The 139,668-nt window shown below is 46.6% G+C and overlaps 11 protein-coding genes across 25 annotated transcripts; 6 read left to right on the forward strand and 5 right to left on the reverse strand.

The window, feature by feature from the left end:
• Nucleotides 1–28,533: 28,533 nt before the first annotated feature.
• Nucleotides 28,534–30,073, reverse strand: LOC100280519 (uncharacterized). Its single transcript, NM_001397555.1, has 3 exons — nucleotides 29,865–30,073; nucleotides 29,533–29,771; nucleotides 28,534–29,447 (listed from the first exon to the last, which is right to left on the reverse strand). Exons 1-3 carry the CDS (start codon nucleotides 30,036–30,038, stop codon nucleotides 28,877–28,879), a joined length of 984 nt encoding a protein of 327 aa, NP_001384484.1. The 5' UTR covers nucleotides 30,039–30,073; the 3' UTR covers nucleotides 28,534–28,876.
• A 5,055-nt stretch (nucleotides 30,074–35,128) lies between these two features.
• Nucleotides 35,129–46,355, forward strand: LOC103645796 (kinesin-like protein KIN-14I). Its single transcript, XM_020548072.2, has 23 exons — nucleotides 35,129–35,915; nucleotides 36,373–36,445; nucleotides 37,437–37,568; nucleotides 37,870–38,099; nucleotides 38,174–38,501; nucleotides 39,451–39,550; nucleotides 39,701–39,882; nucleotides 39,998–40,113; nucleotides 40,219–40,321; nucleotides 40,442–40,594; nucleotides 40,675–40,821; nucleotides 40,909–41,109; nucleotides 41,728–41,892; nucleotides 41,955–42,059; nucleotides 42,154–42,294; nucleotides 42,401–42,595; nucleotides 42,674–42,800; nucleotides 42,887–43,089; nucleotides 43,230–43,412; nucleotides 43,642–43,737; nucleotides 44,360–44,557; nucleotides 45,203–45,474; nucleotides 45,897–46,355. The coding sequence occupies exons 1-23, from the start codon at nucleotides 35,740–35,742 to the stop codon at nucleotides 46,087–46,089; spliced, it is 3,819 nt and encodes a 1,272-aa protein (XP_020403661.1). The 5' UTR covers nucleotides 35,129–35,739; the 3' UTR covers nucleotides 46,090–46,355.
• A 633-nt stretch (nucleotides 46,356–46,988) lies between these two features.
• LOC103648339 (pterocarpan synthase 1) lies at nucleotides 46,989–48,631 on the forward strand. Of its 4 annotated transcripts, none has more exons than NM_001401284.1 (3): nucleotides 46,989–47,239; nucleotides 47,319–47,648; nucleotides 48,281–48,631. In NM_001401284.1, exons 1-3 carry the CDS (start codon nucleotides 47,058–47,060, stop codon nucleotides 48,381–48,383), a joined length of 615 nt encoding a protein of 204 aa, NP_001388213.1. In that variant the 5' UTR covers nucleotides 46,989–47,057; the 3' UTR covers nucleotides 48,384–48,631. The 4 variants fall into 4 exon arrangements, 3 of the variants coding, with proteins under 3 accessions (NP_001388213.1, NP_001388215.1, NP_001388212.1); NM_001401286.1 differs by having other exon boundaries at nucleotides 48,284–48,631; NR_174678.1 differs by lacking the exon at nucleotides 48,281–48,631 and having other exon boundaries at nucleotides 46,989–47,243; nucleotides 47,319–47,821.
• Nucleotides 48,414–56,458, forward strand: LOC100193521 (uncharacterized). 5 transcript variants are annotated; one of them, XM_035964520.1, is made up of 11 exons: nucleotides 48,414–49,699; nucleotides 50,191–50,438; nucleotides 50,739–50,875; nucleotides 50,990–51,082; nucleotides 51,461–51,641; nucleotides 51,775–51,874; nucleotides 53,524–53,856; nucleotides 53,959–54,056; nucleotides 55,019–55,118; nucleotides 55,574–55,756; nucleotides 56,106–56,458. In XM_035964520.1, exons 7-11 carry the CDS (start codon nucleotides 53,803–53,805, stop codon nucleotides 56,226–56,228), a joined length of 558 nt encoding a protein of 185 aa, XP_035820413.1. In that variant the 5' UTR covers nucleotides 48,414–49,699; nucleotides 50,191–50,438; nucleotides 50,739–50,875; nucleotides 50,990–51,082; nucleotides 51,461–51,641; nucleotides 51,775–51,874; nucleotides 53,524–53,802; the 3' UTR covers nucleotides 56,229–56,458. The 5 variants fall into 5 exon arrangements, with proteins under 5 accessions (XP_035820413.1, XP_035820414.1, XP_035820411.1 ...); XM_035964521.1 differs by lacking the exon at nucleotides 51,461–51,641 and adding an exon at nucleotides 50,572–50,620 and having other exon boundaries at nucleotides 49,462–49,699; XM_035964518.1 differs by having other exon boundaries at nucleotides 49,549–49,699; nucleotides 50,990–51,874.
• Nucleotides 56,459–59,621: 3,163 nt separating this feature from the next.
• Nucleotides 59,622–60,246, forward strand: LOC100284510 (VQ motif family protein). Its single transcript, NM_001157405.2, has one exon. It carries the CDS (start codon nucleotides 59,643–59,645, stop codon nucleotides 60,060–60,062), a length of 420 nt encoding a protein of 139 aa, NP_001150877.1. The 5' UTR covers nucleotides 59,622–59,642; the 3' UTR covers nucleotides 60,063–60,246.
• Nucleotides 60,247–60,416: 170 nt separating this feature from the next.
• On the reverse strand, nucleotides 60,417–63,975 carry LOC100276026 (putative plastid-lipid-associated protein 13 chloroplastic). The gene is made up of 7 exons (NM_001149916.2): nucleotides 63,679–63,975; nucleotides 63,230–63,351; nucleotides 62,700–62,783; nucleotides 62,516–62,612; nucleotides 61,917–62,133; nucleotides 61,350–61,402; nucleotides 60,417–60,758 (listed from the first exon to the last, which is right to left on the reverse strand). Exons 1-7 carry the CDS (start codon nucleotides 63,892–63,894, stop codon nucleotides 60,648–60,650), a joined length of 900 nt encoding a protein of 299 aa, NP_001143388.1. The 5' UTR covers nucleotides 63,895–63,975; the 3' UTR covers nucleotides 60,417–60,647.
• Nucleotides 63,976–64,590: 615 nt separating this feature from the next.
• LOC100192020 (uncharacterized) lies at nucleotides 64,591–68,949 on the reverse strand. Its single transcript, NM_001137444.2, has 3 exons — nucleotides 68,771–68,949; nucleotides 66,160–66,220; nucleotides 64,591–65,617 (listed from the first exon to the last, which is right to left on the reverse strand). The coding sequence occupies exons 1-3, from the start codon at nucleotides 68,850–68,852 to the stop codon at nucleotides 64,837–64,839; spliced, it is 924 nt and encodes a 307-aa protein (NP_001130916.1). The 5' UTR covers nucleotides 68,853–68,949; the 3' UTR covers nucleotides 64,591–64,836.
• Nucleotides 68,950–69,667: 718 nt separating this feature from the next.
• LOC118476271 (uncharacterized) lies at nucleotides 69,668–70,642 on the reverse strand. Its single transcript, XM_035965143.1, has one exon. The coding sequence runs from the start codon at nucleotides 70,525–70,527 to the stop codon at nucleotides 69,910–69,912; it is 618 nt and encodes a 205-aa protein (XP_035821036.1). The 5' UTR covers nucleotides 70,528–70,642; the 3' UTR covers nucleotides 69,668–69,909.
• Nucleotides 70,643–72,930: 2,288 nt separating this feature from the next.
• LOC103645798 (leucine--tRNA ligase, cytoplasmic) lies at nucleotides 72,931–79,568 on the forward strand. Of its 2 annotated transcripts, XM_020548073.3 has the most exons (3): nucleotides 72,931–73,465; nucleotides 73,577–73,646; nucleotides 76,049–79,568. In XM_020548073.3, exon 3 carries the CDS (start codon nucleotides 76,053–76,055, stop codon nucleotides 79,323–79,325), a length of 3,273 nt encoding a protein of 1,090 aa, XP_020403662.1. In that variant the 5' UTR covers nucleotides 72,931–73,465; nucleotides 73,577–73,646; nucleotides 76,049–76,052; the 3' UTR covers nucleotides 79,326–79,568. The 2 variants fall into 2 exon arrangements, with proteins under 2 accessions (XP_020403662.1, XP_020403663.1); XM_020548074.2 differs by lacking the exons at nucleotides 72,931–73,465; nucleotides 73,577–73,646 and adding an exon at nucleotides 74,012–74,131.
• Nucleotides 79,569–81,110: 1,542 nt separating this feature from the next.
• On the forward strand, nucleotides 81,111–84,519 carry LOC103645799 (Myb family transcription factor PHL5). Of its 7 annotated transcripts, none has more exons than XM_008670514.4 (8): nucleotides 81,111–81,302; nucleotides 82,090–82,693; nucleotides 82,777–83,029; nucleotides 83,186–83,262; nucleotides 83,396–83,441; nucleotides 83,634–83,688; nucleotides 83,810–83,879; nucleotides 84,031–84,519. In XM_008670514.4, the coding sequence occupies exons 1-8, from the start codon at nucleotides 81,271–81,273 to the stop codon at nucleotides 84,235–84,237; spliced, it is 1,344 nt and encodes a 447-aa protein (XP_008668736.1). In that variant the 5' UTR covers nucleotides 81,111–81,270; the 3' UTR covers nucleotides 84,238–84,519. The 7 variants fall into 7 exon arrangements, with proteins under 7 accessions (XP_008668736.1, XP_008668738.1, XP_008668740.1 ...); XM_008670516.4 differs by having other exon boundaries at nucleotides 81,113–81,529; XM_008670518.4 differs by having other exon boundaries at nucleotides 81,113–81,529; nucleotides 82,786–83,029.
• A 2,660-nt stretch (nucleotides 84,520–87,179) lies between these two features.
• Nucleotides 87,180–91,242, reverse strand: LOC103645800 (SWIB complex BAF60b domain-containing protein). The gene is made up of 6 exons (XM_008670519.3): nucleotides 90,477–91,242; nucleotides 89,089–89,194; nucleotides 88,819–88,987; nucleotides 88,531–88,715; nucleotides 87,756–87,892; nucleotides 87,180–87,549 (listed from the first exon to the last, which is right to left on the reverse strand). The coding sequence occupies exons 1-5, from the start codon at nucleotides 91,058–91,060 to the stop codon at nucleotides 87,773–87,775; spliced, it is 1,164 nt and encodes a 387-aa protein (XP_008668741.1). The 5' UTR covers nucleotides 91,061–91,242; the 3' UTR covers nucleotides 87,180–87,549; nucleotides 87,756–87,772.
• Between the last annotated feature and the right edge of the window lie 48,426 nt (nucleotides 91,243–139,668).

The following is a 139,668-nucleotide window of genomic DNA, read 5'->3' on the forward strand; positions in this document are numbered from 1 at the left end:
TGCTAATGCTTTCAAGGTTGGGAAGGCCGATCCAACTCTTTTTACAAAGACATGTGATGGTGATTTGTTTGTGTGCCAAATTTATGTCGATGACATAATATTTGGTTCTACTAACCAAAAGTCTTGTGAAGAGTTTAGCAGGGTGATGACGCAGAAATTCGAGATGTCGATGATGGGCGAGTTGAACTACTTCCTTGGGTTCCAAGTGAAGCAACTCAAGGACGGCACCTTCATCTCCCAAACGAAGTACACGCAAGATCTGCTAAAGCGGTTTGGGATGAAGGACGCCAAGCCCGCAAAGACTCCGATGGGGACCGACGGACACACAGACCTCAACAAAGGAGGTAAGTCCGTTGATCAAAAAGCATACCGGTCAATGATAGGTTCTTTGCTTTACTTATGTGCTAGTAGACCGGATATTATGCTTAGCGTATGCATGTGTGCTAGATTTCAATCCGATCCTAAGGAATGTCACTTAGTGGCGGTGAAGCGAATTCTTAGATATTTGGTTGCTACGCCTTGCTTCGGGCTCTGGTATCCAAAGGGGTCTACCTTTGACTTAGTTGGATACTCAGACTCCGACTATGCTGGATGTAAGGTCGATAGGAAGAGTACATCGGGGACGTGCCAATTCTTAGGAAGGTCCCTGGTGTCATGGAACTCTAAGAAACAAACCTCCGTTGCCCTATCCACCGCTGAGGCCGAGTATGTTGCCGCAGGACAGTGTTGCGCGCAACTACTTTGGATGAGGCAAACCCTCAGGGACTTTGGCTACAATCTGAGCAAAGTCCCACTCCTATGTGACAATGAGAGTGCTATCCGCATGGCGGAGAATCCTGTTGAGCACAGCCGCACAAAGCACATAGACATCCGGCATCACTTTTTGAGAGACCACCAGCAAAAGGGAGATATCGAAGTGTTTCATGTTAGCACCGAGAACCAGCTAGCCGATATCTTCACTAAGCCTCTAGATGAGAAGACCTTTTGCAGGCTGCGTAGTGAGCTAAATGTCTTAGATTCGCGGAACTTGGATTGAATTGTAGCATACATGTGTTTATGCCTTTGATCATGTTCCTTTTTGCATTTTGTTGCTTATTGTGGTGCTCAAGTTGTACCAACACTCCCTGGACCTCACAAGTCCGTTGCAAAGTGATGCACATGTTTAGGGGGAGATGTGTCACAACTTGGCCCTTTGAGACTAACCATTTGCTTGAGTTTGCGTGATTGAGTCTCGAAGGAGGATTGAAAGGGAAAAGGTGGACTTGGACCATGAAAGACTTCCACTGCACTCCGATGAGAGGGTAACTAATTCCAAGTTCATCTCATGAAATCTTATTGCCATTTGCTCTTAATTGAAGACTTTGGTGAGGCAATGGGGTTAAAAGGCCAAGATTGATCCCGTTTTGGTGCTTGATGCCAAAGGGGGAGAAAATAAAGGCCAAAGCAATAAATGGATCAGCTACCACTTGAGAGATGATTTTGAAAATAGTAGAATAGAGTTTTTGTTTTGTCAAAAGCTTTTATTGTCTCTTATTGTCTCTATTGTCAAAAGATGGCTTCTTGTGGGGAGAAGTGTTGATTATGGGAAATAGGGGGAGTTTTTGAAATCTTTGATCAATCTTTTTTGGAATGACTCTCTTTATGCTTCAACATGTGTGTTTGACTTAGAGATAGAGGTTTGAGTTTGATTTGCAAAAACAAACCAAGTGGTGGCAAAGGATGATCCATATATGCCAAAATTGAATCAAAACCAATTTGAGTTTTATTTGAAGTGATTTTGCACTTGTTCTAGTTGCTTTATGTTGTGTTGGCATAAATCACCAAAAAGGGGGAGATTGAAAGGGAAATGTGCCCTTGGGCCATTTCTAAGTATTTTGGTGATTGAGTGTCAACACAAGTGTTTAAATGTGAATCAACGCCCCTGGATGAACAAAGTGCAAATCTAGAGAAAAGGTATGTTTCTAAGTCTTAGTACATTGGTTTTGTGTACTAATATATTTGTCTAAGTGTTAGAAACAGATAGAAGAAGAGAAGAGAAGACTTGGCTGTGTACAGCCAAGGGGCTGCTTCGGTCTGGGGCACCGGACTGTCCGGTGGTGCACCGGACAGTGTCCGGTGGTGCACCGGACAGTGTCTGGTGCGCCAGGCTGCCTCGGCCGAAGAGGCCGCTCTCGGGTTTTTCTCCGGCGACTTCGGCTAAAATTCACCGGACTGTCCGGTGTGCACCGGACTGTCCGGTGAGCCAACGGTCGGCCGGGCCAACGGTCGGCCGCGCGATCGGCGCGCGACACGTGGCCGAGCCAACGGTCGGAAGGAAGCACCGGACTGTCCGGTGTGCACCGGACTGTCCGGTGCGCCAGATCTGCAACGGTCGGCAACGGTCGGCTTCGCCATTTAAGGAAACAAATCGGGCACCGGACAGTGTCCGGTGTGCACCGGACTGTCCGTTGCGCCACGAGACAGAAGGCAAAGATGGCCTTCCAGATTTGTTCCCAACGGCTCCTAGCTTCCTTGGGGCTATAAAAGGGACCCCTAGGCGCATGGAGGAGCATACCAAGCATTCCTACAACTCTTCTAAGCACCAAGACATCAATCTCACGCATTCGTTTCATTGTGATAGCATATAGAGCTCTTGTGGAGTTGTGAACTCTTTGTGTTGCGTTGCGAGCTCCTGTTGCGACTTGTGTGCGTGTTGTTGCTCTGATTTTCGAGTCTCGTGTGCGTTGCTCATTCCCACCTTACTCCGCATTTCTTTGTGAACTCAATTGTAAGGGCGAGAGACTCCAAGTTGTGGAGATTCCTCGCAAACGGGAAAAGATCAAAGGAAAGAAAAACACCGTGGTATTCAAGTTGATCATTGGATCACTTGAGAGGAGTTGAGTGCAACTCTCGTCCGTTGGGACGCCACAACGTGGAGTAGGCAAGTTTTGTACTTGGCCGAACCACGGGATAACCACCGTGTCAACTCTGTGATTGCTTTCTTGTGGTTATCGTGTTTTGAGTCCTCTCTAGCCACTTGGCCATACTTGTGCTAACCCTTAACAAGTTTTTGTGGCTTAAGTTTTGAACTTTTACAGGATCACCTATTCACCCCCCCTCTAGGTGCTCTCATATATCCATAACAATATGGATCAAGAGAACATGAAACATATAAATCATATAAATATAATAAGCAAATAAGCATGGAACATGTATTATTATGGAACAACTGAAAATAGACAGATAGCAACATAAACAGCATGACTGTAAAATTAAGACAAACAGATTTATCATATTACTAGTATGATCAGGCATCAGACACGTCATGATATAATACGACAAAACAGATTGGATAAATTTATGGCTATAAATAAAACAGCAGGTATGGACATATATAATTTGCAGAATGAAAAACAGTAAGGAGATGAATTGATCATACCCTGCCATGCGCTCCGAGGATCTAGATCCTTGTCCGACTTCACTTGTCATGTCAGCAGGAAGAAGACTTTGGGCAGTCGCGTAGACGCTCCCCAAAAACCTAATTGCTGATCCCTCGTGCAAGGTCTCGAACGGCAAGGGCTCCGGAGGCACCTGCCCTCTCGCTTCTCTGTGCGCGCAGAGTCACGAGATGGAAATACCCTCACTCGGCTGCTGGACTGTGTTCTGAAAGTGTTTTCTTTCGTGTACCGAGTGACAGGGGTGCTCCTCTATTTAACCTCTCGCAGAGAGAAGCTGAAGGAGAAAGGTCGCCGAGTCACGCCAAGAGTCGGCCAGCTCTAGCCGAGTTATGCCATGAGTCGGCCAGCTCTCGCCGAGTCACGCCATAAGTCGGCAGCTGAAGGAGAAGGGTCACTCGGCTGGCTGACGAAGAGACAGGGTCACTCGGCAGACGAAGAGACAGGGTCACTCGGCTGACGTACGCGGTTAGTGAGTGCTAAAAATTAACACAACCACACCACGCCCGCTCGCCTGCCTGCCTGCCTGCCTCGCCACGCCACGCCACGCCACGCCCGGCCGGCGGTGGCGGCGGCGGCCCGCGCGCGCGCGTGTGGCACGCCCTTGTCCATTTCTTGACTTCTCAAGTTAAGTGGAATAAATCCCACCATATAAGTCAAGGCAAAGGACCCTTGGACTTCCAATGTGGTACTATTGGTATTCTCCACCATTACACACCATAGAGTTTATTCAATAAATGGGCCAAGCCCATAAAAGATCCAACAATCCCCACCAAACTCTAGGGTTTGTAATAATGAAGTATCAGAATCACAATCCTTTGATATACCAGTGTTTCGATGGAGACTGTTAAGTTGAACATCCGTCTAGAATAAGAGTTTCACTCATTCACAACTGAACAATGGACTATGCCTTGAATTGACAGTTTTGTGCGAAATAAGATTCACTCAAATCCTTTGCTGATACTAGGCTGCAGAAGGGTATTCCCGCTGTTAGAAGCATATAAGTCACACTTCAGTGCCTTTCATGAGTATTTAGGGATTACCCAAATCCCATAGACTGTGACTAGCAGTCTGACTCATATAGGTGTATTCCTCAGAAGATGTTCTGTAGGACAACATCTCACCTTTATAAGACTCTTGGAATACATTAAGGTAAAAACCATCCTGCCTTACAGATAGGAAAGATGTGCATCAGAAATGAGTTAAAGAAGGGATCTTTCCTCACAATCTACTCCTAGCTTGTTTCTCCACTCTACTTCACGGGATCTCCGATCACATAGAGCAGGTTACCACTAGAGTAGATCTCGCATGGGTCTCATACCCATTTCCCTCGATGCACTTTCTATCACATTGCGTGATAGACCCTTAGTGAATTGATCTGCCAGATTATTTGATGTGTGGACATAATCCACAGTTATAACTCCGGAGTTTTTCAACTTTCTGACAGATTTCAATCTCCTCTTAACATGACTTGTAGACTTCATGTTATTCCTAGAACTGTTAACCTTTGTAATCACTGTTTGGTTGTCACAGTTCATGGAAATAGCCGGTATCGGTTTTTCAACTACCGGTAAATCCAATAGGAAATCACGAAGCCACTCGGCCTCAGCCCCAGCAGTGTCTAATGCTGCGAGTTCTGCTTCCATTGTAGACTTCGTTAAGATAGTCTGCTTGCAAGACTTCCAGGAAACAGCGCCACCTCCAAACAGAAACACATATCCGCTTGTGGCATAAAGCTCATCAGCATCAGAAATCCAGTTGGCATCACAATAGCCTTCCAGCACTTTTGGATTTCCGGTATAATGAATACCGTATGTCATAGTACCTTTCAAATACTGCAACACTCTCTCAAGAGCACGCCAGTGATCATCTCCTGGTTTCGACACAAACCGACTTAGCTTACTCACAACATAAGAGATGTCTGGCCTTGTTGCACTTGCAAGGTACATGAGCGAGCCAATGATCTGGGAGTATGTCAATTGATCCCTTGCTATTCTCCGATTCTTTCTTAATAGCACACTGGGGTCATAAGGTGTTGGAGCAGGATCACAGTCACTAAAACCAAAGCGACTCAATACCTTTTCCACATAATGGGATTGTAACAAAGTTACCCCACCATCAGCTTCTCTAACAAGCTTGATGTTTAGAATGACATCAGCCTCTCCCAAATCTTTCATCTCGAAATTGCTCGATAGAAGATTTTTAACTTCCTCAATCACATTGAGATTTGATCCAAAGATCAAAATGTCATCAACATAAAGGCACAACATAACAGACTCACCCCCACCATACCGATAGTATACACACGTGTCAGATTCATTTACAACAAAGCCAGCTGTTGTAAGAGTATTATCAAACTTTTCATGCCATTGCTTAGGTGCTTGTTTTAGGCCATACAATGATTTTATCAACCTGCACACCTTGTTCTCTTGACCATCCGCAATAAACCCTTCTGGCTGATCCATATAGATCTCCTCATCCAACTCTCCATTTAAGAAAGCTGTCTTAACATCCATCTGATGAATGATAAGACCATAAGAGGCTGCCACGGCTATTAATGTGCGAATTGTAGTCAATCGAGCCACTGGTGAGTAGGTATCAAAGAAATCTTCACCCTCCTTTTGGGTATATCCTTTGGCCACAAGCCTTGCCTTGTACCTCTCGATTGTACCATCAGGCCTAAGCTTTTTCTTGAAGATCCATTTGCAACCTATAGGTTGACAACCATAAGGACGGTCAACGACCTCCCAAGTTCCATTAGACATAATAGATTCCATCTCACTCCTTACTGCTTCCTTCCATAAGTCAGCATCAGGAGAGGAATATGCCTCACTAATGGTAGATGGTGTGTCTTCCACAAGGTACACTATAAAGTCATTACCAAAGGATTTTGCAACCCTCTGTCTCTTGCTCTTTCGAGTGACTATAGTGTCATCCTCCTCAGGGATGTGCACGTGAGAATCCTCAGCATGATCTATAGGAATCGACAGTTCGTGCTCATGGGGAATTATAGTCTCATGACTTATATCACTAGGTGTATTCTTCATGGGAAACTCATTCTCAAAAAATGTTGCGTCTCTTGATTCCATGATAGTATCAACATACATATCAGGCACATCAGATTTTATAATTAAGAACCTATACCCAGTGCTGTGAAAAGAGTACCCAAGGAATACACAGTCAACAGTTTTAGGCCCAAGTTTACGCTTTTTGTTGATTGGCACATTCACTTTAGCCAAGCAACCCCAAGTGCGCAAATATGAGAGATTTAATCTTCTCTTTTCCCATTCCTCAAATGGAGTGATCTCTTTGTTCTTTGTTGGAACTCTATTCAGGACATGACATGCTATCAAAATCGCCTCACCCCACCATGCCTTGGATAATCCCGCTGTACTCAACATGGCATTCACCAAATCTGTTAGAGTGCGGTTTTTCCTTTCAGCAATCCCATTGGATTGTGGTGAGAATGGCGGTGTCCTCTCATGAATAATACCATGTTCCACGCAGAACTCATCGAACACATTAGAGAAATATTCTCCACCTCGGTCGGACCTTAAACGTTTTATTTTCCTCTCAAGTTGGTTCTCAACTTCAGCTTTATAGGCCTTAAAATAATTGAACGCTTCATCTTTTGTTTTTAAGAGATACACATAACAAAATCTAGTGGAGTCATCTATAAAAGTGAGAAAGTATCTTTTACCACCTTTGGTCAAAATTCCATTCATCTCGCACAGATCAGAATGAATAAGTTCTAGAGGTGCCAAACTCCTCGCCTCAGCAGCCTTATGAGGCCTGCGGGGTTGTTTTGATTCAACACACACATGGCACTTAGACTTTTTGACCAAGTTAAATTTAGGAATTAAATTTATATTTGCTAACCGCATAAGACAGCCAAAGCTTGCATGACAAAAATGTGAATGCCATAAATCTGACTCATCAGAAAAATGAACAGAATTCACCAGTTTATTACACACATCATGCATTGATAAGCGGAACAAGCCTCCGCAGTCATATCCTTTACCAACAAAAGTACCATGGTTCGACACAACACATTTATTAGACTCAAGAACAACTTTGTATCCATCTCGACATAGCATAGAAGCGCTAACGAGATTCTTCTTGATAGAGGGCACATGCTGCACGCTCTTCAATGGCACCGTCTTTCCCGAAGTAAACTTCAGAATGAACGTACCAACACCAAGAACATGAGCACGCGACCCATTACCCATCAACAAGGCGCCAGACCTCCCGACCTGGTAGGAAGTGAACATAGAGGCATCAGCACACACATGAATGTTTGCACCACTATCCATCCACCACTCAGGTGAATTACAGACTGAAAGAACAAATGGTAAAGAATTACCATACCCAGATGTTCCTCCTTCACTTTCAGTGGTTACAACATGAGCTGATTTCTTGTCTTGAGTGAACTTGCGATCAGGGCACTCTCTTGCCCAATGTTGATCACTGCCACAGACAAAGCATCCTCCCTTTCCCTTGTTATTGTTGTTCTTCTTTTTAAACTGTGCTGTTTGAACAGGTTTATTCACGTTCTCTGGTTTGTTCTGGTTTTTCTTCTTGTTAAATTTGCGGAAGTTTCTCTTCTGCACCACTTTAGCAGTAGAGGTCTCCACACTTTTTCCATTGTCCTTAGTTCTAGCCCTTTCCTCAACATCAAGAGTACCAATGAGCTCTTCCACATTGAACTCTTGTCTCTTATGTTTGAGAGAGGTAGCAAAGTCCTTCCAAGAAGGTGGCAACTTGGCGATTATACCGCCAGTCACAAACTTGTCAGGCAAAGGACAAGGAAAAAGTTCGAGTTCCTTAGCTAGTGCATGAAACTCATGAGCCTGTTCCACTACAGATCGGTTCTCAACCATTTTGTAGTCATACAGCTGCTCCATGAGATACAGCTCGCTACCGGCGTCAGTTACTCCAAACTTTCCGACAAGTGCATCCCACAGCTCTTTCCCTGTGGGAAGGATGATATAGCTTTTCTGAAATTTAGTATCCAGTGCGCTAATTACTGCTTCTCGAAAGAGGTTGTCTTCAGCCTTAAACTTAGCCTCATCCTCAGGAGGTAAGTTTGCAGGCTTGCCCTCAGCGGCATGAAAACAAGACATTGCAGTTAGCCACAATTCCATTTTAGCTTTCCATATCAAGAAGTTTTTACCATCAAAAGGATCAGGCTTTAGCACAGCAGCAAAACCTCTGACAGAAAAATGCCTAACATTAGGTTTTTGGATTGTTAGAAATATAGGCATTTTCCGTATTATTTTAATTCCATAAATTAATATTATGATGATGACATATAAAATATGTTTAATCATAGAAATCATTATCTCAAATATATTCATAACAATATGGATCAAGAGAACATGAAACATATGAATCATATAAATATAATAAGCAAATAAGCATGGAACATGTATTATTATGGAACAACTGAAAATAGACAGATAGCAACATAAACAGCATGACTGTAAAATTAAGACAAACAGATTTATCATATTACTAGTATGATCAGGCATCAGACACGTCATGATATAATACGACAAAACAGATTGGATAAATTTATGGCTATAAATAAAACAGCAGGTATGGATATATATAATTTGCAGAATGAAAAACAGTAAGGAGATGAATTGATCATACCCTGTCATGCGCTCCGAGGATCTAGATCCTTGTCCGACTTCACTTGTCATGTCAGCAGGAAGAAGACTTTGGGCAGTCGCGTAGACGCTCCCCAAAAACCTAATTGTCGATCCCTCGTGCAAGGTCTCGAACGGCAAGGGCTCCGGAGGCACATGCCCTCTTGCTTCTCTGTGCGCGCAGAGTCACGAGATGGAAATACCCTCACTCGGCTGCTGGACTGTGTTCTGCTCGCAGAGGGAAGCTGAAGGAGAAAGGTCGCCGAGTCACGCCAAGAGTCGGCCAGCTCTAGCCGAGTCACGCCATAAGTCGGCAGCTGAAGGACGCGGTTAGTGAGTGCTAAAAACCACGCCCGCCCGCTCGCCTGCCACGCCACGCCCGACCCAGCCGGCGGCGGCGCGCGCGCGTGTGGCACGCCCTTGTCCATTTCTTGACTTCTCAAGTTAAGTGGAATAAATCCCACCATATAAGTCAAGGCAAAGGACCCTTGGACTTCCAATGTGGTACTATTTGTATTCTCTACCATTACATACCATAGAGTTTATTCAATAAATGTACCAAGCCCATAAAAGATCCAACACTGATAGCATGCCGTCCCGTATGGCCGTATCTTACCGCGACGGCCAACGGTTGGGCGATACCACGCCTGAGCAGGAGGAGGACGGGCCGGCAGAGGCAGGGCGCTGGAATCTGGGAGGAAGCGTGGAGCAGATGCATGCGCGCGGCCGCGGGTACTGCCCAAAACGCTCGGAGCATCAACGCGGACGTGTCGAGGAGCCGCGGACACGCGGGGCACGGGTGTCGTCGGGTGCTACGCGCCGCCGCGACGACGACGGGATCACACCACGGGTCTAGTCTCGCGTATGTTTTTTTTTTCTCGTCTCGACTGTTGCTCCCTCCTCTATCCTATCCACACTCCACACAGCAGGGACTAGGGACTAGGGAGGGACGGTGCATCTCGTCTCGCCTGCCGACCGTTCCAGATCAGCAAAGAAGCCATACCATACCCATCGGCAGAGCAGGTTCTGCTCCTCCAGCTTTTCTGCAGTTGGGTTGGGGCCTTGGAGGAAAGGGTTTTGGGTAGGATAAATTACGCACTTTTGTCGCTACTTACACATCCTTACCGTTACCCTCACCATATAACACCTGACTAAAATTAATAATCAAAATTCCAAAATACTCCCTCCGTTTCTTTTTATTAGTCGCTGGATAGTACAAGGAGTACTAGGTTGCTAAACAATTACACCTAAATTATTTATTTTAGATTATATAATTTAGATTACTTGACCTCATATATATTATTTAGATTATATAATCTGTAAGCTAAAACCAACAGATTTAGTATATCTTAGAAAAAAGTTCAAATAATTGGCAATTTGGAGAAGAAAGAGTGAATCACCATATATTTGTAATAGGTGAGAATGACCAGACATATTGGTTTGACTATTAATAGTTTGATGTTTGCACATCTTCAATCTATTCTTTAGCCTAAACAAAACCCTAAACCCTCTAGACACAGCCGAAAACACAGCTTAGGACACACATCGTATGTGTTCTAAGACTAGACTAACACCTGAGATAGATACATGATAAAAACTTCTTACTATTCCTGCTGCTCGAAAATAAATGCATATTACGCACATCAAGTAGTCACTCTTTTAAATCTAACAAACTATATATATAATAAATAATACAAATGTTTGTATCTTCAAATAAATTTATTAAAATATATAGTTTACAACTATCTAATGATAATTTATTACACATCTTAAATATTGTAATTTCTTTAGTAGAATTTTGATTCCTTGATGGCTTGATACGTGGGAGGTATAATTATTTTAGAAGCAAAGATGTAGGAGACATGAAACCTGCATTTGAATTCTATTTATGCTGGAAAAAGCTATTATAGGTTGTAAGCCGTAAAAAAGATTAAAAGCTATCATCATACACACCATCCATCCGTCGAGATGGGAAGACCATATGACCCGCTCATGTTGCTCCACAATCGTCTCACACTCCTCGCCACCATTGACCAGTAACTTCGTGGCCCTCGTTGTCGCCTACTTCGAGCTCGCCTGGCGCGCTAGGACGTGAAGCCCTCGTTGTGAGACGCTGCCCTACCGTGTGGCCCTGGTGGCTGGCGCTCACCTTCAACTCCAGCATCATGATGGTCCTTCACCACCTCTTCGTGCTCCACAACACGTCGTCGTTGTTTGACTACGACGATCACCAGAGCCATCACTGTCTTCAAGATACTCCTGCTACGCTGCAACGGTGGTGCACAACGGGAGCTACAGTCATTTTCGACGGCAAAAAATCGCCGAAAATATGCTATTTTCAGCGGTTCCTGGCCGCCAGAAAAAATCAGCCAAAAATAAACCTTTATTTTCGGCGGCCGCCAGAACACCCGCCGAAAATAAGAGTTAACTTTCGGCGGCTGCCACGTGGTCGCCAAAAACAACTTATTTTCGGTGGCCAGGTCTTTGGCCGCCGAAAATAAAGGTCTACCGAAAATAGTAGAGGGAAAGCCCAGTGGTTGTGGAAGGCGGCAGCAGGTGGGGATGGTGGTGCATTGGAAGGGACGATAAGGATAACGAGGATTTCAAAAGTGGGATGGTTCTTGGTGTATTTTTTTTTGTTATAAAGGTTAAAATGGTGCTTTATATTGTTTTACGTATAGGGGTATATATCGACTAGATTGAAATATTGGATTTATAATTTGAATCTGAGTGGTTATTGGTTAATCAAATTAAAACCAGACTAGATTGAAATATTGAATTTATAATTTCAATCTGAGGGATTATTATCTCTACAACTATTAAGAGCGAACTGTAGACTGCCCCCGCCCCCCACCTTCGCCCGCCCGGAATCCACGCCGCCAACAACCGCCCGCCAACCCCGCCGCCAACAACCGCCCGCCAACCCCGCCGCCGGCTCCGTCCGCCAACCCCGCCCGTCCGTAAAACGAACCACGCTCGCCCCCCTCCAAATCGTCCATCGCCAGCCCATCCCACTATCGCCTCTCCTCTCATTGCTCTCATGCTCTCCACCCGTTTCCCGCAAAACCCTAGCTCTGCGACATGCACCACGGCGGAGATCGCGGCGGCGGCCACTCGAGCGGCGGAGACCGCTCTGGAGCCCAGTTCCAGCGGGGTCATCGCTGGTCTGGCAGCAGCAGCGGCGGATTAGGGGGTAGCCCGCCCAATCGCTACTCCTCCCGCGGCGCGGCAGATGGAGGTGGTGGAGGGGGCGGTGGCAGTGGCGGTGGCGGGAGGTTCCACCCTTACCGTGGTTCTTCCGACTATTCTAGCGGCGGTGGAGGGTACGTACAGAGGCGGTAGTGGCGTTGGTAACGACTTCAGCGACCAGAGGCAACATTACGGCGGCGGCAACAGAGGCGGAGGCCGTGGGGATTTCCAAGGTTCGTTCCAAAAGCCGCGGGCGCGGACTTCGTGTGGGAGGCCAAGCTGCCTCTCCAAGGATCCGGACAACGTCCGGGGATACGCTATACGTGGCCAACCTCGGGGACTCCTGCGCCGTGCTCGGCCGTCGAGTGGGCGGCGGCGGGGGGGAGGGGCGGCCATCGCCGAGCGTCTGTCCGCCGAGCACAACGCGGCATCCGAGGAGGTGCGGCGGAGCTCGCGGCGCTCAACCCGGACGATGCGCGGATCGTGGTGCACGTCAGGTGAGCGTGGAGGGTGAAGGTGCCCCGCAACCTCCCGTCGACCTACCGCAACCGCATCCCTGCCTTCCTCGGGAAGATCATCTCTCTCCTCCCAAGTGCGGATGCCTAGGACCTCCTTGCCCTCAGCTCCTCCTGTTCATGTCCAAGCCGCTCTACCTGGGCATCATCCTCACGGGTCTCTTGCTCTTCTTTGGTGGTTGCCGCGACGGCAAGTCGAGAGCACCACGCAGATGAACGTCTCGTTCGCGGTCAAGCAGGACCCCACGCTGGTGCCGAGGTTCAATGAGGGTGTCGTGAGCCTGCTCTGGGATGCGGTCGTGGTGTCCCGCTAGGATCACCGAATGTCAAGGTGATGGATTGCTCATTACTCTACCTATTGTAATTACTCGTGTTTGCTTTAGAAATTTGTTCTGATCAGATGGAAGATGTCTCTCAGGCGGGCAAATGGTTGTCGGATTGTATGCAAGAGGAATATGCACAGACCACTCATTGTGTCGAGAAGGGATTTATAAAATCTGAGGGAATCATATTTCATACTACCTGCCAAGTCTATTGTAAACTGATCATAAAGGCTGCTTAGATTCATAGTTCTTTTGGGGTGTATATGGCTTCTTATATCAGGTTGACGAGAGCATTGTTGGGAGGCAGCATGTTATTGTGAGGGGGTTGAAAGGCGATGGCGGCCGAGGGTGAGACGGTGGCACTGGAGTTCATACCCATCGCTGAGCGATGCCTCCAGTACCTCGGCAAGGTGTGTATGCGTGCGATGGCTACTCTACTTTCCTGGATTCACTCAGCCATTCTATCTCCTGATATCGTCCATGTCACTGATCTAGGTGTCGTGTGCTACTGAAGCTCAAGAAAAAGGCGGTCAAAGAAGGTGCCCCATTTCTTCTTATTTTTGCTTTGACACTTATCACAGGAGGTCAGGAGGATTGCATGCCGCTTGGCATTATGGTTTATGGTTATGAGAAGCACCTCAATAACTAATTCATGTGTAGAGTAGTTCATATAGGATTTACCTAGCTGGGAGTTACATTTGAATATGCCATTGATTAGGCTATATTTCCCATTTGTACACACGCATGTACACACGCATGCGTCAACATCAATTTGGTTGTGCTGGTTCAGTTTTGTCAGAGCTTTATTTCATTCTTGCAAGCAAATTTCCGCTGGTACTGTTCAATGGTTGCTAGCTTGTATTTTTCGTTTCCTATATATTTTACCTCTGCCCTATAAGTTTTGATTCCTTGATCTCAATGTGAGAAATACCTTCGATCCAACCACATGCAACTTCCGTTTTCAACAAATATAGCATTCCATCTGTCATATAAACTCTATCTCATCTGTCATTTTCTTGCTTTATGTCGAGATTTAAGGTCACGATCACCATTGCAATTAACAAAATCAGATTTGGCATGCTCATCCTGACTTTTGGTGGCTTCAAAGAAGTCCTTGAAATCTGAATGTCTATTGGATCTCTTAAGATAGATATTTTCTTTTGATTGTCTAGAAAACACATCAGATAAATCAGGACTAGGAGATTAGGAAACCCGCATGTAACCACCCTAAAAAGTGGCCCCAATATGTAGCTTCAACATTGCATACCTTTTATTGCCCACACGCTTGTGGTTTAACTTTGAGCCGTCGTCCGAAGTGTACTACTTTCATCGTGCCACTGCTTCGACGCCACCCGCCCACCAACAACAACACCCGCCCCGTCCCACGTTCCTTCAAAAATGTTGCTGGAGTAGATGCTATTGAAGCTAATTTCCTAATGGGTAGATGCAACATGTTTGGCAATGGACAGTTGCCATTTGATAAAAAGACATGGATTATGCCTTACTTTGCTCTTCTGTCATGATGACGATATTGCTAGAGATGTGATTTACTTGTGCTGATAGGTAGTATTGTTCATTCCGAATGTTATGAAAGCTTTGGATCATCCAACTGTTTAGTTTTTGTGACCCTATTTTCTTATTTGTCATTGTTCTCTATGACTGGTAGCTTTGTCATATGTACTTTAACAAAATATACTTAGTAAGCCATCAGTAATCAGTGCTAGGACCTACTGACTATTGCTTCAGGTTGTTAAAGACCATATCACAGGAAAAGTGTTGTTGACCGTGTCTATTTTAGTCATCATCCAAATTCGATCTTATGCTCCTCACGACCTAGAGTCTACAGAGTCACTTCATTATCTGTTATTGTATAACAACTGTTGCTTAAGATCATTCAAAGAGCACAAAGGCATGTTTGTTTTATTTATTCTGATGCTGCTGCATTTCTTGTTTATGACAAGGGCAGATGCTGAGAGATGTTCCCTTTCATCCCAGGGTCGTTTCATTATGTATGTCACCTGTCAATAATAGCTAGCTTTATGTCAGGATCACTTGGTCACAAGCTGACGGTGCGAGCGATTTGTTAGGGAGGAGCCGTCCGACCGATTGGTTGTTGCGGCTGTGCTAGAGCAGCGAGAGGAGAGTACATAACGTACTGGGTGTAGTATCAGTTTGTCCAGGTTAGATGAGGAATTGAGGAGTGCCGACTGCGGGTGCACCCTCAGATTTCTCTTGGATTTGGCCTTTTTTATGCGAGAAAAGATTTTATTTTGAGGAGTGCCGACTGGGGGTGCCGACTACTACCTTTGCAACAATGCTTAATACGAGTGATCTGCGACAATTGATGCAACCGGTTCACCAACAATTTTTTTAGGAACACAATAACTTCTCAATGTTCATTGCCACCAAAGTTTGGAACCTGCTGTTATAAATATTTTATACTTTGTATGAATATTTTGTACAGGAATAAAGGTGGAAGGAATTTTGCGTCAAGCACAGGAGATTGCATGGATATGAGCAAGATTTTTGTCGTTACTTAGTTTGTATTTGTTTTTTAGCTTCAATTTTGTTGCATGTATAATTCAATACTCACTTTATTCTAAAATATAATTCGTTTTAGACATACATTTAGACAAAAAAGGATATATTTTGGAACAGATGAGTATGTGATTATGGGGGTGTTTGTTTTATAGAGACTAATTTTTAATCCCTCCATTTATTCTATTTTAGTCCATAAATCGCCAAATATGAAAACTAAATTCTATTTTAGTTTCTATATTTAGTAATTTAGGGACTAAAATGGATGGACTAAAATTAGTCCCTAGAAACCAAACACATTTTATTTGTTTTGATTACAGGAAGAACAGAATTTACACTAGAAGAGAATACTCATGTTGTTGGTCACATAAGTGTTTTATTCATGTTAATCTGAATATGCTTCCTTTTATGGATGGTGCTGTGTCAATTGCGATCAGTTCTATGTTGCTCACAAGCCTTGCTTGACATTAGTCCTTACTCTTTAGACTTTGTTTTCGTGACATTCGTATTCTAATATAATTTGATTTGTACCGGTGTATTGACGGTTGACAAAAAAATTGTGAGATATTAAGGTTGATAATATTATGTGTTGTTTATTTTTATATCGTTAAGCTATAACATTTTATCAAATAAATTATGTGTCGTCTTTCTCCTCGGTTCCGTATCTATATTTTATACTAATTTTTTACACTCGTCGCAACGCACGGACATATACCTTTGCCGCCCATGCGCACACGTGGACCGTCCGACCTATAGGCGCGGACCGTCCGACCTATAGACGCGGACCGTCCGACAGTCAAGCAGGAGACCCTAAGCCCTGCGCCAGGTCGCGGACTGTCCGGCCCCTGGCCGTGGACCGTCCGCGCTAAGCACCGCTGTCGGTTCTCACGCAGTGATTAGCGCTCAGAAAAGACACCAACAGAAGTATTATTCTTGGTCCTCTTATGTTGCAATTTTTTTTTATCTTACTCGGCTACTCAATATCTAGACGCATCTAATGCAATTCTCGCGGTGGCTCCACCAGGGTCTCTCAAAATGGAGCGGACGCCTAAAGGCTCATGCAAGGAGCTCTTCTAGCCCACTCGAGCGAGAGACATATACTTTCTTTCACGTGCTCCATTCTATGATATTCGTGATGATTAAAATTTATTAGGTTTGACGATATTGTATAAAATAATAGAAATATTTATATCTTCAAATAAATTTATTTGAAAAATTTCTACTACTTATTAAGACAGTAAGGGGTAGGTTGTCATTCCATATTCTATCTTTCTCATTTCCCCTCTCCGCACTGTCTTTCTCATTCCCCCCTCCCCGCAAAGTCCATTCCCATTCCCGGCTGTCATTCTGTGTTCTGTCATTCCCATTCCGACTCTCGGGTTCTTCTGGGCACCGCATCCGACGACGGCGCCATCACGTCGTCCAACTCATCATCCACCTGAAGCTCAACCTGCTACGTAAGTCGCTACTGACCGGCCATAAATTGATGTGCGCTGGGACGAAGTCTACATGATACTGATGGTTGCAATGTAGTAGTGAAACAGCTAAATTAAAATAACAAAATTTATGTATGGTCAGGATTACAAATAGATTATGAAACATTTTCTAAAAACAATATAAAACACATTTTGTATATAAGTTATCATGTTATTATACGTTCCCGTTGCAACGCACGGGCACACACCTAGTTAATTATTAAAATAAAACCCGCTCCTATAGCGGCGCAGTTGAAAGGGAATTAGGCTTACACCTAGTTCCTATATAATTTTGGTGGTTGAATTGCCCAACACAAATCTTTGGACTAACTTGTTTGCCCAAGTGTATAGTATATACAGGTGTAAAAGGTTCACACTTAGCCAATAAAAAGACCAAGTTTTGGATTCAACAAAGGAGCAAAGGGGCAACCGAAGGCACCCCTGGTCTGGCGCACCGGACTGTCCGGTGTGCCACCGGACAGTGAACAGTACCTGTCCGGTGCACCAGGGGACTCAGACTCCAACTCGCCACCTTCGGGAAATTCCAAGGCGACTCGGCTATAATTCACCGGACTGTCCGGTGTACACCGGACAGTGTCCGGTGCGCCAAGGGAAGTCGGCCTCCTGAACTCGCCAGCCTCGGGTTCGCGCGGCAGCCGCTCCGCTATAATTCACCGGACTGTCCGGTGTGCACCGGACTGTCCGGTGTGCCATCGGAGCAACGTCTCTCTGCGGCGCCAACGGCTCCCTGCGGTGCATTTATTGCGCACGCAGCGCGCGCAGACGTCAGGCACGCCCATGCCGGTGCACCGGACATCAAACAGTACATGTCCGGTGTGCACCGGACACTCAGGAGGGCCCACAAGTCAGAAGCTCCAACGGCTAGAATCCAACGGCAGTGATGACGTGGCAGGGGCACCGGACTGTCCGGTGTGCACCGGACTGTCCGGTGCGCCATCGAGCAGACGCCTCCAGCCAACGGTCAAGTTTGGTGGTTGGGGCTATAAATACCCCAACCACCCCACCATTCATTGCATCCAAGTTTTCCACTTCTCAACTACTACAAGAGCTAGGCATTCAATTCTAGACACATTCAAAGAGATCAAATCCTCTCCAATTCCACACAAAACCCTAGTGACTAGTGAGAGTGATTTGCCGTGTTCATTTGAGCTCTTGCGCTTGGATTGCTTCTTTTCTTTCTCACTTGTTCTTGAGATCACAACTCCATTGTAATCAAGGCAAGAGGCACCAATTGTGTGGTGGCCCTTGCGGGGAAGTTTTGTTCCCGGCTTTGATTTGAGAAGAGAAGCTCACTCGGTCCGAGGGACCGTTTGAGAGAGGGAAGGGTTGAAAGAGACCCGGCCTTTGTGGCCTCCTCAACGGGGAGTAGGTTTGCAAGAACCGAACCTCGGTAAAACAAATCTCCGTGTCTCACTTGCTTATTCGCTTGGGATTTGTTTTGCGCCCTCTCTCTCGGACTCATTTATATTTCTAACACTAACCCGGCTTGTAGTTGTGTTCATATTTGTAAATTTCAGTTTCGCCCTATTCACCCCCCCCCCCTCTAGGCGACTATCAATTGGTATCAGAGCCCGGTGCTTCATTAGAGCCTAACCGCTCGAAGTGATGTCGGGAGATCACGCCAAGAAGGAGATGGAGACCGGCGAAAAGCCCACTACAAGCCACGGGAGCACTTCATCGGAAGAGTCCCGCACCAAAAGGAGGGAGAAGAAGAAGAGCTCCTCCAACAAAGGGAAGGAGAAGAAATCTTCTTCTCATCACAAAGAGAAGAAGGAAAAATCTTCTTCCCACAAACCGCATCGGAAAGGCGACAAGCACAAGAGGATGAGGAAGGTGGTCTACTACGAGACCGACACTTCATCAACATCAACCTCCGACTCCGATGCGCCCTCCGTCACTTCTAAGCGCCAAGAGCGCAAGAAGTATAGTAAGATCCCCCTACGCTACCCTCGCATTTCCAAACATACACCTTTACTTTCCGTCCCACTAGGCAAACCACCAACTTTTGATGGTGAAGATTACGCTAGGTGGAGCGATTTAATGCGATTTCATCTAATCTCGCTCCACAAAAGCATATGGGATGTTGTTGAGTTTGGTGCGCAGGTACCATCCGTAGGGGATGAAAACTATGATGAGGATGAGGTGGCCCAAATCGAGCACTTCAACTCTCAAGCCACAACCATACTCCTTGCCTCTCTAAGCAAGGAAGAATACAACAAAGTGCAAGGGTTGAAAAATGCAAAGGAGATTTGGGATGTGCTCAAAACTGCGCACGAGGGAGATGAGCTCACCAAGATCACCAAGCGGGAAACAATCGAGGGGGAGCTCGGTCGGTTCCGGCTTCACAAAGGGGAGGAGCCACAACACATGTACAACCGGCTCAAGACTTTGGTGAACCAAGTGCGCAACCTCGGGAGCAAGAAGTGGGACGACCACGAAGTGGTAAATGTTATTTTAAGATCTCTCATTTTTCTAAATCCCACTCAAGTTCAATTGATTCGTGGTAATCCTAGATACACTAAAATGACCCCCGAGGAAGTTATCGGGCATTTTGTAAGTTTTGAGTGCATGATAGAAGGCTCGAGGAAAATCAACGAGCTTGGCGACACATCCGAAGCTCAACCCGTTGCATTCAAGGCGACGGAAGAAAAGAAGGAGGAGTCTACACCAAGTCGACAACCAATAGACGCCTCCAAGCTTGACAATGAGGAGATGGCGCTCGTCATCAAGAGCTTCCGCCAAATCCTAAAGCAAAGGAGGGGGAAGGACTACAAGTCCCGCTCCAAGAAGGTTTGCTACAAGTGTGGTAAGCCCGGTCATTTTATTGCTAAATGTCCTATATCTAGTGACAGTGACCGAGGCGACGACAAGAAGGGGAGAAGAAAAGGAGAAGAAAAGGTACTACAAGAAGAAGGGCGGCGATGCCCATGTTTGTCGGGAATGGGATTCCGACGAAAGCTCAAGCGACTCCTCCGACGACGAGGACGCCGCCAACATCGCCGTCACCAAGGGACTCCTCTTCCCCAACGTCGGCCACAAGTGCCTCATGGCAAAGGATGGCAAAAAGAAGAAGGTTAAATCCAACTCCTCCACTAAATATGAATCTTCTAGTGATGATAATGCTAGTGATGAGGAGGATAATTTGCGTTCCCTTTTTGCCAACCTCAACATAGCTCAAAAAGAAAAATTAAATGAATTAGTTAGTGCTATTCATGAAAAGGATGACCTTTTGGACTCCCAAGAGGATTGTCTAATTAAAGAAAACAAGAAACATGTTAAGGTTAAAAAGGCTTATGCTCTAGAGGTAGAAAAATGTGAAAAATTATCTAGTGAGCTAAGCACTTGCCGTGAGATGATTGACAACCTTAGAAATGAAAATGCTAGTTTAAATGCTAAGGTTGATTCTCATGTTTGTAATGTTTCAATTCCCAATCCTAGAGATAATAATGATGATTTGCTTGCTAGGATTGAAGAATTAAACATTTCCCTTGCTAGCCTTAGATTAGAGAATGAAAGTTTGATTGCTAAGGCTAAAGATTTTGATGTTTGCAAAGTTACCATTGCCAATCTTAGAGATAAAAATGATATTCTTCATGCTAAGATTGTTGAACTTAATTCTTGCAAACCATCTACATCTATTGTTGAGCATGTATCTATTTGTACTAGATGTAGAAATGTTGATATTGATGCTATTCATGATCATATGGCTTTAATTAAACAACAAAATGATCATATAGCAAAACTAGATGCTAAAATTGCCGAGCATAACTTAGAAAATGAAAAATTTAAATTTGCTAGAAGTATGCTCTATAATGGGAGACGCCCTGGCATCAAGGATGGCATTGGCTTCCAAAGGGGAGACAATGTCAAACTTAATGCCCCTCCTAAAAATTTGTCTAACTTTGTTAAGGGCAAGGCTCCCATGCCTCAGAATAACGAGGGTTACATTTTGTACCCTGCCGGTTATCCCGAGAGCAAAATTAGGAGAATTCACTCTAGGAAGTCTCACTCTGGCCCTAACCATGCTTTTATGTATAAGGGTGAGACATCTAGCTCTAGGCAACCAACCCGTGCCAAGTTGCCTAGAAAGAAAACTCCTAATGCATCAAATGATCATGCCATTTCATTTAAAACTTTTGATGCATCTTATGTGCTTACTAGCGAATCCGGCAAGGTAGTTGCCAAATTTGTTGGGGGCAAACACAAGGGTTCCAAGACTTGTGTTTGGGTACCCAAAGTTCTTGTTTCTAATGCCAAAGGACCCAAAACAGTTTGGGTACCTAAAGTCAAGAACTAAATTTGTTTTGTAGGTTTATGCATCCGGGGGCTCAAGTTGGATACTCGACAGCGGGTGCACAAACCACATGACCGGGGAGAAAAGAATGTTCTCCTCATATGAGAAAAACCAAGATCCCCAACGAGCTATCACATTCGGGGATGGAAATCAAGGTTTGGTCAAAGGACTTGGTAAAATTGCTATATCTCCTGACCATTCTATTTCCAATGTTTTTCTTGTTGATTCCTTAGACTACAACTTGCTCTCAGTTTCCCAATTATGTCAAATGGGCTACAACTGTCTTTTTACTGATATAGGTGTCACTGTCTTTAGAAGAAGTGATGATTCAATAGCATTTAAGGGTGTGTTAGAGGGTCAGCTATACTTAGTGGATTTTGATAGAGCTGAACTCGACACATGCTTAATTGCTAAGACTAACATGGGTTGGCTCTGGCACCGCCGACTAGCCCATGTTGGAATGAAGAATCTTCACAAGCTTCTAAAGGGAGAGCACATTTTAGGATTAACAAATGTTCATTTTGAGAAAGACAGGATTTGTAGCGCATGCCAGGCGGGGAAGCAAGTTGGAGTCCATCATCCACACAAGAACATCATGACGACCAACAGGCCGCTTGAGCTACTCCACATGGATCTATTCGGCCCGATTGCTTACATAAGCATCGGCGGGAGTAAGTATTGTCTTGTAATAGTGGATGATTATTCTCGCTTCACTTGGGTATTCTTTTTACAGGAAAAATCTCAAACCCAAGAGACCTTAAAAGGATTCTTGAGACGGGCTCAAAATGAGTTCGCCTTAAGGATCAAGAAAATAAGAAGCGACAACGGGACGGAGTTCAAGAACTCTCAAATTGAAAGCTTCCTTGAGGAGGAGGGCATCAAGCATGAGTTCTCTTCTCCCTACACGCCACAACAAAATGGTGTAGTGGAGAGGAAGAATCGAACTCTTTTGGACATGGCAAGAACCATGCTTAATGAGTACAAGACACCGGACCGGTTTTGGGCCGAAGCGGTCAACACCGCCTGCTACGCCATCAACCGGTTATATCTTCACCGAATCCTCAAGAAGACATCATATGAACTCCTAACCGGTAAAAAGCCCAACATTTCATACTTTAGAGTTTTTGGTAGCAAATGCTTTATTCTTGTTAAAAGAGGTAGAAAATCTAAATTTGCTCCTAAAACTGTAGAAGGCTTTTTACTTGGTTATGACTCAAACACAAGGGCATATAGGGTCTTTAACAAGTCCACTGGACTAGTTGAAGTCTCATGTGACATTGTGTTTGATGAAACTAACGGCTCTCAAGTAGAGCAAGTTGATCTTGATGAGATAGGAGAAGAACAGGCTCCATGCATCGCGCTAAGGAACATGTCCATCGGGGATGTGTGTCCTAAGGAATCCGAAGAGCCTCCAAATGCACAAGATCAACCGTCCTCCTCCATGCAAGCATCTCCACCAACTCAAAATGAGGATGAGGCTCAAGTTGATGAAGGGCAAAATCAAGAAGATGAGCCACCTCAAGATAATGGCAATGATCAAGGGGGAGATGCAAATGATCAAGAAAAGGAGGATGAGGAAGAACCAAGACCGCCACACCCAAGAGTCCACCAAGCAATACAACGAGATCACCCCGTCGACACCATCCTTGGCGATATTCATAAGGGGGTAACCACTAGATCTCGTGTTGCTCATTTCTGTGAACATTACTCTTTTGTTTCCTCTATTGAGCCACACAGGGTAGAGGAAGCACTTCAAGATTCGGATTGGGTAGTGGCGATGCAAGAGGAGCTCAACAATTTCACAAGGAATGAGGTATGGCATTTAGTTCCACGTCCTAACCAAAATGTTGTAGGAACCAAATGGGTCTTCCGCAACAAGCAAGATGAGCATGGTGTGGTGACAAGGAACAAAGCTCGACTCGTAGCCAAAGGGTATTCACAAGTCGAAGGTTTGGATTTCGGTGAAACCTATGCACCCGTAGCTAGGCTTGAGTCAATTCGCATATTATTGGCCTATGCTACTTACCATGGCTTTAAGCTCTATCAAATGGACGTGAAAAGTGCCTTCCTCAATGGACCGATCAAGGAAGAGGTCTATGTTGAGCAACCTCCCGGCTTTGAAGACAGTGAGTATCCTAATCATGTCTATAGGCTCTCTAAGGCGCTTTATGGGCTCAAGCAAGCCCCAAGAGCATGGTATGAATGCCTTAGAGATTTCCTTATTGCTAATGGCTTCAAAGTCGGCAAGGCCGATCCTACACTCTTTACTAAAACTCTTGAAAATGACTTGTTTGTATGCCAAATTTATGTTGATGATATTATATTTGGGTCTACTAACGAGTCTACATGTGAAGAGTTTAGTAGGATCATGACACAGAAATTCGAGATGTCGATGATGGGGGAGTTGAAGTATTTTCTAGGATTCCAAGTCAAGCAACTCCAAGAGGGCACCTTCATTAGCCAAACGAAGTACACTCAAGACATTCTTGCTAAGTTTGGGATGAAGGATGCCAAACCCATCAAGACACCCATGGGAACTAATGGGCATCTCGACCTCGACACAGGAGGTAAGTCCGTGGATCAAAAGGTATACCGGTCGATGATTGGTTCATTGCTTTATTTATGTGCATCTCGACCGGACATTATGCTTTCCGTTTGCATGTGTGCAAGATTCCAATCCGACCCTAAGGAATCCCACCTTACGGCCGTAAAACGAATCTTGAGATATTTGGCTTATACCCCTAAGTTTGGGCTTTGGTACCCTCGGGGATCCACATTTGATTTACTTGGTTATTCGGATGCCGATTGGGCGGGGTGCAAAATCAATAGGAAGAGCACATCGGGGACTTGCCAGTTCTTGGGAAGATCCTTGGTGTCTTGGGCTTCAAAGAAGCAAAATTCGGTCGCTCTTTCCACCGCCGAAGCCGAGTACATTGCCGCAGGACATTGTTGCGCGCAATTGCTTTGGATGAGGCAAACCCTGCGGGATTACGGTTACAAATTAACCAAAGTCCCTTTGCTATGTGATAATGAGAGTGCAATCAAAATGGCCGACAATCCCGTCGAGCATAGCCGCACTAAGCACATAGCCATTCGGTATCATTTTCTTAGGGATCACCAACAAAAGGGGGATATCGAGATTTCTTACATTAATACTAAAGATCAATTAGCCGATATCTTTACCAAGCCACTTGATGAACAATCTTTTACCAGACTTAGGCATGAGCTCAATATTCTTGATTCTAGAAATTTCTTTTGCTAACTTGCACACATAGCTCACTTGAATACCTTTGATCATATCTCCTTTATATGCTATGACTAATGTGTTTTCAAGTCTATTTCAAACCAAGTCATAGGTATATTGAAAGGGAATTGGAGTCTTCGGCGAAGACAAAGGCTTCCACTCCGTAACTCATGCTTCGCCATCACTCCGAGCAACTCTCTATTCCTTGGGGAGAAATGAGCATCAAAGAAAAGGACTTCATCCTTGGAGGAGAGAGTAAAAGCTCAAAAGCAAAAGGACCGGATTTCGTCTTTGGTATAATCTTAACTCATTTACTTATGACCAAAGGGGAAGAAATTACTTCAAGGGCTCTAATGATTCCGTTTTTGGCGATTCATGCCAAAAAGGGGGAGAAATGAGCCCAAAGCAAAAGGACCGCACCACCACCAATTTCAAAAACTTAGTGCTTTCCAAAAGTATTTATCAATGGGTATCCTATTGTGTTCAAAAGGGGGAGAAAGTAGTATTTCAAAAATGGTATATCAAAACCCTCTTGAACACTAAGAGGTGGATCTCTTTTAGGGGAGTTTTGTTTAGTCAAAGGAAAAGCATTTGAAACAGGGGGAGGAAATTTCAAATCTTGAAAATGCTTTTGCAAACTCTTATTTATTTACCTTTGACTATTTGCAAAAGATCTTTGAAATGGATTTACAAAAGGTTTTGCAAAAACAAAACAAGTGGTGCAAACGTGGTCCAAAATGTTAAATAAGAAAGAAACATTCCATGCATATCTTGTAAGTAGTTCTATTGGCTCAATTCCAAGCAACCTTTACACTTACATTATGCAAACTAGTTCAATTATGCACTTCTATATTTGCTTTGGTTTGTGTTGGCATCAATCACCAAAAAGGGGGAGATTGAAAGGGAATTAGGCTTACACCTAGTTCCTATATAATTTTGGTGGTTGAATTGCCCAACACAAATCTTTGGACTAACTTGTTTGCCCAAGTGTATAGTATATACAGGTGTAAAAGGTTCACACTTAGCCAATAAAAAGACCAAGTTTTGGATTCAACAAAGGAGCAAAGGGGCAACCGAAGGCACCCCTGGTCTGGCGCACCGGACTGTCCGGTGTGCCACCGGACAGTGAACAGTACCTGTCCGGTGCACCAGGGGACTCAGACTCCAACTCGCCACCTTCGGGAAATTCCAAGGCGACTCGGCTATAATTCACCGGACTGTCCGGTGTACACCGGACAGTGTCCGGTGCGCCAAGGGAAGTCGGCCTCCTGAACTCGCCAGCCTCGGGTTCGCGCGGCAGCCGCTCCGCTATAATTCACCGGACTGTCCGGTGTGCACCGGACTGTCCGGTGTGCCATCGGAGCAACGTCTCTCTGCGGCGCCAACGGCTCCCTGCGGTGCATTTATTGCGCACGCAGCGCGCGCAGACGTCAGGCACGCCCATGCCGGTGCACCGGACATCAAACAGTACATGTCCGGTGTGCACCGGACACTCAGGAGGGCCCACAAGTCAGAAGCTCCAACGGCTAGAATCCAACGGCAGTGATGACGTGGCAGGGGCACCGGACTGTCCGGTGTGCACCGGACTGTCCGGTGCGCCATCGAGCAGACGCCTCCAGCCAACGGTCAAGTTTGGTGGTTGGGGCTATAAATACCCCAACCACCCCACCATTCATTGCATCCAAGTTTTCCACTTCTCAACTACTACAAGAGCTAGGCATTCAATTCTAGACACATTCAAAGAGATCAAATCCTCTCCAATTCCACACAAAACCCTAGTGACTAGTGAGAGTGATTTGCCGTGTTCATTTGAGCTCTTGCGCTTGGATTGCTTCTTTTCTTTCTCACTTGTTCTTGAGATCACAACTCCATTGTAATCAAGGCAAGAGGCACCAATTGTGTGGTGGCCCTTGCGGGGAAGTTTTGTTCCCGGCTTTGATTTGAGAAGAGAAGCTCACTCGGTCCGAGGGACCGTTTGAGAGAGGGAAGGGTTGAAAGAGACCCGGCCTTTGTGGCCTCCTCAACGGGGAGTAGGTTTGCAAGAACCGAACCTCGGTAAAACAAATCTCCGTGTCTCACTTGCTTATTCGCTTGGGATTTGTTTTGCGCCCTCTCTCTCGGACTCATTTATATTTCTAACACTAACCCGGCTTGTAGTTGTGTTCATATTTGTAAATTTCAGTTTCGCCCTATTCACCCCCCCCCTCTAGGCGACTATCAGCAGTGCACACTCGCGTGCCTCCTCCTCTACTCGCCGCGCAGGCGACGGGCGCGGGATTTCGGAAGCCAACCTACGCCGGCGACTGAAACCGGCACACGAGTCATCTCTCCACGGCTCCACGCCCATGGGCTATGGTGGACGCCAGACATGGCCAAATGGGCGGCCCGGCACGGCCAAACACGGCACGGTTAGAGCACGGCCCGTTTGGCCCGTTTAATAGTCGTGTCGTGCCGGCACGGTACTAGTGCCTAAGACCAGGCCCAAGCACGGCACTAAGCCTGCTTAGTCGTGTCATACCGATCCGTTTAGCACTACACCATAGAATTTTAGTCAGACATTCACAAACACAGTTAAAACATACTAAAATAGCTAATATTGAGCTGTTTAGTGCAATGACTGACTCATTAAAAACCTATCTAGGTAAAAACTCACCCTTGTGAGAAAACCCTAGATAGGAAAAAAAAGAGTACATCATAAACCTAACTAGTCGTGTTTTGGATCTAATCATGCATAATCGTGCCTAACAGTGCCTAGGGGCTAATCGGGTCGTGCCCGTGCCGGCCAAGCGTGCCCGGTGCTCGGCCCAGGCATGGCACTACCCATCGGGCCGTGCCGTGCCCAGGCACTACGGGCCGTGTCGTGCTCCGGGCCGGCCCGATTAGCCCGGCACTATTGGCCATCTATAGCCACTGGCACTGCCTCGTCGTACTCCGGTACGTCCCATGTTTGGTTGCTTGCTTCTCGCCCTCTGCCTATTTTGATTTCGCTTCACTGTCGTGCGAGTGCGAGAATTACCAAGTTACTTAAATAGCAATCGCGAGTAAAAAATAACTTAGTCTCTAATGATTGCTCATATTTAGAAAGTAGTTCGATTTTAAATCTAGCTTTGGTAGCCCTGTCCCTATCAGATTTGGCTGATAGCAGGGTTGATAAAAGAATATGTCGAGTACGAAAGAGAAATGACCGGTCGGCATGACATATGAAGGAGCGGTGGTCCGGTGGCACAACCTATGGGGCAGTACGGTGAAGGAGAAACTTGTGTCACACGCGTTCGATCTAGCTATCTCATTGTGCTAGAAAGTAGAAAAAAAGAGTGTCGTACTTGGCTACTTCACTATTTGGGAAAGAGAAAAAAATAATCACGCGAGTGTGAAGAAATTGACCTCAACTGCATTTAGGGAGTTTATATCGAGTTGCTAAATATGAAGAGTAATGGAGTTGGATAGCAACTAATTAAATTTTGCGAGTCTATTTAGAGAAGCATTGGAGAAACATTTTTCTGTTTACTTCTTAAATTTAAAATTTAGAGAGTTGTTTAGAGAATTATTAGAGTCAATCATCTGCACATATGCATGAAGGTATGAATGACATTACCGTGGAATGACAAGGGCTTCAACTTTAGTGATGTCGACCACTTTATGCAGGCTTATGATCCGTGACCTCACATTGGGAACCTCAGTCTTGTCCTTCAATTAACATGCTCAATTTATAAAATATTTTAAGACATTTTCACATCCACACCACGTTACAAAGGCATTTTTTGAGCCTATAGATTGTGGTCTTGAAAATAATGGCCAAAGATGATTACACATGCGAGTTTTCTATGCTTCATGTAAAACTGGAATGGACACCAGCAGCCACATACAGGGCTTTATTGAATATTACATGGACACTTCATTTCGTTAAAAAAAATACATGGACACTTCAGTTCAACATGTGACAGTAAACCTTAGCTCGATCTGCTTTCTCAGATATCAACGCACCAGTTAACCTGCATGATTGGATGGTTTAAAATTTTATACCAGAACTACATACATATCCCCAATATGACGAAGTTAGCACCTCTTTATCAAAGCAACAAGGACATAGAAGTTTAGAGCATTAGTCTGAACTCTAAAGTAGACATAGGATGTTGTCTTACCACCTTTTGGACTTGTAGTTAAGGTTGTACCAAATTAGGGCTTCTAGTCCTTACATTCTGAGGCTTTCAAGAAAATTCCTGTTCTTGTTGTCCATATTAGCTGTGAGATGGTCGAGGAAGTCAGTAAAGCTGCTCTCTTTGTATTTTGGGGGATTTTGTTCATCCACAAGCTCCTTGGCACAGGCGACCTTCTCGTGTAGCTCAAAACCATGAATGCTTGCTATAGAAATCCTTGCTTCTTCGGGATTCAAAACAGCACGGTGCACAACTGTTTTGATTTGACCATTGCTCAGGACTTCCATGTGGTCTCCTACATGGACATGCAACGCATGCGGAAGTTGCTGGACTGTTTTCCAGTTGTTGCTGCTGCGGTCAACAACTTCAAGGCCCTGGCAACTTGTGAGCAAGATGGTAAGAAATCCATAATCAGAGTGTGGAGCCAGCCCTATAGTCATGGCGTCTTGTGATGCTTTAGGATAGCAGTTCACTGACAGTAGTTGTGAGCCTTGCTGAAATTTCTCGTTCATGTATTCCTTGCCCAATCCTAGGCCTTCTAGTATTGCCTGCATCAGATGCAAAGCCACCCTCCTTACTTCAACAGCATACTTTCCCATGTATTCCCTGATTTCAGTAAACAAAAGGAGGGCACGTCAGTTCTTAATTACAAGCATGTATTGGAAAAAAAGAAAGAAAAAAAAGGTTTTACCTGTAGATTGGTGGTTTGTCTGGCCAATACTGAATCCAGTCTCTGGGCGGATGGGCATAATGCTTTAGGAATGCCCGTGACATGCTAATGCTATCTTTAGAGCTGGTGTCATATCTAACAGGTTTGCGGAGGTCCTGTGATGCGAACTGTTCCTTTGCCTCACTTGGTAGTTGGAAGAAATCTGAAGCTGCTTCAACAGCACAATCCATGACGGATTGACTGATCCCATGGTTTGTAACCTGCAAGAATGGAGCAGTGAGCCGGAGGTTTGGAAAGCGAAATAAAGAAGTGTAGCACAGTGTTCGTTCGTCTTGATTAAGCGAAGTACGTACCTGGAAGTACCCTAGATCATGGCATGCTCTGGCGATTTGGTTGATCACGCCAGATCGCGTCACGGAATCATCAAGGCTGAGGTGGCCAAGGTTGATCACGGGCGTTGGCGAGAGGTGCAGCAGGTCCTGGGACACGAGCTGCTCCTGAGGAACAGTCCTTGACAGGTCGGACATGCTGGAGGCAGGAGTCAGGCAGGGCAGCTACTGTTTCAGAACCAGAATACGGAAGGGACTTACTTATAGGGTCCTGAGATCCGTTGGCCACTAAGGAATGAGGAGGAGAGTACAGAAGTGTACAAACACCTGATGGTCTTCACCTGGACCTGCGCTTTGCTCCACCAAATTAAAGGCGGTCGACGGGCATCCGTCCATGCACGCATTTGTCAGTATGCCTGTCCAGAAGATGACCCTGGTGATGTGCAAGTAACTGTATCATATTCATTCTGTGGCTCAGCCGCTTTTCTTCAGTTCTCCATATCCCCCATCCCAGGCAGGGTCGAATAACGCTGAAAGACTGGTCAGTTGTAGATGGTGATCCCGAAAAGGCTGCTTTTGGTGGGGTTTCATTCTGCGTGCGTGTTCACTGCGACGGAAGCCCACAGGGGGTCTCATATGGGCATAACGTAGAAAGATTGGTCCAGCCCACAGGGGGGGATGTCGGACGACGATGGCAGCATGGTGGATGCCGACCGGTTTTTTTTTTTTTTTTTTGTGCTGGCCCCAGTCTAGATTCAGGGAGTTTTGTGTGCGGACACTCGACGACAGATCAATAAATTTTTACAGCGGAAACTGTTACAGATATTTAAATTGCTTGGGGGTAATATCTCGTTATTCAATTATCCCGTACAAATAACTATGACAATAATCAGGGGTGCTTTCTCATTACAGATAACAACGGATATGATAGAGACACTTATAAAAGCTCTTATTCCCGTCTTGTGCTATACATATATTAGACATATACAATATGTTGGGCTCAATGTAATTATCTAGGGTGTTAATGCATTCCAAACTACATGTAACACCTCCAAAATCTTGTTTTAGGAATTCGGTAAAAAATTTCAAAAGATGTTGAATTTAGAATATCTTTTAATAAGAATTTTCTTACCTTTGAAGTTACATCTCCTTGGTTTGGGATTAATGGTACATATGATTGTGCCCTATTAAGCTTGTTGGTTTTATATTTATGCATGAAAAAAAAATATTTTGTTTAATTGGAACATGGAAAACCACATGGGAAAATAATGCTACTACAAGACTATATGACTCTGGTCTTGGCTAATTAATTAGAAAAGCTAGTGTCTGGGAACCTTACCTGAAATTGGCAAGCAGGTAAGTGTCGAGCAAGTATAGTGCTTGCTGGAAATTTGCTGCGATGAAGTTTTAGGCCATGGAAAGGCATGTACCCCTTCATCTTGAATTTGTAGCGAGTTTTCTTATGCTAGTATAACTTTGTAAAGGCCTTGTGATAGGACCTTGCCATCTCCTTGGTAGAGATGAATGGGAAGTCGTAAACTCCTGACAAATGGGTAACACGATTTGTGGGTAAAGATGTGCAACCTCTGAAGAGTGTAAAACTATTATATCAGTTGTGCTCATGGTTAAAAGCGGCTTAGACTCTCGCATGACTGATTTATGAAAGTAAACTTAACTTGACATATGCATGTGGTTGTCTTATGAGCAACAATTTGGTTACGATTATTAATTGGGTTGGTATTAGTAATTGCTAATAAAACTTTGACCAACAAATTAAAAGCAATGTTCAGCCTCAACCATATTCCTTGGCAAGCCTTACACTACACATTTTACTCATACTTGTTGAGCGATGATCATATGAGAGCTCACCCTTACTATAATCACACCATGTCAAAAATAGGTACCGGAGGAAAAGGACTACTACGAAGAGTTCAGAGAGGTATATATTGTTGTGGAGGATCGTTGTCGTCATATAGTTTATTTTATCTAGTTATTCTGCAAAGAAACTCCATTAGGTAATAAATATTGCGGGGTGGGCTCCGTTCCGGGCCCACTTTAAGCTCGAGTAGTAGGCATCGTTGGTTGTCGGCATTGTCGTGGCGCTGTGGTCAGCTCCTGGCTCCCAATGTCGTATTGCGAGACGGAGCAGGCTTCGGGTTTTTAGGTGGGTCCCTCATTCGTTCGGGATTTTCGTCCTAGGAAACTCGCTTAAGAGTACTGTAGCGGGCGCGGCGTTCTGGTGTGTCCGTGGACAACGTGGTGGTCCGACCGTGCCGTAGGTCGGACGGTGCGGGGCGCGCGTTGCTTCGATGCGCATTTGCCAAACGCCAAATCGCAGCTTCCCTGTTCTCCATTGAGACAACACTTGTTTACCGATGGGGGAACCTCGGCTCTATTAGGGACCCGATAAGAAACCGCAATGTGTATCTGAGTAGTCTAGAACTATTACTAAGCTAAAATAATTGTGACTTGTGAGTTATGATTTGTATTACAAGGTTGGTAACTGTTTTAGATTTGGTTTTTGTCTTATTGTCTTTTGATAATTGATATATTTGTATTTGTTATCACGAGACGAATGGCCAAAGTATAATTTTCTCTTGTGTTTGTAACATAAATGTTGTTCGTGCCGTAATTGACTCGATTACGCCTTGTCGTCTGCCCACCGCATGTGCACATAGCCATAGGATCGTGCACGTTTTTTTAAATAAAAATACTGTATGAAAATAATCGCCGCACACGATACCGACGCGACCCGCACACGATACCGACGCGGCGGCGAGCGAGCGAGCGATTTGGGCTGTGCGACCTGCGGTGGACGGGAGTCCAAGCACGGGGTGGCGGGCGGGCCGACCTCGACCGAATGGTGGATCAGCGTTCAGCGGCAGACCGGCGCCCAACCCACTGTATTCTATGTTTCAGAAGAAGAAAAAATGCAGAGCCAGGTGAGTAGGTGACTGACTAGGTGAGGTCAGCGTCGGTCCGGCTGAGCCCCGGTAGTAGTACGCAAGCCTGGCTATCGATGGTATCGCCTCGCACTGCCCTTTTGCACGTATACGTAGCACGTGTGGTGACCGCAGGCAAAAAAAATCCAAAACGGATGGAATCTGCGTGACGACGCACAGCAGGGCAAGCAAGCTGTGTGCGCTGCGGCCCCTGTTCTTTTTTTTTTACCCGTGGTCGTTCCGTGCGACAGACCGCGTGTGGCCCGTCTCTATTAACAATCGAACAGTGTGCCATGAAATCATACGCGTTTCGTCGTGGCGACATGAAAGGGTCCGGTCCAGATGTATATGAGGGGCCCATCGTCTAGGTACAGTAGGACTAGGATAGCGCGAACAAATCCAACCTGACACGCCCTGTTCCGTTGGAATCTGGAATAATGCCGACCGGGACCGTGGACGCCGGCGGTTGGTGCCACCGTACGTACGTACCCCCTCTCTCTATCGTCCTGTCGTGCATGCCATGCCTCATGCGGCCAGCCGGCCATGGCTAATCATGGCAATGGGTACGAGTATAAATAAATAACCGTGAATAATTATCTACTGGTTATAAGCATGATAGAATTTGGTATCCGGAACCATGTGTACGATTATTATTATAATAAAGTATGTTCTGTGGATAGTTTTTTCGTAGGTATATCCATACTAGTTATTTAATAGATATATGACATATGAGCCATCCGGATTTAATATATTATCATAAATTCTTATTTTTCAATTTTTATCTATGATATGTTGTTTGGTGCTAAAATTATCATTTGATGCTGGTATAATGATAATTATTTTGAAATGTGATAAAATTGTTGTTTGGTGTTGAATGCTAAAATTGTAGTATAGGGTACGGGTACAGATTCATACCCACGAACGTTTATGCATACAGGTATAGGTTAAGTTTTGTCTCGCGTATATAGATTTACGAACTATATATCCGTATACTACCCGCCCAATTGCCATCCCTAGCCATGTCTAATGGACGACTATGGATTAGTGGGTAAGGTACCCAGTAAATATGGCAATGAGGACCCATTACGCGGTACACGGTGGATAATTACTCCATTAGAGGACTTATACTCACGGGTCTGTTAATAGGAGAAAAAGAGAAACTAACAGGTACGAGTACGTACTTATTAAACCCTACCCGTGTACAATTAGTATAAAGTACCCGGAATATAGCCAACAATTCTCTAAAAATTTATCTTAGTTCAATGAATTGTCTTGGGCTCCTAACCCCCGAGCGCAACTACATTCTACATAGGCCTTGGGTCAAGGCGGACCTAGAACAAATTGTAAAACGCTTCAAGCAATACTAAAACAATACTATAATCAACACTACACTGTACTATGGCTCTAGCATGAATCAGTATAACCCCGTATCAGATCCACCTTCGAGCCCTCGTGGCTCACCATTTAGAGCGAGTCCACGCTAGCACCCCTGCCGACCTGCCGAACACAAATGTTATTGTCCGCCGGTTTCCGAAACCACGACAGAAGGACATCCACATTTTCTATAATGTTTGAATGATAGTCACGCGCGAATAAGATAAACACCAAAGTAATTTTTAGTGATGGTATGGTCAAAAAAATCGAATGACCCCACTTCATCCTAGTTTATCCTCTAACCAAACACGTGACCCATCCAATCCCATACCATCCTGTGCCTGCCTACCCGCCGGACGGGTCCCCGCCCTCCGCTCGTGGCCCCGTTCTGCCTCATTAGTCATTCCAGTTCTAATCCCCAAAGTTATTTTTTTAACAGCAAAGGATACCCCCTATTTCATTAAGAAATAGGACCACAGTTTAACAGACTCCAACAGAACATACTACTTATTACAATACTTAGCTCATCAAGCTAACAGTCATACTCTAACTATCCATAACAGTTTTGGATCATAGTAGAGATCAGAAACCAAACAGACCTTCTAACCAGAATGTAAACACTCCCAATCACCCAAACAAGAAATTGGTAAGGGCCCACAGCTACCAGACCAATACAATCCTGAGAGAAACCAGACAAGCTAAAGAACAGAAATTGAACACCGGCAAGCATCCTTTCAGCATCCAGATCACATAACCAAAAAAACAACGCGCTCGGCATTAGAAACATAAGCGATTATTCATCAGCGTCCAGCCAAAATTTCTGTTGAAGATCTCTTTAACCGTTCGCTGAAAAATTCTACTAATCCGTTCCTTCCCAGACCCAGCAGCCCACGCCGGCGGCCGGCCTCCCAAAAATCATGAGCGCTTGCGCGGCAAGGAGGACACGGGGAGGGGGCAAAACAACAGCGGAACGGAAGGGGGGCCCACGGCGCCTGTTTTTGTTTAATCCGCTGGTACGGCAGCCTTCCGCCTCCGCCTCCGCCTCGCCATAGCAGTACCGCCCCCTCGTGAGCCCGCCTGCCCTCTCTCCTCCCTCCCTCTCCACACCTCGTCCCGTCGTCCCCCTCCTCGGCTCCGGATCTCGTCCTGCCGGCCGCGGCCGGACGAGGCGCCCGCGACCTGGTCCGAGCCTCCCTCTCCTCGCCGACCGTGCGCCTGTCGGGACTCACAGCCGACTTACTTATACCGCTCGCATTGCCGGGGGCTTGCTCCGTTTGTCCACCCGCTCGCCGCGCCGACTCGAGGGCGGTCCCGGTATCCGGAGCTCAGAGCTCGGACCTTCCAGGCGCCGCCTCCCCGTGGCGTTTTCGATCTGAGGCCGTGTCGCGGGATTGGCTTCGACGCTTGCGGCGGTGATGGCGATTGCGGACCTGCTGCTCGGCGGTGACCTGCTGCCGCTGGACGCGAGGACTCGATGGCCCTGAGGTTGATTGTGGCTTCGGGGAGGCTTTACTACTACTAGCTCGGTAGCTCGCTCCTGAGGAGGAGGAGGCGGAGGCGGAGGAGAAGTACAGCGCGTGAAGATGGCGGCCGGCGGGGCGGGGCCCGCGCAGCACCAGGCGCCGAACGGCGCCTCCGTCAGCATCAGCAACGGCGGCGGTGCCGCCGCCGCCACGCCGCCGCAAGGCTCGGCGGCCTCCACCGCCAACGGCGCCGCCGCCGACGGGTACGACAGCGACGGCTACAGCTTCGCGCCCCCGTGAGTCCCCACCTCCCTCCATTTCCTTCGCCGTCTCCTGCCGCTGCTTCGGGAACTTCCGAGTTGATTTCATGCTGTGCTATAATTGCCCGTGAGTTGAACTTTAGTCAACTTTAATTACCGGTTCGGATGGCTCTGCGTACGATGATTGCCAAAAGAGTTCCCTGCCTGCCTAGTGTAAAGTTGGGGGAAAAAGTCGGGCTGATGGCTAGGATTTGTAATTTGTTTAATTGCTGTATCGTGTTAATGTTGCTATAATTGGCTATGTGTGCTGTGCTCGTAATCCATGGCCTACCAACCCTACTTGTTAAGTGCGTCAGGTACCAATTTTTGTGCTAGTTGTTTTGTAGCGAAGACACCACACAGCGTACATTGTTTTCTTCTGTGCCACTGCCACATTCGTGTGCCAAGGTCGGATGTGATTCATATCTACTATCTGGGCTTACTGTTTTTGCAGTACACCGTCAACTTTGTCAATGTCCATACCTCCTGAGCTTGCTGGAGCTATTCCATTAATTGATCGATTTCAGGTACGTGACTACTACGTTGTAGCATCCTTACCAATGCGATCACTTTTTTTTTTTTGAAATGAAAGAATATCCAACACTGGTTGATTTGGAATTTTTTAACTTTAGCATCGAGACAAATGCATTATTCTTGTTTATGGTTTGCACGAAAGTCGAAAGGTACCCCTAGTTGTCAGTTTGGTGGAAACAAAAACGAGGTAGGGTGTTATGACCGGCCGCCACTACAGGCGCCGGACAACAGCAGAGGCGGCGGCCAATAATAGGCATGCAGATTAGTTAGATAAGGATTAGAATATTAAGGAGATAAGATTTGTTAGAGAGAAAAGAGGAGATCTCAGATTTGATCTCTTTAGATAAGGACTAGAAGGGAGTATAAATACTTGTAAGCACCACTCTATATGAATTAAGCAGAAAACTATTTAGTGTACTTCCTCCAAAGGAAGCAGACGTGTTTTCTTCTGCCAAAGCCGTTGTCCAGCGTCCGCCGAAGAACAGCACGGCCACGGCGCCCCTGCGCCAGCCCGCAACGCCTCATCCCTACAATATGTGCAGTCTCTCTGATAGGAGCTCTAATCCTATCATAAGGAAACTATACATCACTATGTTACAATTCAAATAGACTGTAACAAGCATAATGTCGATTAGTCCTACATAATCTCTACATAATGTTCTTTAGATATTGAGAGGTGAATGGAAAGTAAGAACAATCAGCACCACATTCAAGGTTAAGCGTTACATTCTCTTCTACATGCACAAAAATACGAAAACTGTACCCTGTATACTCTTACCATTCAATTGGTTAATTTACCATCATTTATCATTGTTACTGGCATTAGAGACAAGGAAATTCAATTAGGGAATACCAGCAGATACCGTAAGCATCATGCAGGCTAACCAAAATGTCCATTAGGGTTCTATAAAGTACAGTTATCGAATTTGATATTGTAAGAAATGCTCTGATTCCCACTCTGATACCAGTGCTTGAAAATAACAGGTCGAGGGTTTTCTCAAAGCAATGCAAAAGCAGATTCATTCAGCTGGAAAACGTGGATTTTTTTCTAAAAAGTCTGTTGGGCCACAAACTCGCGAGAAGTTCACTTTGGAAGATATGCTGTGCTTTCAAAAGGTGATGCTCTCAAATTTCATTCCATTTGTGAAGTTACGCTGCTGAAGGGCAGGCTTGGTGCGGTGGTGAGAGCTAGCAGCCTCTCCATATCTGTGGGAGGAAGGCTTGCCTCGGTTTATCCTTTCCCTAGACCCCAGTAGTCCCCGGGCACTGGGTCTGGCTTGTGAAGTTACACTGCTGCACTTGTTTCAACTTATCTTTCTTCTAAACTTCTATGGTAAAGCTTAAGGTCAATATCTCACATTAAATCACATCTATCATTTTGTTCTGCTAATTTGTTGATTCTTTTTATCTCCTGCAGGATTCTATTCCAACTTCATTACTAAAGATAAGCAATGACCTTGTAAGCCGCTCGATTAAGTTGTTCCATGTCATACTAAAGTACATGGGCATCGATTCACCAGCAATAATTAGTTTGGAGGAGAGAATAGAATTTGTTGAGAAGCTCTACAAGCATACGTTAAAGCGTTCTGAACTTCGAGATGAACTCTTTGCACAGATTTCAAAACAAACACGTAACAATCCTGATAGGTGAGTTGAGCTTCTCATGGATGGCAAGCATATGTGTATACCATTGTAGGAATTATATTTTATTGTACCTGCAGGGGTTGGTCAATAAGAGCTTGGGAGCTTATGTACCTGTGTGCATCATCCATGCCACCAAGCAAAGATATTGGGGCATACTTGTCTGAGTATATTCACTTTGTTGCCCATGGAGCCACAACTGATGCTGATGTTCGAGTTCTAGCACTGAACACACTAAATGCATTAAAACGATCAGTCAAGGCGGGTCCTAGGATTACAATTCCTGCATGGGAGGAAATAGAAGCTCTCTTAACAAGCCGGAAGCTTACAACAATTGTATTTTTCTTGGATGAAACATTTGAAGAGATCACCTATGACATGGCAACAACTGTTGCTGATGCTGTTGAGGTAAATGCATTTTCCCTTAGCTATTAGTTTTAGAATTGATATATGCTCAATACCTTCAAAAATCTTTTAGAAGAATGTAACATTGTTGTTGGAATTCAGCGATAACATATATAATATAAGTGGCTTGTGTGAAGTGCTTCTGAATATTGTGCTATTAATTAGGACGTGGTAAGCAAAAAATGCTCTATTGCTCTGTCATAGAATGCAGGCATATTTATACTAGCAGATGCAGTCTAAAATTTAAACTTTCCAAAGATGTTGTAACTTGTAGCTTGATGTTGTAAAGATGCAGTCTAAAATTTAAACTTTCCAAAGATGTTGTAAAGATGCAGTCAAGAAGCATAAAAACTCTGACCCTTGGAAAGTTGAGTTGACCTCCATTTAGAATCAGGTTATATATATATATATCTTAGTGTGAGCACCTTCTTGGCTTCAACTCAACCTTGCAAAGATGTTGTAACTTGTAGCTTTATGCCACAATGCCACATGGATGGCGCGTTTTGGTTATTGTCCACTTGCTATTTTTTTTGTTGTTTGAATTCTAGAACTAATGGAATTTTGTGATTGACTGAAATATTGTTTTACTTCCAATTCTCTGGAGTAGTTTTATCCCTCCTTTTCTCTGTTGGCAAGTGGCATATATTCAGCCGCATTACAAAAGTTCAGTGTTATGTGATGATATTTATCTGTTATATTGTTGTACTTCCCTTAAACAGTTCTGTCATAAGATCTGTTGCACAATTTTTTGTTTTTTTTCTCGATCACGCAGTAGAGCTGCACATCATTATATTAAGAAAGGAAAGGTCCAAAATAGACCGAAATACAAAGCCCTGGAGGGCAGAAAAACAAACACTGGACCTGACTGCAATTTCTTGTGAACTTTGCAAATTTACAATATCATTTGAAATTATAATGTACTAATGAAACAAAATAATCGATTTAATGATAGGAACTTGCTGGCATTATCAAACTTTCAGTGTATTCTAGCTTCAGCCTATTTGAATGTCGGAAGGTTGTTAATGGATCGAAGTCTTCAGAGATTGGCAATGGTAATTACCAATCCATATTGTTTTTTCTTTTCTATTTCTTAATTTAATTAATGCATGTGGTTTGGATATCATGGAGCAGGAGGAAACATAGGTGGATTTTGTAGAAAAATTTCAAGTAACACGGTGCATTTCTTTATCTTTTATATGCAGAGGAATACATTGGATTAGATGATAACAAATATATTGGTGACTTGCTATCTGAATTCAAATCAGCTAAGGATCGCAACAAAGGAGAAATTCTTCATTGCAAACTCGTATTCAAGAAACGTCTCTTCCGTGAGTCGGATGAGGCTGTGACTGATCCAATGTTTGTTCAGCTATCATATGTCCAGGTACTGGTTGATAGTATTCATAGCTAGCTAACTGAAGGACTGCCAGTTTGTGTGTTATTGTTACTCAAGTAATATTGTTTCCAGAATAGATCTAACAAATATCATTTTTCTGCAGTTGCAACATGATTACATTTTGGGAAACTATCCTGTCGGCAGGGATGATGCTTCACAACTCTCTGCTCTTCAGATCTTGGTTGAGATTGGATTCATTGATAATCCTGAGTCCTGTGTGTAAGTATTTCTTAAGGTCCTACCTGAATTCCCATGCCATTTTTCAGTGTAGTATTTCTGGTGGTAAATAAAATAATGTCCCCCCTGTTTTTTTGTTCTCACCAGTGAATGGATATCACTTTTAGAGAGATTTCTTCCTAGACAAGTGGCGATTACCAGAGCAAAGCGAGACTGGGAGCTTGACATCATTTCACGCTTTCAGTTAATGGTATTTATCTATCTCTTGAACTCTATATTTATTAGTCTGTCGATATATTTACAATTTGCGTTCACATTGGTAAAGCCTCGTTAGAACTCTAGCTTACCTGAGTACTCTGTTTGATTCCAGGAACACTTATCAAAGGACGATGCACGGCAACAATTTCTCAGAATCTTAAGGACTCTTCCATATGGGAACTCTGTTTTCTTCAGTGTTCGGAAGATTGATGATCCAATAGGATTGCTACCTGGAAAAATTATTTTGGGGATCAACAAACGAGGGGTCTGATCTCGACCATGTAATGGAAGCTTCATATTCTTTCTGCTAAGTAAAACTGACCTTGAATTTCTGCATGAATGCAGGTTCACTTTTTCCGCCCGGTTCCCAAGGAATATCTTCATTCTGCAGAACTAAGAGACATCATGCAATTTGGTAGCAGCAATACTGCTGTCTTCTTTAAAATGCGGGTTGCTGGTGTTCTTCATATCTTTCAATTTGAAACAAAGCAGGTATTCTAAAGCTTCGAGGCAATAGTTTATAATACAGCCGATCCTGTTATATCATCCATAGCTGTTAGAATAACGATGACTTTTTAGGGCGAGGAAATATGTGTAGCACTTCAAACACATATAAATGATGTCATGCTCCGCAGATATTCAAAAGCACGCTCTGGTAATAGTGTTACATCACAAAATGATGTTAACCAAGCATATAAGCCACCAAATATCGAAATGTTTGAAAAACGTGTCCAAGAACTGACAAAAACAGCCGAGGATTCTCAGAAGAAAGCAGATCAGGTAAGTACATTTGCAACGAACAAAACTGGCAACCTAATGTATTTGCTAGTGTAACTTGAAATTTCTAGACTATTTCTTTGCATTTGGATTTCCTGTTGCAGTGTTGCTTCAGTTAATTGAATCAAATATCGTCCTCCTGGCCTATTAAAATATACTGTTCTGTAGTGGCTAAAAATTACAGATCACTTTGTGTGTTTGCTCATAATGACAAAATGACAATTAACCGAAAAGAAACTTGTACAGATTCATTTTGTCATTCCACTTCTTGTTAATAAATAATGTGCCCGACTAGTAGACTAAAATTTCCAGAACACCATATTTAGTCAGGTAGGCAATAATTGATAAATATTGGTTAATATGGCTAAACTTCATGATTCATGAACATCTTATTGTCATAAAGAATATCTTTTTAGGTGTTCGTAGAGTACCCAAATCCGTTTACAATTGCCACTTACACTGTAGTCATGTGAGTGCGGCCACAGGACATCTTTGAACCTATCTTTTGTCTAATGCATAGCTAAGAAAATGGAAATGTCTATCTTATAAAAGTGTACATTTAATACATGTATAACAGTAGACATCTTGTTGACGAAATAATTGTGTTCCTATTATGTTTAGTTGCGAGAAGATTTACAGTTGAAGACAAAACAAGAAACAGAGATGCAAGAAGAGTTGGAAGGGCTAAGAGATACCTTGCAATCTGAACGACAAAGTTCCAAAGACATAAAAAATGAGCTTGATAAGCTAAAATCTCTATGTGATGAGAAAGAATCTGCTTTGCAGGTAAGGTGATAGGTTGCAGATTTAGTTAAAATTGTTTGGATCATCTGACTTTCCATTTTTAGGCTGCCCTGATGGAAAAAAGTAGACTTGAAACCAGATTAACTAGTGGCCAGGGCCGTGAGAGAGATACATTGACAACTGTAGGCAGCATCAATAATGACATTGAGGTATCTGTGACCTGTTTATAACTTCTTTGTCCACACTTATTTCTGCAAAGTTGTTACAAACTTCTAATGCATTTTACTCTTTTGTGCCTAAAAGATGCTTGCCAAGCTTGAGGAGGAGTTGAAATCATACCAAAAAGAGCTTGATGCATCAAAAGAGGTCTCAAAGAAGCTAATGTTGGAAAAGAATATTCTTGACCAGAAAGTTCAAAGGCTTGAAAGAATGAAAAATGAAGAGGTTATTCTTATTGTTCCTTTTTTATGCTATTTTTTTCTGTTCTGATTTCAGAGTTAAAAGTTTATTCATTTCATATTTCTGAAATATGGTTTATATGATTATGCAGAAAAGCGCAATGGAAAAGGTTTATGCGGATGAATGCTGTAAACTGAAATCTCAGATTGCTGAATTGGAGCAGAAATTGGAAGTTGCTACACGATCCTTAAATGTGGCTGAATCAAATCTTGCTGTAAGAAATGCTGAGGTTGATAGCTTGCAAAATAGTCTGAAAGAACTTGATGAGCTAAGAGAGTTCAAAGCGGTACGAGATGTACAATAGTTGCATTTGTTTTTATGTCTTTCAGAAAGTAATACACTCTTTCATTTTGCATTGTCTCAGGATGTTGACAGAAAGAATCAACAGACTGTTGAGATTCTTAAAAGGCAAGGAGCACAATTGGTGGAACTTGAGAATCTTTATAAGCAAGAACAGGTTCTACGAAAGCGTTACTATAATACAATTGAAGGTAAACCAGAATTTAATGTTTGTGCTTAGTAATGGCTATGATGTTTTGTGATGAATTGACCATGACTTAGTTCCAACTCTTTACAGATATGAAAGGAAAAATAAGAGTTTTTTGTCGCTTGCGCCCTCTAAGCGACAAGGAACTTTCTTTTGAGGAGAAAAATATAGTTTGCAGTCCTGATGAATTTACAATTTCACATCCATGGAAAGATGAAAAGTCAAAGCAACATATATATGATCGTGTTTTTGATGCAAACACAAGTCAAGAAGAAGTCTTTGAGGATACTAAGGTGAATATTTCAAATGCTATCTTTTGTGTTGATGCCGTCGGTAATACAAATTTTATTTCTAAGATTGTTGGCTTCATATGATCTGTTGAATTTATGTTCATTTTGGGTTTCATATGATCTGTTGAATTTATGTGATGCAGTATCTGGTACAATCAGCTGTTGATGGATATAATGTCTGTATATTTGCGTATGGCCAAACTGGTTCTGGAAAGACTTTCACTATTTATGGTTCAGAAAACAATCCTGGTCTTACTCCAAGGGCCACATCTGAACTTTTTAGGGTGATAAAGCGCGATGGAAACAAATATTCATTTTCTTTGAAGGTAGGAGGAATATGTGTTTGTCATGTTAGGCATATGCTCTGTTCATTCGTATCTGTTAATCTTGGCTCATTAATTTGTATTGTTGACAAGTACTTTGTTCTTGCATTTTACATGGTCTGAGAAGCAAAAAATGACTTATATTTATATCTGACACTTTCACATATTTTAACACGTTCTTTAGATCCAAGTATGCCTTCTATATTATCCTTAAATTCTGTTTTATACGCAGGCATATATGGTGGAGCTTTATCAAGATAATCTTGTGGACCTGTTATTGCCCAGAAATGCAAAGCAGCTGAAGTTAGAGATAAAAAAAGATTCCAAGGTATAAGATTTATTTTCCTAATTCCTATATTCATTTAATTTATTTGTTCTTACAGTGCACTGGATATGCTACCCTACCTTTTTTTTGCATATTTGATTACTTTTCTTATGGACCTTGTTGTGCTTTTCAGGAACAGTAGCATCCAGATGTTTGTGTTTCATACTTAGTTAGTTGCTAGGACATGCAGTTAATTCATCTCATTTTTTGACACTAAGGTCCTGTTTGGAAGCAACCCAGTTTTTAAGAAACTGGTTTTTATCTTTTAGCTAGGAGAGGGCAGCTTCTTGGTTTTTAAGAAACTGGGAATCTAATTTCTATAAACTGAGGCATAAAATGTTATGTTTGGAACCACCTCAATTTCCATAAACCAGTTTCTTAGAAACTGGGTGCTTCCAAACAAGCCCTAAATAACTTGCTTTAGTACTTTTCGGACAGTTTGTTTCTGCATCTCCATAATAATTCTGTTCAAATTCTGAAATATCTATATCTGCTAGTAGTAATTCAAACGAACCATCACCTTGATCTGTGCAGTTTCCATTGGGAATTTTACAAGTGTTCTTTTTTACCAATGTACAACCTTTCATACTCACGGGTTAATTAATTACTCGATACTACTTTTTAGGGTGTTGTTACCGTTGAAAATGTAACAGTTGTGAGCATTTCAAGTATTGAGGAACTGAGGGCTATAATCTCAAGAGGTTCTGAGAGGAGGCACACTGCTGGAACGAATATGAATGATGAGAGTTCAAGGTCTCATTTAATTCTTTCAATCATTATTGAAAGTACAAATCTCCAAACTCAATCATATGCAAGAGGCAAGGTATGTCAGGATGAAGCTGTGAACTTAACCCCAATTTGGTCGAGTCTAGTGACAATACTTTCATCTATAACAATGAAATAAAAATATTGAATGTTCTGTCTCCCTGTAAAAATATTATAAGTACTTTCATGCACATCGTTGAACTTTTGCATGCTGTAGAAAATACTATACCTGTGATTTGATGGAGGCTGTTAGCGAACATTACCTGGAAAACACACTTCAACTAGTCGTATTTCAATTGTTCCATAAGATTAAACAATTATGTGCTTTCTGTAGTATCTTGGCCTTTGACAGTCTAAATTATTCATATGATGTTTGAATTTCATTATTATTTTTTCAATACTATGCAATATGCGTCTCAGTGCATGTTTTAATTTTGTGTGTGATTTAATATGAAGTACACAGTCTGCTAGTGTGAAGTTCTTTGTGTTGTTCCTCTTAGTTGATATGATTATTTCAAACAGACAAGCTGCAGAAAATATTGTGTACCTAACAAAAGAGACTAATATGCTGCAGACAGTTCTTTGGGAAAGTAGTGATTTCTCATATTTCTGCTGGAACTAAAGTCCTTGAGCTGTTGCAATTAATGTCCAAGTTTGTTTCATATTAAAGGGAAGAATTGACAGTGTTTCTCTGTTTGAACAGCTAAGTTTTGTGGACCTTGCTGGTTCTGAGAGGGTGAAAAAATCAGGTTCAGCAGGAAAGCAATTGAAAGAAGCGCAAAGTATAAATAAATCTCTTTCTGCTTTGGCTGATGTTATTGGTGCTTTATCTTCTGATGGACAACATATACCTTACCGGAACCATAAGTTAACAATGCTTATGAGTGATTCTCTCGGAGGCAATGCGAAGACCTTGATGTTTGTGAATGTTTCACCAGCTGAGTCTAACTTGGAGGAGACTTACAACTCGCTAATGTATGTGCTTCTTTGTTCACTGAGTCTTATGTTCCCTCGTCTCTTGGATTTGCTATTTGTCACTGTTTCCATCTATGTGGTTTTGATATATTAGCTTTCCCATCGACGACCATTTCAATTGTTCGTATCAAATGGGTATGATGGTTAGGTTAATTTCGTTTCTACTGATTGGAATCTATTTTTTTGGAAGTTTGTATGAATATATGACATTCCTGTGGTATGGTGCAGTGGCTTTGTTTATACTCTCTGTCCTAAAATATAGTTCTTTCTAACCTACTTTTTTTTGTCCACGTTCATTCAAATGATAATGAATCTAGACATACATGGAAACTACATTCATATGTTATTTAATGAATATGTGATTAGTCTAAAACGAATTATATTTTGGGACGGGAGGTAGTATAATTTTTGAAACCCTGTAGGTATGCTTCACGGGTTCGTTGCATTGTTAATGATACGAGCAAGCATGTTGCCCCAAAAGAAATCATGAGGTTGAAGAAGTTGATCGCCTACTGGAAGGAGCAAGCAGGCAAGCGGAGTGATGAGGACGAACTAGAGGAGATACAGGAAGAGAGGATCTCAAAAGAGAGATCAGACAATCGCATGACTAGCTGACGATGCTCCTGGTTTCATTCTTCCATTACCTGGTGAAGAGGTGATTGATGCCGATGAGCATTTGTGACTGCCACGAGTTCTGCGATCGCTCTCTAACAGAATGTTCCTATATCATCTGACGGCCCTGTAAGTGTACACTAATTGTATAGTAGCTACGTATTATTTCTATGGCGGCGGCGATGCCCAGCCTGCTTGTACAAAGAGGAATGTAGCACATACATTGATAGAAGGGGAAAAAGTTGATTATCGCTTCTTTGCTGACGAGAGATTGGCGATGTGTTGCTCTATGCCTTGGCGTCATACCATAAAGAAACCTTCCAAAGTCAGATGAGTTGGCCTTCACATGGGCAGAATACAGTGGTCTGTGCAACTAACATCAAGTTGACCTACATTTCCAGAAATAATGTTAATTATACAATAAGCAGCACAAAAATAAGATTCCTCAGTCGCACGAAAGCACGCAATCACTTTCCTGTGTTGGTTGGTAGATTGTCACGGCAAGAACACCGAATTCACATATTTTCTTAAGGAATTGGGCGCGATAAGAAAAAAAGTGAAAACAAATACAACTCTAGCATAAAAAATCACATTAAAGACTAAAAAATAATATAAAAAACAATATTTATGATGCTCATTAAATTTTATATGATGCTTTAAATTTTATATACTTGGACTAGATAGAGCTGGACGTGCAAACCTGCTACGCGAAAATAGTTACATCACACGACGTGTGAGTGTGACTGCCCGCTCTCCTATCTCGTCCTCACCAACTCTTCGACTATTTCTCTCTTCTATTGCTTTTATAATAATAACTATAGATTGCAGCTGCAGCAGTTCAAACAGCTTCAAACAGCTGTATTTATTAATCTGAAGCCAAGTTTTAAATTTGTTTTAACTCACGAACCCACCACATCACAGAGGGCAAGCCGGCGAAGTTTGAAGAGCGACGGCCGACGACTGAAGCAATAATGGCCGCTCCTCTATGCTCTTCCGTTTCCGTGTCTCTCATGCTGCTACTGCTAGTGCTCTCGGCCTCGGCCTCGGCGGCGTCCGCCGCGGACGGGAAGCTGATCCACCTCCACTTCTACTTCCACGAGGTCGACGCCGGCACGCCCAACGCCACCGTGGTCAACGTCGCCAGCCTGCACAAGTAAGTACGTAAACGCAGCGCCCCCTATCTATGGCGCATGCATGTATCTTCCACTCTTTCACACCATGCGCGCGTGCAGGAACGCCTCGACGTTCGGTGACCTGAACGTGTTCGACAACGCGCTGCGGGAGGGGGCGGACCCGGCGTCGCGGCTCATCGGCAGGGCGCAGGGGATCGGGGTGCACGCGTCGCTGGACGAATCCGGCGGCCTCACCGCCATCGACTTTGCCTTCTCCGACTACGGCGAGTACAGCGGCAGCACGCTGGCGACGACGGGACACTTCACCGTGTCAGCCCCATCGGAGCGCAGCATCGTCGGCGGCACCGGCAAGCTCCGGTTCGCGCGCGGGTACCTCACCAGCAGGCTCCTCAGCTCCACGGACACCTCCATCGTCGTCGTCTTCGACATGTACTTCACCCTGGCCCACTGGCACTGATAGTCGTCCAGTGCACGGACTTACTTTTTTGTTGTTGTTGTTGTTGTTGAAATTGTGCAAGACGTAAACTGTTCCAATAACAGGGCTTTGCTGGCTGCACTGCCCTATCCAAAGTCACAGAGACGTGATAAGCCACCAATAGATACTGGGAAATTTGGGTCTTAAACTCTCATATGATACGAAACAAGTTTCCTTTCTCTGAGGGCTAGTTTAAAAACTCTACTTTCTCAACTAATTTTTTTTAAAAAAATATAAATCCTTTAAAAAATGGAGTTACCAAACTAACCAAAAAATCTATATTCCGTGTTTGGATACGACAAAGCATGTCTTTTATCTCTAAAATCTTGCAATATAGGAGGTCTTGTTTCTCAAGGAGATTTTCTTTCTCTATATTCTTGTTTTTTAGAAATCTCTTTAATTAAAAACCACCCTCTTCTCTACCTAATATGAGTATATCAAAGAGAGGAAGGTTTCTTGCTTTGTCATCTCTCACAATCAAGTGATGTGGATGTTAGAAAATTATCACTATCTAAAATTAATTTAATAATGCAGCATAAAATGAAAAACTTAGATCTACTGTCACATAATTTCTTTATTATTAAAGCAGAAAGGATTCCTGCTTCCACATGCGTCCACGTCGGCAAAAATATCCTTGGCCGTTCGATCGTTGGCCAATGCTGGATGTGTCGGCACCGCGAGCATTCTAGAGTTCCTCGGCCCCGTCGTCGTCGCTTCTTCCCCTCCCCCACCAGCACTCCCCATCGTCCTCCATCTGCCGCCTGCTCCTCCGCGCGGCCACGCGGAAGCCGCGCAGGATGGCGCGCACCGCGGCGCAGTCCGCGAACGTGCGCCGCACCCCGCGCAGCGACGTCGTGTACAGCACCACCGCCTGCGGCCGGGGCGCACGCGGCTCGTCCGCGAGCTGATGCTGCTGGTGCTGCCGTCGCCACCTGGACGCGGCCGCCGGCCGGTGCCCCGGGTGGTGGTGGTACGTCAGCGACCGCGCCAGCTGGAACGGCCTCTTGCCGCCGCCGCCGCAATCATCCATCTCACGCGCCGACGCAGCAGCAGCGGCCGGCCGTGCCGCCGCGGGAGAAGGCGAATCCAGGCTGTGGCGGTTAACCGGAGGCGAGGAGAAGGGGGAGAAGGAAGACGAAGAGGAAGCGAGCTGGGCAAGCAATCGACGCGAGAAGATCAGAAGGTGGGGGCACCAGAACCGCACTTTATATGATTTCTTGTGGTGGTGGAGATTTTGACGACTTTCTTGATGCGTTTTTTTTTGGCCTTCGCTCTTTTGGTACGGTAATTAGCAAATTTATTAGGAGATGGTTAAATGCTATTATATACTAGAAGTAGAAATGATTTGTCTTATGAATGGTTTGCTGATTGGGAGCTTGGAGGCTGTTTAGAGTTGTACTGGCAGTGACTAACAACCTTCTTCTGCTTGTGTTGCTTAATTTTGAAGAAATGGTTCCTTGTGGGGTTTTTTTTCCGAAAAGATATGGGCTTAGAGGCGGCACCGCAGCGACGTGAAGTGGGCGGCCGTGACTTACAAACGGCCACAAGAAGGTTCCTGAACGTGTTGCCGCTCAGACGCTCAGCTGAGCGTGACGCCGTCATTTTCCCCCTTTTTTTCCTTCTTCCTATTCTTGTTTTTTATGTGAACCATAATTTGTTGCGGTAGAAATAGGCACAGATATAACATGACTGGATTAATATGCTTTAATAATAAGGAAATTTGATTTGGAGATGGGGCCGGAAATGATAGAGCAGGATGGATGGTAGGAAAAGGAAGGGGAAATTCAGAAATTCTCTCAGGCGTATGGCTATGGAGTGCCTGTGCTCTGGTGAGCAGTTGAAGGCGTCAGATGAGACCATGCGGTCATCTGATTCTACGATCACAAAGGATTTCTCGGCCAGTGGGTACTCTTCTTGGAATGGAGAGATTGAGCAGTACCTTGATAATGGCAACATAGAGGAAGCCGAGTTGTCGCTCCGGGAGGGCATTTGCCTAAATTATGAGGTAAGTTGTTTTCTTTTGTGAAACAGATTTTGTTATGGCACCAAGAACAGCTGAAATATATGCTGAATGTGACTAGGAAATGCCACCAATTCAGCTAGTATGATTCCTAGTTAAGTCAATCTTGGGTTTCTTTTGTCAATTTTACTTCCTTGTGAAGATTTTTGTACGTAACTAAAATCAACCTGCATGCTGAATGTATTTTTTTTTCTGCAGTTAGTTGAATAAATATATGGTTATTATCTTTTTCTTCACTAAAATTAGTTCACTACCTCCTACCTAGGAGTTTATCCAAGCTAGCCTTTTCTGTACCAGTATAAGTATTTCAAGGGAAATTCTTTCTTATTTCAAGAGAAGACTTACCATTTTTATTACTGCCATTCTCTTTCTTCGATTTCGTTAGATGCCAGAATGTCATCTGTTTAAGTTCTATATTTCAGCATTACATTTGGACCTAGCTGTTTCTAGCTCGACTGACAGCACATGCTAAACAGGAAGCAAGGGCATTGCTAGGAAGGCTAGAATATCAACGGGGTCATGTAGAGGCAGCACTCCGTGTCTTTGATGGGATAGACATCTGCATTAGTTCCTAAGATGAAAATCTCAATTGCTAGAAAAACAGGCCGTGGGAAGACTCATTCACAGTGGGATTCCCCACCAATGCCCTTGCATGCTGTCAGCCTTCTCATGGAGGCCATATATCTTAAAGCAAGAGCACTTCATGATCTTGGGAAAGATAAAGGTAAGCAGCACCTTGCTATCATGTTGCACACATTAACAGACTTGCATTGTGGGTTAGTAATTAATTCTAAAAAAACAATGGACTAAGTACAAATTTAACTAAAATTTGTTTTGTTGTTTTGCATTTGCTTTAGGCCTAATGAAAGGCAAAACAATTGTCGATGTTGTGGGAAAGTTCACCTGGTATTTTATTTTTTGCTCGAGCTAACATTCAAGCTTCTTCTGTGTGTTTATCCTTGATCCTTTCTAATCCTTTTAGTGATGCATATGGGAACGACTAAGTCAACAAATATGTGTGCAGGACCCAATAAGGCAAGAAAACGGCAAAGAGCACAATAGTTCTCATATGCCTAATTATTCCCTTGATTCATGATTATAACTTTGCCTCCTGATTTAATGACCCTTTCCTATCATTTGAGATATACAGGTCACCCTAAGGTAAGAGAGGTATTTCCTTTATTGGAGATTACAATTTTGCCTCCTGTTCCATTGGAAAGTAAAGCGACTACGACCTTGAATTCTTTTTTTGCTGTCATCATATATTTTTAGCAGGCATAAAAGAAGAAAGGCCATTTCTTGTGGAGATTTATGCAGATGACATAAATCCAACTACAACTATAAAAGGGAAGCACTACATCGGCTCTGGTGTGCTTAACTATATCTTTGATTCGCGAATATAGTTTTGTTATTAAATTAGTGAAAATTCAAGCTATATCCTTTTGTGCTCTCTGACATTATGACATTTGTTTAGCAAGTACTTTAGTGAAAAGATTTCACCATATGCATGTCCATGTTTATGACAAATCATAGTTATCCGTTACATTACATCGATGTAATCTTCACACAAAGTCTCAACAATATTTGGTTGCTCACTTACACCCCACCCTAGATTAACATGTTCTGAATTTTCTTTGTTCACTGCTGCAATTGACACATGCTAAATGGCAATTTCTTTATAATGATCCAATTGAGTTTGTAATTGCACATGTTTTTGCCAAGTTTCATCAAGTACTGCTCCAACAGAACAAGCAATCATGGAATATTGAGCTAAGGCACTGGAGTCTCAAGAAAAGGTCTAGGAATCCTAAGAATGGATGGATAACGATGCTTAAATATGGATGACATCATTTATGTCTTGATAACCATCTACATGCCGGTGATAATGTTTTTTGACATTCATTCATGGGGCTCACCTTTCTAATGTGTAAGAAAGAAAACTACGTTGATCTTAATCTGAGTTGTGTGTTGATGGTTGATGTAGTAAAGAAGGGGCACTTAGACATTGTTGTTCATGGATTTATGTACTGCCAACAAACCTTCTCTTCTGATTCTTATAGGCGGTGCCTGGCTGTAATGGCTTGCATGTATTTTATGCATTGACTACATGATAAGAACCGTGCACGTTGTTGATGGCCCAATTATTACCTCTGAATCAAGGTAATGTTTACCTTTATCGTGTTGTCTTTTGTTCTATAGAATCATTGTGGATGACTGTTTGTAAAATTGCTATGGCAAATATTTACTGTTATCATCGTATATAACATCAAATTTTTGTCATGAATTCTCAAACTTTTGTTTGTAAATATTTTAGCGTTTGTATCTGTGATGAAAATTTAATGCATCAGTCACATCAAATCGTTAATGAATTTTCATAATAAGCAATTTAAATGCTATGTCGTATGCTCTATTAATATTAACTGTTACCATGTTACAAAATTTCAAAACTTCATATCGCTAAATTCAAACGTGCGCGCTGGCGCGCGCCAATTCACTAGTATATATGACATTAGAACAGAGACTATTCTACTCGGTACTCGAGAGTCGAGAGTCGAAACCCTCTAAGGCTGGTGCCAGCGCGGGCGAGAAGGGGCCGCTGCCGCCCGCGCGCGGGCGATAGGCGGGCGAGAGGCCGGCGCCGGGCGATGGCGCTGGCACCCGGCGAGAGCGGGCGATATCGCCTCGCTCTCGCCCGCGCTGGAGCGCCCGCCCGGGCGAGAGGCGGGCGAGAGGGAGGCGAGAGGGAGGCGAGGCACTGGCGGGGCGAGAGCGCGGGCGAGAGCGACGTGGCGCGATCTGATTGGTCCACGTGTCGCGATCTGATTGGTCCACGTGTGCTAGCTGTTGCAACTAGCCGTTTTTGACCGTTTGGAGTCCAAAAAATTCGAAAAAAATTGCAAAAAATCACAAATTTCATCCTCAATCCCTCTATATATACCCCTACCCGGGTGGAGCTCATTCCACACACCATTCCATCTCATTTTTCTCTTCCAAACTCCCCTTTCTTCACACAATGTCGGGTTGGTCCCCAGATTTGAACACCTTCACGGATCTCTTGCAGTCCGATGGGTCACCTACAACCCTTCCGTTAGATGAGTCTTCTTCACTACATCGTCGCTCCGATGTTTCAGCCTCACTCCCCCGTGCACTATTTCCGGCTGCGCGTCCACCACCATACCCTTATCCCTATCATTTGTATCAATATCCACCGTCTTCATATGGTCAACCTCCAACTTCCCAAGCCGGAATTCAAGCCTCATTCCCGGTACGTCCGTATGCCCCTCCTCCACCTGCTGCGGACGGAAGTCAAGCTTCTTTCCAGATACCTCCATACGCCCCTCCTTCATATGCGAAAGACAAAGACGAAGGGGAAAGGGAAGGAAGCCACGAGCAGCGAATCAACAAGTGAAGCATTCAAAATGAAGAACTTGTGGGGTGGATTAGTGAAGGCCAAGCTTTTGAAGCAATGGAACATCCTAAAGGGCCGATCAACCAGAGATATGGACCCCGGCTGAAAGACGTACCCATGGCAGGGCCGTAAAGATGGTCGAAAAAGAACTTGGTCTGCTAGATGACGAAGAAGAGGAACCGGAAGCGGAACGTGAAGAGGAGGAAGATGAGGATGAGATCGAGGAGTCCGATTAGAGTTATGTAATTTTATTTTAATTATCATGTCATTTTATTTTAATTATTATGTACTTTGTAATTTTTAATTCAATAAAAAATATTATGTTGTGTGTTTTCTGAGCGTTGAAATAAATCCGCGTGAATTACTTAATTCTGAAATAGAAAAGCTGACGTGGCTATAGCCTGAGGCTGTAGCCTGCTGCAGCCTGTGCACTGGAGCAGCAGGGGCGAGAGTGGAGGCGAGAGCTGACGTGGCAGGGGCGAGAGGGAGACGGTGCACTGGACTCAGCCTAATAACCACTACCCAGCGGGCGTACCCGTTGCCATCTGGCTCTCCTCCGTCCATTTACTCACACGGTCACACCGCCTCAACTCGCGCTGCCCGTCGCCCCCAAGCCTCGGTTCCGCCGGCGCGCGAGGGGATTCGAGCTGGGTCTTGGGTAGCCTCTCACCGTCTCACGATGCCGCCAGCACCCAAGTCCGGCGACGCCCTCTTCGCCAGCGTGGATCGCGTCGTAAGCTTCTGGCTCCGTCCGTTGCTCGCGGAAACCTAGCGCTGGCGCTAGATCTGACATCGGACTTGGCCTAATCGTTTTTTGGTTCGTCGCCGGTTGCAGAATGCGGAGCTGTTCACGCTCACGTACGGCGCCATCGTGCGGCAGTTGCTCACGGATCTGGAGGAGGTCGAGGAGGTCAACAAGCAGCTCGATCAGATGTACGTAGCTCCCCTTCTCTCTCCCCGCATTTCCCTTGTCGTTCCTTAGTGCAGTGCAGTAGTAAGAAGGGCAGGACTCTGCAGCGGTGACAATGTCTTTATGTCATGGGTTCGAAGCAGCCTCTTTGTATTTACGGGAAAAATGCTCGCCTCGGTTTATTCCTTCTTCAGACCTTCACTCATGTAGAGCCTCCGGCACTGGATCTGCCCCTTTTTTTTTAATCCAGTGCAGCAGTACAAATGTTGATTTTCTTGTGGCCGTGCATATGCTGATAGTTCTCACCGCTTACAAATTGTGTGATGTTTTCACGCAATGATATACGGAGCATGCATGATTATTGAACCCAACATAATATTAAGATTAAATATGATGGTAAAGTTTTATAGCTATATTAAGTTTTGTTGTAGACACATACAATACAACAAAGTTAACTTGAACTATGGAATTGGGCCTGAATACCTGATAGCCTAAGATCACAGACCTTGTGCAGCATGTGGATGAAAGGAAAAAAAAAGTTTTTTCTTGATGGTATTAACTTCTCAGTTGAGGAGTCATGGCAAGAGTGATGTGGTCTGTCTCTTTGGAGACATCCCATAGAAGAGAAGTGATATTGTCTTCTGAAATACACAGTTCCTACATCTGGATCATATATTTTCTTTCTTCTCTCCAACCCATGGTAAACGTCTCTTGTGGTTGGTTGTGACACCATTTACATGTTATGGTTCTACTCAGGGAGAAGATTTGTTCAATCCTGTTGTATTTCATGCCTTCAGTTTTTTTCTCAAATTGAGGAATCATGAAGTTGGTCTGGACTAGAATCGCGTGAAATACTGTTTTGCAGCTTATCTAATTGAGTTAATATTACTTGTTTTCTGGATTTTATTCTCATAATTTCGTCTTCAAACTATTGTTTTCATTTAAACCCCTTCCTACATGTTAAAAGGAAAAGTTTTACTTTCAGGGGTTACAACATTGGAACACGATTGGTTGATGAGTTCTTAGCAAAGTCAAATGTATCAAGGTGTGTTGACTTCAAGGAGACTGCCGATGTTATTGCGAAGGTCTTTGCTAAAACTTCACGGCAATATATAGCTGCTGAGCCTACTGTCTTTGTTCCTATATGGCATAGTATCAGCTAGTATATTCTGCACACGCTTCATATTCACAAGTATTCATACAGTGTTGGAGCGAATGCGTATATGATCCAATGGTTGTGCACAACATTCGTGTCTGTGCTAAATTAGTTCAGTAACAATGCTATCTTCTCTACAGATCATCCCCATAGTGTCCAAGGTTTTCTTACTTTTGCCTTTTGCTTGGTTTATTCAAGTCCGATGACCATTTATCACATTCTTATTTTGGTTCAATTAATATTTGTTAACTGGTGCCTATAAGATGCTGGATTTATGGGTTATCAAATGTTCAGCATTAGCAATGCTGCATCTTTCTTTCTTTTTTTCCCATCCTCCATGGATTCAAGGTCTGACAGCGCTCGTTTGTTTCTTTGTGAAAACAGCTTGGCTTCAAAATGTTCTTGGGCGTGACTGCAACCGTGACCAATTGGGATGCTGAGGGTACAAGTTGCAGCCTTGTCCTGGAAGACAACCCTCTTGTTGATTTCGTTGAGCTCCCTGACACTTGCCAAGGCCTTCAGTATTGCAATTTGTTAAGTGGAGTTATTAGGGGGGCATTGGAAATGGTTGGTTTGGCTCTTCTGTTAACTGCTATCCCCATTTAACTTTCTTCATTTGCCCTTCATTTCAGTCATATACTATTGAATGTTGTTCTGATGTTGTTTCAGAATGCATACAGCCAGCTTCCTGAAACTTTGATTGCTGGCTGATATGGTGGCGTGTCTTAGAATTATTTAGATTTATCACAAATAAGTGATACCAATATATTTGTCCTCTGAAGTACTTAACATTTGATATTTCTCCCCCTATAGCATCGCTACATGGTGGTGGCACTACCTGCTGTAGGCTGTAGCACGGAACCTAACACACCTACTTATTATGGTGTTACTGATTGATTGCAAATGCCGTATGTAGGTGTCTATGAAGGCGGAGGTGACATGGGTGCGTGACATGCTTCGCGGGGACGATGCCTATGAGATGCGGGTGAAGCTTATCAAGCAAGTCCCGGAGGAATACCCCTACAAGGATGATGACTAGTTCTACTTTAGTGCAAGATTGCTTGTTTGGATTTTGACATCGTTTTCGTCGATGGTCCGTAGTTCTGCTATAACCTGATATCATACGAGGAAAGCTGCGTCTGTTTTGCTTGTGTATTGTAGAAATCATACATAATCTTTCCTGAGTTGCGGCTTTGAATTAGTCTGCTGGATTCAGGGCGTTCGCTATGCAAATTGGTGTTATCTAGAAATAAAGTATTTTCGATCTTATCAGTTTGCCCTCATTTCATGCAAAGTTATCGCCTGCTTTGCCTCCCATTTCCTGGAGAGCTTTAGTTTGTTATTTCCCATGTTTGTGAAATAATACGTTTCTTTGATGAAAACATTTAAAATGAAACTTGTTTCAGCTAAGAAAAGAAAGTTCCAACAAGAAGGGATATCTTGACTGGGTCTGGGTATCTCCCCAACCAAACAGATGCTAGGCCTTCTGTTGGGTGTATTTCTCTGTGTGGGCCTGGGAATAAAGGATCAGGCGGGTAGCATTTTGATTTTTGATTGACCGTGTACGTGTAGGGATGGCACTGGGTAAGTACCCAGTGGGCACACGAAGCCATACCCATACCTACTAGGAAAAAATTGTTCCATATCCATACTCACTACCCATCATGGGTACAAAATTACGCCATACCCATACCCACCATGGGTAGCGGGTACCCATCGGGTACCCATACCCATTAACATTACGATAGACATGATCATTTGAATCGCAAAAATAAGTACCAGCATAACAAATGTATCGAACCCAACATAATTTTATCACAGGTTCAACAATATTCAACATTAAATGGCATCATCATGCCTTCAAATCACACAAAACATAGCATTGATTTTACAAAACTGTGGACAAAATCATGCCTTCAAATCTAATTGTTCAATACACAATACTTAATATTTGAATATATAAGACTTCTGGATGGTCCGTCTGGGGGATGGCCTGGTGCCTGGTGCGTGGTGCCCTGGTGGCCGCGTTAGGGTCTTAGGGTTAGCAAATAGCGAGAGCAAATTAATTTTATATGAGACATATAAATCCGGACCCACGTGTCATATATTAGCGGGTTCCCCATTGGGTAGCGTGTATGGGGCAACAAAGAACATACCCACACCCACCGTACCCGATGGGCATAACAAATGACCCAATAAAATACCCATGGGTATCAAAATCCGCTATACCCGTGCCCTAATAGGGTTTTTACCCATCGGGTTTTGGGTTTCAGGTACCCATTGCCATCCCTATGTATGAACATATCAGACTCGCGCGCGCGGACATGCACATGCAATGGGGATTGCATGTGCATGTACGTTCTAGATCATGTGCATGACTATCGGCGGATCCGTACGTAGACTTCACTTTTGGAGCACAGTAGACCTGACTGACCTGCTAGTTGACACGTATGTACGATATATTGCGACACAAAACAACCGTCACGTGCCGTCAAACCAATACGCGCGTACTCGGATTCATGGACTACCTAGCGAGCTAGCTAGTACTACCGAACTTGAAGACATGAACTTCGATATATATATATATATATATATATATAATCGACAGTTAGACATTCTAATCGGACGTATAGATGGCCAATATGTACGAAGCCCACGAGGCCGGCAGGAAGCCCGCTATTTGGGCCCGTCCGAGCCCGGTATAGTTCGGTTCTATGTGGGCTGGACTCAGACAGTAAACTAAGCACGGTGGACTAGTCCGGCACGTCCCGTTTAACTCTAAGCCCGTTAATAAGTCCATTTTTTCACTAAACCATGCTTACCAGCCCGCTTAGCCTATTTTTCGGTCTACTTTTTCGTGCTTATCGGGTCGGGCCGAGCTCGGACAAGGAAACGAGCCCACGAGCTTAGATGGTCCGGCCCGGTTTTCTAGTCGTGCTTGATGGGTTGGTCCCAAAACAGGTCGGGCTTTACTGGGCCCAAACCGGGTCGGTCGGCCCGTTTGGCTATCTCTGATTCCGACGTCCGGCACTGGACGTGTCGCAACACATAGGGATGGCAATTTGACCCGTGGATTTGGATATCCGTCGGATATCTGACCCGACGGAGCCGGGTATGGATACATGTTTTGACCAGTGGGTCAGATCCGAATCTGATCTGAAGGCGGGCGGGCACGGATTAGGATATTATCTTCTACCACTGACGGTTGGCCCTTCCATGCTCTAGTGCTCCTAACAGGTGCTCATAGGTCCATAATAATTCTTTTATTGAGTTTTAATTGTGTATAATGTTGAATTGAGAAGAAATTTGACTAATTATGCTATTGAATTATTGAATAAATGATTGTGTTTGTCATATCCGACAGACAGCGGCGGAGGACCAAGTGTGGCCAGGTATGGCTCGAGCCATACCTTGGGTTGGCCGAGAACCTCTAGTCCGCTCTGCTCTGTTGCCTCTGATGTCTAGTCGTCTGGACTCTCTGCTCTGTTGCCTCCGCTGTCTAGTCGTTTGGATGGCTCCTTCGCGGCCTCTGTCGTCACTTGCTCACTCTGCTCTGCGCAACCGCAACCTGCCATGGTCGTTTGCCACTAATCGTCGTCTATCAAGTGCATGTAGTCCGCGACTGGTCGACAACCTTCATTTCGTGCCTCCGCCACAGCGCCACCGCCATCGGCTACCGTCGCCCGTGTTCGGGATCTCGACCGCTTGCGCGACCATGGCCGATGTCAGGAGGCCGCTCGCTGACGCATTCACCGACGGAACCTACGCACGAGAACCATCCCGCTAGCGAGCTATGCGTGCGTTGGGCGCGTGCGTGATGCTCAGAGGGTGTTTGATGAAATGGCTAGCAGAACATCGTGGCGTCGAATGCCAAGGTTATCTGTTTTGTCGAGAACAGGCAGGCATCACCCTAGCATGCAAGTTGTTCGATAAAAAGCTAATCAGAAATTCCTCGTCAAGAAACACAATTTTTACTGGGTACTACCATAGTCAACTAATGGTGGATGCAACGGATTTGTTTGAACAAATGCCAGAATTTAACATGGTTTCTTGGACAATGATGATTTCTGGATTTGTTCTAATTGAGTGTCGCCTATGACGTATTCCGCCAACCGCCATACCTTATTTTTTAGGCGTCCTCCGCCACTGCCGACAGATATCGGAAACCCGTCTAAAATCTGATGGGCACGGGTATGGATATAAATTTCTACCCGCGGTTACGATCACGGACGGATATTAGTAACAACCGCGAATATATATGGTTGCGGACGGACGGTCCGAATCCGATCCGTTGTCATCCCTATCAGCACAACCGCACAGGCCGTCCCGTCCAAGATCCAAGCCCAAGGACGTATAACCTCCAGTGTTCTCAGCTCCTTCTCCACTGGCGGCGGTGGCTCCATCTCGTTCGGTCTCTCTCCCCCTCACACTCACACACACGAACGGCGACGCCATGAAACACGCCGCGAAGCTCCCGTCCCGCGGTGCATCGTCGTCACAGCACCGGCTCTCCCACGCTATCCCGAAGACGCCGCCGCGTAAGATCAGGATCGTTCACGTCTTGGCGCCGGAGGTTATCAAAACAGAGGCTCGGGACTTTCGTAAGGTCGTCCAGCGGCTCACCGGAATGCCATCGTCCCAAAAGGGCTCCTGCGCGGCGTCGGCACTCACGGACGAGGATGCTTCGCCATCATCGCTATCGTCGTGGCAGCCGACTGCGATGTCGTCGCCGATGAAAGTGGAGGCCGAAACATCGTCTGGAGAAGGGGGAGGGTTACTGTACGATCTCGATCCGGATGGCTACAACGATGGCTTCTATGATTTTCTCCTCAGCTCCTGCGACACAGACGGGGTGGCCGGCTTTAAGTTATGATCAGATGGTGCATGGGAATGTTTACCCCCCAAGTCTCCTGGTCAGTTTCTCTGCAAGCATTTACATTATGAGATGAACGATCTCAACTTTAATCGTTTTGCAACCATAAACATAAATCACCGGACATGTTTCATGGTTCCATGTCTGTCCTCTTTTTGATAGTTCCATGAGCCCAATAGAACAATGAACTTCATCAGTGTTTGAATAGAACTCTTCTAGTCTCTTTTGTTTTTGATAGAGGTTGCTGTCTGTCACTGGTTCTCTGCACGCATCGAGCGGTTACCAGCCCGTACGTATCTTGGAACTTACTGGTCAGTTTTTAACTTTAAACAACCAGTACCTTTTTTTTTTGTTTTACCGTGTTTCATATAAACTGGTGATGGACATTTGAATATTTAGATATTGTTGCTCATATTCAGAATAGACAAATGGTATGTATTAAGTAAAAACACTCGAGTGGTCATCATCGTTGACAACACTAGAACTAGAAAGCTTTATATACGCGCGAGACTGAGAAAATGACCAAAGAGGAGAAAGGAGCCATAAACAGGAGCTAGGTGCGGAGCTACAGTCAGCACTGAGGCATTAGCTTTCATATTCCGATATCACTGCATCTGCTGTGCCGTCACCTGGATTCGGTTGCGGCCCCTCAAGTCTGGTTAAGACGTCAGGTGCTCCAGCAGCATCTCTGATAATCTGAAAAAGATGACAGCAAAACCGTGACCAGTTGTAGCTTCCCCCCCCCCCCTCTGTACTACAGAATTAATGTTAGACAAAATAACATCAGGTTTAAAATCTATTTATTCATGCAGCATGATCAAATAAAAAATGCAAATGCAAGGACATTCCTGGCAACCAGGTGGATAATGACAGTGGCAGGGAGAGCCACGAATGACGGGAGAACACAGTCAACAGTTAATCTGGAAGGTAGATAATCACTAGCATCTTATGTGTGGCTGAAAAAATAACTGACTTGTCTGTGTTCAATCCATTTCTCCTTCTGTTAGCTACCATGTATAGCATTTGCCTTTGCTCAACTCAATTAAGGGTCGTATTTGAACTGTGCACAATGAACGATAATAAACCTTTGTGGCATTCTGGTTTAGTTGGTCATCAGGCTTCAACTCAATGAGCTTAAGAATTCAAGTTTGATAAGGGCAGAACAAGAAATTCAATAAGTGCATGACCATTAATCAAACACTGTCAAAGCTGGCTTGTGAGATAACAGTATATCAGTGCATATGACTTACGTGCCCCAGCAAGTATTGAAGAAGTAAAGAAACATACCAATATTTCTTCATCCAAGTAAGAGATCATGAATAAGCGTTGAAATGATCCACCTGTAATTAATAACAGAATGTAATGTAACTGCTGTCATGGAATGCAACTATTATGCGCCCGTGCAATGATGCCATGAAAACTAGCATAACTATACTGACCCACTGTAGTCCAACTCCAATCCAACACAACCAAGCAAATCAAAATGTAAATGAAATGATTGTTAAATTTACATACAAAAAACTTTCCCTGTCAATTTTTTTAAAAAAATAAAAAGAGTTCTTTTTATTGTCCTATAAACAATTGGCTCTCTCTCTCATATTAGAGCTAGTTCTGTTTCCTAAACATAAGCGTAAGCCACAGAAACATGTTCTTCAACAGTAAATATTTTGGTAAATATATTGGCAAGAATTCCTTGACAAAAAAGAATTTGCATAACAAAGGTAGTTGCTTTATCTGAGCATGCAGTACGTCCTCAGAAGTTAGAAACATGTGTTCCTAGTATATACAGATCCAGCAATGCTAGTATTCTAAACTAACATATTGCTAGAAGAGTGTGAAGCCCTGTGTACTTACTAAGTGGCAATTTAAGCCCCTCTGAAACAGCATCCCTTATAGGGCTAGGAAGTTGTTGTAGAGCTCCTGCAGTTTGGCCAAGCAAGCCCTTTAACTGTTCAGGCAATGATTCTTCATTGATTCTGGGAATCTCTATAAGGCCCTCAACATATTCCTCTTTCATCCTGATGGGGCCCTCAACAGACAATTGAGTAGTCAGTAAAAACTTGCTTTGTATCTGAAAACAGAAAAAAAAGACAGTTGCTAAATTGTGAGAATGGGAGTGCTGAGTGCAACAATAAAGCAATCCCCGATCATACAGAAACATTCAGCTTGCAGATGATATAAACACTAACAGCCTGCTAATAAATGACTTCAGTATAATTAATTATGAAGTATTCTCAGCTTATGAAAGCTTTTGCGCACGATCTATTATGGTAGCAGATATAGACACAGAATGGCTTCATTATAGAAGGTGAATCCTGCATCTTGTAAGCCATATTGACTAACGAAGCACATAAATGTCATATAAAACGTAATCTTAAGTGTTATCTGCACCTTGTAAGCCATACTGACTATGCAAAAAAAGTAGGTACACTCCTAAAATCTTCTGACATTACCGTGTTTACAAACTTGAGGTTTGATGAGAGCTTGGAGTATCCATCCTTGATCAGCACATCAAGTCCCATAAAGTGTGCAACAGCCGTAGGTGACCTCCTTCAAATTAGAACACATTTGCTATCAGGAGAAGCTTGACTTAAACTGAATTCAAGTCAAATGAAGCAAGCAGCGACAGGGACATACTCAAACAAAAGACGGGCTGCAAATGCTCCAGGACTACTATCACCAAACCATTCAAAGTTCCATCGACCCTCCAGAAACGGCGATCTGCAAAGTAAATAGATGTTGCGGAATTTTTCAAGTTAATGTAATATGCTTACACATAAAAGCTTTTTTGGTTAGAATCAAAGGTGTTCATCTTATCTCAGTGCTTAAGGTCATGTTTGAATGCACTAGAACTAATAGTTGGCTGCTAAAATTAGCTAAAGACACTCAAACAACCCAACTAATAGTTTAGCTTTAGCCTATTAGGTACTTTTAGTTGAAAACATCCAAACACCTACAGCTAATAGTCCAGCTAACTGTTAGCTACACCCTCGACTACCTAAATTTAGCTAATAGTTAGCCAGCTCTTTGTTAGTTAGCTAATTTTACTAGCAAATTTTTAGCCGCCTAATTGTCAGCTCAAGTGCATTCAAGCGGGTCCTAAATCTTAAAAAGTATCTCAATTAAGCTACAGCACATATTATGTCTTTGTTTTGGGTAGCACTTACGTTGTGGGGCGCGGTGTGGGATTCAGGCGTTCAAGTCCAACGATTCGCTCATTGACATCGATCCTCTGCATCTCAGTGGTCTTCCCGCTGACTAAGGCCTCGAAACCCCCAGCATCTTTAAACTGAAATTGGTGATAAAAAAAAAGTCGCATGCGTTAGTCGAGAAATACCTCGAAAGTTCGGTATCAACAAGCTGATTCAAACTGTCATTTCACAACTAAGACACAAAATCATGGAAAGCCATCGTTTCCCAATTGCTGAGGTTGTGGATAAAAAATTATTGTAGTGAAATTTGGATGAAAAATGCAGGTTTAGAACTTGGCACTAGCTCCTCCTTTTTGGTAGGCTGGAGGAACAGGAGCCTCCCGCAGGCACCATCACAGGAAGGTCAGCAACTAGTACTAGGCGAGAGAGCGAGAAGAGGGAGCAGAGGAAGAGGAAGAGCTCACGGCGAGGAGCAATGACTCCTTGGCGGAGAGGCGCTCCATCTCGCGGGCGTAGCTGGCGGCGGCGCCCCCCTGGAAGGTCTGGGCCGTGGCTCTGCAGCGCCCCGCGGAGCAGCGGGTTCGGCGAGGCGAGAGGGCCACCCGGCCGTCGCGGCGGCCGCGGAAGGGGACAGGGAGGAGAGCTGGAGAGGCCGGTGCCAGCGCCACGACGGCCGCCATTGCCTGACTCGCTGGCTGCTGGGTTACAGATTTCTCTTTCGTGCTACAGTCTACAGCCACGGCTGCTGCCTTTGGCGACGTGGAAATCGCCCAGAATAGCCGGGAAAACTTGATATTTTCGATTTTTTTCCACCTCAAATGTGTTTCAACTAGGGCGGCTCGCCCATCTCCGCCCATCTCGCGAGTTTCAAAAAACGGTTCGTCTCGGCTTGTGGCTCGCTCGACGGCCGAGCCAACGAGCCTAGCCGACTCGCCGAGCCAATGAACCTAGACATAAGAAACTAGGCATAAACGTAAATATGATCTCCAAATTATAATATAAAATTTTAAAAATATTTTAAATTAATAAAATAGATATATTACTAATATAATATATAAAATAAATTATTTTTTACAGTAATCTCAAATAATATAAATTAATTGTCTACTCGTACTAATATTATATGCTAATTAAGATTTTATCTAACAAATTATTGTTAGATCGAGCCACGGTGCAGCTCGTGTGAGCTGCACCGAGTCGAGCCGAGCTAGCTCGCTCTTTTCACGAGCCACAAAAACATACTCAGTCGGACTCGTTCTGAGCGTCGAGCCGGTCCGAACCGAGCTGCGAACCCGAGCCAGCTCGTCGAGCTCGAGCTTTTTTTTTTAGCCCTAGTTTTGACGAGTCACACAGCAACACTAGGACAGTCAAACAGGTTTGTCACACAGGTTTGTCATGGGCTAGCAGCCTGCTAGCTTACCGACCAACAAAATGCAAGCTGCACGACAGTTTAACGTTTTCTCGAACTTATATGTTAAAAAAAGAAAGCTGAAATCTAGAGTTTAATCCATTGACGTCGCAACACAACACAACAGTCCAACCGCCTAGCGCTGCAAGGCGAAAATTCACAGTAGCAAAAGGAGGGAGCACATGGCATCTCATTGCCTAGAGCACCTCGACTCTCATGCAGCACCTCTCCGCTGCTCCGTCTCGCCATGGGCGAAGTGGCACCGGTCACCAAAAGTACAGGCACCCTTCAAGAAGTTCTCGCACAGCTTCGTCTTGTAGTTGCTGCTCTTGCCCCCTGGACCACCGCCTCGGCCTCCTCCTGCTGGTGCCGCGGCAGCAGATGGATTTTTCGCTGGCATGCTTGCGCTGATGGTTGCGATGAGATCACGCACCAAGTCGCTGGCTTGCTTGATCTGGTCAAAATTGCCTTCCAGCTCGATGTTCTTTAGGTTGGGGTTAGACTCGTGGTCGCGGATGGAGAGCTTGACGCCTGTAATTCTACTTATCTGCTTAGTGTTGACCCCACCCTTGCCGATTATGCCACCGGCCAGAGAGGCGTCCACACTGATCTTGGCAGTCGCCGAGGCACCAAAGTTTCCTGCTGGAGGGCCCATGGCAGCTGGTTGCATAGGTTCAGCTCGTCCATATCGACCACCCATAGGAGGTCCTTCTTGAGACATGTAGGCTGGCTTCGCAAGCTCTCTTTCGCTATGAGCGAAATGGCACTTATCACCGAACTTGCAGCCTTCTGTAGTGTTGTACTTGGTGCACATGCGTGTCTTGACCGTAGAAGCTGGATGAGAGGCACCGGTAAGAGCGGCATGATCCACATGAGTTCTTGATGGCGCAGATACAGCAGAGCTACTTAGATTCAGCATTTTTGCAACTGCCGGGTAACCACCAGGGACAAAGTGCAGAAAATGACATCCCTCGCCAAACGGGCACCCAATCGTACTACAACATTCAACACAAAAACCATATTATTTATGAAGGCCATCTAATGATTTTAAGTATGCAGCAATGATCTTTCAATATATGAGATAAAATAAAATACACAAACATCTAAATCGTATATTCAGGCATATTAGAGTAAAATATAAACAAAGCATAATACCATATAATAAAATGAAATTTGAATCTACTCTTACAAATACTTCGAACACTGAAAAAGAATTTCCATTTAATCCAAACACCACCTTGTAACCTGTCTATACTAAATGCACCAAAGCAAGAGTGGATTGAACGTTGATATGTTACATATGTATCGTACTCATCTAACATCTTAAGTAACCAGAGGGGAAAAAGCAAGTTGATCTACTGAGATATATTGAAACAGAGAAGCTTATATATCACGATTTAGTGTTATTATTCAAGTATTCCATATACCTTTGGCATATAAAATGAAACTTCCAGATAATTGATTTGCTGTAAGAAGAGTGGAAAAAAAGATACAGGTTACCATTCTGATGTTATTTCAGGTAGGTTAAGATTATAACCTGAAAAACTTGGTGCAAGGCTTCGATTTGCTTGATAGACCAGTTTGAAATGACTCCGTGTCTGTTGCATAAAATTAATTACATTTTCTCATGTGTTAGAAGTTTGCATTGCTGATCTTCTAATCAAATAGATATATAGATTTGTCTCGAATGTATGTGATGAACCGAATGTATGTTATGAACCAAATGTATGTGATGAACGAACAAGATTTTATATGGTAAAAGATTCCATTGTAGTTATCCTGCAGAAGATAGTTATTATACAGTCGAAAAAAAGATTGATAAGGTTTCTACACTGATAAATACCATGTGTCTGCATGTTTCTTCCCGTTCATTGAACTGATGAACTGCCAAATTGAATTTGGATTAATATTCAAGAGCCACAAGGTGGCTTCATTCCCATATATGCTTCAGATTACTATTTCTTCCGTAAAAAACTGTCTCTTTTCAACAAAATACATCTAAATGATGTTTCCAGACTTTCAGTTCTACAACTAATTTTACTGTACCAAAATTGTCGTGAGGCACATACATGTTGGGAGATTTCTTCTTGCTGGTTGAACTGGTGAATTGTCCAATTACATCGATCAAGATTCAAGAGGCAAAAGGTGCTTTGACTTCCATATATGCTTCAAATTACCATTTCTTCTTAAAAAACTTTCCTCTTTTAAACAACATACATCTAGATGAACCCCGTACTATTACACTATCTGAACTCTACTATGAGTTCTAAACTATTTTTTACTGCATTACTATTTTATGAGGCACGTAGTCCTAACTAGATTTGGGAACACCCAGGCTTTGTCACCATTCTGTACTTACTTAGTACTAATGGTTGTTACTTAAGAGGGGTAAGTTGCTCAAATAAGAACATGTTATTGTGCTCCTTACCTGTTAGCACTGGCGAAGTTTTTTATCAGTACCTGGAAAAAAATTGTTTATAGCTTCTGCATATGTAGCAGATCTAACTGTGATACATTCCTTCAGATTTCATTGTATTCTTTTGATCCATCTTCGAGCCACATACAACGCTAGCCTTTAAGGTCCAAGTGAGTAGTCGAAGTTAAGAGAGTAACAGTCTAAGGCATCGTTCGTTTCAGTTGGTTTGGCTTATTCCAGGTCTGGTTCCGGGTGGGAAAAATGAGCCGGTTTGAAATTCGGTCGTCTCTTCATGAACCGTTCGTTTCGACCCGAATCAAAAACAAAAGTGATTCGGTTTAGAGTTTCCTCTCCCACTACTGCCCGGTACGAATCCCGGTCTTCTACCCTTCGGATCGAATCTCGGCGAGACGGCGCATCACTGGCGAGTGGCGACCGAGGAGGCGAAGAGGCGGCTGAGCGAAGTGACGGCGCAACGCAGCCTCGACGGTGATCCTCCCCGTCGCCTTCTCACTAGTAAGTGCCGCATCCTACCCTCGTGTTCTTGATGTCGTTGAGCACCACGACGACAGGGATTCATGTCTGGTCCCCGCCGCCCAGAGAACCAGACCTGTTCTGAATGGTTTTTGAATGTACATGCTACTACTCAAATCCTGAAGCAATACCCAAGTAATACCAAGTCAGTTTCTTTTTACAGGAAAAAAAGGCAGCAATACCACCATTCTTGCTTCCCTTGAAAAGTGCAGCGTTCGGTTACTGTGGTAACCCTGCAAGATGATTGAAAATGATGGATATACACTGGATCTGAAGAGTCAGAGAATCCACTAGTTGCAAGCTGATTCAAATAGTTTCAGTTTGTGTTTCAGTTTCTGCTTCAGATTGTCACCATTCTTACAAGTGTATCCATGGTTTATATAAACAAATACACTAGTTGCACATTTGGATGTAAATATATGAGCAGTTCATGTTTCTGCAATAGAATACACTAGTTCACTGTCTGAAAGAATATGAAGTGAGGCATATTTAATAGAAGGCTTTGATAGCAATGTGGTTCATGAGGTAAATGATGAAGTTGATGATGTACTCACTGAAAGGAATGAAGATGTGCTTACAAGCTCAGATTGATTCATGAAATTGCTTTGTTTTTGTTGGTGTACCAATTTCTAAGTTTTGTTTGTGACATTGTGTGTGGCTGAAAATTTGATTTGAACTGAAGTGATAGGATTCAATCCTTTGCTACCAAACAGATAAAAATTGCTTCACTAGATTCATTCCAGCCGGATTAATTACATGTCCGGATCGAGTGAAAGGGCTGGCTCCACTGAATCCTGGCTTGTAACTGTTCCTGGCCTGGATCCGGTCCTGAGCTGCCGAACGGCTTAAGTATAGAAGAGGTTCAATTTTGGCGGCAGTGAGCTATCATTCCACCAATCCACACATCCCTTGAAGCAAGCAAATCTTGTGATCGAACGAAAACAAAATCTCTAACCCTCCAGGCCCCACTACCAGTCCCCTGCCACCAACACCCCGGATGTGCATCTCATTGCGCACACGGCACGCATAAGCATAATCAAACGACCAACCAGAACACCCTCGCTCTGCTCCCGCACTACACACGCAAAATCCAGTCGACGAAACACTTCTCGCAAGGAGCGAGGGCAACCGACATCAAGTAGAACCAAAGCAATCGAGGCGGACAGCGGACGGGACTCGTGGGATAACGATGCCTCACCTTTGGAGCGCTTCCCGGCGGCGGCAGCCCCGTTCGCCGTCTCCGGCCGGGACCTCTTCCGGGCCGCAGCGGTTCCCTCCATGCCCAGCCTAGCCTCGCGTCCGATTGCAGAGGCGCACCGGAACCCTAGCCCCCCGGTCCGATTCGCTACGAGGTCGGAAGCAGAGAAGTGAAGGAAGACTGCTAGGTTGCTCTTTGGTTTCTTTATCAGAAACGGAGATTGGGCCTTGGGCCTCGATGAAGCAGGACGGATTTGGTCCGAAGGATTCGTGTCCGAGCCCAAATAGAAACTGCGAACGATTTGGGCTCCAGTGATTTAAAAAAAATATTTTAAATCTAAATAATATCTGATAATCTGCTTCATTAAGGCCCAATGGCAAGAACTCAGCCTCCACTGCAGCATACGAGGGGCTATAACTACTCGCACCCCGGCTCCGCTGTTGTGAGTCTATAACTAATGCCTTTTTTTATTTACACTGTGTGTGGAGGAGGTACCACTGTTATACAAGGAATTCGATTCAGTAACGATATTCACAACCCGATTGTTTTGGACTCAACTCAAACATCTTTTCTAGCGCTAGAGATCTTATATCTCTTACACTCCGTTTGGATGTATGCATTGAGCCTTGGAATTAAGAATTGGCATTGAGATCCCGAATATCTAGCTGTTCAGTTTGGGTGTCCTAGAATTTGGAATTAGAAAAATAGAAATGGACTCCAATGCCAACCGGAATTCATCAGTCACAATGACATCCAAATATTACAATTGTAATTGTATCTCATTTCAATCCTATGGTTGATTTGGAATCAAACCTAATTCAATTTGATGCACTCTCCAATGTATATCGACATCCAAACGGAGCCTTTAGACATTTCAAACGAAGCATACGCCGGTCGTCCAACAAATCCTGTTGAACTGATCGAAGAAGCTAGCATTCTTCAGTGTTGTCAGGGTGCAGCAAGAAAGCCACAGCGGCTGCACAATGAATTCACGTATACTGCATGCTATATAATCATCATTCATCGATCAATCTCGACATCGCCAACTCCAGAGTGCTATGTAGGGGAAGAAGAGCTAGAAGGAAAAAAAAAAGCATCGATTACGATTAACAACCCTGACGACGAAGACGATGGCGGATTCAGAGGCTCCTGGCGATCATCTCCTGACGCCGGTCGTACGACTCCTGCTTCTCCAGCAAGAAGTTGGCACGACACCTCGCGATGAACTGCTCCGCTAGCCGGTCGATCTCGTTCCCGCCGCCAGAGGCGACGCCGTCGTCTTCCTCCACCTCCTCCTCCTCCTCCTCCTCCACGACCCCCACCTCGTCCGGCATCTCCTCCTCGAGCCAGCGCAGGTACCCACAGTACTCACCGGTCGCCGCGGGCACGACGACCGCGTTCCACACCGACTCATAGTCACAGGACGGGTACACGTGGTAGTCCACGTCCAGCGCATCCACGGCCGCGCCTCGAAGCGGCGACAGGCCGCCGGACCAGGTGAGGTGCGGCGGCTTCTTCGAAAATTCGCCCTTGCTGCTCTTCCTCTTCTTCGAGCGGCGGCCGCGGGCGATGGAGGGCGCGTGCTGCTTCCGCCGCCGCGCGCCCCACTTGGTCTTGCCGAGGGCGTCGAGGAGCGCCGACTTGACCCGGGCGAGCGCGCGCAGCACGCGGCCGAACCGCGGGTACACGTGCGACTGCAGGATCGTGCTGATCTTTGGCGAGATGACGCCGCCGGACCTCGGGAGCAGCGCCTCCATGTGGAGAGTAGTGGTGGTGGAGCTAGCTAGCTGGCCGGGCGGATCAGGTGGTGGCACTGCTGGCGCGCGCCGGTACGGTGGAGAGACAGAGACGGGGACGGAGGTGGAGGTGTACGCGTCGATCGACGGCGCCCCGCCGGTGCTAGTCCGTGCCCTTTATATAGGGACGGGACGGGCCGGCACTCGCTCCTCGCGCGCGTGTACGGGAATGTGTCACCCATTCACCGCGATCTCCGCAGCGTACGATGCCAGCGTTTATGAGGTTTATTTCAAGTATCTGCTTCAGAAGATAGAATGCAGGTCTCATAGATCGGCGGCCAATCATCAGGATATCGTCAAAAATATAATCTGGATCATCTATATATATCGGATAAATCGTTAGTTTATGGCGTTTATTTCATTTGCATGGTAAGTATCTTCGGATCTTCTTCACAATTTCTCTGCGTGCATGCACTGGTGTACGTTGTCTTCGATCATCAGCTAGCTATAGGGGAAAAAATAAACGAATGAAGAAAGCTAGAATCAATGAATCATATCAACGACGACTCTAGACAAATTCTGAGTTTTTTTTGGGGTGGGGGTGGGGTGTGGACTGTGGAGTGGGGGAGGATATTAAGAAGGCGTATAGTAATAGTACAAGGCAAGCTGCTGATAGATCGCACGATGATGGTACTGCATGCATGCAGAACAACAGTGCTAGCTCCTGTTACGTTAACATTAACATTGTGGTGTCAGTGTCACCATCTGCGACGTGCGCGCAATGGAGGATAAGCAAGGCCGGGCTCGAATGCTTGGTAGCATGCATGCATGATGCATGGTGTGTGCAGGACAGCTGGACGACCCCGCAGGCTTGTGCTTGTCTAGTTGAAGCAAAGCAGCAGCATCAAGCGGACATGTATGCTCGCTGTGTTTTATATTATCCCGTTTCAGGAGCAGCAACCGCAGCAACGTAACAGAGCAAGAAGACGAAGAGTTCCTCCTCCACGGAACGTCGTTGCGTGGCTTCTGCACACTGTCTGTTAAAATCTCTCCACTTTAGAGCTAGCCAGCTAGGGCACCGAGCAAGCGAGGATCCAGCCTGGCCAGGGCCAGCCAGCTCATATGCATGTCTTCTTCCATGCACCTGCCTCCTCCTCCCGGCCACACTTGGGTTCGTTGCCGGCCGCCAGTCGTCGAGTGACGAGATCGACGACGACGCCATATACATGCATGCATTATTAGCCGCGCTGCGCATGCATGGGATGGGGACGATGGATGCGTGCACTTGGGCGCTCATGCGCCTTGCGTGCCTGCGAAAGAGGCCGTGCGAATCCAGTTGTTGGGATACTCTCGCCTCGCGCGTACGTGCATGCGAGGCACGGCGTGGCTCTCGCTCGCCAGTCGCCATGGAACGAAAGCGCGAATGCGAAGCGGCCGGAGCCATCAGCGCCACCAATCAATCAATCATTCTTGAGCTGATGTTGCTTGGGCGCAACGGCGGGAGCGGATCCCATTGCATCACCCGTGGATTCCTGACTCCGACCGGATCGGCGTCGGCGACGAAGTAGCTAGGCAGCTAGCCATCTAGAACGTAGCAGGAAACCTGCTTCCCTTGTGCGGTCGTGGCAACGGATCGGATGGAGGTCCAGCCCCTCCTTGCTTCGCGTCAGTTCGTAGCACACGCGTTTTGTTTCGGAGATTTTTTTTGTTGTTTTAAAATAAACAATTGCATACTAAATAAAAAATCACTTTACTAAATTTAATACTACATTCGTTCTCAAATATTTATTTTTAAACTAAAACGCGAAAAATATAAAAGAACAAGAGACAGAAGACGTCATGTTGTTGTCCATTGTCTAGGGGCTGCTGCTGCTGCACGCCATCGCCTATGCTCATGTCACAAACAACGAAAGCCGGTCACCATTGCTGCTTTCCCATGCAACTGAACACGAACAGACAGCTATGCGAGCGAGGTTGATACCTCGGCGCCATGATCTATGGCGCTGAGGTCACGCAACGTAAGCACCAGCGCAACAACCAGATGCGAACGAGGTTGATACCTCGGCGCCATGGTTTATGTCACTGAGCAGTGTTACCTCGTCTCCGTAGGTCATGACGCCGATCAAATGGTAAAAAAACAAGAATATTTTCATAGATCTAAACGTGATTTTTTTCATATAAAGAGCTAAAATACAAAAAAATCGGTCTTCTTGTGGATCCTGTCGGGTCGGGTACCCGAAATACGTCGGGTAGGGTACGAATAGTATATTTTATCCATGGATATCTATTAGATACCCGAAATATTAATTCACAATTTCACATGTTATGTTTTTGGCCCGTGAAGCAAAGCAAAAAAGCCCAAAGGCAGTGGACTCGCTGTTGGGCCGTCCTATTCCTGTCCTCCTAACCATAAGTTCCCTAACCGGCTAACCCGGCCTAAACCCTAACCAGTCCGCCACCCGCCAGCGCCCAGAGAGGCAGAGCCCGCTGCCCCACTCCCGCCCCGAGCTGTGCCGTCGGCCGGCCGCCCGCTCCCGAACTGCGCCGTCGGCCGCACCCCCGCTCCCGAGCTGCGCCGTCGGCCGCCCGCCCGCCTCCGAGGATATCGTCGCCCCGGCGTTCGCGGCCCGTGAAAACCCACAGGCAGCAACCCTGGATTTGGGCCTAGCATTTTTCCACGAGGGATTTGGGTTATCATACAGCCCAGACTCCAAACCCAAGAAAAGGCACAAACTAATCGAACCCTACCTTCTTCTCCACTCCACACCAGCGCTAGCTAGTTCCTAGCTTACCCACGCACGGCCGCCGCCTCCTCCTCACGCACGCGGCAGCCGCGGTACGTTATCCAGGTCGTGCCGACGTCCGACGACAAAGAAGGCCTTGGGGGCGCTGGCGCGCATCGCGAGTCCCCTCGCCGGCAAGAATATTTGCAAGCAGACCTTCGAGCTCGTGCGTTTAGGTTCGTCATACTTGTTTCTTGGTCATGTTCGGTTATGTACGAGCCCGCTTTCTGTTCAGTTCAGTATTCTTCTCATTTGGTCGTGATGATTGATTGTGGTCGAATTTGCAGCCTCGGAGGGCAAGTTCCCGAACCGGGGAATCAAGGACGTCGTCAGGAGCATCTGCTGCGGGAACGTAGGGTGAGTTGCCCCCCCCCCCCCCCCCCCCCCCAAAAAAAAAAATTATTTCCCCTGCTTGTTCAGTGCTTGGTCACTTGAAATTGCCTAGTTGGCAATGTGTAGTAAGTTCCAATGATCGATAGGGCAATTCAGTTCGTGGCCATAAGCACTTAAGCAGATGTCATAGTAACATTTTAAGCATCTTTATCTTTTATGAATCAGCGAATCATCCTAGAACAGTAGTATTTATATTGTAATTCATGCAGCTTTTGAACTTAGACCTTTCACATGTAATATATGTGTACTGCACTTTTTGTTATTTCTTTCTATATTACCGAATTTCTTGGAAAATGTTCTAACTTCTCCTTGTGGGGTTAGACAGGGCTGTCTTGTTGTCATTGATCTGCTTGTCAATTGCCTTGGTGGGGTTGTTTCTAGCGCGAGCGGGGTGGAGAGGAGAGGAAGTGATGTCCATCCGCATCTCCAACCTTGCTGTGACGGCCCGGGTAGTTCAGTTCATCCATTTCATTGCAGATCCCTTTGCTTGGTAGATGTGACTTCATAGTTCATTCATACAACAACAACAAAGCCTTTTATCCCAAGCAAGACAGGATAGGCTAGTGTTAAAACCCAATAGAACCTACAAGTCAAGGTTCGAGCACATGGATAGTTGTTTTCCATGCGCCCCTCTTCAAAGCTAAATCTTTCGGTATATTTCATCCTTTTAAGTCCCCTTTTACTGCCTCTTCTTGTGTCAACTTTGGTCTTCTGCTTCCTCTCTTTTTATTGCTATTGCGCCTTAGGGTCCAACTACCATTGGCGCCTCTGGAGGTCTCCGTTGAACATCTCAACCGATGTTAAACAAGCTTTTCTTCAATTGGGTGCTACTCCTATCCTATTGCATATATCATCATTCGAGACCAAGGTTATCAAGGCATCGCTTAAGCGTCGCTAAACCGACGATTAAGCGGTAAGGCGAGCTGGAATGCGTAAGGCGTCCTGTTGCCTTGCTCTCGCAGTAAAGCGCGGGGAAGAGGAGGAGGAGGAGGCGACGGCGCACACGGAGTAAGGCGCGTGAAGAGGAGGCGGCGGAGCGCAGGACTCGCAAGTCGCGGCGGCGGCATGCAGGGAGAAGGAAGAGAGCTGCGGGAAGGGAGAAGGAGAGCTGGGGGAAGGGAGGGAGGAGAACCTGGCGGCTTTGAGGGAGAGGCTGCCTGGCTGGCGGCTGAGGGAGATATGACCTAATCCTAAAGTTGTTGGGCTGGGCTGGACCAATTAGTTGTGGGCTTCTTTATTTTTCTTTTTTCTTTTTCATGTTTCTCTTTTCTAGTAGGCTGAAATGGGCCTACTAGGCCTTACAATTGTGCTAGGATGCTTATTACTTTCAAATTAGTGATATATAAATAATATTTAGTCTAATTTTTAATATTTATATATATAATTAAGGCGTCGCCTCCCTTTACGCCTTTTCGCTTAAAAGATAAAAAGGGGAGCGCTCGCCTTACCGCTTTAATAACTATGTTTCAGACTTAATCTATTCTTGTATGGCCACAAATCCAACGTAACATATATATTTCTGCAACACTTATCTGTTGAACACGCCATGTTTTTGTTGACCAGCATTCTGCACCATACAACATAGCAGGTATGATCTCCATCCTATAAAACTTGGACAAAAATATTGAAGATCTCTTGCCACGTGGATGGTAGGGGAAGAATTATCAGTAGAAATCTATTCATGTGCCAAAATAAATTTGGAGTTAGACTGAATCGAATGAACAGTTTGTCTCATGTTATATCCGCACCCATCTCGCTTCTTAGAACAGGGCTTGTGTGTGTGTGTGTTTGTGTTTGTTGGGGAGGGGGGAGGCAGTTCCTGATGTTATACTTCGATCAGAAGTAAATGCGCTTTACTGTTTTTCTCATGTGTCTGTTAGCTTCTCCATTTCTTTACACTTCGGATATCAGTTCAGTTCATTTAACATTAAACTGTGATGGTTTATTTCTTTAAAAAATAAATGCTTGCATCTGTATGTTTCATACATCTGTTAGTTCTCTAAAAAATAAATGCTTGCATCTGTATGTTTCATACATCTGTTAGTTCTTCTCTTTTTGAGTTACTGATGTGGATTCAGTTGAGTTAATATCAAATTGGGATTTTATATTTCATTCAGAACGGATGCTAAGTATGTTTCATGCATCTGTTAGCTCTCTTTTTTTACACTTAAGATATGAATTCAGTCGAGTTAAGAGAGATCGTGAATTGTGATGCTATACTTCGTCCAAAAATAAATGTTTGTTTCTGTATGTTTCATGCTTCTGTTAGCTCTTCTCTCTTTTACACTTCAGATATGAATTTAGTTGAGTTAAAAGAATCAATTTGAGACGCTGATCTTTGACGTTCTTTTATGTTGTTGTTCCAGGAAAATGTCAACGAATCCTGATGAACCTAAGAGTCGTGCCCGGACAGACTTTTTGCTCAACAATGAACTAGAGGTCCAGAAGTTTTGGGATGAGAACAAGGTTTTTCAGGCTGATCCTGGCAATGACTCTCCAAGCCCTGGGGAAAAATTCTTTGGGAACTTTCCATACCCTTACATGAATGGCTTGCTGCATCTGGGTCATGCCTTCTCATTGTCCAAGCTTGAGTTTGGTGCTGCATACCACAGGCTTCGTGGCTCCAATGTTCTTTTGCCCTTTGCTTTCCACTGCACTGGAATGCCCATCAAGGCCTCCGCTGATAAGCTAGCTAGGGAAATCCAACAATATGGATATCCTCCGGTGTTTCCTGTGGCAGAGGGTTCTAGTGCTGCAGTAGCCGATGCTACCCAGGCTGACCAGGTTGATGTTGTTGCCCCAGATAAGTTTAAGGGGAAGAAGTCCAAGGCTACTGCAAAGGCTGGTGCACAAAAGTACCAGTGGGAGATCATGAAGAGCTTTGGTCTAGATGATGAAGAAATTGCCAGATTTCAAGATCCTTATCATTGGTTGACTCACTTCCCTCCGCTGGCAAAGGAGGTTCTCAAGAAATTTGGCTTGGGTTGTGACTGGAGGAGATCATTCATAACTACTGACATGAATCCATACTATGATGCTTTTGTTAAGTGGCAGATGAGGAAGCTGAAGAAATTGGGCAAAGTTGTTAAAGACATGAGGTACACAATCTACTCTCCGTTGGATGGCCAACCTTGTGCTGATCATGATAGGGCAACAGGTGAAGGTGTGCAGCCACAAGAATACGTCTTGATTAAAATGGAGGTGATATCACCTTTTCCTCCCAAGCTGAAGTCATTGGAAGGGAGGAAGGTATACTTGGCAGCTGCTACACTAAGACCCGAGACAATGTATGGACAGACAAATTGCTGGGTCCTTCCTGATGGAATGTATGGTGCTTTTGAGATTAATGACACTGATGTCTTCATCCTTACAGCAAGGTCTGCTTTTAATCTTGCATACCAACACCTATCCAGGGTCCCTGAAAAACCAACCTGCTTATGTGAGCTATCTGGCAGTGATTTGATTGGTTTGCCACTGAAATCTCCTCTTGCCTTCAATGAAACAATATATGCTCTTCCAATGCTCACTGTCTTGACTGACAAAGGTACTGGCATTGTGACTAGTGTCCCTAGTGATTCACCTGATGATTTCATGGCACTGCAAGATTTAGTCACAAAGCCAGCATTGAGAGCAAAGTATGGAGTGAAAGATGAGTGGGTTCTTCCTTATGAGATTATACCAATAATCCACATTCCTGAATTTGGAGACAAGTCAGCAGAGAAGGTTTGCCATGATCTTAAGATTAAAAGCCAGAACGACAAGGAGAAGCTTGCTGAAGCAAAAAGAATGACATATCTGAAGGGATTTACTGATGGAACAATGATTGTAGGTGAGTTCAGTGGTAGAAAGGTTCAGGAAGCGAAACCGCTGATTAAAAGTAAGCTTTTGGAAGAAGGCACAGCTGTGTTGTATAGTGAGCCGGAGAAGAAGGTCATGTCTAGATCTGGTGATGAATGTGTTGTTGCCCTCACTGATCAGTGGTATATAACTTATGGCGAGGCTGAATGGAAGCAGAAGGCAGTCAAATGTTTGGACCACATGAATACATTCTCAACTGAAACCCGCAATGGTTTTGAACATACGCTGGGCTGGCTGAACCAGTGGGCTTGTTCACGTTCATTTGGACTCGGTACTCGAATTCCATGGGATGAGCAGTTCCTTGTAGAATCTCTTTCTGATTCTACCCTATACATGGCTTATTATACAGTTGCACACCTTTTGCAAAATGGTAATATGTATGGGAAAGAAATATCTTCAGTAAGGCCAGAAGAAATGACAGATGAAGTCTGGGATTTCGTGTTTTGTGATGGCCCGGCACCAAAAAGCGAGATCCCTGCCGCTCTGTTGAACAAGATGAAACATGAATTTAAGTATTGGTATCCATTTGATATCCGTGTGTCTGGTAAAGACCTTATTCAAAACCATTTGACATTCTGCATATACAATCATACAGCACTTCTTCCTGAGCACCACTGGCCTATTGGTTTCCGCTGCAATGGACATCTAATGCTTAACTCTGAGAAAATGTCCAAGTCCACAGGGAATTTCCTAACTCTGGAAGATGCCATAAAAAAGTACTCTTCTGATGCCACTAGATTTGCCCTTGCTGATGCTGGCGATGGTATGGATGATGCAAATTTTGTCACTGAAACTGCAAATTCTGCTGTTATGAGGCTTACAAAAGAAATTTCATGGATGGAGGAGGTTACAGCTGCTGAATCAAAATTAAGAACTGGGCCGCCCACTACATATGCTGACCGTGTGTTTTCAAACGAGATGAACATTGCAATCAAAGAAACTGAGAAGAGCTACAATGCTTTCATGTTCAGAGACGCCCTGAAGTCTGGGTTCTATGACCTCCAATTGGCTAGAGATGAGTACAGGCTCTCTTGTGGTGCAGCAGGCATGAACCGTGATCTGTTGTGGCGATTTATGGATGTCCAGACCAGGCTTATCACCCCCATTTGCCCACACTATGCTGAGCACGTGTGGCAGAAGATCATGAAGAAAGAAGGCTTTGCAATAAAAGCTGGCTGGCCAGCCGCGGACACCCCGGATCCCACACTGAGAATTGCAAATAAATACCTGCAGGATTCCATAGTTTTGATGAGGAAACTGCTTCAGAAGCAAGAGTCTGGTTCTAAGAAGCCTAAGAAGGGAGCTGCACCGGCACCTCCGTCCGAGGAAAAGAAGATGAGCATTGGCCTCATATATGTGAACGAGCACTACTCTGGATGGAAAGAGCAGTGCTTGAAGGTGCTGCAGTCCAAGTTCGACAGCCAAAGCCGCTCCTTCTCACCCGATCAGGAAATCGCAGAAGCTCTGAAGGAGTGCCCCATCGGGCAGGAAATGAACCTGAAGCAGGTTCAGAAGCTGTGCATGCCCTTCATCAAGCTGAAGAAGGACGAGGCAAGGGAGGTTGGTCCTCAGGCGCTGGACTTGAAGCTTCCGTTCGGTGAGATGGATGTTCTCCGGGAGAACTTGGAGCTGATCAAGAGGCAGCTGGGCCTTGAGCAAGTCGAGGTGCTCTCCGCGTCGGACGAAGCTGCTCGCGCTAAGGCTGGTGAACATGCTTCGCTGCTGGAGAAGAACCCACCATCACCCGGCGACCCCATCGCCATCTTCCTCAGCAAACAGAGCTGAAAACTGACCTTGCATATGGCCCTTTTGTTATTTACTTCGCCGCACATTTGCTTCTTTTTTGTTTTTGTTTTTGTGAAACCAGTTTCGTGTCTGTAAACATAGCATGTTGTCCTCCGGTTTGGTGAAACCAGTTTTTTCTTTTTCTTTTTCTGTCAACAGAATATGTTATCCATTGTCTGGGTAAACCAGTTCGGCTATTGTCGACAAAGTATGTTAAGGTGATGCGGCTTTACATCATTTTGATCTGGTGTATTCATTTCTATGATTAGATTATGTGCAGAAGTGCAGGCGAAAGCTCGTGGTGATTACATTCTGGGTAATTATTGCAATGTTTGAAACAATGTGTTTATGAACAAGGTACAATTCCTTCGTTGCTTGCTATAGCCAGGCGTCTATCTGACATCCTCTTGGATGCACACGGGCAGAACTCGTCTACTTTGGTAGCACGTGGTGATAGGAGGATGCACGTAGTTATTTTGTGTTCTTTTTTTTTAATCTATGTAGCCATCTAGGTAGGATAACTTTATTCTAAGACAAGATCAAGATGCGATCGTGGGTATTATAACTTTGGTTGTGTCGACACTTGGCACCTGCGTATAGATGGCCAAATGGGCCGTGCTTAACGGGCCAGTCCGAAGCACGGCCCGTTTAATAGTGCCGGGTCGGGCCCGACACGACAGCCGTGCCGTGCTTGGGCCGCTGTCTCGGCCCGCAGTGCCGGCCCGGCCCGGCACGATTATATTTTTTTTATTTTATAAAACATAGTATATATATATTTAGATTTTATATTTGCTATTTACAACAAATACGCTAGAGTTCTACTGGTTAGCCTCTTACATTTAGTGCTTTCAGCTTGGAAGGGGGAGGTCCTGGGTAAAAAACCCCACTGCGCACAGTTTTTTTGCAGTTTTTCTGATTAAATGGACAACGTGGGCAAATTAAACGGGCCGGCCCGGCACGGCTACCAGGCCGGCGTGCCGTGCCTGGGCCGCATCTGCGGCATGCGGGCCGACCGGGCACGGCCCGTTTAACTGTCGTGCCTAACGGGCCCGTGCCGGGCCGTGCCGGGCCGCCCGTTTGGGCACCTATACACCTGCGTGCCGTGGTGACGTTTGCGCGTGCGACGAGGGATTTAAAAGGGAAAGGATTGGAGCTAGGAGTTGGGAGCGCCGATGAGCCGAGCAGCAGTGCGCTCCGCTGCAATGGCCCTTCACGCATTCAGGGGCCGACCAGCACCAACCGGCGAGGCCCCAAACCAGCAAGAGATACCTGCCTTGTCATTCCTGCAGGGCACCTACGCGTGGACGTACGCTTCTTAAGCTCCAATTTGGTGACAAGGCTATCACGAAAGGATTGAAGGAGATTGATGGGGAAATAAACTAATTTCCTCCTAAATCCCCTCCAATCCTCCCGTGATCCCTGGTCACCAAATCAACTTTAAATGATTCCTGAATCGGGATAAAAATGAGGTAGATCGATGATGTTACTACCGTTTTGTTCGACTGTTAACTGCGAGCAAACAACTGTTTGTTACCCCCCCCCCCCCATCGAAGAAACAAGATGTGTTTTGTTTTGGCTATCCATATTACTTTACTATTATGCCCCTTTAATTTCACGGCGACGACTCCTGAATCTGATTATAGTAGTACAGTATATCACAAGGGGTGAGCGATTGAACATCGCATCCAAGAAAGCTGATGTTCAGGGCTTGTTTGATTCCGGCAGAGCAATGGGGGGGGGGGGGGGGGGGGGGGGGGGGGGGGGGGGGGTCTCTGTTCATGTATTGTTGGGATGCCAAACGCCAAGCAGGGGATGATGATTCAGCATAGAGATGTCCATCCATCCCCCTGGTCTTTAGGCTAAGCTTGCAGTCCAGCTAGAAACGAAGAGGAAGAGAGGGTGAAAGCATCAAAGCCTGCGTTTGTCCCCTACCCTCGTGTCCGACATGGAAGCCTGCACTTTATATGCTATCACCAGGTGGATCATCTTTGCATCTTTTTATTCCTTGTCAGTTGCTTCATTGCCTTCCACATTCCAATCGGGGTAGATGGTCCTTTCTGCTCCCATTCTTCGTTCCCCATCCTCCTGCAGATTCCAATCCCTTCCTCCAGATACATACAGCATAGGGCGAGAGTGGCTGAGTGAGTGAGGGACACAGTTTCGTTCCAGGAAAGCCTGCTGCACACATGTGACGCCTTGAGGCTGTAAGTTGCTCTACCCATATCTGCCGAAGGATGCGCGTGTTTGCATTGCAGTGTTCTTGCTTCCTCCTCCTCCTCCGGTGGCTGCTGGCTGCGGCACGCATGGCCGTCGGCTGTCTCGCGATTCCCGGTAGTTCTCTTTCTCTGCGCGCCGGCCGGAGGCACTCACCGCCGTCGAATTATTCTCGTCACGCTGTGCGACACGCCACCAAGGTCCAGGAATACGGATCCTATTCGACCACTAGCTAAGCTAGGAGCTAGCTAGAACCACGAACCCAGCTTCCAAATTCCTTTGGATTGGATGGAAGTGGAACCTACGCGTCCTCGGCACTACTTAAGCTAGCAAAGCATACCATAGCCCTGCTCTCCTGCTAGCTCCAACCGCCGTCCTGATTCAATCGTCTGTTTCAGGCCCTCACATGTTGAATTGCTGATGCTAAAATGTGCTGCATATATATACGATGAAAACTATCGTCGATGCTTTTGATCAAGCTCGTCTATCTACTGCTGCGACTGATAAGTTGGTTCGCTGTGCCCGTTTGTTTCCCTGCTCGTTTGTTCAGTCCCGATACCTGGTCTGGTGATCGCTGGATGATGGACGCCAAGAAGATTAAGCTGCACGACTACCACCTCTACGGATCGCAGCAGCTGTTTCCCGCGGCCGGGGGGCTCTCCTTCCACCCGGCTGCGGGGCTCATGAGCTCCCTGCCGCAGCCGCCGCATGCCGCCTGGCTGCACGAGGACCACCACACGACGACCCCGAGGTCGGTGCTCGCGACGCATGGCTCGCTGCAGGGCAGCAGGTGCGTCGGCTCCGACGCCGCCGCGTTCTTCGCCGCCGAGGAGCTGATGATGGGCATGCCGCGCTTCGACGACTGCCCTCTCGGCGGGACGGAGATGACAGCGTTTGCCAAGAGGCCGACGACGGAGGACGAGCAGCTGCACTACCGTCGTCCAGGTCCAGTCGACCCGCTGCCGCTCCGTGACAGCGCGGCGGTGAGGACGTACTACGTCCGGCCGCAGCAGCGCGACGGCGCCACGGAGGCGCCTCCTTCGCTCGAACTGCCATTCCAGCAAGGGCGGCGGCAGCAGCAGCAGTTGTTCGGCAACGCTTCCACCGGCAGGCTGCTCGGCGGCGAACCCAAAGCCCACTCCTTTACAGCTCATGTAAGCGAACGCGTGGAATCGTTGCTTGATAGAGGTCATAGAGCTGTCGTTCTCCTAACCTGTTGTCTGGCTAAACTCTGAAGCTGCTGCAGGTTGCGACGAGCACGCTTCTCCCGGCGATGGAGGCGCCGGCGGGCATGCAGCAGAGCCCGACGGAGAATCCGCTGTCCAGGAGCTGCAGTACCATCGGTGCGCCGGCGACCCACGTCGGGAGCGGGAACGTCGCCGCCGCCGCCGCGCCGGGGCATGGCGCGCCGAGCAAGACGCGGATCCGGTGGACGCAGGACCTCCACGAGCGCTTCGTCGACTCCGTGAACCAACTCGGCGGTGCCGACAGTGAGCGTCGTCCTTGATCCCAAGCTCTCTGTTTTTTTGTCTGCACTAGCTCTTGGTTAACCTGTTTGCTTTTGCTTGAATCGAAGGCTATTCGATTCTCTTTCTCGTAGAGTAGTCATATACTCTCGTTTTTTTTTGCATGCGTGACACTTGCAGAGGCGACTCCCAAGGGGATCCTCAAGCTGATGAACTCCGATGGCCTCACAATCTACCACATCAAGAGCCACCTTCAGGTACGTAGTTTTGAACTCGTCAGCAGTGCAAAACTTTCAGATTTAAACTGATGCTGTCGTGTGACACGAATTTTTAGGACGGTCTCTAGTTGAATTTAACTAAAAAATTTGACATTCCCCTCTTCTATTTCAGAAATACCGCATAGCTAAGTACATGCCCGCATCATCGACGTCTGAAGGTAATCTAATCTATAGTCCAATCGAGTAAGAAGTTAGAATACTACTAGCAGAATACTCACTATGTTCTGCTAAATCATATATCTATAATTCTTTTTACGTAGGATACTCTCTATGTTGCGATTTTTGAGCCTGTATATATTCCGTCCTATCGTGGACTGACATACATGTATGTTGCGGTTGTTGAATTGTAGGGAAACAGGAGAAACGAGCCGTCGGAAACGACGTGCAGAATCTCGACCCCAGCACGTACGTGACGTCGTAGTTGTCGTCGTCTACCTTTTGACGACATTGCAAGAATTCTAATGGCGACCATGCGACGTGCCACTAGCTAACAGTTGCCATCCTATTTTCTTTACTTCGCACACAGTGGGATGAAGATCACCGAAGCACTACGCGTGCAGCTCGACGTGCAGAGGCGCCTCCACGAGCAGCTCGAGGTGCTCTGTCTATACCACAAACACTAGCCGAGCGCGGCGCCGATAAAGAAACCTGGCTGGCTAGAATCCATTCTTCAAGATTGATGTGTGGTCGTGGCATCTGGTGACCTTTTTTTGGCGGTGGGGGTGGGGTGATGCATGTGTCTTGCAGATCCAGAGGAACCTCCAGCTGAGGATCGAGGTGCAGGGGAAGAAGCTGCAGAAGATGTTCGAGGAGCAGATGAAGGCGAGCAGGACCGTGATGGAGCCACGGCAGGAGGAGGAAGATGACGACGACGACGCGTTCAACGACGTGCACGTGCAGCTGCTGGCGGCCGCGGCCCGCAGCGACGCCGGGTTCCAGTTGAATATAAGCTAGCCTTTGGCCGCCGCGCGCCTCCAGCTGGCTCGATCGGCTTTGTAATCGTAGGGTTTGACTACAAATATCAGCCTAGTGACTCATGGATGGTGATGCCTACAATGTTTGGGAGGAGGAGCTGAGGAGTGCTTTGTTGCCAAATCGACCGAGTTGTCTATTTCCTCTTCTTTTTTAGAAACAAAAAAAGGAATTTAAAGTGTTGGAATACATGGGAGGGAGGATCCTCGTCCTCCTCCGTGAAGGTAAACCCAACCGAGCCAATGTCCGTGATTAGTTTTTTCAGTTTGAGCGCCATCATTATTCTAACGAAACAGACAAGTTCTTTGGCTAAAACAATAGGTGAAGTGTTCCTTTTTGGCATAACTTAGGGGGTGTTTGGTTTGTAGGGACTAATGTTTAGTCCCTACATTTTATTCCATTTTAGTTCCAAAATTACCAAATATAGAAACTAAAACTATATTTTAGTTTCTATATTTAGCAATTTATAAACTAAAAAAGAATAAAATGAAGGGACTAAACATTAGTCCCTAGAAACCAAACACCCCCTTATTTTATAACTTGCGTTTCTACGACAGCTTACTAGTACAACCGCTTCTTAGAATGAACGTATTAGTTCAACCACTTCTCAGAATAAACTAAGAAACTATCAAGATCCTCTGCAACTAGTAACTTGGGATAGGCAAGTGAGGTTCCTCTACGATCAAGTTCTCGTGACTTCACCGCTAACACGTGGTATCCCACCCATCCAGGGATAGCAATGGATAACTTGCCCGCAGTAGGCTGGACCTAGACCAGCTAGCCTCTTGCCCTAGCCAGCAACAACAACTAGCACTAACGGTCGCAAGGTACACAACTAGTAGAGCAGCATAGACAGCTAGCAGCTCACTCTTTATAAGTTGTTTTTTACATTTTAGTTAATTTTGTTTCATCAAATTATTTATAGTTTGGTAAAAATAATTTTTATATTTAGACTGTCTACAACAGATCGTATAAAATAGAGGGTTTATATTGTAGATGACACTGTGTATATAGTGAAATTTGAGATAGGGGACGAGATAGTGCTGGAGACGACCTTATATACATACCATATAAGGGGAAAAATGATTCTAACACAACATTTGGAACTAATGAGAATTGTATAAAGGAATTTTTCTTTTGTAGATTCTTACTTTTCATGAACATGATAAATTATATCACTTAGTCTTATCTTAGCTCAGTCTAAAAAATTTAGCTCCCTTTTAATCTATTTCTGAATCCGCCACCGATTGTGGTTGTATGACAACCATTTTGTATAAGACTGGAAACCATTTCGTCCACCTCTATTGTTCGTTCTAGATAATACTTCCTCCGTCCACAATACTATTCGTTTTAACCTTGATTTGTTTTTGTCTATATTTAAATGAATGATGATAAATCTAGACACATATAAACACATACATTAAGTATTGTATGAATCTTAATTACCTAAAATGAATTTTAATTTGAGACATATGAAGTGTTCTAAGGCTATCTCCATCAAATTCTCTATCTCATCTTATATCTTATCTCATATCTCAAACTACACTCTGTAAACAATATCAAACAATATTATCTAGTTCTGTGTTCTCTATTTTATACTAGCTACTCGGAGACAGTTTAACATTATAAATTTGTGGCCAGACATGCCTCCATATGCTTTTGGGTGGCGTCCTCCACTTGCGATTCTGGGAGTCGTTGCAATTTGTGTTGGTCAGCGTACCTAATGTTTTTCATTTGCTGAATTTGGTTTAACTAGTTTTGTTGAAATATTGTTCGCTTCTAATAAAATCCGGTTGTTTAAACTACTGTATCTATAATTTATAAAGACAAAAATATTGTTAAAGCAGTAGATGTTGGTATAGATTAAAGCCCCTTAATGTTTTGTTTGGTTACGTAGGAATCGAAGGAGATTAAGGACGTGTTCGATTATAGATAGATTGAAGGGATTGTATGGGTTTAAAATCTCTTGCTAATTAAAATTGAATGGAATAAAATTTAATCCCACTCAATTCTCTCCGATTCTAATGCTGAATCGAACAAAGCCTGAGAAAGATTAAATCTTTTTTGTTTAATTTTAATTAGCAACTGATTTAATTCCTTCTTAATGGACAGGACCTGAATTGGAATACCTTCTCGTCATCTTTGAGCATGCATACTGTGATGATGGCGTTGTGCACCAAGTTGTTCGCTTTGCTTTAATCCAAAACAGCTGCTAATGTTTTTATAGTATTTTGTCTTTATAAATTACAGTTGCAACAATCCGAACAGCTGACTTTAATTTAAAGCAAACAAGTGGTTGTTTCATTGCAAAACAGCTACTGCTTCGGAGCGCAGGACGATAAATAGTAATGGCTAGTTTGGAAACCGGAATTAAGATGGAAATTAAAAAGGAGTTTAATTTGAGAAACAAGATAATGCATCATCTTCTCATTTCGTACTTTTTTTTGTTTGGTTTATAAAATATAATGAGTTGATCTATTATCATATTTAAGAAATTGAGTTAGTACTAATAACCAGAATGAGGTGTTTGATTTGACAAACAAGGTAATTCATCATCTTCCCACTCCTTACTTTTTTTTGTTTGGTTTAAAAAATGTAATAAGTTGATCTATTATCATATTTAAGAAATTGAGTTAGTACTAATAACCAGAATGAGTTTATCCCACCAAATTTAAGAAATTGATTAATAGTGCACCACCTCATTTTAAATGGAACAATTTCTCAAACCAAGCACCCTAATTTTCAGAACTAGTCCTAAAAAGTGGAACTAGCCTTTCTATTTTCTAGGCGAAGAATTTTACGTAGTCGTTGATACGTTGCGGGCTTCATCTTCATTGGAATTACTTGGAATTCCCGTTCCATCAAACAAGCTGCCCAAACAATATGATTCTAGTTCATTCAAATTCTACACATCCAAACGGTGCTGACCTTCAAAGATTTCATCTTCGCAATTCGGAAGTAACAAGATTATCGGTACCTACAGAAATTCCTTCAAATTCCTTTTTAAGAGTACAATCTGGCACTCAAATAGAAAGCAACTTTACATAGTCAGAAATGACATTTTGACATTTAAGAACTAGCACTACGAATTCAGTAAAGAGGTTCCACCAGACGCCGCAGCGGTGGCCTGCACACGTAACAAAGCACAGGCTACCTCTACCGCAAATAATATGATCTTTGCCAGACACCATTCATATTCCATAACATTGAAGAAATACAGACGCTATGCTGTCCATTCTGTCAAGAACACCATATTGTAATGTTAGGCCTATCTGCCAAACTGCAATCCTAGATCTGCACACAATGTATGGAATCAGAATAAGACAAAGCACAACTTACATCAAAATATGTTCAAATGAACAGGTAGAAAACAGATTCATAACTTGTAACAATGTGCCGTCATGAAAATAATTTATGGGAAAAATTACTGTCATCCCTGACATCTGGACAGAAATCAGCAAATGTGACACTAGAAATAGGAGATACAGCCAGAAACTGACCAGTTAACGAGGATTTGCTATGTTTTCTTGATGAAGTGGTGACCAAGCATTTCTGATAGTCCTGACATAGGAATACTCTCACAGCCAAAGAGCTCTTGAAGCTTTGAATCACATAATATTGATCCACTGATGACATCCTACGCATTACCAAACATAGCAATTAATATGTGTGTACATTAAGACATAAATTTCACAGCTCAGAGACTATACACATGATAATCATGACTGCAAGAAAAAAGACAAGGAAACATCAAACTTTTTTTTAACTGTTAGTACAACTTTGTGCAGAACTTTTTAGGTGGACACTGTCCTAACCTCAATCATATTCCAGGATATCTGAACTAATATATTTCAACAAACGAATACCTAGTCCAATAAACAAATATCTACACAATGCCACCGATAACGCTCTTCATCAGCCATTATAGTAAGAACATTCCTAGTTATTGACAGCAGCATAGGTTAACAAAATATAATCAGGCAGTTAGCCAAAAAGAGGATACAGCCCAAGTTTGTATCATTAACACAAAGTTGACTTGAATCTACCCAGTCATTCTGCACTTTTTACTGTCATACACTCATACTGCTCCTGAACATTATTGAAAATTTGTTACTAAGAATTGAATGGTCTGCTGTGCATGCATTCAATGTACCTCTAGAAAAGGAACAGTGAATTTGCACTTCAAATGATGATACTCACTACAGACTTGCAGCAAAAAGCCAGAGCACATGGTATGGTTATTCTGCAAACCAAAAGGTAGGACCCCAACCATACCTCAAGTTGGTTTGCTTTTATGTAATCCCACAGGTATTTCAGGGCATCATCTTGAGGAAATGTTCCATCTGTTCCGATGAACTTTGCAAGTGCATCAGAAATAACTACACTGGGCTGATTAATGGGAGGTGGTTGAGGAACCACTGTGGGAGCCTTCATTCTTTTTACTTCATGAAGCTGATCTTCTGCGGTGTCATTAGGAAGCACTTGAGCATATTCCAGGACTAAACTTTAGTAACGCAAAAGAAAAGGTAGTGTATGCTGATTAAAAGAAATAGAAGCATGTACTTGGGTCAAGTGGGGTTATGTGCTTAGCCAACAACTTATTCATTTTAAACATGTCGGTGGTGTCAGTTTCAAAAACCACACGAAGTTCGTCATTGCAAATGATCTTCCTTTTGTCATCAGGATCTTGAAGATTGTTCTGCCTGATATATGCCCATAGCTGCTTCACAATCTGAATGAAGACTAACATTAATTTCCTAGAGTCAATCATTCAAAGAGTACCAGTAGAGTATAGAGTGTGTCAATTTCTATTGTAAAGAAATTGAGTAGTACCTGGGTTCTTGACATAGCAGTCTCACCAACAATGGTCTGAAGTTCAGGTGAAATTGCACAAATTTTATTTAAACCACCAGGTCCACCTCTTTTTCGCTTAGAAGCACTAGAAGAAATTATACACAAATCACTAATCAGTGAGCTTCAGAAAAGAACCAAGATACTATAGCGAAGTACAAATCAGTTGACATGCTGAGTAGTGAGTAAAGTCTCAAAAACAGATGAACAACCACGACCAGCAAAACAAACTAACCAATAAAGGAATGTTGGTCAGATACAAGAGTCTTCAACATATTCTTCAAACGAAATAGATTACATTTTAGGACCTGCTGTCCTGCTCCCATAGTACTGTGCAACAGGTTGCACAAGCTTTAGTTCAATACATCTCAAAGAAAAACATAGGTGCATGCAATCACATCAAACCAGCCAGGAAAATGAATCTTACTAAAAAACAAAGAATCAAGTGTTAAGGATGAAGATGTCATATGCAATTAGTATGTATGAAAATTTGAGTATTTAATGGTTACATTTTTGCTTGCTCGGGTGCACTAGTTTAGGCTATCTCCAGCAGCCTCCATATCTCACTCCTCATTTCAAACTCCACTCTTTAAAAACAGCACAGCCTACAGTGCGGAATAGTGTTTTGCACGCCCATAGATAGGGAGCAAGTGACTTGAGCTGTCTACTGGGACCGTTTCATGCACAGAGTGGAGTTATAAAATAGTCAGTTGCACTTGATTGTTCTCAGGAAGCGGAAAGTGGTGTTATAAATCCAAACAAACTCATGAAACACAATGTGTCTCCCGTGCTTTGCTGGTTGTACCTTTTTAATAAACTACTAGTCTGGAAAACTTCTTGTAGCTTACGAGTGTAGACAGAATATTATCTTTTCTGCTTTACAAAAGAATTTTTTGGAAGCAAAAAATATGCATGATACAAGCTGTCGACAGAACAACGTTTGGATTCTTCTCTGTTTGACCAATACCGTTGAAAGAAGTTGGCAACAAAACTACAATTAAACAGTTACTGATCCATTATCTACAAATGGGGTGGGGGGAAGAAAATGCCATCCTAAGCCACATATCCTGAACACTACAGTACAAAATAACCAGTTGAACTGAAGTGGAAACTGACACAACCAACAAGAAAGTCTGAACCGTAAACCCTAACCTCAGGTTAGCACAAACAAGAACAAAACCATTTCAAGATACCAACTAGTCATCCTCAGTATAGACCTTGAATCTTCAATCTCGACAACCCTAATCACTCGAATCGACCAACTAGATGTCGAATCAAAGTAGATTTCCAAGCCAATCGACAGATATGCATACGAATCCCCTCAATCCACGGAGCGCGGACCGCAAACCCTAATTCCATCGACAGCTCACCTTTCCTTGTTGTCGCCGGCGACCTGCGGTGCAGCGGTAGGGGAAGCAGTGCCCCCAGCCCCAGGGGTCGGCTGCTGGAAAGAGACGGTCCCACCGGTGGCGGCCCCAGCGAGGCCGGTGGTGTAGCGGAAGGCGAGCGGCGGCGGCGGGTAGAACGCCATGGCCGGCACGGCCGGCGGCGCGGAGACCGCGGGGACGGGGGCCATGGCGGAGAGCTGAGGGATGGTCTGGAAGATGAGCTGCGGCTGGAGCGGCGCGAGCTGCTGCGGCTGCATCTGCTGCGCCTGTGCATGTGCCTGCACCTGCGGTAAGACATGAGGCTGCGGCACGGCGGCCGCGGGGGCAACGACGGCCTGAGGCGGGGAAGGCGCCGGCTGGGGCTTGGACGGGGGCTGCGGCTGGAGGCGCGGGCCGAAGAAGAGGTCCATCTGGTCGCGGATGAAGCCCGCCTTGTGGGAAAGGTCGACGCCGAGCGTGGCCTCCGCCTGCTGCAGCACGGCGGCGAGCGACGCCTCCCCGGGCCCGCCGGCGGAGCCACGGAGGACGGACTCGACGCAGCTGGCGATCTCCTGGTCGGACACCATGGCGGGAGCGTGGGGGGAAACTCAAATCTCGCCAAAACCCCGCCTCCCTCCCGCGATTCCCCTCTCCCTCTCTCTCCTCCGCCCCCCTCTCTGTGTCTCTGGCGCTTGGTCTCTCCCCTTTGTCTCTCTATCTCTCTCCTCGGTCCGTCTCTCACTTCCGGTCCCTCGCTCTAGCCTCTAGCCCTATGTTTGTTAACTAGGGGAGGAAAAATAAGAGGAGAGAAAAGGACAAGTCGCTAAGCGCACCTCCAATCGTCTTACGCGGCTGCTGATGGCTTGGGCTGTGGGAGGGTGGTCCCACGTGTCATGGGCGCGGGTGGGGCTGGGGTTCCGTGTCGCGATCGGGTGGATGCAGGAGGGCGCGGTGCGGAATGACGAGAGTGCCCACGGTTTTTTGTTGATGCGGTTGTTGAGGGTTGCAATTTCTGCGCATGTGGACCCCGCCCCGTGTCGCCTTTGCAGTTGCGGCGAGCGTAGCAAAGGGAGGTCGTGGGCTGGGCCGAGACGGGCCGTGATGCGTGTACATAGCCCGAAAACGCTTTGGGTCTCTTTTTTCTTCGAAAAAAATAACAAACATTTGTAAAAATAAAGTAAAACTATGTACGAAAGAATTTGAAGTTTAATTATCGGTTCTACATTTAACCTACATAACCAATAAAAGAAGCATATATTTTGTGTTTTATTAGAATAAAGCTTACTTATGATATGTATAGAAATCATAGCCACGTGCATAGCGTCTGTATATAAAAAAGTCCCCATTTCCTCCCTCGTGTCACCACTCGACTTTTAACATCGTTTAATTTTACACTTAGCCAGTTTATACAATATTTTTCTTTGTCGTGGCATCACGTCAATCATTTTGTATGCGCAAGGTTAGCCACGATGTACTAAATTGGATTACGGTGATAATTTAACATGTTAATCGAACTATGTATACTTCTAAATATTTTTTCTCTATTTTTTGAAATATTACGTAGTTAAATATTTTTATTGTATTTCAAGTATTAAAATAGATTTCAAGGCAAAAGTTCTGTGAATTCCTAATATAAAAGTATATGAAATTATTTTTAATAACAAAAAAAATAAAAAATGTTGTTTTAGTAAATATTTCTAAGATTGTTTTGGTCATTTTAGAGAGAAAAAATAAATTCAACAAATAATGTGTGCCTATGATGTACTCGTCCCAAAATAAAATTTGTTTTACCTTTTTAGTTAATTCATACAATAATTAATGTATCTGTTTTATATATGTGTCTAGATTGCTCGTCATTCATTTGAATATAAACAAAACAACTAATATTTTGGGACTGAGTGAGTATACATCTATTCAAATTTCAAATTGTGTGGTTATTCAATTTCTAGATATGAACTACAAAACTAGATTACAAATGCCCTTTACTTCTTGCAGCGGAAACAAATTCAGTATTGTGATTGAGATGTGGTTTTATCTTTTCGAATCACAATAAAATCCTGGTTTGTTCTCTAACAATTATAATTGATATATTTAAAATTAGGAAACATAAACTAATATTGTTGGAGAGAAAACTCGAGCCGGGTGGCGGAGCGTGCCCGCCTAATCCTAAGAATAGGGGGACAAGTCTGGGCTGTGTCGGCTCAGAGAAATCCTCGATGGGAGCCTCCTGCTCCGCTGGTTTGGGCAGCTCCTCCAGCTTTGCTTTTCTTGGTGGTGGCTTAGAGATGAAGCGCTTCAAGGGCTCGCACTCCCGAAGCTTGCGGTGGACGGAAAGTCGTGGTTCTGGCACGACGAGTCCATCAGCTTATGGAAGTGATCGCCACTCTCTTCGCCGACGGCTTGGGTGATCGATCCTCGGTGGTGACTTCTTCGTCGTGTCGGGGGTGGTGGTTCCTCCAACACATGTCAAGGTGCTCCCAACACTCCCTCTTCTCGTTGCTTGGTTCGTCGGCATCGCGTGGGCTCTTTCCCTTGTGGAAAATTGCCCCTATTGTGTCCTCCCTGTCGACGAAGTTGGTCGCTATATCGAGGAGGTTGGCAGTTGTTCTTGGTCTCCCCTGCCTAAGTTCAAGAGTGAGTGCCTCATTGGTTGTGTCGTAGGTGAAGGCACTTACCACGTCGACGTTGGTGGAGTCGGGAGGTTCATTCCATTTCTAGGAAAACCTCCGAATGCAATTTCGGAGGCTTTCCCCACTTTTATGGGTGCACCTCTTGAGGTCCCAGGATCAACTAGGGCGCTTGTAGGTTGCCTAGAAGTACCCAATGAAGGCCTTTCGGAGGTTGACCCTATCGTGGAAGGTGTCGGCTGGCAGATGTTGGAGCAGGCCCTTGCTCCTTTTCGCGGGGTGGATGCTGAGGAACTAGATGATGAGGTGGTCATCCTTGATCCTTGCCATGCAATATGTGAGGCGGTAGCCATCTAACCATATGACTGGATTCAATGATCCGTCGTACATTGAGATGTTTACTGGCGCCTTTACCTTCACAGGGAACTACGTCTTGCGGATCGCATGCCCAAAGGGGGATCGCGATGTACTCGCGCGACCTTCCGCTGCGAAGGCGGATACTGGGGCATCGACTGCCCACGCTTCCATTACCCTTTGCTCCTCCCTCTTCCACAATAGCTCGACGCAGGAGAAAAAAATACTGCCATAAGGTGAGGATGGTCTCGACGCCTAGATACCCCTCACATAGGGTGATGAAGGCATCATTTGGGTTCAAAAATGGACCTACACATGTAGATACTTTAAGAGAGTCATGGACTCATCAAGGATCGGCGCCAGTCCACCATGGGAGGAGCGACGGAAGACCCGAGCAAAGGAAGGATGGGCCAAGCAAAGAATACGAGGGTCTAGGGAACCGAAAACAAGGTGGACAAGACAGGGTAAGCAACACGATTAAATAAAGGTCATCCTACAAGACCCTGCTGGTTGGGACTGACGGAAAAGACCTGTTGTACGAGGAAGCATGTCTGGCCCGCTGGCATGTCAGGCCACACGTCACGCCACCACCTCCCGATGGAAGACCTGACATAAGTATTCATTCGCATAAAGAAGGACGTCAGGATAAAAAATATACATTAGACCAAGGTCTACCTAGGAGGCCAGGACTACATCATTCTTTACATAAAGCGGCCTCCGAGTCCCCCATAAATTATAGTCTGGACTCGAGGGCTAGGTGCGAAACCCAACATCCAAAAAACAGAAACTGACGACTAAGAAAGGAGGGGGGCTTGATTGTTCCCCCACGTTCTGTATGGACGCCTGACACAGTGTCGTGGGCATCTTCCTGTGTTGGGAAACCAAAAGACGAACGCCGAAGAAGGGCCCTAGGGAGCCCACCAGATCAGGTCCTCCGCTGACACGGCGCTGGCCACCTTGCAGGCGACCTCGTCGTACCCCTGGATAAGGCTCCACGGTGGACGTCGAGGTCTACGACATTCTGGACATGGCTCGGAATGTCGAACATGCGTTGCAGGCGAGTTGCTCCACGTACACGGATGCTCCGAGTCACCGAATCGACCTCGCGGCACAGCTCCGCCAACTCATCCTCCTGCCCTGCTCAAAAGATATAGATAAACATGTCTTAGCGCCCCGAGAGGCAAAAATGGATTGAGAAGCAGGGCGAGTGGCGTACTCGCCGCACGGGCCTTCATGATGGCAAATCGTGCCTGAAGACCTGCAACATGAGCATCGAACGTCATACAACTGGTCAAGACGCCTCCAGCCAACACCACGGCTCGCCCATCGCCAACACAAAACGGTCGAGGACCCGAACTCGTAAGACGACGCATGAAGGGCGGGGGAGGAGGAAGCGACGACCCTCTAACATAAGATAACACTATCAGGTTGGGGCCAGCACTAACCAACATCACGACTGTCACGGGACGACCGACAATGACCAAAGTGTCGGCAGTGTCGCCCAACGAAACTAGCGATGCAGGTTCGTCACCACAAGGGCTAGCCCTCAACTCCCCGTCGATGAGCTAGAAGACAAAAGCGATATGACCTCTCCTCCGGTGCTTGAGCCCATCTCCCCACGAGGAAAGTTAGTCACCAATACGATTATCAGGTTCGGACCCGCGAGCACCGCGTCTCTTCTACTCTGCCTGCCTCCGCTCGTCTGCGTCGTGCATCCGTGTCTGTCCGTGCGTTTTTGCCCGTGCCCTAGGAAGGCCCTGGACATCCCCTTTTATAGATACAAGGAGATGCCTAGCTGTACAATGGGGGTGTAGCTATGTGCTAACGTGGCTGGCAGGGAAGTGCCTTGAGCCCTGTACAGGTACTAACATGGCCGTTGGAGAAGTGCCTTGAGCCCTATTGAAGCATAGCTGGCGGTGTGGCATGGATCCTGTTGATGTTTCCTTGCTTCCGTAGGGGGTTGAGAGCAACCAACGTCATGGGCGCACGCGGGGAACCATCATTACCTGTTACTGGAGTAACCTAGATGGGACACCGGTCTTGTTCCTTCATAGCATGAGGCAGCTAGCTAGGGGTAGGGTAATGATGTATCCCCTGTAGCGTAGTCGGTCCGAGGCCGAGGTCGGGCGAGGCGGAGACTTCTCCTGAGGCCAAGGCTGAGGTCGGGCGAGGATATGACTCCTCCCGAGGCCGAGGCTGAGGCCGAGGCCTAGGGTCGGGCGAGGCGGTGACCTTCTCCCGAGGCCGATGTTGAGGCCGAGGCCTGGGGTCGGGCGAGGCGGAGCTCCCTGTTGCGCCCGAGGCTGAACTCGGGGGAGGTCGTGACTTGTTGTTGTCAGTTTTCCCCTGGTGGTTGGCACAGTAGTCAGAACGGAGTGAATAGCGTTGTTTCCTTATCAGAACGGTCAGTAAAGGGGCGAAGTGACTGCGGTCACTTGGACCTTGCCGACTGAGGCGCGCGTGTCAGGATAAGGTGTCAGGCGATTCCCGCATTAAATGCGCATGCGATACGGTCGGTTGGTAAGGCGATTTGGGCGAGGTCGCTGCACGACAAAGTCTGCCCGAGCTAGGCTTCGGGCGTGCCGAGGGTGCGCCCACTGCCTGAGGAGGCCCTCGGGCGAGGCGTGAATCTGTCCGAGACTACTGTTCCCGCCCGAGGCTGGGCTCGGGCGAGGCGAGGTCGCGTCCCTTGGCAGACGAAGCCCTGACTTGAACTGTGCTTATCAGTCATTTATGGTTTTTTCTGAAGATGTTTTCCAGCCGTGTTTAGGAGCATTGGGGGTACCCCTAATTACGGTACCCGACAGTAGCCCCCGAGCCTCGAAGTTAGTGTAGGTACTCGCTTGGAGGTTCTACCGGATTCTTTGCACGGGGACAAGCCCTTCTCGGTTATATTTTGTTCCGATGGGTGCGCGCGAGCGCACCCGCCGGGTGTAGCCCCCGAGGCCTCGGAGGAGTGGTTTGACTCCTCTGAGGTCTTAATCCTTTTTGCGATGCCTCGATCAGCCTTGTTGTTCCCTCATGCGGCCTGGCCGTAGCCCGGGTGCACGGTCAGGCTCTGAGTTTTTAAGCTAGTTTGTTGACGTGGTCAACAGTTTGGTCGTAGCCTGGCGTGAGAGCAGCCCCCGAGCCTCTGCACGGAGCGAGAGGACGATCAAGGACCGTCTCGACTTTTATCGTACGCCCCTTCGTCGCCTCTCCGCAAGGAGGAAGGGGGGAGCGCCACGTTACCCTCGGAGGGCACCGAACATGGTGTTTCCGGTGAGTTGCTAGCGGGTGATCCGAGTGGACGACCGAGCCATGTTCGATAAGGGTGAGCTAGTGGCCCAGAGACGCACTCCAAAAGTACATGTAGGTGATTTGCTGGACCCGGACCCATTCGATAGGGTCCGAGGGCTCGGTGCCTCCCTCCGGTGGGATTCCATTACAAATCGTTCCCGCTGGTCTCGGAAATGTCCTAGGGTACCTCGGGAGCGTAGCCCGAGCCTCGGCCATGTAACGGACGTACCCAGGGTCATCCCTGACTCTGCGTGCTCTGGTGCGGCTGTCAAACCCTTCCGAGGGGCCAGCCTTCGAACCCCTGATCAGTAAAGGGCTCGGAGCCCGAGTGCTCTAGGGCGGTTGCCGAACCCCGGGGGGCGCAACCTTCGAACCCCTGATCAGTAGGAAGGCTCGGGGCCCGTTTCCTTCGCTGAGAAGGACCCTTTTCGAAATATCCCCTTTCCCGGTCCCTGTGGCAAGAGAGAGAGATAGAGAGAGGAAAAGGAAAAGGATATAAATTTAAATAATGTGGCGCACCTTTTTTGACGTGGTCATCATGACGGAGGCGAAACGGCGCCCGCTTTGCCTGCCGGAGGTGTCGCTTGTCCTGCCAAGGAGTTAATGCGACGGGACGGGCGATTCGTGGGTCATCTGTTGCGCGTGCATGAGTTGTTCGAGGAACGGAACATGGGTGTGTCGTCTTTTATGCTGTGGGAGAGAGCTCCCCTGCCGTTTCAGGAGAGGATGCGAACCTGTAGGTGATTGGACCGCTGCTTCCGCACGTCAGTTGCTGCAATTACTACCGGCCCGTCTCTGGTCATATCAACTCGTGCCTATCCCCGCGGCTGAGTGACCCGTGATCGTCGCACTTAATGGGCACTGTTGGGTCACGCGCAGGGCTGCCTTGAGTTGCTGCGTTGGTTCTGCAGTCGAGAAGACGTGGCATTGGCGCAAGTGGCGGTGCGGTTTCCTTGCACGTAGTAACCGGCGCGCCGGTTACGTGACATGTGGGCCCGGGCTTCCATGCTGGACCACCGGATGCGACGAAGACGAAAGGCTGCACAATCGTGGTGCGGTTGCATGCTTCCTGCGTGGCAGTCCGCCCTTTCAACTGCTGGTTTCGGTGAGGATGAGGGAATGCTTATAACCGCGGGGCGGTTACATGCTTCGCGTGTGGCGGTTTGCCTTCTTCGCGTTTCGGGTCAGCTCGCATGACGTGTGGGACCCAGCCCCCGTGTCGTAGGGTGGGAACCCTAGAGCACGTCGGTGGAGACTTTGCCCGTGACGCTTGGGGGTGCAAGCGAGGAGATCTGCCTTTAAAAAGGGATCGACCCCCCGGGCGGTAGCCATGCCTTCACACTTCTCGTATTGATCGCGTCTTTCCACCTTCCGAGCCCCAGATGGGGTGCACCTGTGTTGCTTTCTTCTTGCTGCTGTTGGAGGAGCGCAACCTCGTGGGGGTTGGCGCTCTTCAGTCATCGTTCGGCTTCAAGGATTTTCATCACGCAGCCCGGCTGCAGTCCCCCGCCGACGGTCACCCAGGATGATGACCGTAGGCCTCGTGGTGGGGAAGAGTGAGCTGGGTCGTGGCCTCTCCCTTGCCCTCAGCTTCAAGGATGTTCATCATCCGTGCTGGGGAGGAGGGCGAGCCGAGTTGGGTTTCGCCTCCGCGTGGGCAGTGGCCCGCTCCTTCCCTCAGTGTTTGGGGGAGGAGGGCGTTCGCCGTCCGTGGCGCTGTCAGTTGTCGTGTGTCTGGCTCCCCGGCCTGAGCGGCTCTGGTGCTGCTTCCGGTGCTGCTTCCGGTGCCGCCTCCTACCGCTGGGACAGAGCGTGGCTGCCCGTCCGCCGCACGGGTGTCGGTCGCGCCGTGCGCGGGCCGTCCATGTCCAGGTCCTCTCTGCGCCGTCGGCTGCACCGGAGGGTCGCACAACACGTCGTACGCCGCGAGGGCGGTACTCGTGTTCTGGGACAGCCTCGGCGAGGGCGGGAGTGAGGACCAACCGGTGCGCATTAGGGCGGCCGACGTTCGCCGGTGCGGTGTTGGTGGGCAGGTGGCCGCTGTCGTCGGTGCTGAGGTGGTGGTAGCCATAGGTGAGGCTTCCCCTTGCAGAAGCGGTTGCCTCCGCCGATGAGACCGTCAGCGCCACCTGCGCTCCGGACCTCCGGCTCTTTGGCTTTAATGGCTGGTTCTCGTCCCTCATAAGGGGACGTGAGCGAGGGCCTTTTCACAGTAGTGTTTGCCCTGAGGCAATCGCAGCTGTTGTCTAGCCGCCCGAGGCGGAGGTCGTTGTCGCTGTTGATGCAGTGGTCGCCAACGAGCCGCATGGAGTTTGTTATCTCGCATGCCTTCTGGTGTGGAGGTTGTTCATTCCTGCGGGAATGGAGCCAGAGTCCAGTTTGTAATGGTACTTTCTTGGGAGCAAGATGTAACTGCTTCAAATACTAGACATCTGCCGCGGGTCGGTAAAACCGCCGAGGGCGCTGCCGAAGTCTAAGTCTAGATACCATAGTTATCCCAAGTATGTGTGTTTGTTCTTTGTGGCTGCTGAGGCCTAAACATTTGGGTATAAAGTCGTGCTTCTTTCCTCTTGTTTCGAGCATTAGGACTTGTTCGTCGGTAGCAGAATCACTTATCCGAGCGTGAGTTACCTTTCGCGGAAGGTGACGAGTGAGGTATCCGTATCCCAGAGGCGTAGGAGTCCCTCGGCTCGGTCGGCCTTGCCGTTCAAGGTCTCTCTCGCTCGTCATTAGGATCCCGTTATCGACGCAGTCGAAAGGCACGAAAGTCGTTTTGGCGGAAAACTTTTCTGAGGAAAGTTTTGTCACAAAGGGAGTTCCTCCCTTTCTAGACCCGAGGCGACCGCTTGGGCCGGGACCCCTGTGGAGGGCCTGGTCGTGGCCGTCGGGTCTGGCCGGTCCGCCCAAGTCATGACCTCACAGCAGCGTGCTCGGGCCGAAGGTACGTTTCGCCCGCTTTGTGACTTTGTTTTTGTCTCCATTCTTCACCTTGTGTCTGAAGAATTTTGTTCGGCTGTCTGCAGAGTTCGAGATGGCTCTTAACGAGTCCGTCAAAAACTGCAAGGCGCTTGCCGAGGCGGCTGAGCAGAAGGAGGCCGAGCGTGTGGCCATGTCCGAGGCTATCTCGGCTTTCTGTCAGGCCTTTGGTCTCGACGACGTCCCCTCGGGTAGCTCCCCCCAGAATCACCTGCGAGCCTTAGGCGACCATGTGTGCACCGGACTCCGCGGGGCGCTGCACCATGGCGTTAGGTGGGCCTTCGCCATGCTCGCTTCCCACTACGACGTGGATCTGGAGCGGGTCAGCGAGGGGTACTGCTTACCCGACGAAGAGGAGGCTGCCTTAGCCGAGGTCCAGAAGCTTGATGTGGCTGTCGAGGTCCCAAGCGCGGCGTTGGCTTCCTCCTTCGAGGTGGAGATCCTTCCGCCCGTGTCGCCGTCTGAGGTCGGGCCAGATTCTGCCGAGGGTGGAAACGACGCCGAGGGTGGTGCTCCTCCCCCTGCCGATGTCTGATCCTGCAGGAACAGTTTGTTTTAAGTATGCGTATGTCTTTTGTGGCCGCTGAGGCCTAAACATTTTTATTGTCGGGTTATAAAGCTATGTTTTCTTTCCTCTCGTTTCGTGCGTTAGGACTTGTTTGTCGGTAGCAGAATCGCTTAATCGAGCGCGAGTTACTTTTTGCGGAAGGTGATGAGTGAGGTATTCGTATCCTGGAGGCATAGGAGTCCCACGGCTCGGTCGGCCTTGCCGTTTAAGTGTTCCTCTCGTCGTTTTTAGGATTCCGTTATCGATATAGTCGAAAAGCACGAAATTCGTTTTGGTAGAAAACTTTTCCGAGGAAAATTTTGACGCAGAGGGGGTTCCCCCCTTCTAGCCCCCGAGGGAGGGTCGGGCTTTGCTGAGGCAAGTCTGATCCTTCCTTGATGGTTAGACTTTATTTATGCATGTAAAGAAAGCGAGATACATGAACGACTTGAAACATTTTAAGGATAAAAGCGACGTAGTTGTTCGATGTTCCAAGCGTTGCTGTAGACCTCGCCTTGATCGTTGGCCAGCTTGTATGTCCCGGGCTTCAAAATCTTGGCGATGATGAACGACCCTTCCCAGGGAGGAGTAAGCTTGTGGCGCCCTCGGGCGTCTTGTCGCAGCCGAAGTACCAAGTCTCCCACTTGGAAGTATTGGGACCAAACCCTTCGGGCGTGGTAGCGTCGCAGAGACTGCTGATACTGCACCGAATGTAGTAAGGCCACGTCCCGAGCCTCTTCCAGCTGGTCCAATGAATCCTCTCGGTTGGTCTGGTTGCTTTGGTCGTCGTAAGCCTTTGTCCTCGGGGAACCGTATTCCAAGTCCGTGGCTAAGATGGCCTCGGCCCCATAGACTAGGAAAAACGGCGAGAAGCCCGTGGCCCGGCTCGGCGTCGTCCTCAAACTCCAAACCACCGAGAGTAGTTCTTTTATCCACCGCTTGTCAAACTTGTTGAGATCATTGTAGATCCTCAGTTTTAGTCCCTGCAAAATCATACCGTTGGCTCGCTCCACCTGCCCATTTGTCATTGGGTGAGCTACGGCGGCCCAGTCCACACGGATTTGGTGGTCTTCGCAGAAGTCCAGGAACTTTTTCCCAGTGAACTGCGTGCCATTATCGGTGATGATGGAGTTTGGAACCCCAAAGCGATGGATGATATTCATGAAGAACGCCACCGCCTGCTCGGACCCGATGCTGGTTAAGGGTTGGACCTCGATCCACTTGGAGAATTTGTCGATGGCGACCAACACGTGCGTGAAGCCCCCGCGTGCCTTCTGCAACGGATCGACGAGGTCCAGACCCCATACGACAAACAACCAAGTGATAGGTATTGTCTGCAGGGCTTGAGCGGGCAGGTGCGTCTGTCTCACGTAGAATTGACACCCTCGACAGGAGCGTACAATCCTAGTGGCGTCGGCCACCGCGGTCGGCCAGTAGAACCCTTGTCGGAAAGCGTTTCCCACGAGGGCCCGAGGTGCTGCATGGTGACCGCAAGCCCCCGAGTGTATTTCTTGTAACATCTCTTGTCCTTGGGCAATGGATATGCATCGTTGGAGAACGTCCGAGGGGCTGCGATGGTACAACTCTTTTTCATCACCCAGTAAAACAAACGACTTGGCGCGCCGAGCCAGTCGCCGAGCTTCGGCCTTGTCGAGGGGCAGCTCTCCTCGGAGGAGATATTCCAGGTACGGGGTCTGCCAGTTTTGGTTTGGCGCAACCCCGTTCTGTTCTCCCTCAACGCGCAGGGCCTTACCCTCGGCGGCCGAGGGTACCTCGGGCTGGGCCGAGGTCTCCTCAGGTTCGGGCGCGTCGTCGAGTTTGACGGATGGTTGACATATGTCCCTAGAGAAGACGTCCGGGGGAACCGTTATTCGCCCCGAGGCTATTTTCGCTAGCTCATCCGTGGTCTCGTTGTACCGTCGAGCAACATGGTTGAGCTCCAGCCCACAGAACTTGTCTTCCAAGCGCCAAACTCGTCGCAGTAGGCCTCCATTTTCCGATCACGGCAGTGAGAGTTCTTCATGACTTGGTCAATAACGAGCTGCGAGTCGCCACGAGCGTCGAGGCGTCGAACCCCTAGCTCGACGGCGATGCGCAGTCCATTAACCGAGGCCTCGTACTCGGCCACGTTTGTTTGACGCCAAAAAATGGAGGTGCAGTACGTAGCGTACATGTTTCCCGAGGGGTGAGATGAAGAGCAAGCCAGCACCTGCTCCTGTTTTCATAAGTGACCCATCGAAGTACATGGTCCAAAGTTCAGGCTGTATTGGAGCTGTCGGCAATTGGGTGTCGACCCATTCTGCCAGGAAATCTGCCAAGACTTGAGATTTTATGGCCTTCCGAGGAGCGAATGAAAGTGTTTCGCCCATGAGTTCCACTGCCCATTTTGCTATCCTACCCGAGGCCTCTCGGCACTAGATGATCTCTCCCATGGGGAAGGATGACACCACTGTCACCGGATGAGACTCGAAGTAGTGTCGCAACTTTCGCCGTGTTAGAATTACTGCATACAGTAGCTTCTGGATTTGTGGGTAGCGGATCTTGGTCTCGGATAGCACCTCGCTGATGAAGTAGACCGGCCTCTGGATGAGCAGTGCATGCCCCTTTTCTCGTCTCTCGACTACGATCGCGGCGCTGACCACCTGAGTGGTTGCGGCTACGTAAATCAAGAGGGCTTCTCCCTCAGCGGGGGGCACCAAGATGGGCGCATTAGTAAGGAGTGTCTTTAAGTTTCCGAGGGCTTCTTCGGCCTCGGGGGTCCAAGTGAAGCGCTCGGCCTTCCTTAAGAGGCGGTACAAGGGCAATCTTTTCTCGCCGAGGCGCGAGATGAAGCGGCTCAGAGCCGCAAGGCATCCCATGACCCTTTGTACTCCTTTTAAATCTTTGATGGGTCCCATGTTGGTGATGGCCGTAATTTTCTCCGGGTTGGCCTCGATGCCTCGTTCGGAGACGATGAACCCTAGGAGCATGCCTCGGGGGACTCCGAAGACACACTTCTCGGGGTTGAGTTTTACGCTCTTCGCTTTTAGACACCTGAATGTCACTTCAAGGTCAGAGATGAGGTTGGAGGCTTTCCTTGTTTTGACAACGATGTCATCGACATAAGCCTCGATCGTTCGGCCGATGTGCTCTCCGAACACATGGTTCATGCACCTTTGGTAGGTTGCACCTGCATTCCTCAAGCCAAATGGCATAGTAGTATAACAATACATGCCAAAGGGTGTGATGAAAGAAGTCGCGAGCTAGTCGGATTCTTTCATCTTTATTTGGTGATAGCCTGAATAGGCGTCGAGGAAAGACAGGGTTTCGCACCCAGCAGTGGAGTCCACAATTTGATCGATGCGAGGCAGAGGGTAGGGAACCTTTGGACATGCTTTGTTTAAACCAGTGTAGTCTATGCACATCCTCCATTTCCTACATTTTTTCTTTACAAGCACAGGGTTAGCTAACCATTCTGGATGGAATACCTCTTTGATGAACCCTGCAACCATTAGCTTGTGGACCTCCTCGCCTATGGCCCTGCGCTTTTCTTCATCAAAACGGCGTAGGGACTGCTTCACGGGTCGGGCACCGGCTCGGATGTCCAGTGAGTGCTCGACGACATCCCTCGGTATGCCGGGCATGTCCGAGGGACTCCACGCAAAAATTTCGGCGTTTGCGCGGAGAAAGTCGACGAGCACTGCTTCCTATTTGGGGTCGAGCTCGGAGCCGATCCTGACTTTCTTGCCGGCGTCGTTGCTGGGGCCGAGGGAGACGGACTTAACCGCCTCGGCCGGTTCGAAGTTGCCGGCGTGGCGCTTCGCATCAGGCGCCTCCTTGGAGAGGCTATCCAGGTTGGCGATGGCGTCAGCGTACTCCACGCATTCCATGTCGCACTCGTAAGCGTGGCGGTATGTGGATCCGACGGTGATGGTTCCGCTGGGGCCCGGCGTATTGAGCTTGAGGTACGTGTAGTTGAAGACGGCCATGAACTTGGCGTAGCACGGTCTCCCCAACACCGCGTGATAGGACCCTCGGAACCCAACCACCTCGAAAGTGAGGGTTTCCTTTCAAAAATTGGAGGGAGTTCTGAAGCAGACGGGCAAGTCAAGTTGTCCAATGGGCAGGACGCGCTTACCGGGGACGATCCCGTGAAAAGGTGCTGCACCGGCCCGAGATCGTGGACAGATCGACCCCCAAGAGCCCTAGGGTCTCGGCGTAGATGATGTTGAGGCTGCTGCCTCCATCCATGAGGACCTTGGTGAGCCTAGCGTTGCCGATGACAGGGTCGACGACGAGCGGGTACCTTCCTGGGCTCGGTACGCAGTCGGGGTGGTCGCCTTGGTCGAAGGTGATGGGCTTGTTGGACCAGTCTAGGTAGACTGGCGCCGCTACCTTCACCGAGCAGACCTCCCGGCGCTCCTTCTTGTGGTGCCGAGCCGAGGCGTTCGCCACTTGTCCGCCGTAGATCATGAAGCAGTTGTGGACCTCCAGGAACTCCTCTTCCTTGTCGCCCCCTTCTTGTGGTTGTCTTGGTCTTTGCCACCCTCTACCGAGGGTCCAGCCTTGTTGAAGTAACGCCGGATCATGTCGCACTCCTCATGGGTGTGCTTGACGGGACCCCTGTGATAGGGGAACGACTCCTTGAGCATCTTGTCAAACGCATTGGTCCCTCCGGGAGGCTTCCGAGGGTTCCTGTGCTCGGCAGCAGCGACGAGATCCGCGTCAACGGCGTCGCGTTTTGCTTGCGCCTTCTTCTTGGCCTTCTTCTTTGTGCCACGCTGGGCGGACGCCTCGGGGGCGTCTTCCTTCTGTTTTCCCTGAGGCTGCTTGTCCTTCCGGAAGATGGCTTCGACCGCCTCCTGACCAGAGGCAAACTCGGTGGCGATGTCCATCAATTCGCTCGCCTTGGTGGGAGTCTTGCGACCCAGTTTGCTCACCAGGTCTCGGCAAGTGGTGCCGGCGAGGAATGCCCCGATGACGTCCGAGTCGGTGATGTTGGGCAACTCGGTGCGCTGCTTGGAAAACCACCGGATGTACTCTCGCAGGGATTCTCCTGGCTGCTGGTAGCAGCTTCGGAGATCCCATGAGTTCCCAGATGCACGTACGTACCCTAGAAATTTCCAGCGAAAGCCTTGACCAGGTCGTCCCAGTCGGAGATCTGTGGAGGAGGCAGATGCTCCAGCCAAGCCCGGGCAGCGTCGAAGAGGAAAAGGGGGAGGTTGCAGATGATGAGGTTGTCGTCGTCCGTCCCTCCCAACTGGCATGCCAGCTGGTAATTTGCAAGCCACAACTCCAGCCTTGTCTCCCCTGAGTACTTGGTGATGGTAGTCGGGGCTCGGAACCGGGCCGGGAACGGCGCTCGTCGTATGGCCCGGCTGAAGACTCGCGGACCTGGTGGCTCGGGCGAGGGACTTCGACCCTCCTCACTGTCATAGCGTCCCCACACCTAGGGTGGTAGCCTCAGCGCACCCTTTCCTCAAGTCGGGCTCGACGGTCGCGGCGGTGTTGCTCGTCGCCGAGGCGATCCGGGGCTGCAGGCGTCCCGTCCCGTGTGCGCTCGGTGTGGACCGAGGTCTCCCTCATGCATCAGGAGGGCGTTGTGCGATGCTCCGAGGGGTCTCCTCGCCTCCGGGAGGTAGAGCTCTCGGCTCGTTGGACAGCAGCGTCTTCCAGGAGGCCCTTGAGCTCGCCCTGGATACGTCGCCCTTCGGTGGTGGATGGCTCCGGCGTCGTTCGAAGTAGCATCGCCGCTGCGGCTAGGTTCTGGTCGGCCCCGCTGAAGGCCGGGGGCAGCCCTGCCCTGACATCGTCGACGATACGGCGCTGGACGTCCCGGGCCCGATGACGCGCTCCTCCGGCGAGTACCTGGCCCGTCCATTCCTGCTCGATGTTTTGTCGGAGCTGCATAAGCCGCCCCGCTTCTTCGTCGAGCTTGGCCTGCATCTCGCGAAGTTGCTCAAGCTATGTGTCCTGACCCCCCACAGGAACTTGGACCACAGCTAGCTCCCGCGAGATCTCGACGCGAGACGCAGGCGCAGAGGCGTCGTTATCTTCCGGTATGCCGAGGTGGTTGTCTTCGTGATCCCCCCTGATTGATGTGGAAACACTCGCGACTTGGGCCATAACCCTCGTCGTCAAGGCTACGGTCATCGTCGGGGCAACCAGAGAGGCAGCAGTCACATGCGGACATGAAGTCTTGCATGGCACTGGGACCACGAAGTCCGGAGAAATCCCAATCGAAGTCGGGGTTGTCTTCTTCCTCGGAACCCGCGGGTCCGGAGGTTGAGACGGCCGTCAGTCGGTCCTAGGTTGACCACATATGGTACCCTGGAAGGTCAGGATATGCCCTTGCGAAAGCGCTCACCGAAGCGGGGTCGCTTGGTGGATCGAAGCTGAATGTAAAGGGAACAGGGTGGAAAACGGATGGTACCTCTTGGTTGATGGACGGTGGTGAAGCTACATCGAGGACGGAATGCACCGTTATCTCAGGTACGAGGCTAACGCCCAACAAGTCCTTCGTGAGGGTGCTGGCATCATCAGTCCGCTTGGGGTTGGCACGTTGCTGGGGAGCGACACCCGTCGTTGTCTCAGGTGCGAGGACAACACCCGACATGTCCTTCATAGGGGTGCCGGCGTCGTCGACTCACTCTGGTCCGACAGCCGACGAGGTGCCACCTCTTGCCTAGCCACGGTTGCCCCGTCTCCTCCTCCTCCGGCGAGGAGGGTAGCGGGGCAAACTCGGGTGTTCCTCTTCCGCCACGGGGGGAAAGTCGTCGTCGAGTTCGCCTTCGCCGGGCGAGCCGACGACCGTCGTTGTTGTCGCGCTGCGAGGGGAGGAGTACCATGTCGTAGCCGTCGTCGCGGGACATGAACTCGAGACTCCCGAAGCGGAGCACCGTCCTAGGCTGGAGAGGTTGTTGAAAGCTACCCATCTGGAACTTCAATGGGAAAGCGTCTGTCAACACGCAGCAGGCCCCTACCTGGCGCGCCAACTGTCGGCGTTTCGGACCCGCGAGGACCGTCAACCGACTAGTGAATTTGTCGCTGCGTGTCCCTGCCCAGATGGGTTGATGCAAGATGGAACACAAGAGGGGAATGAGGCTTATGTTATCTTGCACCGGGGTGCTCGTAGTAGGGGTTACAAGCGTCGCGAGAGAGCGAGAGAGAGAGAGAGGGAGAGAGTTCGGCCCTGAGGTGAGCTGTCTGAGTTTTCCTCCACCGCGTCTCTCCTACTCTGCCTGCCTCTGCTCGTCTGTGTCGTGCGTCCGTGTCTGTCCGTGTGTTTTTGCCCATGCCTTAGGAAGGCCCTGGACATCCCCTTTTATAGATACAAGGAGATGCCTAGCTGTACAATGGGGGTGTAGCTATGTGCTAACGTGGCTGGCAGGGAAGTGCCTTGAGCCCGGTACATGTACTAAGGTGGCCGTCGGAGAAGTGCCTTGAGCCCTGTAGAAGCATATCTAGCGGTGCGGCATGGATCCTGCTGACGTTTCCTTGCTTCCGTAGGGGGTTGAGAGCAACCGACGTCATGGGCGCACGTGGGGAACCATCATTACCTGTTACCGGAGTAACCTAGATGGGACACCGATCTTATTCCTTCATAGCATGAGGCAGCTAGCTAGGGGTAGGGTAATGATGTATCCCCTGTAGCGTAGTCGGTCCGAGGCCGAGGTCGGGCGAGGTGGAGACTTCTCCTGAGGCTGAGGCTGAGGTCGGGCGAGGATGTGACTCCTCCCGAGGCCGAGGCCTGGGGTCGGGCGAGGCGGAGCTCCTTGTTGCGCCCGAGGCTGAACTCGGGGGAGGTCGTGACTTGCTATTGTCAGTTTTCCCCTTGTGGTTGGCACAGTAGTCGGAACGGAGTGAATAACGCTGTTTCCTTGTCAGAACGGTCAGTAAAGGGGCGAAGTGACTGCAGTCACTTCAACCTTGCCGACTAAGGCGCGCGTGTCAGGATAAGTTGTCAGGCGATCCCCGCATTAAATGCGCGTGCGATACGGTCGGTTGGTAAGGCGATTTGGGCAAGGTCGCTGCACGACAAAGTCTGTCCGAGCTGGGCTTCGGGTGAGCCGAGGGTGCGCCCACTGCCTGAGGAGGCCCTCGGGCGAGGCGTGAATCTGTCCGAGACTATTGTTCCCGCCCGAGGCTGGGCTCGGGCGAGGCGAGGTCGCGTCCCTTGGCAGACGAAGCCCTGACTTGAACCGTGCTTATCAGTCGTTTATGGTTTGTTCTGAAGATGTTTTCAGTCATGTTTAGGAGCATTGGGGGTACCCCTAATTACGATACCCGACAACGATGGAGGGGTGGGAGTCCAGTGAGTGCTTGGTCACTACCCACCTTTCCTGTGATGGGCGACGCTTGGACTCACCTTGATGAGAGCACTCTAGAGCCAGACGCTTACCGTGATCCATGGCCAGCCGGTAGGACCCGAGAGTTTGGAGGTAATGGAACCTCCCGACTAAATATTGCTTTTGGAAAACATGGGGCGGCGATTAAACCCAATTAGGACCCCTATTTATAGTGTCTGACTGGTTCCAAGAAGCCAACTGTGGACTTTGTTGATTCCACACGAGAGCGACAAGCAACAAAAAGGATTAGGACATGTCCGAGCCACCACATGACTCGTTATTAGCCCCCAAAGGGAGATACACTCCCCTCGTGGGCTACTGTCGGGGGAAATGATCCCCAGTCCTTAGGGCCCACCGGTAGTGAACGCGCTAAGGAAAAAGCCACCGATCACTGGGCCCATTAGTTAGTTGAAAGATGCAGGTGCGCCAACCCTGGAAGGACTCGCCTCTCGTTGTACCTCGTGGCACCGAGCCCAAGGTCGGGCATGGCGGAGCCTGGCAGAGGAGGATGGGCGTGTCGGGCGGGAACCACTCGAGTGGATCCCGCGCGTAGGCTCGGACTGGCCCGCCATAAATGATTGCCCGCATTAACCACACCTGGCACCAAGCTACATCATAGGCGCCGGTTCGCTTCCCACTCATGACCTACGGACCCCTGGGTCCACATAACACTCATGACCTACGAGCCCCCGGACCATGGCACATTAATGGCTCGCGCACCCCTTGGCCTATGGCGCACTTATGCCCTATCAGACTGTGTCTGAGTGTGTAGACATCCCATAGGGCACTACACGATGGGCCACGTCGAGCCTCAAGCTACGAAAGCCAAGGGTAAGCGTAGCCCGAATGATGGCGCCTAGGACCATCGGTGCCCCCATGTCATCCACCACAATAAATACACGATAGTTAGGCAGCACCGGGTCATACAAGTATGAGTGGCCTCACCCTGGGTAAACACATCAGCCCTACGACGTCTTCCTAGAAAAGTCACTGTTATCCACCCCCTCCTGACCTATAAAAGGGAGAGGGTCATCTTAGGGAGGAGGGATCAGACTTGGAGACAATCAGACGCCTTTAGACGGAGATGAGCCCACAAGGATGAACAGAAGGAGGAGCACCGACGAGGGCCAGGAGGCCGGAGGCCGCAAGCCAAGACTTATCTAGGATTCCACCTGTAGCTTCTAAGCTCCACTTCCTTCCTGATAAGAGATCTAAGAGCCTCTCCTACCTCTCTCGACTGCTTGTAACCCCTACTACGAGTTTGATCATCAATGGTATTGGTAGCTCAAGCCACCGATGACTGGAAGTATGGACATTCTCTCCGAACCAGTATAAAATTTGCGCCCTCCTGTGAATCATCTAGGCCCCTTTGGTGATGTTTTGGTAATTAATGACAACTGCTTGTGGACTAACGATTCTTGGAGAAATAAGAATGCAGGGTTGGACCACATAGAACAGGAAATGTTGGAGAATCATAAGCATTGGTTGTGGATCAGATGAAGGCAAAGGTATAATATAGGTTTCGTTTTTGCCGGTCTTGAGGAGTTTAGAGAAAATAACTGACCGGATTAGTAGGCTAGATAGCCGTACTATTAAGAGGGGTCAATGACTTTGATCTGTGTAAAACTTAGTGCCTCATAGAGCATCAATTAGTTGCATTTGCATGAGGACTAACAACGCTTCAAATTCTTGAGTTAAAAGTTCTTTCAAAGGCGAGTTTGAAAAATTGCAAAGTCTTGGATGCGCGGACCGTCCGGGCCTTGAGGGCGGACCGTCCGCGATCCACCAGAGGGGTCCGAAGTCTGACCACTTCGGAAGCCACTTTGTTCCATTGCACTGCGGACCGTCCGGGCCTTAGGGCCGGACCGTCCGCAGTCATGACCAGAGAAGGTTGGTTTCGGGCCAGTCTCTGAATTATAGCGCGGACCGTCCGGTTGTGATGGGCAGACAGTCCGCAAGTGTCAAACATGTTTTGGACAGGGTCTTTGTGATTTTGTAGATTTGTACTATGGACTGTCCGGGGGACTAGTCCGGACAGTACTGTCTCAGGTCTCGGACCGTCCGGCTTTATAGGCGGACGGTCCGCGCGTGTTAACTATTCTTGGTCCGAGGCTCGGGTGTCTCAAAGCTGCCAGGTCGCGGACGGTCCGACCTTGGAGGGCGGACTGTCCGGATCCACCTTTTCTGACAGCTCTGACAGTTTTCAAACGGGAATTATAGCCGTTATATGTACGGCGGACCGTCCGGCCCTAGGGCGCGGACCGTCCGCGTGTGCGCATAACTGCTGCTTTTTGCACATAACGGTTGGATTTTGATGGGGGGCTATAAATAGAAGGGTAGCTCGTTTGAGAGAGCTCTCTTGGCGATTCCTTGCACACATTAAGCTCATTTTTGATCCTCCAACTCACTCTCTCACACTCTTTGCTTGAGATTGCATTCTAGTGAGAGATTGAGGGTTCCTAGTGCATTTGCATCATTCGGTGATTCTTGAGGCACTAGGTGGTACACCGAGCAAGCGTCATTGGCTTGTTACTCTTGGAGGTTGCCACCTCCTAGATGGCTTGGGTGATTGTCTCCGTCGAGCTCTCCAAGAAGATTGTGGAGAAGCCGCGATGTTGATTGTGAGGGGTTCGCGCCTACCTCGCCGGAGCGGCAAAGGTGACATTAGTGGAATCGAGGTATTGAGTGATTTCTTGTCCACTTGGCTCAAAGATCAAGCCGTGTCTTGATAGAGGAGCAAGTGAGAGCTTGAAGTCCACCTCAACGTGGATTAGGGGTGATCGGCAAATCACCGATACCACGGGATAAATTTCGGTGTCTCTACCTTCTTGCATTACTTATTGCCTTGCAAGTGATTAGTGTTGTGCATATTGTTCCTCAAGTATTCAATCACCGTAGTTGTTTCTCATACATTGTTTACTTATTGTCACTAGGGAATTTATTCCTCTTGTTATATTGATTAAATTTACCTAGTGTTTTTATTTTAGTCAAAACCGCCTATTCACCCCCCCTCTAGCCGGTGTCCTAGATCCTACAAGTGGTATCGGAGCCGAGGACTCCATTGTTTGTGGATCTAATCATCTCGGAGTGGGACAAAATGGCTAGTAACAACAATGTGCACATTGGGTAGCCACCGCATTTTGATGGAAATAATTATGACTATTGGAAAATAAGAATGTCAATGCATCTTAGAGCAATGGGTGAAAAAATTTGACCAATTGTCAGGGATGGATTTGTTGTGTTGAAAGAAGATGAACCATCCATTAGTGATAATGAGAATATCCTCACAAATGATCAAGCCATGAATGTCTTTTATGATGCTCTTGATATAAATGAGTTCAATCGTATCAAGAATCTCACAACCGCTCATGAGATTTGGATTAAGCTAATGGAAATTCATGAAGGAACTACAATTGTGAAGAGTGCCAAACTATATGTGTGCAAAGGGAAGTTTGAGCAATTTATTATGAAAGAAGATGAGAGTGTATCCGATATGTTCAATCGGTTAAATGAGATAGTAAATGAACTCAAGGGACTTGGTTTTAATGTACCGGATGTGGATTTCACTCACAAGTTTCTTAGATCACTTCCGGAGAAATATGAGACCATTGTGACAATGTTAGTAAGGAGTGATCTATCTACAACTTCTCCAACCGAAGTATTGGGAGAAATTCTCACTCAAGATATATTTAAGAAGCCACAAGTCGATGCTTTAAGTTTGGCAAAGAAGGTGAAAAATGAATCAATTGCTCTCAAAGCTAAGGCCTCAAAGGCAATTGAAAAGGAAGATAGTAATGATGAAGAAAATGAAAGTGAGAGTGATGGTGACATGGCTCTATTTGTAAGGAAATTCAATAAATTCATGAAGATGAAGAGAGGACAACCTAGGAGAGGTCAAACATCTAGAAGAAATGCTTTCAATGATAGAAAGTGTTTTGAGTGTGGGGAACCCGATCACATTGCCATGAATTGCCCAAGCAAGAAGAAGAAGGGCAAAGATGAAAGTGACAAGAAGAAAAAGAAATACTATAACAAGAAGAAAGATGGCAAAGTGTAGCATCCCAAAAATTCAAATCCTGAAATTTTCTCAAACTCGCTCTAAATTCAAAATGAATTTCAAATTTCATTTCAAAATGTTTGTTTGCGAGTTGATATCAGCAAATAAAATATAGTGGTCTATATTCTCTCCAAAATCCTCCTCAAAATATCCTACAAATATTTCCCAAGGGATCACCCTCAATTTCTTTTCAGAAATACTGCCCAGATATTTCCCCAGTGATCCCCCTCAAATTCTTTCCAGAAATATTGCCCAAATATTCCACCAATATATCTCCAAGTATTTTCTTCCTAAGAAATACCTTTATAATCATTTTTCAAGTCCCTACAAATATTTCTTCGTAACTTTTCTCATGCTCATACGTATACGTATGCCTCCAGTGTCATACGGTGAGCTCTACAAGCTAATCTCACTTATACAAGACAAATACATGCTAATCTCCCACTAATCCTCTCATCCTCCCACTAATCATCTCATCCCTCCCCCTAATCCCCCCCACCATGGCTATAAATAGAGGGGCAAGGGCCTCCTCTCATCCCACCCCAAGCCATTTCATGGCAACTCTCTTCCCCCCCACACACACACCCACTCCATGTTTCACACAAGCACACACTAGCACAAGGATCGTTCGATCGTTCTTCGATCGTTCGTCCCCTGTTCTTAGTTTGTTCGTTCGTTCGTCCGATCGTTCGATCGTTCGTCCGATCGTTCATGGTTCGTTCGTCCGTTCGTCCGATCGTTCGTTCGATCGTTCGTTCGTTCGTCCAAATAATCTTTTTCCTACTGTTATGCTGCCGAAATTCCGATCGTTCGTTCGTTCGATCATTCGATCGTTCATCGTTCGTTCATAGTTCCTATTCATCGTTCATCGTTCGTTCATAGTCCCTATTCATCGTTCTTCCAGATAATCTTTGTCCTGCCGTTATGCTGCCGAAATTCCGATCGTTCGTTCGTCCGATCATTCGATCGTTCGTCCGTTCGTTCGTCCAAATAATCTTTTCCTGCCGTTATGCTGCCGAAATTCGATCGTTCGTTCGTCCGTTCGTTCATAGTTCCTATTCATCGTTCATCGTTCGTTCATACGACTATTCACTATCACTATTCACCATTACTATTCATCGTTACTATTCACATACACTATTCATCATCGTTACTATTTATCATTACTATTCATCATCGTTACTATTTATCATTTCTATTCATCATCGCTACTATTCATCGATGATATCTATAATTACTTTTCCATCGCCACTATTCATCGTTACTAATCATCGTTACTATTCATCGATCATCCGATCGCCCCAAATTTCAACTACTCATCCATCATGCTGTCCAGTCCACTTAAGACCAGCCAGACCCATATTCCAGTCATACGGACTCCGGTGACTGTGATTTTCCTTCCAGTAGGGAACTTCCCATCTGGTCACCCATCCCAGGTTTCTCCAAGTTGAGCACGCTTAACTTTGAGATTCCTCCGAACCAGGCTCCCAAACTCAGATTCCAATAATTCTCGTTTCTAAATTCTTATCAAACTATTCCCTATCCAACCATGTCATCCCTTAAGCATGGTTCATGTTCCAGAAGACTCCCAAAATACTCTCGTCCCATATTCTGCATATAACTCTCCTGTTCATACTAAGTCAGACGATTCATTCGTCACTATTCTCACCTACAGTGAACTTCACTGTGCTACACCACATACACCCAGCTATAAATACACCCAGCTACCCTCTCCCTCTCCACACACACTCCACACCCTCAGCCAAGGAAAACTCCCACCCACTCAGTTACTCCGCTCTGCCGACTACACGCGTAGTGTCGCTTCGCCTTCAGTCCACCCTCCTGGTAAGCACCTCCGCTCCACCACCAGTAATATCACAACACCACATGACACAGATTCTACTCAAGACTCTACCCATCCATATATCGCTATTCTGACCACTATACTAAATATTTGTTGGTATACTTGCTGGTTTGTATGTTTGCTTGTTCATGTTGCATAGTTATCGGAGCGTTCGTGTCGTCTCGTGGAGGCCAGATCTGCAAGTCTACGCTAGGCGGTGGAGCCAGAAGCCAGTTCCGCGAGCTCCCCTTCCCCCTTCGCCGAATAAGCACGGCAAGCTCACTGGATCCCTTTGATGCATAAATTACCTATGATTTTTCAACCACAACCCTCAGCCTGTTATTTTATGCATGATATGATTTTGAGACAAGTTATTATGGCCACCCAGCCGCTTGCCGCAATCAATCCCTGATATATATGTTCCAAATGATTTGAGAAAAGGTGTGAGTTTTCAAAAGAAAATGCTTTTCAAATGTGTATGATGAAGGGTTTTCACCCTTATCACCTTGTGAGTGGGATAATCAGGGACTCCCTGGTTTAGGGGAGGGCCTAAGGTGTTGGCTCAGCTGGTTTAGGCGTGAGCAGAAGGATTGTCCCCTCATATAAGGACCGGTTTGTCATCTTTCACTACCTGTACTCATGATAAGTACAACCACTCGAGACTGTGTGGGCAGTCACTCAATCTGAACTCGTACGGTCCAACCCCAGGGTTATGAAGGCTGGGGAGCACCGGGAGGATAAGGAGGGGGAAAGTTTTGTCCGGTTTGGACATGGTGGTGGCCTGACTCCTTCCGGATAACCGTTAAGGTTAGGACGTGCGGGGAAAGAAAGAGATTCGGATTCGGGTCTCACTAGCTATGAGATCGCAGAGCCGGATTAGTGGGTAAAGTGTACACCTCTGCGCAGAGTTTGAAAACCTATTCGAATAGTCTGTGTCCACAGGAATGGACGAGTCTGGTATGGTATGGCAATTAATGTTTTGTTTTCTAAAAAAAGGTGTGTTTGAGAAAAGTGGTTTTTAAAAGGTTCGGCGGTTGAGCCGTGAGCTATGGTGGACGGGAAGTCCAGTAGCTGTTTTTTGAAAAGGAAAACCAGTGGGAAACTGCTGACATACCTGGATGGTTTAGTCCAGGGGATTTTGTTATAATACTGAAAAACTTCCTGCTCCTTTTGGAGAGGATGCACTTTGCAAAATACAAAATGTTTTTCAAAACAACCCTGCATAAAATATTGCTGTTTCTGCAAATATCCTGAGCTCTACATATTCCATGCATTATATCTGATTTCCCCATTCCGCGGGTGAAGGTGGGCTGCTGAGTACGTTTGTACTCACCCTTGCTTATTTGTTGTTTTTTCAGAAAAAGGAGATCGGGTAAGAGTTACGACTGTTCCCAACCTTGCCTGTGGCTGTTGGACCGCTGAATTGCTTCACTGCGTACATCGGGCTGCTTCAGCCCCACTCTGATGATATGTCCCGAGTTGTGGACCAACTCTTAAAGTTGTTCGCCACCTTTGTAGGTTTGTCTCGTTTAAGCAGATTTGGTATCATCTGATGTATAAATGTGTTTACTAGCCTCCTGGGACTAGTAATTGTATCACATTTGAGTCCCAGAGGATTGGGGACGCTTGAGGTGGTATCAGAGCTGTTAGGTTGGCCGCAGGACGTAACCCTTAGCCTGATCAAAAGTTTTTGAGTCAAAACTATTTTCTTAAAAAAAATCTTGCTCTCATCCCTTCATTTCAAAAATGTTTTCCCCTTTCCTTCTCTCAGAAGTCAGATGGAGGTTCAGTGCCAAACCAGCTTCTGCCAGAATGAAGATGGTTTCCCCAAGTTGCTGAGAGCATGCACAGTTCGCCTCGGAATCAGGAGCCAGCCAGAGTATGATGGTCATGAGTTCGTCGAGCATGGCACAGAGAAGTGTGTCGTGACTGTATACATTGGATCCAGTCTGCACCATGTGGAATGGAGTGTCACTGCTGCTGGGCACAGATTCAAAGACACCTGCCAAGTTGTCGCTCTCAAGGCATTGAGGACCCTGTGTCAGATCTATGAAGAAGAAGTGGCCGACACCCCGCTCAGATTCTTTCCGCCCTTTCAGAGAGACCGTCCCGCTTGGATGGCCAAGATGTGTGCATTGGAAGGGCAGCAGCTGCTTGAGGATGACCCCACAGTCGTGTACCTCACTGCATACCTGCTCACCCTTGATGCACAGTATGATTTCTTGGCTCGGCACCACCGTCAGATGATTGCTCGAGCAGAAGATGCAGAGAAGCTCAACCGTAAGCTCCATGTGGATCTCACCACAGCTCAAGCCCGTGTAGCTGCCTTGGAAAGTCGTGAAGTCATTGCTGTGGAAGCCCTGAAGCAAGCCAAGGATGAGCACGTCCAGAAGTTGATGGAGGCCTACTTGGTCACCCATAACCAACGTAGAGCCCTACGGATCCAAGAGCCCGCTCCATCCAACCCAGTTCAACTCAGGAGAGCTGAAGACCCTTAGATTCTTGAAGGTCACCCGGTCTCTACCAGAGGAGAAAAGAAGGCTTGTGAACTCCCGAAAGGTGCCATAGTCTTGGAAGGAATTCCAGTCTTCCCTCAGGCTATGGATAAGCAAGAGCACCCTGAGTCCTCCCAAGATCCCCCGTCGGAGTTGTTTGAGCCCCTCGCCATGAAGAAGATTCCGGCACCATCCCTTGAGGTCAAGGAAGAAGCTGCAAGCACCCCGCCAGCACCGCCGCCCTCAGAGGAGCTACAAGAGCCAGTCCCGCTTGAAGAAGAGTTCGACCCTGTCCTGCCATCTCAGTCGCCGCCAGAAGAAGTCATCAACATCAGCTCCCTGTTGACCCATCTAGGAGATGTCTCAGATTGAAGTTGTGTGCAAGCCTTTCCAGAAGAGAATTGCCTGGTCTGAAGTTAGTATGCCCAGTCGTCTACATGCATTGGGTAGTGAAGTTTGTCTTCACTTTGGCTAGAGCCCTGCATGTATGAGAGGTAATCGTGTAGTCCCGTGCCTTGAAAAACTCTATTTGTGTGGCCCCCTAGGGCATTTCAAAATGAATTTCGCTTGATGTTTTCTCCTCTTTTGAGTGCATATGTGATGCTTTAACGTTAGTGCTCATAAGTTGCATTTAGCATAGTTCTCAATTCAGGAGCCAAGCAATAGTAGTTATGCTTAGTCTCGAATCTGAGTAGTCCGTGCTTTGGAAAAACTCTATTCTTCCCTTATTCAAAACATTCGATTTGTTTGTGCTTATCATTGCTGAGCTTGTGTGTTTTTTTAAGAAAGGTTTTCTCTAAAAACATAGATCACAAATTAGATCTAATCCTCACCTTATGCTTCCATTCTCATCTTAACCCATCTCAAGAGAAAAGTGCCTTACCCAAGAAGATACCGGGAAGCTTACCCTTGAAGCCTGGAATAAGCTACAGAAGAAACCTGTCCAACCACTCAGTCAAAAGGACCGACCGCGAGAATCAAAGCACTGCCCCTGAGTCAAAGAAAACAGAAAAAGAGGACAAAAGGAGTTATTACCATACAGAGGCAAAGATTCTTGGAACCAGAGACCACAAACATCAGGGTCATTGACCCCACCACTCACTCGTGCCCCCCGCACTCATGCCTCGCCTCCATGCGCACTACCACCGCCACCCACCGCCCCCTTTGCAGCGCACTACCGCCGCCCACACACCCTTTACAGCGCACCCACCGCCGCCATCATCGCCGGCAACACCGCCCCCCCTTCCCCTTGTCACGTCTGCTGCCGCATGGCACTTGCTCCATCACCACCACTCCAACCCCCCCCCTCGAGCACCACCTCGCATGTCGCTCGCCTATAAAACCCCCACCATCTCCCTCAACTCCCATCTCGCTCAAAGCAAAAGCACACTCCAGATAAATCCCCTCTGCCAAATCGCAAGCAACTCCATTTTTCCACTCCCTCGCCCCTAAGATCACAATGCTTGGTGATTCTTGGGTTGAATACTGTTGTATATGGTTCAACATCTTCGGTTTCCTCCTCTGTATGATGGTAATACTCTTTGATAGAATCCTCGAGTGGGAAGAGCAAAGAGAAAGAAAGAGGCAGTGAAAAGTGAGAAGAGAAAAGAAGATAGTGAAGAGAAGATGAGAAGAAGATTCTCCCAAAATCAACCATGTGTCAGTCATTTCTCCGCAACCTGCTCAAAGCAGCAACAGCAGAAGAAGGTCCCGTAACGCCCTTGTTATGAGGTACTTCAAGGAGTTCAAATCCCCAAGATTCAAGAGATCTACCCTCATTCTTTTTAAGTGGGGTAGTGTTCCAGCAAAGTTCCTGCTATGAAGAAAAGAAGAAGGCATGTAACAAGCTTGTGGAGGACCAGATCATCGAAGCATATAAGTTTCTGGATGAGAAGTGGTCACCCAAGTTTTGTTGATGAAGCACCAGAAGACTAATCAAAGAAGAAATCCATGTGGAAGTTCGCAAGAGGAAGGTTTGCGTGTCGGCATCGATGCTTCTTCAATAAGCTAGCTGCCAAGCGAAACCTAGAAGCCTGAGGATGATTCTTTGAGTAGCCAGAATCAGCGTTTGCTATCAGCAACCAGATGCCCCTCAAAGGCCAGATTTTGTTGAAGTTCCATCTCCTCGAAGAGTCTGCAAAGTGAAGATATGTAGCTGAAGTAAAGCTATACCCATAACCCTTCTAAGCCGAATCTCGAGGACGAGATTCATTTTAAGTGGGGTAGATTTGTAGCATCCCAAAAATTCAAATCCTGAAATTTTCTCAAACTCGCTCTAAATTCAAAATGAATTTCAAATTTCATTTCAAAATGTTTGTTTGCGAGTTGATATCAGCAAATAAAATATAGTGGTCTATATTCTCTCCAAAATCCTCCTCAAAATATCCTACAAATATTTCCCAAGGGATCACCCTCAATTTCTTTTCAGAAATACTGCCCAGATATTTCCCCAGTGATCCCCCTCAAATTCTTTCCAGAAATATTGCCCAAATATTCCACCAATATATCTCCAAGTATTTTCTTCCTAAGAAATACCTTTATAATCATTTTTCAAGTCCCTACAAATATTTCTTCGTAACTTTTCTCATGCTCATACGTATACGTATGCCTCCAGTGTCATACGGTGAGCTCTACAAGCTAATCTCACTTATACAAGACAAATACATGCTAATCTCCCACTAATCCTCTCATCCTCCCACTAATCATCTCATCCCTCCCCCTAATCCCCCCCACCATGGCTATAAATAGAGGGGCAAGGGCCTCCTCTCATCCCACCCCAAGCCATTTCATGGCAACTCTCTTCCCCCCCCACACACACCCACTCCATGTTTCACACAAGCACACACTAGCACAAGGATCGTTCGATCGTTCTTCGATCGTTCGTCCCCTGTTCTTAGTTTGTTCGTTCGTTCGTCCGATCGTTCGATCGTTCGTCCGATCGTTCATGGTTCGTTCGTCCGTTCGTCCGATCGTTCGATCGATCGTTCGTTCGTTCGTCCAAATAATCTTTTTCCTACTGTTATGCTGCCGAAATTCCGATCGTTCGTTCGTTCGATCATTCGATCGTTCATCGTTCGTTCATAGTTCCTATTCATCGTTCATCGTTCGTTCATAGTCCCTATTCATCGTTCTTCCAGATAATCTTTGTCCTGCCGTTATGCTGCCGAAATTCCGATCGTTCGTTCGTCCGATCATTCGATCGTTCGTCCGTTCGTTCGTCCACATAATCTTTTCCTGCCGTTATGCTGCCGAAATTCGATCGTTCGTTCGTCCGTTCGTTCATAGTTCCTATTCATCGTTCATCGTTCGTTCATACGAACTATTCACTATCACTATTCACCATTACTACTCATCGTTACTATTCACATACACTATTCATCATCGTTACTATTTATCATTACTATTCATTATTGTTACTATTCATCGATGATATCTATAATTACTTTTCCATCGCCACTATTCATCGTTACTAATCATCGTTACTATTCATCGATCATCCGATCGCCCCAAATTTCAACTACTCATCCATCATGCTGTCCAGTCCACTTAAGACCAGCCAGACCCATATTCCAGTCATACGGACTCCGGTGACTGTGATTTTCCTTCCAGTAGGGAACTTCCCATCTGGTCACCCATCCCAGGTTTCTCCAAGTTGAGCACGCTTAACTTTGAGATTCCTCCGAACCAGGCTCCCAAACTCAGATTCCAATAATTCTCGTTTCTAAATTCTTATCAAACTATTCCCTATCCAACCATGTCATCCCTTAAGCATGGTTCATGTTCCAGAAGACTCCCAAAATACTCTCGTCCCATATTCTGCATATAACTCTCCTGTTCATACTAAGTCAGACGATTCATTCGTCACTATTCTCACCTACAGTGAACTTCACTGTGCTACACCACATACACCCAGCTATAAATACACCCAGCTACCCTCTCCCTCTCCACACACACTCCACACCCTCAGCCAAGGAAAACTCCCACCCACTCAGTTACTCCGCTCTGCCGACTACACGCGTAGTGTCGCTTCGCCTTCAGTCCACCCTCCTGGTAAGCACCTCCGCTCCACCACCAGTAATATCACAACACCACATGACACAGATTCTACTCAAGACTCTACCCATCCATATATCGCTATTCTGACCACTATACTAAATATTTGTTGGTATACTTGCTGGTTTGTATGTTTGCTTGTTCATGTTGCATAGTTATCGGAGCGTTCGTGTCGTCTCGTGGAGGCCAGATCTGCAAGTCTACGCTAGGCGGTGGAGCCAGAAGCCAGTTCCGCGAGCTCCCCTTCCCCCTTCGCCGAATAAGCACGGCAAGCTCACTGGATCCCTTTGATGCATAAATTACCTATGATTTTTCAACCACAACCCTCAGCCTGTTATTTTATGCATGATATGATTTTGAGACAAGTTATTATGGCCACCCAGCCGCTTGCCGCAATCAATCCCTGATATATATGTTCCAAATGATTTGAGAAAAGGTGTGAGTTTTCAAAAGAAAATGCTTTTCAAATGTGTATGATGAAGGGTTTTCACCCTTATCACCTTGTGAGTGGGATAATCAGGGACTCCCTGGTTTAGGGGAGGGCCTAAGGTGTTGGCTCAGCTGGTTTAGGCGTGAGCAGAAGGATTGTCCCCTCATATAAGGACCGGTTTGTCATCTTTCACTACCTGTACTCATGATAAGTACAACCACTCGAGACTGTGTGGGCAGTCACTCAATCTGAACTCGTACGGTCCAACCCCAGGGTTATGAAGGCTGGGGAGCACCGGGAGGATAAGGAGGGGGAAAGTTTTGTCCGGTTTGGACATGGTGGTGGCCTGACTCCTTCCGGATAACCGTTAAGGTTAGGACGTGCGGGGAAAGAAAGAGATTCGGATTCGGGTCTCACTAGCTATGAGATCGCAGAGCCGGATTAGTGGGTAAAGTGTACACCTCTGCGCAGAGTTTGAAAACCTATTCGAATAGTCTGTGTCCACAGGAATGGACGAGTCTGGTATGGTATGGCAATTAATGTTTTGTTTTCTAAAAAAAAGGTGTGTTTGAGAAAAGTGGTTTTTAAAAGGTTCGGCGGTTGAGCCGTGAGCTATGGTGGACGGGAAGTCCAGTAGCTGTTTTTTGAAAAGGAAAACCAGTGGGAAACTGCTGACATACCTGGATGGTTTAGTCCAGGGGATTTTGTTATAATACTGAAAAACTTCCTGCTCCTTTTGGATAGGATGCACTTTGCAAAATACAAAATGTTTTTCAAAACAACCCTGCATAAAATATTGTTGTTTCTGCAAATATCCTGAGCTCTACATATTCCATGCATTATATCTGATTTCCCCATTCCGCGGGTGAAGGTGGGCTGCTGAGTACGTTTGTACTCACCCTTGCTTATTTGTTGTTTTTTCAGAAAAAGGAGATCGGGTAAGAGTTACGACTGTTCCCAACCTTGCCTGTGGCTGTTGGACCGCTGAATTGCTTCACTGCGTATATCGGGCTGCTTCAGCCCCACTCTGATGATATGTCCCGAGTTGTGGACGAACTCTTAAAGTTGTTCGCCACCTTTGTAGGTTTGTCTCGTTTAAGCAGATTTGGTATCATCTGATGTATAAATGTGTTTACTAGCCTCCTGGGACTAGTAATTGTATCACATTTGAGTCCCAGAGGATTGGGGACGCTTCACAAAGCCTACTTAGTTGAATGGGACCCGGATGATAGCTCGGATGATGATGATGATGACACCTCATCCAAGCTTAATGCCGGAATTGCCATCAAGGAAGCTCCCTCACTCTTCTCATCCCCCCATTGTCTCATGGCAAAGGGAGATGCTAAGGTAAAAATCATCACCGATTTAAATGATATAAAAGATGATGATGATATCGATGATGTTGATGATGATGGCTATTCATATGATGATCTTGTTAGAATGTTAGGTGAGGTCGATGACTACATGCACAAAGAAAAAGAAAAATTTAAGACCTTGAAGGAATTGTATAAAAACCTCCAAGTGTCTTTTGAGGAGCTCAAGACCTCTCACAATGACCTAAAAGAAAATTGTGAGAAGCTTGCGGATGCTCAAAAATCATCTATTGTGCATGAAGTTGAGGTGGTCACTAAGGATGTTGGAGTCACTTGTGACTTACTTGATAGTCTTACAAGTGAACCACTACCTACTAACTCTATTTGTGATAAATGCAAAATTTCTCTCAATGATAACATTGCTCTTGATGAATCAAAAATTATTGTTGAGAATGAAGTGTTAGTAGATAGAGTAAACACTCTAACTCATGACCTAGAAAAGGCATATGGTGGTAAGGCTAAATTGGATTTCATATTGGGAAGTCAACGGTGCTCTCTTAACCGTGAAGGTCTTGGATATGTTCCCAAGAAAGGAAAGAATGCTTTTGTAAAGCAAAAGACATTGTTTGTGAAAGAATGTGACAAAGTGTGTCACAAGTGTCACAAAAAGGGACATGTTAAGAAAAATTGTCCCAAGTTCAAAAATGTATCCTCCACTTGTTTTGAGCATTGTTATGTTCTTTCTCATAATGCAAAAAGGTGTTCATGCTAAATTTGTTGGTACTTCAATTGTTGGAAACAAAAAGAAAGCTATTTGGGTGCCAAAGACCTTGGTCACTAACATCCAAGGACCCAAGCAAGTTTGGGTACCTAAAAGAGATTGATTTCCTTTTTGTAGGTAAACTACAAGGCGAGAGGGAATCGTTGGGTGTTAGATAGTGGATGCACTCAACACATGACCGGAGATATGAAAATGTTTACCCAAATGAGTGAGGAAGATTGCTCAAATTATGATAGTATCACATTTGGAGATAATCGCAAAGGAAAGGTTAAAGGTTTGGGTAAAATTGCTATTTCAAATGATCATTCTATATCAAATGTGCTCTTGGTTGAGTCTTTGAATTTTAATTTACTTTCCGTAGCTCAATTATGTGATTTAGGATTTTGTTGCAATTTCACGGTTGAAGATGTTATTATCTTTAGTGTTGATGGTAGCAATCTTAAGTTTAAAGGTTTTAGACATGAAAATCTTTATCTTGTTGATTTCTCATCTAATGAGGCAAAGCTCACAACTTGCCTATTCTCAAAAGCTTCACTAGGTTGGTTATGGCATAGAAGACTTGGTCATGTTGGAATGAAGCAACTCAATCGGTTAACCAAGCATGACTTAGTTCGTGGCTTAAAAGATGTGAAGTTTGAGAAGAACAAATTGTGTAGCTCTTGTCAAGCCGGGAAGCAAGTGGCAAACACTCATCCAAATAAAAGTCAAATGTCCACTCATCGACCTTTGGAATTACTTCACATGGATTTATTTGGGCCCACATCTTTTGTAAGTATTGGTGGTAATTCTTATTGTCTTGTGATTGTGGATGATTATTCAAGATTTACTTGGGTTTATTTTCTTCGAGACAAATCTAATGTGTTTGAAACATTCAAGTCATTTGCTATATTGGCTCAAAATCAATTTGATTTCGACATAAAAAAGGTTAGAAGTGATAATGGGTCGGAATTCAAAAATGCGAGAATTGATGAATATTGTGATGACAAGGGTATTAAAAATGAATTCTCTTCCAAATATACCCCGGAACAAAACAGTATTGTTGAAAGAAAGAATAGAACTCTCATTGATATGGCTAGGTCTATGTTAGCGGAATATAATATATCGGATTCTTATTGGGCCGAGGCAATAAATACCGCTTGTCATTCATCAAATATACTATATTGTCACAAGCTTTTGAAGAAAACTCCATATGAATTGCTCATTGGTAGAAAGCCAAATATCTCATATTTTAGGGTATTCGGTTGCAAATGTTATATTTTAAGAAAGGGAAGCCGGCTTTCTAAATTTGAGAAGAAATGTGATGAGGGTTTTCTTCTTGGATATTCATCAAATAGTAAAGCTTATAGAGTCTTCAACAAAACTCATGGTATTATTGAAGAAGCATATGATGTTGAATTCGATGAAACAAATGGGTCTCAAGATGAGAGTGATAATCTCGATGATGTTGGGGGAACTCAATTGATAAATGCAATGAAAACAATGGCCATTGGTGAAATAAAACCAAAGGAAGATGATGATGAAAATAGTGTGGTTGTCATTCCTTTATCCTCAACTCTAAATGAGGAAGATCACCGAAGCCAACAACATGATGAAACTATGGATACTCATGATCAAGGTACTTCAAGACATTCGGTTCCTCCTAATGCTTCAACTAGCAATTATCAAACGGTATCAAGAATTCATCATTCCATTGTGAAGGATCACCCGGTTGATCAAATTGTGGGTGATATTAGTATGGGTGTTCAAACTCGCTCTCGCATAGCTTCGTTTTGTGAACATTTCTCTTTCGTATCTTGTATGGAACCTAACCGTGTAGATGAAGCTCTACTTGATGTTGATTGGGTGAATGCAATGCATGAAGAATTAAATAACTTCGCTCGAAATGAAGTTTGGGAGCTTGTTGAGAGACCAAAGAACCACAATGTTATTGGTACAAAATGGGTGTTTCGCAACAAGCACAATGAAGATGGTGTGGTAGTAAGAAACAAGGAAAGATTAGTTGCACAAGGATATACTCAAATTGAGGGATTGAATTTTGGGGAGACATTTGCTCCCGTGGCAAGATTAGAAGCAATCTGGATTCTTCTTGCTTATGCTTGTGCACATAATATCAAGCTATACCAAATAGATGTAAAGAGTGCTTTTTTCTAAATGGTAAGATTAGTGAACTAGTGTATGTTGAACAACCTCCCGGTTTTGAGGACCCCAAAAGACCTAACCATGTGTTCAAGCTTTCTAAAGCTCTCTATGGGCTTAAGCAAGCTCCACGCGCTTGGTATGAAAGGCTTAGGGATTTCTTGCTTTCCAAAGACTTCAAAATTGGGAAGGTTGATACTACTCTATTCACTAAAAGAATTGGCAAAGACTTATTTGTTTGTCAAATCTATGTTGATGATATTATTTTTGGATCTACTAATGAATTATTTTGTGAGGAATTCGGAAAAATGATGTCAAAAGAATTTGAAATGTCTATGATAGGAGAATTGAGCTTCTTTCTTGGCCTTCAAATCAAACAATTGAAAGATGGAATTTTTATAAGTCAATCAAAATATTTGAAGGACATGCTCAAGAAGTTTGATTTAGAAAATGCAAAGCCTATCAAGACTCCAATGGCAACAAATGGTCATCTAGACTTAGATGAAGGAGGTACTATGGTTGATCAAAAACTTTATCGTTCAATAATTGGTAGTTTGCTTTATATTACCGCATCTAGGCTCGATGTTATGTTTAGTGTATGCATGTGTGCTCGATTTCAAGCTTCACCTAGAGAGATTCACTTGAAGGCCGCTAAAAGAATTCTAAGATATTTGAAGTATACTCCCAATATTGGTCTATGGTATCCCAAAGGTGCTCAATTTGAATTAATTGGATATTCGGATTCGGACTATGCGGGGTGCAAAGTTGATAGAAAAAGCACCTCCGGTTGTTGTCAATTTCTTGGTAGATCTCTTGTTTCATGGTCTTCTAAAAAACAAAATTTGGTTGCTCTCTCTACCGCCGAAGCGGAATATATATCGGCCGGAAATTGTTGTGCTCAACTATTATGGATGAAACAAACTTTATTGGATTATGGAATTATTTTCAAGAATGTGCCTCTCATGTGTGATAATGAGAGTGCGGTAAAATTGGCTACCAATCCGGTCCAACACTCAAGAACTAAGCATATTGATATATGGCATCACTTCTTAAGGGATCATGTTGGCAAGGGAGATATCTCTATTTATTCCATTGGCACGGATGATCAATTAGCAGACATTTTTACAAAGCCTTTGGATGAAACAAGATTTTGTTCTCTAAGAAGTGAAATGAATGTGATCGATCTCTCAAATGTGGCTTGAAGTTGATCACGCATGTGTCGTGTTGCATCTCGGGTCTAAATATGCTCTTTATGCTATTTATTTGGTATTATTGATGCATTTTTCATTCTAAATTGCTCTAGATAGTTTAATACAAACATTTGCATTACTCAATTACATAATATGTATATGCATGCATACTAACTCTTGGATTGGTCGAAATGTCCATATATGAGCACCAATTCGGATTTGAAATTCAAAATCAGAAAGTGGACAGACATTGGAAAACTGAGTATCAGGCCGCGGACCGTCCGCCCATGGACCGCGGACCGTCCGCAGCATCAGGAACTGGACAGTCCGATCAGCAATGCGACCGTCCGCCGCCCCTGCGCGGACCGTCCGCGATAGGCAGTAAAATCGGGCAGAGGCCGCAGACTTGTCATTTGTGTTCCTTGCCCCTTCTCTCTTGCTCTCCACTTGCCAAATAGCCTCCTTTGCCGATTGTGCGCGGACAGAGAAGTGACGTTGCGCACGGACAATCCGACAGCTCGTGGCAACGTTCAATCAACATGACTTCATCACGGTATTTCATAATCTTGTAGATTTCTTCAAATCTCTTCAATTTTGAGATTATTTGGGTTTCCTCTCTGATCTGAAATTGAGCAGTAGTTCTACAAATCTGATTGGTGGGATTGTTAGTTCTACTCACTGTGAATGCTGTGCAAAATTTTGAACTCGTTTGGATGGATATTCTCTGCAAAATCATCAATTCAACGTTTGTGGCGGCTAGGGTTCTGGAGAGTCGCCCCTGGTCGGTCGCGGACTGTCCGCCTGGTGGGCACGGACCGTCCGGGCCTCTGGCGCGGACAGTCCGGCCCCCTAGCGCAGACCGTCCGGACCCTGGCAGAGCAATGCAGTTTTATTCCTTTTTATTGTGGTGATTGGTATCAACTATTTATCTATGGATGTCTGTCACATTATTGCAGTGGTTTTGGTGGTCTCCGCAAGAAACTTGCAGGCCGCTTTAAATCAAAGCGCCCTCGTGGAGAGGATGCTGACTATACACCAACCACTGATTCAGAGGCCCAATCCTCAGCTGGGGGCACTGAATCTATGGATGTTGAAGACTTTCCTCATGTTCATCCCGATTATCCCATTGACACCACAGGCTAGACATATCCAAAGCGAAGGTTTTCTATGGCTGAGTACTGCTCAAGGCGGACTATGAACCAATACACTCTGCCATCTGACACCAATATTCAATTTTTCCACACTCAGTTGCAGTTTGATGTTTTTTCGGGGCACCTTGGTGGATACAAATTTTCATAAACATCAGGTGATTGATTGGTCCTTCATGCTAGGTCAATCAGTCATGGAGGGTCTGATCCCTAAGTTTGAGACGTGTGGCCTGTATCAGTTTATGGGGCAACGAACAGACTTCAGTGAAATGGCTGTCAAGCAATTCCTGGCCACCTCAGAGATTGATATAGAAGAAGAATCCATCACCTGGATGACTGGCTTCAAGCGCTATTCTGCCTCTTTTGCTGACTTTGCCACTGCCAACAGTCTGGATTATGGCACCATTTCAGCTGGACTGGATCTCTACACTGAGGATAATTTTGAGGACCTCGTGCAATTCTATGAGCCAGCAAGGCTGGGAATACCCAGGAGGTTTGGAGAGACAGCAGGACTCAGGCATCATCCTACTATGATCAACAAGATTGCCAGAGTCACTATTCTTCCCAAGAGTGGGGATAAGAGCAAAATACGGGACAAATTCTGGAATATTATCCATCACATCATGAACGGTGAGGTAATGAATGTTGTTCTATTCATGATGAGACAACTCAATGATTTGAAGATGGACAAGAACCAAAATTTAGCATATGCTCCTTATATTATGATTCTCATCAAAGCCAAGACAAGATTTGAGGGGCCCTGCGAGATTGTTCACACACCGTTCAGACCCTTTAAGAATGAGATAGGGTTTCTCACCAGGCCACTCACTCCCTTCCCCGATGATGAGGAAGACCCTGGCTATAATGCAGGAGCAGCTCCTGATGTTGAGGCCGAGCAGATGCCTCCTCCTCCACCTCCTCCTCAGCCTCAGCAGTATTGGCAGCCTGGTCCAGGCTACTTTGATCCCTATTTTCACAATATGCAGCAGGGGCTTGAGATCCATATTGATACTCGCTTTGAGGGCATGATGACACATGTGGATCACCGCCTAGATGACATGCAGTCTCGCTTTGACAGTAACTGGGATGCGCTCAACTATGAGTTTTCTGAGTTTCGTGATCACATTCACACTAATGTCACTGATCCTATCATGACCAGGCTGAATAATATGCAACAGAGTTTTCACGATAACATGAGCGCTCTCTCCAGCCAATTTGATAATCTTTCTACTAATGACAGCATGCATGATATCAGTCAGAGGCAGCAACAACTCCAGCAAGATTTTGGCCAGTTCTCCTCTCTTTTTGACACATTCAGCACTCACTACTACAACATGCATCCTCCACCCAGTGATCAGTGAGGCCTCTCCTTTGTGGCAATTGATGCCAAAGGGGGAGAGAAGTGCTAAGAAGAGAAGTTGTCAGATGTCACATTCAGGGGGAGTTGTTGGTCTATGTGGACATTATGACCGTGCATATGCATATTTACCTTTTTATGTCGCATGTCGCATGCATTAGTTTATGTCTTATGTATTTGGAACTGGCTTGAACTGTTAACTCTATGTCGTATGTCTGTGGATAATTATCTGTAATATTCTGTGGGTTGAACTATGTTTTAGTTCAAATTACTCTGTGTGTGGTTAATCGAGGAGTGGTTATAACTGCTGCGCTTACTCTACGTATCATCTCTTGTATGCCTCGATAACCATGATTGTAGGAAAGTCTCCATCAAACTCCGATATATTATGTGTGTTATATCTTCAGCTTCAAATAATCCTGCACACACTTAGGGGGAGCCTTTCTTACATACTGAGTTTTTTATTGGAATTTATCTATCACTCGGACAGAACTTCAAATCAAGATAAGTCCTATGAAACTCATCTCCAAAATCTATCTTATACCTTAGGTATGAGGGAGATTTGGAAAAACTAAACTTCTCTTTAATATATTATGTAGTGTTGTCATCAATTACCAAAAAGGGGGAGATTGTGAATCATCTAGGCCCCTTTGGTGATGTTTTGGTAATTAATGACAACTACTTGTGGACTAACGATTCTTGGAGAAATAAGAATGCAGGGTTGGACCACATAGAACAGGAAATGTTGGAGAATCATAAGCATTGGTTGTGGATCAGATGAAGGCAAAGGTATAATATAGGTTTCGTTTTTGCCGGTCTTGAGGAGTTTAGAGAAGATAACTGACCGGATTAGTAGGCTAGATAGCCGTACTATTAAGAGGGGTCAATGACTTTGATCTGTGTAAAACTTAGTGCCTCATAGAGCATCAAGTAGTTGCATTTGCATGAGGACTAAGAGCGCTTCAAATTCTTGAGTTAAAAGTTCTTTCAAAAGCGAGTTTGAAAAATTGCAAAGTCTTGTATGCGCGGACCGTCCGGGCCTTGAGGGCGGACCGTCCGCGATCCACCAGAGGGGTCCGAAGTCTGACCACTTCGGAAGCCACTTTCTTCCATTGCACTGCGGACCGTCCGGCCCTTAGGGCCGGACCGTCCGCAGTCATGACCAGAGAAGGCTGGTTTCGGGCCAGTCCCTGAATTATAGCGCGGACCGTCCGGCTGTGATGGGCGGACAGTCCGCAAGTGTCAAACATGTTTTGGACAGGGACTGTGTGATTTTGTAGATTTGTACTACGGACTGTCCGGGGGACTAGTCCGGACAGTACTGTCTCAGGTCTCGGACCGTCCGACTTTATAGGCGGACGGTCCGCGCGTGTTAACTATTCTTGGTCCGAGGCTCGGGTGTCTCAAAGCTGCCAGGTCACGGATGGTCCGGCCTTGGAGGGCGGACTGTCCGGATCCACCTTTTCTGACAGCTCTGACAGTTTTCAAACGGGAATTATAGCCGTTATATGTACGGTGGACCGTCTGGCCCTAGGGCGCGGACCGTCCGCGTGTGCGCAAAACTGCTGTTTTTTGCACATAACGGTTGGATTTTGATGGGGGCTATAAATAGAAGGGTAGCTCGTGTGAGAGAGCTCTCTTGGCGATTCCTTGCACACATTGAGCTCATTTGTGATCCTCCAACTCACTCTCTCACACTCTTTGCTTGAGATTGCATTCTAGTGAGAGATTGAGGGTTCCTAGTGCATTTGCATCATTCGGTGATTCTTGAGGCACTAGGTGGTACACCGAGCAAGCGTCATTGGCTTGTTACTCTTGGTGGTTGTGAGAGCACCTAGAGGGGGGGTGAATAGGTGATCCTGTAAAACTTGAACTTAATGCCACAAAAACTTGGTTAAGCGTTAGCACAGTATTGCCAAGTGGCTAGAGAAGAGTCTTAGCGAAACACAATAACCACAAGAGAATCAACACAGGTAGACACAGTGGTTTATCCCGTGGTTCGGCCAAGTACAACACTTGCCTACTTCCACGTTGTGGCGTCCCAACAGACGAGGGTTGCAATCAACCCCTCTCAAGCGGTCCAAAGACTCACTTGAATACCATGGTGTTTGCTTTTCTTTTCTATATCCCGTTCGCGAGGAATCTCCACAACTTGGAGTCTCTCGCCCTTACAAAGATGTTCACAAAGAAGCACGAAGTAAGGGAGGGAGTAGCAACTCACACAAGACACAAGGATCACAGCAAATACACACACACAAGACCTAGACTTAAGCTCAAAAGACTAGCACACTAGAACGGAGCTCAAATCACTAGAATGTCGAACAAGTGCGCAAGAATGGAGTGTGAGTGATCAAGAGTGCTCAAGGAATGCTTGGTATACTCCTCCATGCGCCTAGGGGTCCCTTTTATAGCCCCAAGGCAGCTAGGAGCCGTTGAGAGCAATCCGGGAAGGCAATTCTTGCCTTCTGTCGCCTGGCGCACCGGACAGTCCGGTGCACCACCGGACACTGTCCGGTGCGGATTTCCTTCCTTATTTGGCGAAGCCGACCGTTGGCAGCCTTGGAGCCGTTGGCGCACCGTACACTGTCCGGTGCACACCGGACAGTCCGGTGCCCCCTCCTGACCGTTGGCTCGGCCACGTGTCACGCGTGGATCCTGCAGCGGACCGTTGGCCCGGCTGACCGTTGGCTCACCGGACAGTCCGGTGCACACCGGACAGTCCGGTGAATTATAGTCGTACGCCGTTAATTCCTTCCCGAGAGCGGCAAATTCGCCTGAGCCAGCCTGGCACACCGGACACTGTCCGGTGCGCCCAGACCGAGCTGACTTTGACTGAACAGAGCCATCTTATTTCCAATTCAATCTTTCCTGTTTCCAGTACTTAGACACAATACATTAGTCCATAAAACAATGTACTAAGTCTGGAAACATACCTTTTGACATGATTTTCACTTTGTCCACCACATTGCATAGATCAACACAAAAAGCACTTGCGTTGGCACTCAATCACTAAAATACTTAGAAATGGCCCAAAGGCACATTTCCCTTTCAATCTCCCCCTTTTTGGTGATTTATGCCAACACAACATAAAGCAACTAGAACAAGTGCAATATCAATGAAAATGAAAACTCAATATAGTTTTGATTCATATTTGGCATATATGGATCACTCTTTGCCACCACTTAGTTTGTTTTTGCAAATCAAACTCAATTTCCTATCTCTAAGTCAAATTCACTTGTAGAGACATAACAAGAGGTATTCCAAAAGAAATTGATCAAGGATTTCAAAAACTCCCCCTTTTCCCATAATCAACACTTCTCCCCACAAGAGACCAACTTTTGACAAAAGAGACAATAAAAGAGTTTTGACAAACCAAAAGCTCTATTCTACTATTTTCAAAATTTCAAAATTTCTCAAGTGGTAGCTGATCCATTTATTGCTTTGGCCTTTATTTTCTCCCCCTTTGGCATCAAGCACCAAAACGGGATCAATCTTGGCCCTTTAACCCCATTGCCTCACCAAAAATCTTCAACTAAGAGGAAAAGGCAATACGAGTACTAAGATGAACTTGGAAGAAGTTACTCGTTCATCGGAGTGCAGTGGAAGTCTTGCATGGTCCAAGTTCACCTTTTCCCTTTCAATCCACCTTCGAGACTAAATCAGGCAAACTCAAGCACACAGTTAGTCTCAAAGGGTCAAGTTGTAGCACAACTCCCCCTAAATTTGTGCATCATTTGCAAAGGACTTGTGAGGTCCGGGGAGTGTTTCTACAACTTGAGCACCACAAATAAACAACAAAATGCATTAAGGAACATGATCAAAGGCATAAACACATGTATGCTATAAATCAATCCAAGTTCCGCGAATCTAAGACATTTAGCTCACTACGCAACTTGCAAAAGGTTTGCTCATCTAAAGGCTTGGTAAAGATATCGGCTAGCTGGTTCTCGGAGCTAACATGAAACACTTCGATATCTCCCTTTTGCTGGTGGTCTCTCAAAAAGTGATGCCGGATGTCTATGTGCTTTGTGCGGCTGTGTTCAACAGGATTATCCGCAATGCGGATAGCACTCTCATTATCACATAGGAGTGGGGCTTTGCTCAGATTGTAGCCAAAGTCCCTGAGGGTTTGCCTCATTCAAACTAGTTGCGCGCAACACTGTCCTACGGCAACGTACTCGGCCTCAACGGTGGATAGGGCAACGGAGGTTTGTTTCTTAGAACTCCATGACACCAGGGACCTTCCTAAGAATTGACACGTCCCCGATGTACTCTTCCTATTGACCTTACACCCAGCATAGCCGGAGTCTGAATATCCAATCAAGTCAAAGGTAGACCCCTTTGGATACCAGATCCCGAAACAAGGCGTAGCGACTAAATATCTAAGAATTCGCTTCACAACCACTAAGTGACACTCCTTAGGATCGGATTGAAATCTAGCACACATGCATACGCTTAGCATAATATCCGGTCTACTAGCACATAAATAAAGTAAAGACCCTATCATATACCGATATGCTTTTTGATCAACGGACTTACCTCCTTGGTTGAGGTCGGTGTGTCCGTCGGTTCCCATCAGAGTCTTTGCGGGCTAGGCGTCCTTCATCCCAAACCTCTTGATCAAATCTTGTGTGTACTTCGTTTGGGAGATGAAGGTTCCATCCTTGAGTTGCCTCACTTGGAACCCAAGGAAGTAGCTTAACTCGCCCATCATCGACATCTCGAATTTCCGAGTCATCACCCTGCTAAACTCTTCACAAGACTTTTGGTTAGTAGAACCAAATATTATGTCATCGACACAAATTTGGCACACAAAAAGATCACCATCACAAGTCTTAGTAAAAAGAGTTGGATCGGCTTTCCCAACCTTGAAATCATTAGCAATTAAAAAGTCTCTAAGGCATTCATACCATGCTCTTGGGGCTTGCTTAAGTCCATAGAGCGCCTTAGAGAGCTTACACACGTGGTCGGGGTACCGTTCATCCTCGAAGCCAGGGGGTTGCTCCACGTACACCTCCTCCTTAATTGGCCCGTTGAGGAAAGCGCTCTTCACATCCATTTGGAACAACCTGAAAGAATGGTGAGCGGCATATGCTAGCAAAATACGAATGGACTCTAGCCTAGCCACAGGAGCAAAAGTCTCCTCAAAGTCCAAACCTGCGACTTGGGCATAACCTTTTGCCACAAGTCGAGCCTTGTTCCTTGTCACCACCCCGTGCTCGTCTTGTTTGTTGCAGAACACCCACTTGGTTCCCACAACATTTTGCTTGGGACGAGGCACCGGTGTCCAAACTTCATTTCTTTTGAAGTTGTTGAGCTCCTCCTGTATGGCCAACACCCAGTCCGGATCTAGCAAGGCCTCTTCTACCCTGAAAGGCTCAATAGAAGAGACAAAGGAGTAATGCTCACAAAAATTAACTAATCGAGATCGAGTAGTTACTCCCTTGCTAATATCACCCAATATTTGGTCGACGAGATGATCCCTTTGAATCATTGCTCGAACTTGGGTTGGAGGTGTCGGGTGTGCTTCTTCCTCCATTACATGATCATCTTGTGCTCCCCCTTGATCACACGCCTCCTGTTCATCATCTTGAGTTGGGGGTTGCACCAATGTTGAGGAAGAAGGTTGATCTCGCACATCTTGTTCCTGTGGTCGCACATCTTCAATCGCCATGGTGCGTATTGCGGCTGTTGGAACTTCTTCTTCATCTACATCATCACAATCAACAACTTGCTCTCTTGGAGAGCCATTAGTCTCATCAAATACAACGTCGCTAGAGACTTTAACCAACCCTGATGATTTGTTGAAGACTCTATACGCCTTTGTATTTGAGTCATAACCTAACAAAAACCCTTCTACGGCTTTGGGAGCAAATTTGGAATTCCTACCCTTCTTCACTAGAATGTAGCATTTACTCCCAAAAACTCGAAAATACGAAACATTGGGTTTGTTACCGGTTAGTAGCTCATACGACGTCTTCTTGAGGAGGCGATGAAGGTAGACCCTGTTGATGGCGTGGCAAGCCGTGTTCACGGCTTCCGACCAAAAGTTCTCGGGGGTCTTGAACTCTCCAAGCATCGTTCTCGTCATGTCTATAAGCGTCCTGTTCTTCCTCTCTACCACACCATTTTGCTGTGGTGTGTAGGGAGCGGAGAACTCGTGCTTGATCCCTTCCTCCTCAAGGTACTCCTCCACTTGAAGGTTTTTGAACTCGGACCCATTGTCGCTCCTTATCTTTTTCACCTTGATCTCAAACTCGTTTTGAGCTCTCCTTAGGAAGCGCTTGAGGGTCCCTTGGGTTTCAGATTTATCTTGCAAAAAGAATACCCAAGTGAAGCGGGAAAAGTCATCAACTATAACAAGACCATACTTACTTCCTCCTATACTTAGATAGGCGACGGGTCCGAAGAGGTCCATGTGAAGCATCTCCAAAGGTCTTGATGTGGTCATCACATTTTTGGTGTGATGAGAGTTTCCCACTTGTTTGCCTGCTTGACAAGCTGCACAAGGTCTATCTTTTTCGAATTGCACATTAGTTAAACCTATCACGTGTTCTCCCTTTAGAAGCTTGTGAAGGTTCTTCATCCCCACATGTGCTAAGCGGCGATGCCACAGCCAGCCCATGCTAGTCTTAGCAATTAAGCATGCATCTAGACCGACCTCCTCTTTTGCAAAATCAACTAGGTAAAGTTTGCCGTCTAATTGTCGGGGACCATAATTAGGGGTACCCTCAAGACGCCTAATTCTCAGCTGGTAACCCCCATCAACATAAAGCTGCAGAGGCCTGATGGGTGCGATTAAGTCAGGGATCAGTCCATACGAGCGACTCGATCACGCCTCGCCCGAGCCTAGCCTTGGACAAGGGCAGCCGACCCCGAGGGATTTCCGTCTCGCACGAGGCCCCCCTCCAACGGCGGACACGTCGCCGGCTCGCCCGAGGCCTTGCCTTCGCTAAGAAGCAACCCTGACTAAATCGTCGCGCCGACCGACCGAGTCGCAGGAGCATTTAACGCAAAGGTGGCCTGACACCTTTATCCTGACGCGCGCCCCCCGGCAGAGCTAAAGTGACCGCCGTCACTTCGCCGCTCCACTGACCGGTCTGACAGAAGGACAGCGCCGCCTGCGCCACTCCGACTGCAGTGCCACTTGACAGAGTGAGACTGACAGGCAGTCAGGCCCTGCCAAAGGCACCATAGGAAACTCCGCTCCGCCCGACCCAGGGCTCGGACTCGGGCTAGGCCCCGGAAGACGGCGAACTCCGCTCCGCCCGACCCAGGGCTCGGACTCGGGCTAGGCCCCGGAAGACGGCGAACTCCGCTCCGCCCGACCCAGGGCTCGGACTCGGGCTCAACCCCAGAAGACGACGAACTCTGCTTCGCCCGACCCCAGGGCTCGGACTCCGCCCTGGCCTCTGCCGAACGACCTCCGCCTCGCCCGACCCAGGGGCTCGGGCTCGGCCTCGGCCATGGAAGACAGACTCGACCTCGGCTTCGGAGGAGCCTCCACGTCGCCCGACCTAGGGCGCAGGCCAGCCACATCAACAGGAAGCGCCATCATCACCCTACCCCGAGCCGACTCGGGCCGCAGAGAACAAGACCGGTGTCCCATCTGGCTAGCTCCGCTAGATAGGCAATGATGGCGCCCCGCAAGCCCTGTGACGACGGCGACTCTCAGCTCTCTTACGGAAGCAGGAGGACGTCAGCAAGGACTCAACCGCTCCGACAGCTGTCCCTCCGCCAGGCTCTGTTGCTCCTCCGACAGCCATGACATCACACCAGCTGGGTGCCAAGATCTCTCCGGCTGCCACATTGGCATGTACTTAGGGCGCTAGCTCTCCCCCGCTAGATACGTAGCACTCTGCTACACCCCCATTGTACACCTGGATCCTCTCCTTACGCCTATAAAAGGAAGGACCAGGGCCCTCTTAGAGAGGGTTGGCCGCGCGGGGACGAGGACGAGACAGGCGCTCTCTTGGGGCCGCTCGCTTCCCTCACCCGCGTGGACGCTTGTAACCCCCTACTGCAAGCGCACCCGACCTGGGCGCGGGACGAACACGAAGGCCGCGGGATTTCCACCTCTCTCACGCCCGTCTCCGGCCACCTCGCTTCCCCCCTTCGCGCTCGCCCACGCGCTCGACCCATCTGGGCTGGGGCACGCGACACATTCACTCGTCGGCTTAGGGACCCCCGGTCTCGAAACGCCGACAGTTGGCGCGCCAGGTAGGGGCCTGCTGCGTGTTGACGAACAGCTTCCCGTCAAGCTCCAGATGGGCAGTCTCCAGCAACCTCTCCGGCCTGAAACGGTGCTCCGTTTCGGGAGTCTTGAGTTCATGCCCTTCGACGGCAGCTACGACATGATACTCCTTCCACCGCCGCGCGACAACGACAATGGCGGCCGACAGCCCGCCCGCCGGCGGCGGAATCGACGACATCTTCCCCGCGTGGTGGAAGAACAACATTCGAGCTCGCCCCGTCCTCTCCCCCGCCAATGGAGGAGGAGGCGGGGCAACCAAGGCCAAGCGGGAGGCCGCGCTTCGTCGGCTGTCGAGCGAATCGACGTCCCCAGCGCCCCAACGGGGGGCGCGTCGGGCGTCGACCCCGCGTTTGAGACGAAGGCGGGCGCCGTCCCCCCGCGACACGCCAATCCCGAGCAAGTGGACGACGCCAGCGCGCTCGCGGAGAGCTTGCAGGACGTCGCCCTCGTACCTGCGACGACAGTGCAATCAGTCCCCGACGTGACTATGTCGCTCCTCGTCGACCAAATGGTACCGACTGATTCCCATCCTACGTCATTTCGACTCATCCTCAACCCGCCTAGCGACCTTGCTTTGGCGGGCGCTCTCGTTGAGGCGAGTGCAACCCCTCTGGGGTTTCGCACGCGGTCGCCTTGGGACCGGCTGACGGACGTCTCGACCTACGGGCCCTCTGGGTCCGAGGAAGATGACGATCCCAGCATCTGTTGGGATTTCTCTGGATTTGGCAACCCCAGTGCCATGCGGGACTTTATGACCGCATGTGACTACTGCCTCTCCGACTGTTCCGACAGTAGCCGCAGCCTCGACGACGAGGACTGCGGCCCAAGCCGCGAATGTTTCCACGTCGAGCTAGGGGATCCCTCCGAAGGCAACCATCTCGGCATGCCGGAGGACGGTGATCTCCCTAGGTCGGCGCCTCGCGCAGACATCCCGCGGGAGCTAGCTGTGGTCCCCGTTCCGGCGGGGGTCACGACCCACAGCTTGAGCAAGTCCGCGGGGCGCAGGCCAGGCTCGACGAGGGAGCAGGAGCGCTTGAGCCGATCCGCCGGGACGTCGGGCAGGTATGGGCGGGCCAACCCCCGACCGGAGAAGTACGTCACCTGCCCCAGGGTTTCCAGCACCGCGTCGCCAACGACGTCAGGGTCAGGCCGCCACCCGCATCCAGTGGGGTTGGTCAGAACCTGGCAGCCGCAGCGATGCTCCTCCGTGCGATGCCGGAGCCATCAACCGCCGAGGGTCGGCGAATCCAGGGAGAGCTCAAGAATCTCCTGGAAGGCGCTGCGGTCCGACGGGCCAAGAGCTCTGCCTCCCGAAGGCAGGGATACCCCTCGGAACCTCATGCCGCGACTTCCCGATTCATGCGGGAAGCCTCGGTCTACACCGGGCGCACGCGCAACACCGCGCCTGCGGCCCCGGGCCACCTCGGCAACGAGCACCATCGTCGCGACCGTCGGGACCACCTCGACGAAAGGGTGCGCCGAGGCTACCACCCTAGGCGTGGGGGACGCTACGACAGCGGGGAGGATCGGAGTCCCTCGCCCGAACCACCCGGTCCGCAGGTCTTCAGTCGGGCCATCCGACGGGCGCCGTTCCCGACCCGGTTCCGACCCCCGACTACTATCACAAAGTACTCGGGGGAAACGAGACCAGAACTGTGGCTCGCGGACTACCGCCTGGCCTGCCAACTGGGTGGAACGGACGACGACAACCTCATCATCCGCAACCTCCCCCTGTTCCTCTCCGACACTGCTCGCGCCTGGTTGGAGCACCTGCCTCCGGGGCAGATCTCCAACTGGGATGACTTGGTCCAAGACTTCGCCGGCAATTTCCAGGGCACGTACGTGCGCCCCGGGAATTCCTAGGACCTCCGAAGCTGCCGGCAACAACCGGGAGAGTCTCTCCGAGACTACATCCGGCGATTCTCGAAGCAGCGCACCGAGCTGCCCAACATCACCGACTCGGATGTCATCGGCGCGTTCCTTGCCGGCACCACCTGCCGCGACCTGGTGAGTAAGTTGGGTCGCAAG

The sequence above is a fragment of the Zea mays genome, chromosome 2, assembly GCF_902167145.1.
Source record: "Zea mays cultivar B73 chromosome 2, Zm-B73-REFERENCE-NAM-5.0, whole genome shotgun sequence".
NCBI classification, from domain to species: domain Eukaryota; kingdom Viridiplantae; phylum Streptophyta; class Magnoliopsida; order Poales; family Poaceae; genus Zea; species Zea mays.

Excerpts from the sequence above, each read along its gene's own strand:
- LOC103648339 (NM_001401284.1), top strand. The coding sequence starts at position 47,058 with ATGGCCGCTCCTCTATGCTCTTCCGTTTCCGTGTCTCTCATGCTGCTA. Across the intron at positions 47,240-47,318 it reads AACGTCGCCAGCCTGCACAA|GAACGCCTCGACGTTCGGTG; the intron begins GTAAGTACGTAA and ends GCGCGCGTGCAG. Across the intron at positions 47,649-48,280 it reads ATCGTCGTCGTCTTCGACAT|CAGAAAGGATTCCTGCTTCC; the intron begins GTACTTCACCCT and ends TTATTATTAAAG.
- LOC100280519 (NM_001397555.1), bottom strand. The coding sequence starts at position 30,038 with ATGTCCGACCTGTCAAGGACTGTTCCTCAGGAGCAGCTCGTGTCCCAG. Across the intron at positions 29,772-29,864 it reads ATGATCTAGGGTACTTCCAG|GTTACAAACCATGGGATCAG; the intron begins GTACGTACTTCG and ends CCATTCTTGCAG. Across the intron at positions 29,448-29,532 it reads GACAAACCACCAATCTACAG|GGAATACATGGGAAAGTATG; the intron begins GTAAAACCTTTT and ends TACTGAAATCAG.
- LOC100193521 (XM_035964519.1), top strand. The coding sequence starts at position 51,847 with ATGGCCCAATTATTACCTCTGAATCAAG. Across the intron at positions 53,857-53,958 it reads TCGCCAGCGTGGATCGCGTC|AATGCGGAGCTGTTCACGCT; the intron begins GTAAGCTTCTGG and ends CGCCGGTTGCAG. Across the intron at positions 55,119-55,573 it reads CTGCCGATGTTATTGCGAAG|CTTGGCTTCAAAATGTTCTT; the intron begins GTCTTTGCTAAA and ends TTGTGAAAACAG.
- LOC118476271 (XM_035965143.1), bottom strand. The coding sequence starts at position 70,527 with ATGGAGGCGCTGCTCCCGAGGTCCGGCGGCGTCATCTCGCCAAAGATC.
- LOC100192020 (NM_001137444.2), bottom strand. The coding sequence starts at position 68,852 with ATGGAGGGAACCGCTGCGGCCCGGAAGAGGTCCCGGCCGGAGACGGCG. Across the intron at positions 66,221-68,770 it reads CGCCGGGAAGCGCTCCAAAG|ACACGGAGTCATTTCAAACT; the intron begins GTGAGGCATCGT and ends TTTATGCAACAG. Across the intron at positions 65,618-66,159 it reads CCTTGCACCAAGTTTTTCAG|TACGATTGGGTGCCCGTTTG; the intron begins GTTATAATCTTA and ends TGAATGTTGTAG.
- LOC103645799 (XM_020548075.2), top strand. The coding sequence starts at position 82,004 with ATGCTTTTGATCAAGCTCGTCTATCTACTGCTGCGACTGATAAGTTGG. Across the intron at positions 83,263-83,395 it reads ACATCAAGAGCCACCTTCAG|AAATACCGCATAGCTAAGTA; the intron begins GTACGTAGTTTT and ends CTTCTATTTCAG. Across the intron at positions 83,880-84,030 it reads GCCTCCACGAGCAGCTCGAG|ATCCAGAGGAACCTCCAGCT; the intron begins GTGCTCTGTCTA and ends TGTGTCTTGCAG.
- LOC103645800 (XM_008670519.3), bottom strand. The coding sequence starts at position 91,060 with ATGGTGTCCGACCAGGAGATCGCCAGCTGCGTCGAGTCCGTCCTCCGT. Across the intron at positions 88,988-89,088 it reads CTGCTATGTCAAGAACCCAG|ATTGTGAAGCAGCTATGGGC; the intron begins GTACTACTCAAT and ends GTCTTCATTCAG. Across the intron at positions 88,716-88,818 it reads CATAACCCCACTTGACCCAA|AAGATCAGCTTCATGAAGTA; the intron begins GTACATGCTTCT and ends ATGACACCGCAG.
- LOC100276026 (NM_001149916.2), bottom strand. The coding sequence starts at position 63,894 with ATGGCGGCCGTCGTGGCGCTGGCACCGGCCTCTCCAGCTCTCCTCCCT. Across the intron at positions 63,352-63,678 it reads AGGAGTCATTGCTCCTCGCC|TTTAAAGATGCTGGGGGTTT; the intron begins GTGAGCTCTTCC and ends CACCAATTTCAG. Across the intron at positions 62,134-62,515 it reads ACCTCAAGTTTGTAAACACG|ATACAAAGCAAGTTTTTACT; the intron begins GTAATGTCAGAA and ends TTCTGTTTTCAG.
- LOC103645796 (XM_020548072.2), top strand. The coding sequence starts at position 35,740 with ATGGCGGCCGGCGGGGCGGGGCCCGCGCAGCACCAGGCGCCGAACGGC. Across the intron at positions 38,100-38,173 it reads ACACGTAACAATCCTGATAG|GGGTTGGTCAATAAGAGCTT; the intron begins GTGAGTTGAGCT and ends TTGTACCTGCAG. Across the intron at positions 42,295-42,400 it reads AAAGAATGAAAAATGAAGAG|AAAAGCGCAATGGAAAAGGT; the intron begins GTTATTCTTATT and ends ATGATTATGCAG.
- LOC103645798 (XM_020548073.3), top strand. The coding sequence starts at position 76,053 with ATGTCAACGAATCCTGATGAACCTAAGAGTCGTGCCCGGACAGACTTT.
- LOC100284510 (NM_001157405.2), top strand. The coding sequence starts at position 59,643 with ATGAAACACGCCGCGAAGCTCCCGTCCCGCGGTGCATCGTCGTCACAG.